Source organism: Pyrgilauda ruficollis, unplaced genomic scaffold, assembly GCF_017590135.1.
Source record: "Pyrgilauda ruficollis isolate IOZ18807 unplaced genomic scaffold, ASM1759013v1 scaffold71, whole genome shotgun sequence".
NCBI classification, from domain to species: Eukaryota; Metazoa; Chordata; class Aves; order Passeriformes; family Passeridae; genus Pyrgilauda; species Pyrgilauda ruficollis.
Window position 1 is genome coordinate 3,519,547 of NW_024528933.1, and position 144,179 is coordinate 3,663,725.

Here is a 144,179-nt window from a genome sequence, read left to right on the forward strand (position 1 = left end):
GATGAACAGAACCTTATTGGACTACCACAGAATGAACCCAATCCACATACATCAACTGCTGCATGTACTTGTATTCCTTCAGAATGTGTACAATAGTTTTTAAATGCAAGCCTGCCTTTACACTTAGTAAACGTTACTTTAGTGAGGGAATTTCATGCCTTCACTGGCAACAGGAACACTATCAAACTTGGTGAAACAAAACCCTTTAAAATGATGTATAAGTATCAATACCTCTTTCATTGTTTGTTTGCTGGAAATATAGATTCATCACCTGTTAGATTGCCTAGTTAAATTTTAGTCCGTTTTACTCTGATTTTCTTCTTACTGTAGAAGGATAAAATCTTGGGGGATTTCTTATGATTCTGAAGAACTTAAAAGAAAAATCTACCTCCTAATCTTTTCAAAAGCAGGAACCAGGGCAGCCTCAGAAACAGAGGCTCTACATGCAACAGTTACTGTTTTACTTCTCAGCTACTTCCAATATAACTGATTAGCTGCAACTCTCAATTGCACTAGTAGGCACAAAAAAGTTAAGGCAAACTCTTACTTGTAAAACAGGAAAGGAAAAGACAGCAGGGTAACACTGCTAAATTAAAAAAAAAAAAAAAAAAAAAAAAACCAGAATCAGAATTTAATATTAAAATTAGGCAAGAGACATGAGAACATTGCCATGAGAACATTGCAAAATGAAAGAAACCCTACCCAGAAAAGTTCAGAATACTTTATGTTTCAAATGAAGACAGATTAACAGAATCAAATTTCACAGCTTAGAAAATGAAAATTATTTTGTAGAGGTATTTTCAAGATTCAGATTTAAGGCTTAATAAAAACAGTGTCTTTGGAAAGGCCAGACATGGTAGTCAAGAAAATGTATGACAACATATATTTATCAGAAGATGTTTTATTAACAACAAATACAAAACTGTTACTCATTCTCTGATGCTTCATTTTAAAGATAAAGCTTTTCCTTGATCACTTCTATAGACTTGTAAATACAGCATTGTAAAAAAACAAAAAAAATTTGTGACAATAAATTAAGAAAATGTGAGGAGGAGGAGGAGGAGGAGAAGGAGGAGACAAGCCCAAACCATCAAGGAGGAAATGCATTAGAAGCAATAGAAAAGTTATGCAATAGAATTGAAGTATCATATTATATTCTCCTTCCAGGAGGACTTTGGGGGTTTTGCACATGAAATAAAATAGCAGCAAAGAAAAAGGATAAGTACAACTGCATTTGTGTCCCACTGGAACTTGTTCTTATTAACCAAAACAGTAGTACTCATCAGAATCAATTTTGGGATGCTTATGCAGAGACTGTGAGTCCTCCGTGACAGAAGAATCACTGAATTTGTCCATATCTGAAGGGGTTTGGTGACCAGGGACATCATCTACTAAGGTGTCCAAATAACTCCCCACTGATATTCCATCCAGTCCATCACTACAGTCTTGTAAACTGTTACAGCTGCCATGGAGGGATGTCTCCTGACTTTCTAGCAAGCTGCACAGGCTCCCACTCAAACTGCTGCCTCTGCTGGCAATGGCTTTCTCTTCAATCATCCACTTGATTGATTCAATACTTTCATTGATGAGTAGGAGCTGGCGCATAAGCTTCACATCAGTGGCTCGGAGATTAACCTACAAGGCAAAAGTGATTTTACAAATTACTGTTTTCATAATCAAGCCAAAGAGCTTGAATGGGCTAAAATGAAACACACACACACACACACACACACACACAAAAGATATCCAACTTTCCTATCTAGGACAAATCTATTTCAGTAACTAGTAAAAAACCCCACAAGCAAACAAACAAAAAGCCCCAAAAGTACACCTATACTAATACTTTCAATTAAGGTTAAGTGGGAACCTAGTCAGCCCCCCGAAGCACTCCATTAACAGGACTGATAGTCAATGGCAAAACTTGTATGCGCACTGTTGCAACGCCGTTTAGATGAGAAACACAGCTGCTATGACAACTCCTGGCGACAGCCTTTCACTAATCAGAGAAGCAAGACACAATGCCATTCCTATTTACCATTACTCTACATTACCTACAGCTACAGATATCTAGGCACTCACCCCAAGTTATCCTTACTATGGCTACTTGGGCAATGTAAAATTTTCAGATGTGCATAATTTGGAAAAAAGCTTGTGGATATTTAACTTTTACTCACTACTCTTGAGTGGACAATAAAATCTGCTATATAAACGTCTGAGAGTTGAAATATTTAGTTTATTGAAAGTGTAACTTTCAATTATTTAAACCTATATCAGAAGAAGGTGATGAAGTTCAGAGTCAACCACATATTATAGGCATGGAGCAAGCATTTGCCACAGGTAACTAAATAAAAAGTGGACATTAAGAACAAACTCCTACTTTCTCACTTAGTTGTGGTGGTTGATGTAAACACACAGAAGTGTTAATAGGAATGCATAGTGGAATATTAAAGTGTTGCATTTCACAGACATATTTGAGTTAGCCATCCTAATGGATGGCTTAATGCCCTAAGAGGCAAACTATATAAACCATTTTTAAGTCACTTCAGCTGACAAATAAAGGTGAGACCTAAGGCTTATATTCATTGCTTTCTTCTCTTAATCTAAAACATCATAGATACTGGAAAAAATAATCTGTGACCCTGTTTTATGTGCCATATATTTGAAAGTCTTTGAAAATTTGAAAGTCTTCACTCAACAGAAAAATAAAGAAAAAAACAAGTAAGATCTATCACATCAGACAATAGATATTTTATACAATTCTCCAAGTCCACAATTGTACAGAAAAAGAGCACCTGTATGGTTCATACACAATGGACTGGAACAGAATGACCAATCTCAGGAAGCAAAGACTGTATCTTGTTTTGCCGAGAGTATAATCTGAACATGATCCTTTCCATACTCAAATGCCATCTTCTCAGTATCTTAAATTTCCCTGACCTGGTACAGTTGTTCAAAAATTATTTTAATGTATTTTTATTCTCTTAGATACTGAAGAAGATTGTAGTGGATCCAGCTAGGACTCTCCTAGCAGCTGCTATGGTTTTGTTCTCTGTATCTGTGACTAAATATGTCAGTAGCATTCCAGTGTTTCAGCTCTTGCTGAGCAGGGAGTGCAATCAAGGCCTTTTCTGTTTTTTCACTCTGCACTCTCAGCAGGTAGACTAGGACTGAGAGAGATGCGTGGGTGGACAGAGACAGGACAGTTGACCAGAACTCATCAAACAGTTATTTCTTGCCATACAGTGTTGTGCCCAGCAATAAAACCTGTGCATTTAATCTTTCCTATACAGCTGTTGCTTAGGGGTTGGCTTGGTCTACTGGTGGAAGATGTGTCACTGACTTTTCATCACTTGTTAATTTAATTTATTTCCTTAATTTTTAAACTATCTTTATTACAATCTAAGTTTTTCTCACTTTTGTTCTTCCAATTCTCTCCCCTGATCCCACTCAAAGAGGAGAGAGGAGCAGCTGGTGCGTGCTTATTTACTGGTCAGGGACAACCCAATGCAAAGACATTTCAAGCTTTGCTAATAACAGACTGCCTGTGTAACCGTCACATGTATTTCCAGCTTCCTTTCCCAGTCCCCAGAATGATTTCTGAATTATTCCCAATACAGTATCACAAGATTTAACACAGCTAACCTGGTACTGTGCAAAACAGCTCTACCTACCATTCATAGTTTTAACAATATTGCCCATCTATCATTATTTGAGAAGTGAGGTTATGAAAACAGATTGACCGTTTTGTAGTTCTCCTGCCCAAGCCAATTCCTCCACTCTAACCAATAAATCACTATAAACCATTTGCTCGGCAACAAGGCTGTCATGAAAGCAGTAAATTACCCAACTACTCAAATGCAAGACTTCAGCAACTTGCTGAATATAAACATGCTCAGAGACAAGTTTCCCAAAAGGCTGATTAAGGAAATGTTTAACAGAACCAGCACCAACATGACTCAAATAAACAAAATGAAACAGTCCCTTTTAGACATCTCATATATTTCAGATTCAGTTCAAAGGAAATAATTTTTTTCTCTAAATACAGCAACAGCTTCAGCACTTTTATGGAATACCCTTACTGGAAGCAATTCTTTGCATTCCTGAGTACTAGAATCGTCCTCCTCCTAGCTACCACATCATTCCAAATCTCCCATACCAAGAGTGTGCTTTTCCTAAAACAAATATTAAAAAGTAGTTTAACAAGTGTCATCTTTTTTTCATATGGTTACCTCATCATCTGTTCAATTACACAAAAATGTCAAAATGACATTTTTTGCCCCTTATGTGCTTTAGCACAGACAAAATCATACGAGTTTTACTCACATACGTAGCTGCAACCCATTTATCTTGGAAGTTGTTGGCATATACAAGTTGGAGTGTTTTTGGAGTAAACAAGTCAGTCCAAGATGGTTCAGCTAACAGGACTAAACACAATAAAATCTCACCATACTTGACAGCTGCATTTGTTATGCACAGTAACAGGTGCATTTCAGGTACAATCTAAACAGCACATCATAGCTAATACAAGCTTTTCACAACAGTTTTTATAGCTGTCCCTTAAGTCAAAGCTAGAGCATAAGACCACCATAGAGAAGGTTTGTGTTATTATGGATCAGTTCTCAGCAAAAACTTATGGTGTATAAAAAAAACTACAAGAGAGTAAAAACTAATTTTCTGTTACAGGTTAACTTTTATACATTTTTGCTTAGTCTTGCTCTGTATATTTGCAATAGTGCTGATAAAGGAACGTTACTAAATGTTTAAGATTAAGAGCTAGTCACAGCAAAAGAAAATAATGAAATTAAAGTGACAGCATCTTTCAAGTAACACATTCTGGTAGCGTAAGTGCACAGAATAGCATTCAGAAAGAACCAGAACGTTAATCTGGAAGGAAGAGCTAGACTAAACACCTGCCTGTGCCTCCCTCTCATACTTGTTGTTCTAACAAAATATTTCTTCCCTTCTTTTGGTCTTCTGTAATAACAACACTCTCATAATTTGTTCAAAGAATTGATACACATACAAACATAAGGGCTTTTGTGTATGTATATATGCAGAGAGACAAACAAATATTCATGCTATTTTTTAATATAAATCAGCATTTTTGAGAAAGATTGACTAGAATCGCTTTTAGAATAAAACTCTTAGTGACCAGGAATGCTAACAAAGACAATTATCGCTTCCTGGCAGTCACCCAAAGTAGCGCATTGATCACTTGGCTTTTGGATCAGTCATGTAGTCATGATTTCGGCAAAACAGCCTTGTGTTTTGCTGCTGCATGTTCTGCAGACATAGCTTCCAGTCAGTTCCAAACACAGGGGATCACCTTCCCCTCCAGAAATGGCAAATCTAAAATGACTGTTAAATATACACTTCCAAGCTGTGAAAGCTGTTTGAAACTCCAGATTCTTTCTGCAGATTACTTTCTTTTAAATTCCTGGATTCACATGCTGCTCCTTCTAATTATGAGAACTCTGCAGGGATATTAATGGCAACCACAAAGCATGGTTTGAAGAAAATAGATCCCTAAGTTCATTTAAATTATTTTAGTTTAATTTCTTCTCAACACTTTTATGTTCTGTGCTGTAAAGAGTCTGCTAGTAAAAGGAAAAGAAGTGAGGGAACCTAAATAATAAAGTGTTTTTTTCAGGATAAATCTTTTAGCCAGAGTACAGTGAAGTAAGTCCTCACAACAGACAAAATCTTGTATTTACAACTTAATGGATTCAGGGAGCTATTTAAGTCAGTCAGATCAGAAGCTCTGCTCTGCACAGAATTTCAAAATTAATCTAGAGTTAGCTGCTCTGGAATCTGTGTTCTAAAACATCTTGAGTTTGGACACAAATTCCATGATACGTGGAAGTGGATGGAAACAGTAGCAGAGTACAGTACTCCTGGGAAAGCCCCTCAGAGGTTCAGGCCTGGGAAGTCTTGCAAAAGGTAACAAACTTGGGGAGAGGTTAGATGAAATTAACTGCAGCCAATTCCATCTGCTGGACTCTGATCTGGTGCTAAGCACTACCACACCCATTGCCATCACACTTTTTACAAACAGAATTTCATACCTGTAGAACTTTTCCACACTAAACAGGTGTGCATAACCACTATGGTTCAGGAGTATTAATGCTACTATTGCTTCCATTTCCTAGGATGTATCAGAGATAGGTTTCTGCTTTCCTGTTCAATTTCTTCTATTTCCCTTACCATTCAGGATGAAGAGCTTGCCAGCTATGTCTACCTCCCCTTTAAGTTTTGAAAGGGGGATTACCTCAGCTTTTCATAAAATAGTAAATTCCATCAATTAATTCCAGATGCAATTTTAAAAAAATCTAACAATCAATGTCCAAATAATAATTTGTTTTGCATTCTGAGATGTCTCTTCTGAAAAAAGCTAACCTTATTCTATTTTCTCCTGGTGTTACTTTTACTATTACAATCACTGAATAACAAGTTTTAAAGTAACCAAGGAAATTAATTTAAGAGGCAAAAGGTGAGAGTGAGGAAAATAAAACAGTGGTTGGCAATTACTCAAGTCTTATCAAGATACAAATGTAGTAAGAAGATATATAAGGATAAAAAACTGGTTAATAAAACCTCACTGACTAATTCTGTGAGACCATAACAAGCTAAAATACCATAAGAAACTTATTCAAAATCCAAAATTCAGAATATGTGAATTCAAGTGTTACTTAACTGGAGTCACCAAGTTAACATGTTTACAACAGGGATAAGTCTGGAGACACACACAGGATTTGCTTATAAGACACCATCTCAAGCATGAAGCATGCCATCTGAAGGTGAGCAAGCTGAAAGTGATACTACAACAGCTTCTCAACATCAGTGAGCCAAACAGAGGCTCTTTTTTTCCCATTTAACATGCCTAAAATAAAATAAAATCATAACCAATGTCTGCTCCTTTAACACACAGGATGATTAATAGGCTGTGCAGGAGCTACATCCTACTTAAATTAAAACACATGCATGTGCATGTCTTTAAACTTCTTGCCTGCTTCTAAATTGTCCCACTGATTCAAGGTGTTTGCATTGGTTTCTTCATATAATTATGCCGCTTTAGGCAATGGTATTTCAGGATCAAGATGAAAAAAATTAAAATACCTAGGCTAACTTCTGAATTTCAACTTCTCCTCAATCTTCAGTGTTTCCTGTTAAAAATGAACGGAGTTTTACGTGACAGAGAGTAAGAAGACAAGTTTACTGTCATTAACTGGAGGAACTTCTATGGACTGGAGGAACAGTAACTAATTGTGGGAATGTGCCACATGCACACCACAGCAAAGCCAACTAACTGTGGTAAATTCAGACACTACAATAATTCAAGATAATCCAACCAACCTGACTGAAACTCTATATAAAGTTCTCTGAAAACAATGGAGATGTGGACCAAAGCCTGGAAGAGGATGAGACTGTTGGAGTCAAGGTAGGTGCTGCAATGTTCATCATTATGCCTCTGACTGTGATTTACCTCACACTGAGCTAGTTAAATTAAATTTCAGTCAACAGTGATAAATGCAGATCAACAGCTTTTTCTGCATCTTGTTTCTTTTAGCATGGACTTGTGTTATAATGTGTTGCTGTATCATTTTCCCATTTATTTTCTTCTGATTTTTAGGCTTGTGGTAAACTTCAGACAATGAGGGAGCACATAAAAAAAGCTACATATATATGTAAAAGCTAAATTTTTGTGATCCATTATTGATTTGCAGTTATGGTTCACTGATCTACCTTCTTTCTGCAAAGTGAATAAGTTACATTGACCTTTCTCAGCTGTACTTCCATAAATGAGTCACAATAAAAATATTCTGGCAGACCACAGAAGTTTTGATCACTTAATTTTTTTACTTCTTTTGCAAGAAATTATTTATAATCTTGCATCTCTTGAAGATTCCAAATTTGTTGAAACCCTCATATCAGATTTTTTAGGTAGCATTCATTACAATTGTAGCACTCCCAGCTGCTCATAAATTGAGTATTCATTGAGTTTTCAGTTCCTGTCTGCACCCTTAGCTACTTTAAACTAGAGGCTCTACTACTAGGCTAGAGGCTGTAGCCTAGTCATTGTCCTACTTCAAGTTCCTGCATTTCCACTGCAATCCTTCACCAAATCCTCGCAATAAATGTTTCCACAGGTCTGTCTGTAAAATTTGGCAGCCATAACACAGCTCTGAGCATGGCCAGTTTTAATTAGGAAGGAGAAAGAGAAACCTTGTGATTCCACATCAGCCACAAAATTATTTTTACTGTAAGGAGAGCTTACCAATCCATTAGCTAAAGCAAGGAAGTGGGCAGGTCAGGTCTGAGCCACCACTGGAATAATGTAGGAGAATACATCAGAATAATTAAGAAGCAGAGCAACTTCACGAGAGAGCAAGTTAGTTCAGTAGGCAATGAGAGCAAATAACTCAATGAGCAGGTTTCAAGGATATATCTTGCAAATATATGAACAAAATATTATGCTAATATGGCCATCATCTGATACAAGAAATTACAGTATTGGCAATTTACATTTCCCTATTTTAATACTTTAATTTTGTGTATACTAATTGTTTCCCTCACACTCAACAGGAAAATACATACCACCAAGCTGTGCAATTGTTTAGTCATATTATCCCTGAAAAAATAGAAAAGGTGAATCTCAAGGCCTTTTTTCACTGCCTTGAAATATGCATGGTCCTTGCCTGGGGAGTATGTGTGGGCAGCCTGCCAAGAGCAATACCTTTGATAGTAACATAACAGTGATTAGGATGCATCATTTGACCAGTAGGATATATTTTTTCCTTTTAACATTATAGTGTTTGAGGTATCTTGCATCCTTAAGTGTAATAAAAAAAATTCCCAGGGGGGGAAGTATATTTTTATTTGTTTGCTTTAGTTTTTTGGCCAAGTCTTAATTTTGCTGTGAAAAAGACGAAGGTATTTAAGTATCTCCTAAGTAGATATGACAATGACTGTCAAAAGGAAACACAACATAAAATTGAGAGCATGTAGAAGGAAAAAAAAAGTTAATTAGTTAGGTTCTTATTTCATCACCTCCTGTCCAAATAAAACAAATGTTAAATAAGCTCTTTAAATAAATGGAAGTAGCACAGAATTCAAAGAGAGAAACATCCCATTACAGAAGGATAAAAAATATAAACGGAAAATCCTGACTCTTTTAAAGTTTAGTTGAATAAACATGAAAGAAAGCAGTGAGAAAATGTAGGGACTTGTGAAGAGGCAGAACTTCTAATGCTGCTGTTAGGTTTTACTGAATGTTTCCAAATATCTCAAATTACTGTCAAAAAAAGCATCATCTGACCTTAGAAATGCATCTACTATGACAAAGGTGAACATGTCCAGAACAATCCATAATATGGACCCACATTTGTTGACAGACAAGATAACTCCATTGGAAACATTCAGGTCAATATGAAGCTGTAACATTTGGCTGTGGGTGTCAGAAAGTGTTACAACAGATGGACGATCACAACATCATTATGAAGTGTTCTGGACACCAGCCACAATGCAGGACTGCATGCGTCTTCTGTCCAACATGAGAGAGCACTGAGGCTGAAGAACATATCTAATTTATTTTTTTTGTTCATTGGATGTCACTCTCTGCCTTATTTATGTCTGTCCTGACCAAAACATAGTCTTAGAAACACTAAGCAAAAAAATGAAAAATATGATAACCATTCCATACCTGTTCATCCATTCAAAATGAATTACTTTTAATACTGGCACTGTGGAAATATACTCAAAAGCATATAACTAAAATAAAAGATAATAGGGTTTGTTTATAGGTTATGCAAAGTTTGAAAATATTGCTTTTATAGAGATAACAGCAAAGTTTGAAAACATTTTAAAACATAAAAAACCCAAAACCAAACCAAAAAAAAAAACCCAAAAAAACCCAACAACCAAACCTATAAAAAATGTCACCAAAACACCCAGCTAATTTCATTAAATCACAACTGAGACACAACAATAGTAATCTCTCTGAAATCTCTTGAAATTCAAGTCTACTTTCACAATACCACTGGAGGGGCACATACAATTAAAAAAAAAAATCTTTGCCTGAATCTCCCCAGAATTCAAAATGGAATTCTGTTTAAAAGAATTCTGTGTTCCTGGAGATGGAGTATATCCTTTTGAAAGCATATTTTTAATCTAACAATCAAATCTGTAGTAAAGGCAACCTGTAGTCCTATTTACTGAAGGTTTATCTGGATAAGAATAAAAAAGAAGTTCAAGAGAGCCTTGGTATTACAAATCATCATATGTACTCCTAAAAATGCTTTAGTAGTCCTAGAAACTGATTTGCTGATAACTGAGATTTTTCCCCTATTAAAACATTCTGAGTGTTAAGTTCCTATGCTAAATTTTTGAATAAAAATTAGTTAGTATCATAAAAAATAAGGGATTTTGTTTTGTTTTGTTTATGTTCACTTTGTGACCTATTTGAAGTTCCATGTCTTTCAATTCAGCTTAATTTTTCCTCATTCAAATCTCCTCAGTGCTGTAATCACCCTTCTCCTAAAATATGGTCCCCACACAGTCTTTACATCTCTCTGAAAGTACTAGCAAGTTTGAGGTCTTTAGATAACATCAAAATGCCTATTTTGAGTCTTTTGAACAAAAACACCCTTATAAACCTCCAGGTATCTACAAAATTTAAGTAATTTAGTTTTTTCTCATAATCCACTAAGAAGGTACCAAACAGCTAGCAGCTAACCTGCATCTGGGATCTGGAGAATAAAAATCAAGGAGCATACAGGCTACAACCATTTCTAGGAAGCTGAAGTACTGAAGTTGGCCAGCACCATGAGCTAAGCAGGCTGTTGAGAACTACACCAGCTGCAACTTTTGAGCCGTTTTGGCTCAAAAACCCACAGACCCGTTTGTTTCCTACAGTACACACCACAGCAATTAAATTCCACAGGTCACAAGGTGTGATTATCAATGAATATCAACAATTAAACAAACACATATCTTATGCTTCCAGGCAAGGATGTGAGAAGGTAGTAAGAGTAACCAGTCATGAACCATAAACTACAAGGCATATACCTTTATACACTCTTTTTATACTTAAACCTGTTCTTAGCAAAGATTTCTACATAGAAGAGCACTGGGGCATTGTGATGTGATTCTAGTTCAGCAAAGAATATTAATCATAGCTGTCAATGAAGTTATCAGTATGAGTAGCTTTAGAAGGAATCAAGGTCATTGCTTACTTTTCTCATTTCTTCTTCTACAAGGAAGTACCAGCTACTAAGCTAGCTGGGGAGGAAAAATAAGATTGCAAAACATGGCTAGGAAAAGAGAAATATGGCCTTTCTGAATAATCAAAGGCAACCTGGGAAAAGAGAGAACTAGTCAAGGAAAACACAGCAGATTTGGACTAGAGAAGTTTGGTCGTGTTCGAAAAGAGCTAGTAAGAGCTCTTCTGAAGTAATTTTGTTATTAAAATTCACCAGAATACAAATTAATAAAAATTAAGGAAAGAAATTACAAAATATTAAAGATCATAGTGTTGCTTTGGTTGCATTTTCCTTCTTGTCTGAAATGGGTGGAGTGATGCTCCGCACTGGTGAATGCCTAAGCAGCTCTATGAAGTTATCACAGATGGCTACCTCATCTGGCTACAGGGAAAACAGCAACCTGCCTTAATTTCCCTAGCTCAGTCACAGCAACCAATGGCAGGTGGTAACAAAGGAGGATGTAAATTCCACAGGCCTTTGAAGAACATCACTATTACTTTGGTATGCTAATAGTAATGATCTTCTCTTGCAAAGAGGCTTTCTCCTCTCTCTGCTGTAGCAGGATTTACAGTTTTCTCCCACAAACCCTGTAACACTAGAACCCTGCCACACAACACCACTTGAAATAAAAATATGTCAGCACACTGCACAGTTCTGCCAAGACATGTGGACAAGCCATTAACAGTCACAGTGGTTGAAATAGCCCTGTGAAGGCAAAATGTAGTTGAAGTCACAGAACAGGAAAAGTCCTGTAAAAATTATTCTGCCTTCATATTTGCTCCTCTCATAGTTGTATAGTTTCAAGAAGACTAGAAAAATAGCCTAAAGTTTACAATGACTGCTTGAATGACTTCTCCAAGTTGTCATGTTTTTATGCAAGCCCATCTAAATCCCATTAGTCAGAAAACCTTCCTACCCATGAAAACTTCAACACTAAAAAACCAACCAAAACCCTCTACATTGTCATTGTTTTTTTATTAAGCACTTTGTTCTAAACATGCACCATTTGCCTTCATCTAACAAAGAAAATGGTCTGTATTCGGTACCGAACACTGTTCCAGCCTTTCAGTATGGCTGGAACGGGTCTTCTCCAGGCACACTTATAAATGTACATATTAATCTCACTCCAGGAAGAACACTAGATATTCAGAATCAGAGAATCATGGGAGAGTTGGAGTTGGAAAGAACCCCTAATCTAATGCCACATCACTGCTAAGGCAAGTTCAACTGGATCCAGTCCAGGCAGGTTTTAAAAATTTAAAGAGAGGCAGACTCTACAACCTCTCTGGGCAGCCTGTTCTAATGCTCATTAACCCTCAAAGTAAAAAAGCTTTTCTTTGTATTTGGATTGAACCTCCTGTATTTCTGTTTGTGCTCATTGTCTCTTATCCTGTCACTGGGCACCAGTGAAGAGTCTGGTCCTATCTTCTTCACAGCCACCCTTAAGATATTTGTACACATTGGCGAGATCCCTGTTCATCTGTCTCTTCTCCAGACTAAACAGGCTCAGTTTCTTCAGGCTTTCCTCATAAGAGAGACGATGCTCCAGACCCTACTCATCTTTATAGCTGTCTGCTGGACCAGCTCTCCAGCAGTTCCTTGTATTAAACTGGAAAGCCCAAAGTGGATCCCACACAGCAATGGCCTTACCAGGGCTGAGTAGAGGCCTGTCTGCACAATTTTCACTAGTTTTCTAAAGAGGTGGCTGAACAGTAGTTACCTCCTTCCACAGAAACACTTCATAGCTTCCTCCCTGGTGTCAGGACTGTTTTTTCCTTGTAATTTATAATTATTGGAAGGATCAAGGTCTGAGTCTGAAGTTTTTAAATTAAAAAGTCTTTTAAACTGATGTTAAGAAAGTAATGCCCAATGTTTGCTGTAGCTCATAAGCAAGTGTCTGAGCTAAAAAAAGCAATGCAGCTATCTCAAATACAACACTTTAAACCAATGGAAATCCTGTAGGAAAAGGGGGAAAAAATAGCAAAATACAAAGGAACCAAGCTGTTCTATTTTTTTCTACCTTGGGGTAAAAATGTGTGAGCTTGGAAACACTTGTTGCATTATAGTTCTTAGTTGTGTTTCCTCCTGCACCTATAAAGAGACAGGGTTCACAGCTAAACCAGAATGCAGAATGCTTCTTCTGGAAGAATTTGAGTCATGAATGCAGCTGTTATCTAACAGCAGCAAACAAAATGACAAATTATGCCAGTGAAATGTTTATAGAATCTGAAAACCCCAGTAGTTAAATAGCAATTTACTACTGCTTTAAAGTCACTAAATGCTTTCACTTCATCTGGCACTGCACCCACCAGGGCCATACTGCATTGAGAGGAGTTTATTGTACAGCATGGCAAATGAAACATTCAGATAACTGCTCTGGCAGTTTACTTAATTTGTGGTTACATTTAATTAAGAAATGTGCCATACTATTCTCTTGACAAACTGTAAGTGTTAAGAATGGCTAGGTTGGTGGGGATAGACAAGGATTGGATTGCTGAGACCAGGGTTGCACTGGTGTGCCAGTATGCTCTTTTCCATGTTTATGGAAGCTGTAGGCAAGTCTGCATATCCTGACAAAATGGAGTAGTTGACTTTATACACTTATATACCTGACATATATATACTCTCTAGTGCCCTTCCTTATTTTCTTCTACGGAAGAAGAGAAACCTCCTTGAGAGCTACTTCAAACAGGGGGCTCCTTATTTTATTCCACACACTCATCTGCAGGCAGGCACCAGAGGGACTCAGCACTGAAACACAGAACAAGTGACCTGTGAAATAAATGACCATCCCAATATTCTTTTAGATTTGAAAACTATTTTGAATTATGTTGTTTACATCTTTCAAAGATGTAATACAAGATGGCCTATGGGCCCTCTTGATGTGTTTTGGTCACTTATTTTGGTCACCCTCCAGGTTAGAGCTGATTCCATTTACTTACCACAAACATTTCCATCATGGGGAAAAGCTTATAATTAGAAGTCACATTTATGGGAGTAAGGCTGGATAGCAAAGGCTATGAGTCTGTCTTCACAACAAGAAAATTTCCCTTTCATTATGAGACTGTCTTGTAATTTTATGATCAGAGCCCTTCATCTTTACAAACAGTAAACTGAGAACCTGCTAACTGTTTTAGAAAACTGTTAACGGTTTTAGAACTGCTAACATATAGTGGAGCATAACTTCCATGTTTATAAATGCAAGTTAAATCCATCAGAAAAATTGCACTTAATTTAATTGAATTCCAATTGCTTTTCAACAGGTCAGATCCTCTGTCTTTTCACTCCTGGAACTTCATCTTCATTTGCTTCAGATTCCAGTAACCAGCCTCCCTTCCAGGAGGAGGACATGGAATGGACATTCATGGACAGAAATGAAACACATGGAAAATAAACACATCCACTGTAGAAAGTTTTCTAGGTTTTGACCTTGAGGGTAGAGAACAGACAAATAACCTAGTAATGTTTAAAACCTGAATATAAAATCCATTATTTTACTATTTACTGTTAGCAAAAAGAAAGTATTGAAGAGCAGAAATGCACTTGCTGGCGATCACCTCTGCTTTATATATATATTTGGTATTGTGCATTTCAAGTTTTTCATGCTCATAAACAAAAGATCATTTTAATTTGTTGTTGACATAAGTAACCACATAAAAGAAAGCATGCACACAAAATTACAATGATCAAAGGGCTGGAAAATATGCCATAGGAGGAAAGACTTAAGGAGGTAGGTCTTTTCTCCCTAGAGAAATCTTGGGGATAGGAGTATCTCTTCACAGCATTCCAGTAATTTGGGCTGATACAAACAGGACCAGGAGAAGTTTCATCTTAATATGAACTCAACTTTTTTCAGAGAAGGCAATCAATCATGAGAATGATTGAAGGCAATCAACCTCCCCAGTTACATGGCTGAGGTTTTCAAGACAGACAGGGTGACTGACAAAGTCACACAGATTCCCTTTTCTTCTAAAGGTAAAACCAGATGGTCTTCTGAAGTCCCATTATGAAAAAGCCCTTCCACCCCAGGCTATTCTATGAAAGCCATGCTGGTATGATGATTTCATCAAAAAGGTTATAATCTATTTGCTAGAAGTTATCATAAACTGTACAACTCTGTGCAGAAGTGGTTTAGTATTCACGTAGTTTCATTACAAATTGTCAGGAATCAGATTTCAAAAACCAACTTCAATGGTTCTTCTACTCTTGAAAAAGTAATCAGGAAAGAATCATGAAATTATAATACATATTCTCCGAAAAAAAAGCAGGCAAAAGTCCCACAGTAAATGGGCAGTCTAACTGGAAGTTAGACAGTATCCCTGGTGCTGCTGTGATGATTCACACCAGACAGATGCATGTATACTGAAGTATCTCACATTGATGCTGCTTGCCTAGCTACCAGTAAGGTTTCATGGACTCTTGGCCACGCAGCAGCTAAAGCTGAGTAAGAACAGACATAAACTCTGAGTACAACATTGAGATGTTCTACAATTCAAATCCTTCTGCCAGGCACTGAGTGAGATTTGCCAGTCTAAACATATGTTTAAATATGCATTAATTTAAATAACCTTGGTCAACTCATCCTACCAGAGATCATCTGAAAAGATGGAAAACTTGGCAAAGTACTGGCGCTGTAATTAAGCTGCATTTTTTCCCTAAGGATTTAATCCCTAAGGATTAATCTACAACACCGTTTTAACTGTGAGTCACTGTTATGATCACTGCCCAATCTGCATTATATGCAAAAATTACAAACTCTCTACTACATCATGCGAATTGGAGGATATGGAGAGAACTTGCTAGCAAGATACAGGATTTACCCCTTGTTCAGTGAACGTCAGGAGGACTGGGGAAACAAGTTAATTTCTATTTCTGTATGCCTTTTTTTTGTCTAAGAGCCTCACTTCAGGGATTCACTGAATAACAGCTCATTAAGAAACAAAGGTTAATCTAACTCACCTGCATAGTAATTTTATATTTAAGATTTTATCTTCTGTCAAGTTTTTAATCAAAAATTACAATTAATCTATTGAAAACCAGCATCTGATACACAGCTTTGCATTGCTGACGAGCCAGTTCTTGGCTTCAGTTAAGACAACTGATGTTATCACACAAAATAGTAAATGTAGCAGTCTGCACCTACAGTATGTGTTAAAGAGATATTTCAAGTCACAGTTGTACAATCAGTCCTTCAAAGAAACTAATAAATGCAGATTCTCCACAACTGTGGATTTAATAAATCTGAGCAAATACTAAGTTTGTCTGACTCTTTAGAGCTCGTAGAATAGGGTTACAACAGCTCTGTCCTCCAACCTGAACCTTCATTAATGTGCTAGGGATGGTTAAAAAAAACCAACAACCCAAAGCCAATAAAAAAAGCATAAAGAAAACAAGACAAACCAAACCATCGAAAACACCAAGAAGGATTGCCATTGTAATGATCACATTTGCCTTAATTCCAGTTTCATTTTGTCAGGGATCAATGTTAATTTCCTTTAAAAAATAGCTATACTAAAATTGAACTAGGAGAACAAAGCAGAAGAAAACTCAACTAATGAGTCAGCATGAGGAATATTCCTCTATTTTAAACGGTTTTAGCATGCTCAGCTCCTTGAAAATAGGATTATTTATCCTTCAGTCTAAAAATTGCTACACTCAGTATACCCACCGGGATGATCAGACGCAATAACAAAATTTGATTCTTAACAGTGTTCACTGGAAGGAATATCATTAAAAGTCCCAGCATTGCCATCCATCCCTCGCTTCCAAGACACAGCTTATCTTTTCTGCCTTAAATATTTCTATGTAAAACATTTTTTTACATTTTTGTATGTAATGCAGGCTACTGTGTTTAAATTTCTAGCTTGCAAATAGGAATTGAAGAGTTGATTTCGGAAACTTCTGAATTAAAAGGGAAAGAAACCCACCCAATCTCTTTCTTAGAGTGTTAAAAAAAATCTCCCTTTGAGTAACCCCAGAACTTGTGAAGGAGAAATGAGGTTTTAAAAGCAGTATAATTTCAGGCTGCAGAATGAGACTCACAGATTATTTACTGCAGTGAAGGTGCATGTGTTGAATGGTGTCCTCAGGACCATGGTACACTAGAAAAAAGGCTGCAGGTATAAAGGTTTATGTTCAACTCTCCAGTGGAAAATTCCACCTAAAATACCATAGGAAGAAAGATTTTAACAGTGACAAATTTCATACTGAATCAAAGGTCAGATAGTGGGAGGTATTCATTCCACCCAAGTTTGACCAGAGCACAGTGTTTTGACTCACGCTGGCAATTATATCTTGCTTGTTCTCTAAGTTATGGCCTTATAACTCAAAGGTTTTCAGGATCCAATGTAGTCTCCATCATGGCCTTCACGGGAAAATGAAGGATAAGAAAAGGTAAGTAAACCTGGTTAAGCAGATTCGTACTTCAAGAAATATGAGTAAAAAGAACCATTTTGAACTGCAAAAGAATCTGAAGCAGCAAGGGAAAGCCTCAAGTCCTTTACCCAGACAGCTGCCACATACACTCCACCTGTTTGTGAGGTACTGCAGCTCACAGTCAAACCCAACATTTCCAAGTCAAACATTGTCTTTTTTTATACACCACTAGAAAAGGACCTGAATAACCTTGGGTTTTATATGTTTATATAAAAGTTGAGTTTGCTTAAGTCTGGAATCAGCAAGTAACAAAAGCAGAGGTAGGTCTATCCAAAATTCACTGAGTAAGTTGTAGAAGCTGCCATTAGTGTATAACTCAAAAAAGGAAGGTGAACGCATGACACTTGGTTTTCTAGTTGTTTCCATTTTTTGCATGTTTACTACTGCAGCAGCTAGAGACTACTTTTCTACCTGTCCAAGACCTCCTATGCCTTGCAACAAAGCCAAAGAAGAATGCATTAGAAAGAGATGTGAAATAAGAAAATAGATGGTTTATCTCCATTTTAGAAATTATATGCACTAAAAAAGAGGCAAGAAACATAGAAAGGAACCACAATTTTTACCTGATGTTGTTCTTAACTTTATAAAATATGTCCACTAAGAAAACTGCAGAGGGGAAAGTGACAGATTAAGAAGCTGAAGAAACTCTTAGGGTTGAGGAAAATCCTGAAGATGCCAGAGACTAGAGAAAAAAAATCCAGGAAGGTAGTTCACTTTCACACTCTGATTACAGAAGACAGCTGAGAGCTGGGAAAAGTATAGACAGGGTACCAATACTTCACAGTTAGTCATTGTATTGGTGATTTAATGGGCATATATAAACCAGAAATGGTAAGAGCACTGTAACTTAACTCCTCTTACTCAGCATGAGAAATTAGTTCAGATAAGTCAGTCAGTCATTGAAGTGACAAAAAACAAGAGAGGGACTAAAACATGTTTGTGCCTATGGCAGGGAGAGAAAAGAGAGAAACTAGATGCAGGGAGGAAGAAGAGGCAAAAGAAAGAGTGTGACATGAAATTTGCAAGTGTGAAGTAAGTGAAGAGACCAGCTTGAAAGGAAAAGCTGATATGGGCAATTCACTCAGGTCCCCCTCCCTCAATAGGCCTAGTTGTCTTCACATGAACAGTCATGTTCTGTCAAAAACTCTGGCTATCTTATTTGCTTCCTCTGCAGTCTGACATCCCATACATGCTAAGCTACCTGCAGGTCACTGTATAACAATCATGCAAGCTTAAAATTAAAAAATAAGCACGCGATAAGCAGACAGTGTCTCACTCAACATTAAAACTGAAATTCCCAGTGATAGTTAGAATCACAGAATCATAGAATCACAGAATAGCTTCGGTTGGAAGTGACATTAAAGATCATCTCGTTTCAACCTCCCTGCCACAGGCAGCGGCACCTTCCAAACGCCAAGCAGAAAGGCACCCACAATGTCTCTGAGGCAGTGCCCCTGTCCCATTGCCCCACTACCCTCCGAGTAAACAACTCCTTCCCAATATCTCTGTATCTACCCTTTTCCAGTTCTAGGTGCTCCCCTCATCCTGTCACTCCATGCTGCTGTCAAAAGTCCCTCTCCCCAGCTTTCTTGCTTGGCCCAGTCTAGGGATCTCCACAGAACACACTGAAAATTTGATTTGTGGAGATCTCTTAAATAATATGAAGCCATACAACAGCAGGTGTAATTTGTAAATTACACCTCAAGAGTAACATTATCATCTTGGCTATTAATTCTCAGAATATCCATTCTCTTCCCCTTTTTGCCCAGCACACTTATTATTTAAAAACCCTTACAAACCCACACAACTATGTAACTATATGTAGCACTGGAGAAGGACTTGTGGCATGGCATTGAACTTGTTCACATAGAATATTGATTTATTGGCTGTAAATGGCTAAGTTCCAAGATTGTTGCATAAAGTAATCTCAACACATTGCCAAAAAAAAAATCCCCATCCCAACCCGACCAAATTTTCAAATAGGCTTAGTGACAGGAGCTATGGAAAGAACTGCTACTAAAAAGTGTCTTTTAGGACTTTACATAACACCCACTAATAAAAATGGAAGCTATCTATGCTCACGTATCTGAGGTGCCCTGCATTATCAAGATCATATCTGCTGAGTGTTCACTAATCACTTCGTCATTTGCTTGCAAAGAGTTTCCTTTTGGTTTGTCTTAGAAAAAAAATAAGCCAGTTTTATGGCATCATTTTATGGCAAAATAAATTTATTGAGACGGTGACACACAAAGTAGGACAAGCACCTGCACTAAGATAGTAAACAAGTTAGAGGATCTGAACTACATACAACATAGTCCTATCACAGATTACTGACAGAAGAAAATATACCATTCAACCAAGGTAGAAATAGTTGTTTTTTCAAGAATTACTCTCCATCATCTGCAGCCTGTTTGAAACTAATTAAGTCTCTGACGACTAAAGTCCAGCAATCAAGTTCCTGAATTCCAGGCCAAATTCCCAGCCTGAAAATATCCTGTGTGTCTTTAGGTGTTAGCCATGAGCAGGAAACAGGTACGATGCAGAAAATGCAATTACAACAACGGGATAGTGCATAATTTCTTTTATTGGTAGACCAGCTTTCAGTACTTCTAAGGAGCTGACAGGAACAGAAGCCAACTACGAGGCCCTGACGAACTGCCCCGCTGCGAGGAATAGAGCCGACAAGTGCCTCGCTCTACGCCGCACCGACGAGCGGGCTCCTGCTCTCCCAGCCGGCAGCAGAGCGCTCGCTGCCGCCCGGCCCCACCGAGGCCAGGCAGCACCTCCTCCCCGCGGTGGGCCGGCCGGCAGGGCGCAGTCCCCTCCCGGGCCGCCGCCGGGGCTGCCGAGCGGGAGGCGACGGTGCGGAAGGGCTGCGGCCGGCACCCGGCTACTCACCATCTCCTGCCTCAAGAGATGAAGTTTCGTTTCCAGACGGGCCAGGGCGGCAGCGCGGCGGCGGCGCGGCCCGGGGGCAGCGGCGGCGGGGCGGGCCGGGAGCTCCTCCCCGCGCAGGGGCCGCGCCAGGCTCTCGGGCACTTTGCGCCCCAGCTTCTGCTCGACGTCGCGGAGGTCAGGCGGGGCGCTGGGGTCCATGGCTCGCCCTGCAGGGGCCCGACGAGGCAGCGACGGCACTACCCGCGGCCGCCCGGCCGCTGCCGGGGCGCGGAGGCGCGGAGAACCGCGGCAGCGCCGGGGACGGTGGATGAGCCGCGCGGGGGACCCGCGGCGGGCATGGGCATCTCCCGGGCGCACCGGCCCTTGGCGCCCACTCCCCGGCCGCCTGGGAAAGGCAACAGCGGCCGGGCGGAGCCGATGGAGAAAAACGGCCCCGCTTCGTGTGCGAGTCCGCGACGCGCCCCAAGAGCGGCGGCCGGCACAGCGCGACCCGAGTCATCCCGCGTCCCGCCCGGCTGCAACTTTAAAGCCGCGGGCAGGTGGAAGAGGCGCGGCGCGGCCCTCCCACCGCCGTGCCTGTACGCTGAGGCGCCGCACGCCCGCGGCCCCGGGGCGCCCCCGAACGGCGGGGACCGCGCCGCCCGGCCCGCTGGGCTCGGGAACACCGCGTCCCTCGGGGACAGCCCGGGAGGGGGAGAGGAGAGGCGAAAGGAAAGGCAACAGGCGAAAAAATAAAAAAGAGAAAAAAACTTAAAAAAGAAGAGAAAAACAAGAAGGGAAGGGGAAGGGAAGGAAGGGAAGGAAGGAAGGAGTAGAAAAATGAATAGGAAAATAAAAAGGGAAAGAAAGTAAAAAAAAAGAAAAAAAGTCATCCCTCCTCACAAGGGATAGGAGTGTGAGTGTAGTGTGAATGGTATTCCCACTCATCAGATTTTATTGCAGGCAAGTGCATTCCTCGTAGTATTTCTATTATTTTTTTTTTGTTCCTCCTCATTAAGAAGCAAAGCTTGCAAGCTGAGTCAGTTGCTCCAACTGATAGCAAGGCCTAGCAAGGCTGTGCAGATAGTAGTGCTGGATGTGTCCTGTTGCTCCTTCTCCCACGATGCTCCTTGTCCCATGGCACTGAAAAACATTTCAGGCACTAAAGTATGAATAGCCACATCTGTGGAGCTACAGCTGACACATGTCAAGGGGTTTGAGAAAGCAAGGCCAGCCACTCTAGGTGTCAGGTCCTCTATAACAACTAGAGTCACAAAGTGTGGTGCGGTGAAATTGGGAGAAAAAAATGTTTTTACAGCAAACTGGATGCTTTTGGTGAAATAATTTAATCTGTACTTTAAAATCTAAGATTTATTATCAGGGACCTTTGCAAGGGTTTAGTGTAGTCAAGTAAAAAAATCTGCAGCTGTATCTGATATCTTAAAGATGCATTGATTTTAGACCAGGACCCTTATCACTATAACTGTCTGGAAATACTGTGTGAGACACATATGAAAAGTCATTTATTTATTTCATGTTTGTCATATATGTTTGGTTCATATGACAAAAATGCTATTAATATTCTTCTCAGAAAATAAAGCCAAACCCAGCCACTTACAAATATGGATCTTCCTTCTTACTGCCACCACCCCCAAATATTTCCTGAATTTCTGTTTTGATATATTGATATTTACAGACTAACTTCTATATAATCTCATGTTAATATTGATTTATGTCCTTCTGTAAATTAGTTGGGATCACACTGAAGTTCTTCCTCTCTGAGCTATGAACACTTTGTTAAGTAAAATTTTAAGTTTTCATGACTGTTGTTATGACATTGAACTGTAGAACTTCTTTGTTCTACAAGAAGCATCCTATAAAAAAAATCATGATTCAACTGTATTCAGACTTTCTGTTTGAAGAAACCTAAGAAAAATTCTGAAATACTATTTTTTCTTTAAATATTTCAGATGACCTGAATGATCAAGCTTTTAAAAATGAAAATAGAAAAGAAATAATACAAAGAATTCATGCTAATTTGAAAAAAGGTTTTTCAGTGATAAAAAACTTCCCCAAATCCTACTCAAAATAATCTAAAAATAGTGAAAATAAGTTCTTTTTAATAACAACTTACAAAAACATTCAGAAAGTAAGCTGTGTAATGTACTCTATGCATTCATGAACTTATGTTTTCCCATCTGATGGCCTGATTCTTACCTCCCACTGGCCTTGCATTAGTATAGCAGCTAGCAAGTCACTAGGTATACTTTTGAATTACAAAGATTAAAAGATACGCCTCTGTTTCAGTCACCTTGTTAAATCTTCAAGGTTACCAATTTTGCTAAACTAGTGTTTCAAGGAAACAGGTTCCTCTTTAAGTAAACAAAACCAGCAAACAGTATGTAAATTCCATTTTCATCCCGTGGGACAGATCTTCTGTCTTCATTTTAGAATAACGAAGTGTCCTAACTTATAAGGGGTCTGTAAAGATCATCTAATCCAATGCCCTGCTACTTGCAGAACTACCTAGACTTAAACCCTATGATTAAAAACATCATCCAGGAACTCCTTGGACTCTGACAGGCTTGGTGCTGTGACCAGTTCCCTGGGAAACCTTTTCCAGTGACCATCCACTCTTGATAAAGAACACTTTCCAAATGAATTTCCCCTGAAGAATCTTCATTCCATTTCCTCGTGTTCCATTACTGGTCACCAAAGTAACAGGGTAACCTTCTCCACTGCCACTGTGAGGAACCTGTAGTCTCTGATAAGGACAGCCCTCAACCTTCCCTTTTCCATAGTGAACAAAGTGATCTCAGCTGCTCTTAAATGCCTTATCCTCGAGGTCGTTCAGCACCTTGGTCACCCTCCTCTGGACACACTCTAATAGTTTGATAGCCTTGTACCTAGGCACCCATATCTGCACGCAGGTCTTGAGATGGGCTGCACCAGTGCACTGTAGAGCAGAACAATCGCCTTCCTTGACCAGTCGATGGTGCTGTGCTTGATGCACCCCAGGACACATCTGTCTCTTTTGACTGCCAGGGGATGTTGTTGACTCATATCCAACTTGTCATTGCATAGATGTCTTTCTTTGGTGCTTCTCTTCAGTCTCTCATCCACCAATTATATATAACCAGGATTACTTTGTCCCAGGCTGAGAATCTGACACTTGTTAAATTTCATGCAGTAGTTAGTGATTCCTATCTCTAATTTATCTCCATCTTTCTGTAAATTCTCTCTATCCTTGAGGGATTAGCAGTTCCTCCTACTTTAGTATAACTGGCAAACTTCCTTAATATACATTTAATGCCCACACCCAGATAATTTATAAAAACACCAAAGAGCACTGGCCTAAAATGGAGCCCTGGGGAACCCCACTGGTGATTGGCTACCAGCCTGATATGACCCCATTTACTGTAATTTTTTGAGTCAACCAAGTGCTCACCCAGTGTATAATGAACTTTAGTAGCTGTGTGCTGGACATTTCATCCAGAAGGATGCTGTGACAGACAGTATCAAAAGTTTTGTTAAAATCAAAGAACCGATATTACTGCCTTTCCTTGGACAACTAGATGAGTGACTTTTTCATAAAAGGAAATTAATTTAGTGAAGCAGGACTTTCCCCTTCATGAACCAGTGCTGGTTATAACTAATGATTGTATTGTGTCTCAGGTATTTTTCACTAACTCTTAGGATAAATTTATTCATAATTTTGCCAGTCACTGCAGTGAGACTTACAGGCCTGTAATTACCAGAATCTTTCTTCCTACACTTGAAAGTAAGAATATTTGCTATGCTTCCAGTTGACTGGGACCTCTCCAGATTCCAAACACTGTTGTAAAAGTAATGGGGAGAGTTTCTGCAATAACATTAGCCAGGTTTTTCAGTACACTGCGGTATGTCCCATTAGACCACATAAATTTATATGCATCCAGGTGGAGCAGCAAGTCTCAAGCTGAGAGTTAGCTGCGAGTTTATAATTTCCGTAATCACAGCTTTGCAAAAGAGAGTTTAGGACTCACTGATGTTAAAGATACAGGCAAAAATGCAATAAACACCTCTGCTTTGTCTGCAGCCTGGCTATGAGGTGACTGACCTAAGCAAGTAATGGACCAGTATTATCTCTGGTTCTTCTTTTCAAGTTAACATATTTAAAAAAAGAAGGCCTTTTGTTTTCCTTCAAAGTGTTGCTCAGTTTGGACTTTAGCTGGGCTTTGGTCACATGAATTTACTCCCTATAGTGTTGAACAGTATCTCTGTAGTCTTCCTCCATTTCTCTGTATTCTTCAGCCCTGTGCTGTCCATACTTTGTTTGAGATTTAGAGCTTTTGGAATATCTTACTTTGAATATCTAAGTAAGGTCATTTAGATTAGTGTTTGCTAGCTTGGTTTTTTTTTTTCTTCTATATTTTTATTTGTTTTAAGTTCAGATAGAGATATTCATTAATTTTAATGCCTTGTTCAATACTCCTATCAATCATTCAATTCCTTCTGTAGCCAAAAGTCTTGATATTTCAGTCCAGCAAAGTGTGAATGCTTGTATGTATGAGACCATACTGTTCAGTCTCTTGTTAGATAGGCTTTCTATTTTCACATGATACAATCTGTGTCTCCCACAGGTTTTAAGAGCAAAGGAATAAAAGCTTCCTCATGTTACTCTACGGAGCACAGCGTAGTGCTAGACTTGCCTTAGGTCAAACCATGATTTTACATATGAAATTGGAAAGTGTATGTTATGTTAAAAATTTTGAAAGTAAACTGAAATGATTTCACTGTTTCTTTTTTTTTTTTTTATGCCTTCAACATATGAGGTCTGGAACACAGTGCTGTCTTTGTCTAGGAAAGTGAAAATACTGTTAAAAAACCCTATAGTGCCATCATGCAACACATCTGCATTTCCAAAGATCACATTGTCAACTTGATTTTATGAGCTTCAGACATGTAGTCTAATCAGGCAACTACTTTCAAGCAACTACTTTTCAAGGTGAGTGCTTTATTTTAATGGTAGTTTCTTAATAAGATTTAGTTCTTTAACGATTGCGTAAGCTAATCACATGGGAAATCAGAGGACAAAAGTCATGAAGCAGGACAACATTGGGCAGCTTGAGAAAGAAGGGGCTTAGAGCCTTGTTTTCAGTTTATTGCTTTTTTTTTGCTTTCCATAAAAGATAATTCTTATTGAAGAGGGCTAGACTTCAAAATGGAAAAAACCAACAAAACAAATGCAAATCTATTTAAAGTGATGTTATATTTAAGGGATGAGACAGAGCAGCTCAAATTATTTATAGAATTTATTTTAATAATAATGTATCTCTTTATAATACATTTCCATTTATATGAATATAGTCCTAGAACATCTTAAAGGACCAAAAGTGTTGTAATAGGATTCTGAAATTTTGGGATTTTCCCAAAATTTCAGAATCCCAGGTGCGATGCTAAGCACCTATAGTCAGGCCTTCTCTCAGCTAGAATTAAACTGAGATGAATTTGACTCAGTGCTGTGGGAAATACTAACCTGTCCAGAGACTACTCAAGGTTTTCAATGGACTGATTGGACAATCAGACAGATCTCCACTTTTGGCCAACACAAAATGCTCCACCATACTGAGCTGAATGCTCAGATACTGTAATTTCTGGCTCCCCTTTATAAAAGTAATGCTGGAAAAATATGTCAAAAGGCAGACAGCAGGTGCCTTAGGCCTATAGAAGTTTTCTGTTTCCTTAATCTGTCAGGCAGCTTCCAACAGTACAGCAAGAAATTGATTTTTAACCTGGAGTTATGTGAATACACTGTGAATATTTAAGGATTTTAAAAGAAAATAATTTTGTGCAGGACAGCCAGTTTTGTGGGAGTTATTTCTCATATTGTGGTAATGTATTTCTCATAATAACATACCTGTGGAGTTTGGGCTACAGAAATGGGACCTTTTGCTTGTCTTCAAAGGCTGCAGGAGCATTAAGAGAGTTCCAAGTACATGACAACATAGGGTGTGGTAGACAGAAGTCCTGCCTTTCCTGCTTTCAGCCAGTTACCTCACAGTGGCAATAGTCTGTCAGACGCTTCTAGGAAGCAATCATTATTTGTTTATTCAAACCCACACCCAGAAGTGGGTGAGGTGCTTTGAGAGGGATGTTCATTGGTCATGCTTCAGTGTCACGTTGTATGACTCCTACGTGGGGAGAGTAAAGCTGAGCTTCCTAATTAGTTTCCTTAGGAGGAATGACGATACTCTAGAACTAAAGCAAGGGAGTATGGCCAGGAGGATTAACAGGAGATATTGATAATCATCATCAAGGTGACTATTCCTTGAATCCACTGACAAAATGAAGCCTGGTTCGTGTTTGTAGAATTGGAGAAAATTGGGTCATAACAACCAAAGTCAGAACTTTCATCTGGGGCATTGTGTAGGGAATTCACCCCCAAAGCAGGCTTTCCCCAAATTTAAGACTGCATACAGCTGTAAGAAAAAGAACTGTGAAAGTCTGAAATAGCTGTCAAAAGAACCTTGCACTGACAGACTGTTACCACCCCAGCAGCCTCAGGAGAAATACCACTGCTATGCATTGTCCTGTGCCCAAAATATGGTGAACAGTGGAACATGAACATGGTGGTGAGAAAGTAGCAGGGCATTTTTACTTATGTTGGTTTTGACACACTCTCTCAGTGACATCTAAAAGCTATTAATGCCATTCTGGAACTCCTTGCCATGATGTGGGAGATGAGAGCAGAAAAAGGAATGCAGGAAAAACATTCAGAAACACTGATTATTATTTTTTTGGTTTTGTTTAAAGAGAGGAGATGAGACTGCTGCATTTGCTGTTTCACAAATTTGTACAAGAAACCAGATAAATCAGAACCAAAGACATTTTGTTTTTCAATGTGTTCACAGCAACTGCTTATTCACTTACTCCAGAAGCATTAGTCATTGCATACAGAAAACACAGAAGTGTATCTAAATCATTATTTTTCTTTCTCTGTTGCTTTACCTATGTACAGACATTATTTCCTTAGCCATTACTGCCCCTGGGAAGAGACTGTAAATACCACTTATACAATCCAGATTTTACTTTAAAAATACATGAAACAATGTACTGCACCTACAGGTCAAGCTTAGTGTGAGGACCTTAAAGGCTGTGGTACACATTCATCTCAGAGTTACAGTGGTATTGATTTTTATAAAGTTGTAAGCAACACTGGAGACTGTGTGTAGAATTCTATTCAACAGCCAAGAGCATGCAGCCACCTCAGCAACGTCCAAGTTCAGTGGTTTAATATTTTTTCCCATTTGTGAACTTCATAATATTTTCCTGCAGAAAGATCCTCACTGCAAAACAGTTTGAAATCTACGGACAGTAGTTTATACAGACAAATTGGTAAAAGAAGCCTAAGAAACAAGCCGCACATCTGTCAAGGATTTCAAGCCGCTGACTGAAAAACTGTTTCATTGAGCTGTAATCCCAATGCACCAACAGAACATTGTCCTTTAGCTATTGTGAAATTAATAATGTTTGCCATTTTTTAGACAACGTGAATAAGAGAATGTTACTCAATGCAACAATCTAAACTTAAAAGTTTTTCCTCTTGGGTCAAAAAATTTTCACCCACCCAATTTTTTTGTGCCAAAACCCTCCAACCAGGCCCAAGCACTGGGCTACATCACATTAACATTAAAAAAAACAAACAAACAAACAAAAAATACTTCTAGAATCAGTCAGATCTGACACATTAGGAAGAAGAATAAAAAACTACTGTGAATCGCGCTCATCCTTTGCAGTTCTGACACATTACAGGAAGAAATGTGAGAGTTGCCTAGTCATATTTATAAATCCTTTGACTGTCTGCCCTTCTAATATCACAGATACATCGTAACATAAAGCTTTAATATGGGGATGAGTTTTGCTATGAAATGTAATGTTATTTTTTTGTGACATCACTTCTAAATGTCACCACTTTTCTGGAGCCATTTTCATGTTTACTGCTGACAGAGTTGGACCTACACACAAGCACTGGTAATTTTATTCTGTTAAAAGTCTCAGCCTGAGTGACAAAATAGCATCCATAGTGGAAAGATTAGGTGAAAGATATTTTACATATTAATTAGAGAAAATTTATGGGGATGATTTTTAGTCTGTTACATATTGATGTAGAAATGTTGCATAAGGATAATTTCTTGCCCTGAAGAGGAGAAGAAACCTTGGGGGAAAAATGGTGTGTCAACATAACACAGTCAATACTGAATTAGTGTTCAGAAGACCATAGTTCTCTTTCTTCTTTCTGAGCCTCCCAGAAAAATCACTTCAAGCCATTATGTATCATGTTCCTATCCATAGAGTGAGTGTAACTTGGTCTGTCAGTTAGAAACTTTCAAACCTTATTTTGCTTCTCTAGATGTAGAAGTATGGAGTATTTTGTTATTATCAGAAGTTTTCACTACTTCAGTTTCTGGTACTTTGCTTCCACAATATAATATGTTTACCTCTGTCTAGAGGGAAGGATTTTCTTTGTGACTGAAAGCACACTACCTTTGTGACTCAAAACACCACGGTCTTTCTTCACAGTGTTCATTTATCCTCATGATAGCATCAAAAGTATTCCACCCAAGTACCAAAAATATTCTTCAATGCAGCAGCAGTTTGTATTTAGTTTTTATGAGTACAACTTTCAGTCCTTCTAGCAAGATAAACTCAAATAGTAAAGTAAGCATGTTTCTCTAAAATTTCTTTAGCAACTTGTAAAGAAAAGGAATGGGTGAATTGGCTGACAAGAGGGTGTCTCAGAAACCACACATTGTTCCATTCACAAAACAGAAATTATTTTGGAAAACTTGTCCTGAGCACACAGGAACATGCTAAACTTACACCTTATATGTCTTTTTCCAATTCTTTTCCCCCTTCTTTTCAGAGAGTGTCAGCAGCTCTGCCTACTCAAATGCAACCTTACTCAGTTGAGTCTTGGCCATGAGCAGTGCCGTGTCCTGGCTCAGTTGAGTGAATGGGTCATGGTTGGGTGAAATTGCTATAGCAATTTTTATTGTCTCAGGAATGCAATGAAGCTTTGTGGGGTCCAAGGACAGAGATTTCTAGACAGTTTGCTTTTTTAATGTATTCTCTTATGTGCTTTAAACTTCCTGTCATTTGCCAAAGTATATCTGTGCCTGTTGAACCTTCAGCTTTGCCTGGTAGAGCCTGAGGATGGTGATCAGTGATACAGCCCTATCTTGCTTTTTCAGTAGGGTCTCTGCCAACATTGGTGCATTTCTCATAGATAGCACTGGTGGGGGAAAGCAGCTATTCTACAATGATTTTATAATTTTGTTTGAACAGATTCCTTGCACCTGGTTCAACCATTGAGCATCTTTCTGTCTCTGCTGTGAGTTGTTGGACTTGATGATCCTGAAAGTCTTTTTCAGCCTAAACGATTCCATGATTCTACAATTTTGTATTGTGAAAAACAGTTCCTTTGATTGAACTTTGCTTTTTAAATTACTAGGTATCTAAATGATCATGGTTGTTAGAGCAACTTCATTTCTTCCTACTATGTATATAAGCAGTATTTCTCTGTAAAAAGACTTGGGAAGGTAAGTAATGGGATAAATGTAGTTTTTCAAATGAATCCTTCAATTTTTTCTTACCATTTCCAAGACTAACACACATGACAAAATGCTAAACTCTTGTAGCATATGATGAAAACATTCTTAAACACATGGTTCACAACACTGGAACTCAGTGGCTTTAAGCCTTGGTTCAAGTATTTGGAGAAAATGTGTATTTTCTGCTATAACAACTGCAATTAAAGGGCAAACACAAGGCAGTAGAAGTAATCAGTTAAGATTTAGGCCTGCTTCCTCTTTCCTTGTTGTCAAAATTATCTTGTCCTGCTGACAGTATCCACTCCAATAGTAGACCCACAAATTAGGTACTCAGAAGTTTGTAAGTGTTGCAAGTAAGAGTTCAACTCTTTGAAGCGCAGCTCAAACTGTCTTACTTTGTATTTTCAGTATTGAATTTAATTACGTGATCACAGGCTTTAATTTCAACCACATCTTGCTTTTACACAGTCAGTTGCTTTCTTTGTCACATTTAATTATTTCCTGACTCAACGTAGTTTCTCTCACCCATGTCTTTTAGTTAGTCCCTTTTTTTTCAGTTTCGTTGTTTTAGACTTACTTTTCTTTCTCTGCTAGTCCTAAGCTTATGAATGACTGTCTAATTTCCATTCTGTCACTGAAGTGGCAGCTGAAGTCCAATGATGTCAGACTAATAAAATGGTTTGGTTTGGAAAAGACCTTAAAGAATACCTCGTTCACTCCTTCTACCATGGGGAGGGACACCTTCCACTGAATAAGTTCCACTGAATAAGTTGCCAAAAAATTATAAAAAATAATTTCTTCTCTTTCTCCTCTTTCATTTACAGTTCAGTCAGGTGTTAATTTCCCCATTATAACTCCAAGCCATTAGGAACATCATGTAAGACCAAGAAGCCATTTCTTTTCCATCTCTCTTTGCTTGAACCTAAATCCTTTCTAGTTCATTCTCTACCTGCTGAATTCTTCAGAATCTCCTTTGCTTTATATTGCATAACACCTGTTCCACCCTTCTTCTGTTTGCTTGTTTCCCTTCCACTCAGTCTCTTCCAGTCTTTTTAATCTACACTTGACTTCTAGGGTTTTGGTTTGTGTTTTATTTGGTGTGGGTTTTTTGAAGGGAGGCAGGGATGACTGGAGGGGTACTCTCTTATGGTCTGTTGTTTTGGTTTGGTTTTAGTTTTGGTTTTTGCTTTTGTGGGTTTTTTTTTTTGTTTTGTTTTGTTTTGTTTTGTTTTGTTTTGTTTTGTTTTGTTTTTGATTGGAGGGCTTAGTAAAAATAAACAAGAGTAGTTTTCTGCCAAAACATCTATATAGCATTAGGCTCTAGCAGAGGTCAGTTAGGTCCGGTTTACTCAGTAAGCTATAGATTCCACATCCTACCTTTCCCTTGAGCATTTAAAATGGAAGCATCTTTTCATATTGAAATGAAATTAAGTCAGTTGGTTTGTAAAATAACAGCAATTAAATAAAATTAAATAATAGAAATTAAAAGAGGAAAGCCTGTGAAGTGACAGCATTAATGTGAAGGAGAACTACAGCAATAATACGTACAATTGTGCCAATCTACCCAATAAACAAAGAGTTGTGTAAGATTCTCTTTATTAGATTGATTCATAAGAAACACATGACTTGTAAAGCGATTCAAATATCTTTTTGTTCAGCCTGGATAGCCACTTTACACTTTCTGGCTTTGTAAGCCAGTTGTAGTGCATTACTCATATCTGGAGCCATGAAGACATTCAGGATCCTGAGATTTTTCTGTCTTATGAAACTGAGTGATGTGAAGGTGCCCATTTTTAATTTTCAGCAAAATGTCAGGGGACAAACTGCTCATTCCTGTTTTTGTTGTTCCAGAAGCACAGATGCAAGGTATTCTACACGTCTGTCATGCTAAGGCATGGAAGATAGGATTGTTCTTAATTATATATTTATCATCAGCATTCTGCATATTTCTAGACTTCAATTTAAAAAAATAAAAATCAGGTTAGCTATATTCCTAACAGCAGAAGCTGGTAACGTATTCAAGAAAAGAAAAAGATTCACATCCATAAAGGGCAAAACTATATCACCAGAACTCAGCACAGTTTCAACAGGAGCTAAGGTGTATTATTCTCAGGATCCATTAACTCAGTCTCTAGAGAGGGTGCTTTCCAGTTCTTTGTGTATGAATGAACTACTTAGGCCCATGCACTAAAACTCCTAGCACAGTTAAGACACTGTGTAGCTTGACACAGACACCCATTAAGCCTGATTAAATTATTTTAAGGTTGCTTCCCATGACACATAGTTCCATGTAAAATCTTGTGCACACATAAATTAGGTATTGTGAGGACAATACCTTACTTATTTTTGCTTTTTGTCAGTTCTCCCCACTACCCCAGGAAGCTGCTGATCATTTGCACACTACTGCCTTCTGCCACTTAACCCTTCCTCTGGAGGAGCGCCTCCATGCTGGGCAGTTCAGCGGATCTCTGAGCTTGTCATGGATCTTCCATTCTCACAACATTTGGTTGCTCTTGCAAGGCCATGGTTCCCAGATAATAGCTGAAAACTTTGAGAATCTGTCCTGTTCCATGTTGAACTTTACTAGGAAGAATTCCTATTTTCTTGAACATTGGAAAGAAATAGATTTATAGGTCCAGATTTATAGGTTTCCAGCACAAGTGTTCCTGTGTCCATCCACTGTGGGAGGGTTGAGGGACAGGTGGTGGAAAGGAGGCTTAAAAGGGTCAAAATCTTTTGACATCACAAGTCAATTTCTACAGTTTCTAAAGGTGTACTTACTTTCCAGTCTCAAAAAAAATTCTGTTGAATGTAAGTTGTTTTTATTTCAAGTATAACGGACCTTCATTTTTATGTTAAAATTGTAAGTGAATGAAGCTGTTTAATTTTTGAGACAAGATATTGTATTCTTTTATTTGTTAATTCCTCTGAATTTTAGTCTTTTTAGAATTTTAGTGAATTTATAAATTCACTTTTTGAATTCATAGACTCCTAGAATGTTTAGGATTGAAAGTGACCTGGAAGAACCTCTAGTTCCAACCACCCTGCCACAGGCAGGGACACTTTCCTCTAGAACAGGCTGCTCAATGCCCCATCCAGTCTTGCCTTGAAGTAGATTTCTTTCAGTATGTAAGCTAAATAATTGCTTGGATTTACAGATTTCATGCTCTGTATTAACTGCTATTAATAGTGTATTGACTTGCCGCTAAGGCAAAACTTATTTTTTCAAGACAATAGCAGAGGGGGTCTGTCTTCTGAACAGCAGTCCTTTTGTTTGTACCTTATTAATAACTCTTCAGCCAGTTATGAGTTTTGCCAAGCAGTGTCTCCAAGGGAAATGACAGTAACTCAGACCCAGATCTGACAGGAATCTTCTGGGCTCTCCTAGAAAGATACAACACTCATTATTCGAAGCACAGAGCTTCTCATTGTCCCCAGGCAGACAGTGGAAAAGCACGGGAGGTCAGGAAGTGAATGCAAAGCAGGTCATGATTGCTGTCCTACTTTTTATCTTGCTGTTGAAAGATTCACTTTTGCCATCTTAAAGGTGTTACTCATGCAACCTCTCCCCTCTTTTTTCATTGGCACACCACTTCATGTCAGCTAGTCTTTGCTTTTTAGGTAAAGGGGGCAGATGTTTATTCACTACAATAGCAGCTGTACAGTCAGGCTCAGGACCTGTCACAAACACAGTAAGGTCTGTGTTTGGCCTTGCACTGATTAAAAAACCTGTAGTGTCACAAGATAAATGTCAATGAATGTGGCACTGAAGGCTGATCTTATTTATTATGGGAAGTGAACAGTGTTATCAAAGCTGTCAGCTGTAGAAGAGTCATTTATTACAGACAACCTTGATATCATTGAAAGGAATAATATGAAGAGAACACAGTAAATTATTGCCAGGAATGACTCTTCACCCTCCCCAAGACAATTATTTTAAGTCCTATAAGGAGAGAAAATAGCTCATTATTTTAAGTGTCTTGAATTGCTTTCCATCCCTCCCCATTCTGCCAGGAAAATATTTAACATGGCATAAATACAGTGACATCAATTGTCTGTCTGTTGTGAACTTTTAACAATAACTTCACTAACATTTATGGGTAGGAAGCAAGGTGTAAAAAACACTAAAATTCCTAGGCTGATTTATTTCCTTCCTGGATTGGTAAAGCGCACCAAAACTCTAGCCTATTCCCAACTTGGTTACATACAATTTTCATCTGAATACTTTCAGTTTTCCCTTATTAAGTATAAACAAACTAATGGCAGTCACCAGTGTCCATTAAGGTCAAGCAAAATATCATTCTCTGTCAGTGGTGCTCTTTGGTTTTCCAGGAAGTGGGGATCTATTCCAAATATAAGTAAGCGTGCAGCACACCTCCAGCCTCATCAGCTCCATCCCTCCCAGTGGCTCTGCTCCATCCAGAACCAGCAAGTTCAAGCAGGATAGTCTGTGGATCTGTTCAGTAACCCCGTAACTTCCAGTAACCAATTTTGCAAGGTTCATCTGAACCTTGGTCCTTGACTGATCCCTAGCCCAAATGAACAGCCCTAAACTAGTATCAGCCATTCTATCTGCCATTTAGTATATGGGTCTAGCAGTGTTATTTGCTCTGAAGCCAAAGAAACAAAATGTAAATTTGACATGTGGGATGTTTTCAGCTGGTAAACCTGATTCTGACTGCCAAAACAGCAGATCAGGCCTTGATGATTTGAAACCTAATCTCATGGTAAACCATGCCATTAGCTTAGCCATAGGCTCTTATAATTTGATTTATTTATTTGATTTAATATTTTCTCTTTGGACAGTCAATCTTAATCCATATTAGCAAATCAGTTCCTCACATATTCTATACCCTAGCACATTCCTCTCTACAAAGCACACATGTCATCTTGAAAACTTTTCTCTTCAGAAAACTAATTCTTGCTGTGTGTCTTCCCTACTGAAACAAGTATTAATCCCAGTGCTATCAATAAGTTAGCCCATGGATTTTCTATAAAATGAAGTAAAACATGGATGAAGACTTCCAAACCAGTTATAATATTGTGCACAAGTACTGAAGTTTGCATTAAGTCTCTAGTACAGCTCAAGCCAGTAATCATTTCCAGGGGTCCCTTACCAGTGTCCCCCCCATACCTCTTAGCAGGTATAGCTAGATTTAAATCCAGCTGGATTGGGACCATCAGAAGTAATCTACAATTACGTGCACTGTGATATCATTCCCATTGCTTTGCCTTAACTGATGGTGGCCTAGACCTAAATTTATGTCATTAACAAAAGGCACTGTGAGCATTAAATTCCAAGGCAGCCCCTACAAAGCCCAACTTTGTAGGGGCTGCCCTGTCCACTTGACACCCTTCTACTGAATTAAGATGGTTTATCCGTAGCTTGCTTTAGTTAAGCAAGTAAAAATATTAACAGCCTCTGATGACATCAGAGACTGTAGCCTGAATTACCTAACCTGATATTTCCTGTTCCTAACTAAACTTTACCTGCCTCAGAAGAGGCGAATTGCAGCTTCAGGAGGTGGCTAAGCCTAAGATCAGGTTTGAGTTCAGGCTCAAGTTAATTGCAGTCAGATGATACCACAACAGATTGCAACAGATAATACAAATTTTTCCAGGTGGCTAAGGGTCTTAAATAAAGTGAGATATTTTAAGTCTTCATTTGTTGTCTTTGAGGTAGTCCTAAATGCAGTTATTGAAGGATCTCCTAACACCAGCCTTTCATATAGCTGATGTCCTTAACGTCTTAACGTTTGTTTCTCTAATGACCTGTATCTAGGAAGGTGGTGTCTGAGAGCACTAATTTTATGTGGAGGGACACCATATTTAGCCATAGATGAAGAATGTGTCAGCCCAAATTCTACTTAGGAATTTAAATTATTTTTCTTCTTTGTATGCAAGTTACCTTCTGCACTTCCTGAAAAGAGGTCCAGGCATATGGTTGATGCAAATAAATGGCCTGGGGCAGAAAAATGTGAAGGTTATACAGGCTGGCTTCATGTGCTATTTAGCCAAAAAGAAAGTCTTTTGTCTTAAACAAAAATAGCATATTCCTTATACAATAATAAAGCAATTTTAAAAAACTAAATCTTTAGGGAAGTATCTATTCACTTAATACTTGGTGATGTCAAGCAAATAGTCAAGAAAGCATTTGGCTTTTGAGGCACCAAAGTGTTACTCTGAAATTCTGTTTTATTTTTAAAAACAGTCTTTGATCTATAGACCTTTCTCACTGAATTAAGTGCAAATCCAGAACAAAATGTGGTACCTCATTGACTAGTTTTATGGTGTCGCAGATGTCTTACCAGACCCTGGCTCCTGTGGAGGAAGCTAAGGTGCAGGTATGATCTCACAGCAGTATCTTGGTCTCGCTCCCCCAGATGCTGGAGGAGCCATGTCTACGCATGCCATCTATCACACACTCATCTCTCGGGGGCTATCACCAGTGCATCCCACAGGTGGCTACAAGTGAAATTCCAATGTCACCAACATCTGCTTGTAGATGATGAAATTTTCCTTTTTCTCCTCAGATTCTGCATACCTGGAACATCAACACAGCGTTATTTGAGAATTACTGGGCTCTATTTTCTCCTCCATCTGGAAAAGCAGCACGCGGTGATTGAGAAACCAGAAACTGTGCTCAGAAGTACCTGAGCACAGGGGCTGAAGTTGGACTGCTTGTTAATGGCTGTGCAAAAGGATTCAGAGGGCCTGGGGAGTCCTAAGCTGGGTGCCTGAAAAGAATCTTAGATAAAATACCTGTGCAGGCTGCTACATCCATCTCCTGGGGAGGTCCCCTGAACATCCAGTGCTGTGCTGCTTATCTGCCTTCTCCTGGGTTTGTAGGAGAGGCTATTGCCTGCAAAAAGGGGTGATAAGAAGAGGCTGGTTTTCAGTTTGGATTTGTGTCTTTTGAGAAATTTAATGGAAGGCAAAGCACATTATTTTTTGCATAAAACACATGGATATGAAACACTAAACAGGATTATTTGCTATCCTGAAAAGAAGGCTGTGCTAGAATGATATTGTAAGAGCTACTTCAACAGAAAGGTCCATGCAAGAGGGAAAAAAAACCTATAGCTGTTTAAATACAAGTATTTCCACAACGGAGCACTCATTCATCCTTTTTTAAACATAATCTAAAAACTTGATTAAAACAAGCAATACTGAGTACTCTTTTTGGCTTCCCATTCCTCAAGCTTTCTTAATAGTCTTTTTTTAGCTTTTTCCTTTTTTTTCTTTTTGTTCTTTTTGGTTTGTTTTTTTGGGGTTTTTTTTTTTGTTTTGTTTTGTTTTTTGTTTTTTGGTTGTTTGTTTTGTACATTTTTCATTGGTTGGCAAAACATTTAATGCTGTACTTTGAATGGAAATTTTTAAGTCAAAACTTTGGATGAAAATGGTTTTTTCAGAAGACAATGTTTCCTCTCAAATAGGTGAAGTACATCCACATTCAGAGAGTCTGCTTTCAGTAAGGCAGGATGCCAGCTATCCCAAGTCCTTTGAAGACACAGATCGTGAACAGACATCGTACACAAAGATAAATTTCTGCCTGAAGGAAATTTACTCCCAGAAGTAATTACTGTCTTCCTCTCCCCCTTGTTTAGAGAGTCCTCCTTACCTGTCCATCTCTCCATTACTGACATGACCAGAAACTTTGTGCAGAATTCCAACATGCAGGCTGGGGACAAGTTTAAAAAGCAAACCCTTGCTGTTCCTGTTGCCTGACCCACTAGCCTCAGTGCTGCTGAGCTGCACCTGGATAAAGGCTGAGAGATGAGGCAGAACAAGAGGGATCTTTTCAGTAAAAGAATTAAAGCCTTAAAAAAACCCCAAAAAACAGTAAAAGCAGGTGAACCACTGGTCACCAGTCAGGCCTAGGAAGCCCCTAGCCTTACATGTCTCAAGCAAATGTCAAAGCTAAGACTCCTTCTCCGTGGGATGTAAAATTACAGAATCATAGAAAATACAAACCCTGAGGATGATACAGGACATGACCCTAAGATGTTAAGATTCACAGAATTCATTCCAAATATCCACTGTTGGTTGATTACCAAGAACAATGTTTGAACTCTGCTTTCTGTGTCATTATCCTTCATTGTCTGTCATTTTGCCTTATCTTATCTTCCATAGCTAAGAAAATAGTCTTATTTTTCCTGTCACTTCACTAACACCTGTAGGATAAGAGCCGTGATCAACATTTTTGGGTATTTTCCTCTTTCAGAAATAGTTTTGGTGTAATTCTGAACAGAATATGTATTTTCTGTGTGTGGGAAGCTGAAGTATGAAGTATTCTTTTCTCTGACCCCAAATCTCCACTACTAGAAAAGGTAACTAAAATTCACCTTATTGTAGACAACACATATGCTTTATGGTCATATTAAATGCAATTTCTTAGTAGTTGTTAGCAAGGGTGATGTTTTCCCCCCTTTTAAATTAAAAAGTATTTTTGATTATAGGCATAATTGTTCAATCAGTCAATGCTATTTAATTTTATTTCATTATTTGTATTTAACTATGCTGCTCATACTGAGAAGTAGTCCTATATATTGATTTGTATAAGGTGTTACAATAACAAAGAATTCCACTTGGAGGCCTTGGATGCCATGTTATGGTTTGGAGGGTTTTTGGGGGTTTTTTTGTAGTATATTATCTGTTCTAGAGAGAAATATTGTCTTCCTGCAAACGACAAGCTTAATGCCCTGAGTCCATTTCAGCTACAACAGAACTTTCAGTTTCAATACAAACACTTTTTCAATCTTCTCTCTTCTCCCTCGAGGTTTTTTTATTTTGAGAATTTTTCTTCAACATAAGGCCTTTTATCTATATCAGTAGTTTTCTCTGAAACTTTCTGAAATGAAGCAAAACTTAACATCAGTGATAAACAGACAGGTTGAATGGTCAACTTAAAAATTCTCTTAGGCAGTCATCCTATCCTCAGGTCAGCCTCAAATTAAGGTTGGTAGATTCTGCAGCATTACTTATGTCTTTCTTTGCAGATTTTTTAGCTTCAAGCAAGAACCGTGGTTCCCTCTTGTACTGAACCAGGGGCAGGGACTTAGCAAGATACCAGTCTTATTTCTCGAAGAACTGTTATGAATTATAAAATCTAAATCCATTCTTGCCTGATCGCCAAAGGTCTTGAAGTTATTTTCTATGTGCATGAAAACTTAACATACTGTAAAATTACTGTTTAGATCATGTCCTTTTCCCCCAGCAGTTGAGGGGTGACGAGGGAACAGAAATGCACATAATTGGAATTGGAAATGCCTTACCTAAGCATACTCTGGGTATTAAGGGTGGGTTTGGGAGGATGACACAAAACAATGCACAATATGTTCTATGTTTAATAATCTACACAGAAATCAACCCAAGGTTTATTTTTGTTGACATTGTGTTCATTTAATTCTCTCCAGTGAGCACCAAGAAGAAAATATTATGAATGTGATTTCTCTTTCACTTTACCTGGACAAAGCATTTACTACAGCCAGCGTTTTCATTCTGAACTGGAGGTTAAATGAGATATTGAGTTAAAATATAGTTTCTATAGAGGAGATCCATACATTTTGTTTCAAATTAACATTTTGAATCTAAACATCTCAGTTTTACTCAGGTTCCATTGCTATATTATTCTTTTCATTGTCAAATATTTAGCTGGTAGGCATGTTTGAACACTAAAAATATTAAAGTGGCAATCAGAATAACTTTGGCAATAAATCTTGTTTTGGGAGTCACTCTAATTCCCTGTAAATAAAGCTATTACTAATAAAGGTTGCTTAACCCTCCCACACATAGATGAGGTGAGAGTTCTGGAAATGTTTCTCTAAGTTACAAAAGTAGTTCAGCTTTGTGCCCAAAGCAAATTTTTACAAAAGTTCTGATTTTACTAGCCACGATTAAGAGGAAGTTAAATGAACAGCCTAATCACCTTGCAACTTTCACTAAATTCTTTAATCTTCCTTTGAAAGTCTTTTCTTTCATGTAGAAATACCAATGTGTAACGAAAAATTTCCCCCCAGATGCTGCCTTTATTATGGGAAGCCAACTCACAGAATCTTTTAAACTTCCAGGATATACAGTGTCTTTATTGAATGAAAAATGCTCTGTCTTAATGCCAGCTGCCTTTGCTGTTTTCACTAGAGTATCACTTTGGTGGCATTGGGTTTGCTGTTGCCAGCTTGTTTGCAATACTTGCATTCCTTCCTGGAAAAGTTTGGATGTGGGAATAGAAATTCTTCTTACTGAAATCTAGGGAAGGAGAGGAGATATGATTACTGTGTTGTTTTGCTCCCTCTCATCTTTCTTCAAATTTAAAGTTCACAAAGAATTTTACAGGTTATTATTGTGCCTCTGTGTGTTCTCTTCCAGTACTGTCCTAAGGTAGGTGACCATCCACTTAGTGCATTTTTGTGCATCAAATTTCACTTGAAAGACCTAAATAAGGCTGATTCAGTCTTCATAATTCTGCTACAGGAACTAGCCCTGTAGCCCTGGTACATCTTTCAGTAATATATCGCTACCTCTCCTCTCACTAATTCTCTTCCCAGTACACTCACTTCCTCTTTCAATTCCTAATTTTTCAGGCTTTAGCACATGGCATTTTATGAAGCTCTCAAAGTCAATATAATTCCTAAATAAAATATTTGGTTTATCTTACCAAAGAAAGGTATTAAGCTGGTTAGTATGGTCTAACTTTGATAAATCTGTCATGTTAGATCCAAATTGTATTTCCATGGTTTGTTTTGAAGACTGTCAACTATTGAGTTTAATTTAATAAGTTTGCCATTCCACAGAACATTTTTACTTTCTATCCCTCACAAAATACTTCTACTCCCAGCTGCACAATATGCCGGGTGACCTGATAAAATTATTCAGACACCTTACAGATGGACTAGCAATTTCAAAAATAATTTTTAGGCTCTTGGATGAAAATTACCTTCTGTCTTGATGCAGATGTATTGTTTAGTTCCTGTCTTGTTAGGCAGTTTCTGTCTGTCATGCCATTAGCTTTTAACTCTTTCTATTCAAGAAGCATGGTTCATCTTACAAAAAACAGAGATAGAATATCATTGACATAGGAAAATGTATCTTTATCATGTTAATCTTGACTCTGCATTTATTGCATTTTCATTTAGATGGTTAAAGAACATTTTCAAAATTTGCTTTCCAAGGTCAAATGCAGCTTTGGCAGCCTTCTTTTTGTCTCTAAAATTCATGAACTTAGTTCCTTTTCTGTCTTAACACCTCCATTAATTTAATTTTGTCCAGAGAGAGCCCAAATTACCGTTTTACTCTTTGAATTCACTAATCTACTAATTTGGTTTTCTGTAAGAGAAACAAATGTTGAAAACCAAACTTAGGGAGCTAAGAGGGCAAATTAATGTAAAATTCATTTATATCCCTGTTATAGGGGATGTCTAAGAGGTCTAAATTGTTTGTGTGTTTGACTGCTTTTTGTGCTTTTGTTTTGTGATACACTGCAATATAAGTCAAAAGAATAATGATATGGTATATAATAATACAAATGATTATTTGTGGAAAGAGGATCTATCAGCAATTACATCCCTGGGGTTTTTTTTCCCCTTAGCATCATTATCAGTTCTTATTCAGTAATCTCCAAATTTTATACAAATTTCACAGTTCTAATTTGTGTGAGAGTTCCTGCCTGACAAATCTTTGAAGAGCTACACTTGTATCCAAATCTGAGATTTCTTTCACTTTTTCCTTAATTGTGCCACCTTTTTGCTATTTATGTCACAGTTCCTTTTGGCATGGTCATCAGTTCATCATTAATTTAGCTCTATGTTCTCATCATTTCCAGGTATACCATTTTCACTTATACTTTACACTTGCTTTGTAAAACTCTTGTATGTATAAACCTTCAGGAGAAGAACAGGGAGGAAAAGTCATAGGGGAAAGTGTCATCATGTGCTTCATAATTGCTGCACCTAGGATTTCTCAGTTAGGATTTTTTTTCCCACATTTTCCATTCCTCTCTTCTTGTGACCTTTCCTACTTGTTTTTATCTCCATATAAAAAGGTAAAGTCTACAATTATGACACAATCTATTTTCTGTTTTTATATATTTTTCTTAATTTTTTCATATGCTGGCCATCTCAGATTTCAAATCCAAGCTATTTTTTCCCCATCATATTTGTTCAGGAACAAGAACCAGGCAGTTTCAATGAATGGCAGGAACTTGTCCACACCCAGACATAGTTCAAGTACTGCAAACAGTGACCAAAGGAAGAACTTATGAGACTATTATCAAGAATGGGTCAAGCACACAGTTCTCCCCATTTCTTCCTTCTCTAATTCCTGGGTGTACTGTCTCTTTTGTTTTATCTTTGCCATGAAAATTGACTTTCCTTCTTTCACTTAGATGTGGCAGCTGTAACTAGCAGGCAGTTGTCTTAATCTCGGACCTTCTAGACTTGTGCCCTTCTCAAAGCATGAATGTATGCTTTTACTTTAAGGACTGAACAGCGTTAATGGCTAACATCCTCTTCTCAAAATCTGATTTTGCCTTGACATTTTCCTTCTCCTGTCAAGCTTCTGTATGGTTTTTTTATCCATTCAAGTAAAAGCACTTCAGAAAGGAAACTCTATTTTTTCTCAGATTATAAATGAACCAAATGAGTCACAGATGTAAAAATGTGCAATCTGAGAACATTCATCAGGTCAGTAAAAGCTAAGAATAAAACCCAGGTCTCTTGACCCCAGTCCAAACTGTGTTGGATCACCCTACTTTAATCCACTGAAATCAGTAAAGTGGATGACTTCTTAAGTTGCTAGTCAGTATGAGAAAGAGTGGCAGGAAAAGGCATTTACATTGGAGCATAAGCCACTGCTTGTATATGTGAAATACTTAGTGGCTAGACTGTAAGTTTGAGCACAAGAGCACAACAAAAATTTCCTGTTTCTGATTAACTGTGCCATAGGTCCTAGAGGTGTAATTTTTCTTTCTCAATATCAGTTATGTGTGTAAATTTTTGTTGCCCTTCATAACTCATGCTTGGTAAAGTATGTTGAAATGATAACCCTTCTTCCACTTGCCTAGCCAATAGTACTTGTCTTCCTGCTTCCATCATTCTCAACGTATCTTCTTGCACACCTGGCAAGGTGTGTCTTGTGCACACCTGGTACTCACTGAAACCCCTGAGGTTAGCATGGCATGTGACCCTTACTTCTATCTAGTAACTTAGTGTCTAGGAGGGCTGCCTCAGACTGAAGGAGCTCACCCCAAGTCACTTGCCATTTCTGTGAAGCTGGGCTTAGACAGAAGAGATACAAAGGACATCTTGATGTAACATTCAGTTAAAGTTGAGTGCATTCAATAGCCTGAAACCAGGAACATCCCTGTTGTCAGTTAATGACTGCTAATAGATTTAATAACACATCACAGGAAGACAATCTGATGATTTATTGGTACCTAGTTAGGATGAGAGAGAGGAGGTGAGGCTTGAAGCCAGATTCCTCAAGCCCTACCTCAGGCTGTAAAGGCAGGTGTCAGTTTGTTCCTCTCCTGTTGGCTTATGTAGAATTAATTCAACAGCCACAGCTTAAGGCTATTTTCCCAAGTCTCTTCTACAGCTTAATGCCTAGGGCCTTCTTTCAAAGTACAAGAGTGGTTTTAAATTCCAGCATGAGACAACTGAAACAAAGTCTTTCATTGCTGGGGAGAATGCTCTGCAGTGGGGATAGTGGGAGAGAGGAAGTGAGTGAGTGTCAAAAATAGAAATAAAAATTAAGCAAAGGCTTTTGCCAGCTGTCCTTTCAACTGGATGCTCTTGCAGGCAGCTGTGTTTGAACACCTGTTTGAAGTTTCCAAATACTGGAGAAACTTTGACAATGAATATCTTTTCACAGATTCACTTAAAAGCAGCAATTGGTTCAGAACTAGATTTTGTGAATAAAGTTGGATTTCAAATATACCCTTCTCCTCAGAATTCCACTGTCACTTTCTGTCTGGCATGATGACTATTTTGAAACATATTCTACTCATCTAGCCAAGGTGTTTACTTGTATTTCGCATTCTCCTTCTGTCCTGTTCTAGACTTGACCTTTTCACAAAAGTATCTCATAAAAGAATTCTGGCTATAAAGGTTAGATGAAGTCAGATGACATTGGCTATTGGCAAGTTAACTAACGTTTGCCAGATTTTACAGAAATATGCATGGGAAAGTCCTGCAAGTAACCTTGAAAGGTTCTGTTATAATCAACACAGAATTAGCATTGCAAAGAGGCCTTATTGATGCCTAGGTGTGATGAAAGTGGATGTGAAACCTGAAGGAAACATACTGAGGCAGCTGACAGTTTATGCTCTTTATTTTAAAGCAGGTGGATGATCACCATTTATGAAATAAAGCAAAAAGATCCCCAGTTTCAATCAGATGCAAAAAAAGTGCCATCTCTTCAAACAACAGACTGGCTTGGTGTTGGTATGCCATCATAATCATCTGAGTAGTGCTGATACTGGTCAGTAAGAAGAGGCTGGTGCAAGTCATCTTTATTTTTCTTGACACGTACGATACATGCAGCAGCAGCAAAGATAATTGCAACAAGAACCAGTGCAGTCACTATTGCAATAGTTATCATCTCTGTGACACGCAGAGCCCGACCTAAAAGTAGGAAAACAAAAAGCAAAGAGATTAAAAGCAGAGTCAAGTGATATGGATAAATATCTGAAGTTCAGACTGGAACTCAGCATTTGTCATTGTTCACTGAGTTGGGAGTAGAAGTAATTCAAATTTTGTTTGATAATTCTTGTTCAAAAATGTAAGAAGATTTAATCTATCTTGCCTCACTCTAAAATCCATTCTGGACCTTTCTTCTGCCACCTTGTTTGTGAGGACTTGTATTCTCTCTAGTGAGTTAATGAATCTATTTGACATAGGAATGAGGACATTCTGCAAGGTTAAGATCCAAATGAGAACTTCTCCTAAAATCAGGGTGGGTACTGGGAACTTCATGGTGGGACAGTCTCTGACCAGCATCTATACCAAATCCAAAGCAAACATCTGGAAAGTAAGGCAGGAAAGGAGACAAAGTCCTTTACAAAGACAGCAAATATTGTTGGTGAAATTTGAATAAATTTCAAGAAACAAAGATATGAAGGAAAAAAAGGAGAGGAAGTATCTAGGCTACACAGTTTACCTGGCCACTCGACTTCATAGCTGTATCCCAGGTTTTCTGGTGCAGTAACAAACATTTCATTATTGGTTACTGGAGGCCAGAAAGGAACCATGTTGTACTGTCGGTTATGTCCAATAGGGGCATTCTCCAGCGGGTATGTTGAGATATCTGTATTTGAAAGTCAAATCACATTTCTGTAGATAAATTCAAAATAAATTGCACTACTTCATTTTTTTTTCCAACTCAGGGTTTTGAGTACCCCAGAAATCTTTTTCAGTTGTTCCAGAAGGATTTGTTTCCTGTTGTGGCAGATATAAAGTAGTGTCTCTATGCTGTCCAAAACCAAGGCCACTAATGTTATCTCTGGTTTTCAATAGAAACCACCAGTAATTTTTTTTTAAAAATTTGCCTGTGTTGGGCTTTTTATTTCTTCTCACTTGGAAAAGGAGAAATATGTCAAAGACTTTTTTCTGCATTTTTACTTTGCCTGACTGTAGCAGTGATGAACAGGGGGGCAGTCGATGTAAATTCCAGTGGATTTTTTTTTTTTTGGCAACATTATGCTAAATCAGAAGGAAGTTAGATGAAATAAAAATCAAAACACAACAGAAAATTCCCAAACCAAACCAAATCAAACCAGCAACAACAACAACAAAACCCAAAACATAATAGAAAGAAAGTACTTTGTGGTAAGATGATCCCAAACCTTGTGATAGATCATGTAAAAACCACAAGGGGATACAATTGCTCTCTGAGAGCTGATGTGAGAAAATTCAGTGAGGCGGGTTGTGGAAGCTGCACAAAGAAGTCTCAGTTGTGCAGCAACAGCTGTCTTCTGTAGAAGAAGGAAGAGGAGTATAGATTATCCTAAGAGAATAAAGTTGCTGCCTTGTGTGGAGGAATACAGTTGCTGCATGGTGCATAGACGTAAGGGTTAGATTGAATTCTCCCCTAGTCCACTGATGTAAGTCTCCTTCCTTCTTTTTTTTTTTTTTTTTTCCTTCATTCCTTTCAAATTCTTCCTTCTGTTGTTCTTTTCTCCCTCTTTTTCACTTTCTCCTGTATTACCTTTTTTTGGAATTAAAAAAGCAAGGGCAGAAATGGTAGCTATCCTTTAGAAGTATACAGAGATGGTTGTTGAATGCTGGTAGTATATAATAGAGGTGGTGAAAATGAATGTGTATGGCATCTGTCCTTCCTTTGACAAGAAGAAAATAGTTATTCACTCCACACAACGGTGGAATGTCTTCAGGGGTGACAATGTCCTTGCTCTATGGAGACAGTGTATTCCCACATACTGTTCTCTTGAATTGTGCCTGCTGTGTCGGACCAGGTCGCTGCACAGAGAGTGGTCTGCAATTGGATGTCAATGGGGTGAGGAAGAGAGCTTGCTTGTTGCTACTTTGTCATTGTTAATGGTATGAACTCTTGAAATTCCAATCCTCTCTCCTAAATTTAGGGGCATCTTGCTGTCCCACAAGAAGGAGTTGAGTTTTTGTGACTACAAAGACTGACAACCAGCCATCGTGCCTCTGTCCATGAGAACATCTTACCTGCAGAGTGCCTTCTCAGCCACTCATCAAAAAGAGCATCTGTAAATGTGTGCAGGAGGACAAAAATGGGGTCATTTGGTGATAAATGAGTTTGCCCTCCTGTCCCATTCAAAAATAGATGAGCCAAATTATGAAGACTTCGAACTGCTGGGTCATATTTTCCTGAAGGATCGCTGTACCCTGAATATGCAAACAAAGAAGAAAACAAAATTCCAGTGAAGATTTTATTTGGAAGCTGCAGTCTCAGATTAATACTTTTTTTTTTTTTTTTTTCTCTGAAATGCTTTCATGTTGTTATGTTGCTTTACTTAAAACAAAAGGGTAGCTAATTCTCTACCTACTGATATTTGGGAAATGTTCCTGGAACGCATAATTTTCAGATTAAAATAGCCTTTATGAAAGAATGCTGGGAATGTGGACTGCAAAGCTGCTGGGTTCTACCACAAAAATGGCCAAATAACATCATAGCATGAAACTACAGGTATATATTTAGCCCCTATATATCTTTCACATACTAAAATAGTTTCATGAGTTTTCTAACTGCTTACTAAATCAGGTGTATCTTGATATTTATTCTAATGAGCTAGCTGTTAGGTTTCCATACATCACTTCTATGCATACTGGGAACACATATTGGAAAGCTTCACATGCTCTGATGTTGTTTATTTTTTATTCAGTGAAGATAGAGTGTAGCTTTGCTTGTGTCCAAAACCTCATAACCCTCAAATCAGATGGTAGGATCTGAAGCATCATGAAAACTCCTCCTGTGTTCAAGCTTTGGACAATTGTTCCAGGGAGGGATACATACAGTTAATTTTTTAAAGCCATGTTTGGACACCTAGGTATTGATAGACAGCAATTTGAACTGTCACTTTTTAATTTTTCCTGTTAAAAGCTCTGGATTATTAAGGTATAGAAGAAGTTGTTAGGATGCTCTCTGAACACTGTAAATCAAATCTTTAGGCTCTTTTTTCTGTTGTGTGTGTGTGTGTGTGTGTGTGTGTCTGTGTGTGTGTGTTCTGGTGTTGGAGGGTTTAGTTTTAAACATGCAGAGCTTATAGAAGAACAGTTTTATGTCCCAGAGAGTAGGGCTAGCATGTCTAGCAATAAATCCTGTACCCAGAGTTCAATTACTATTTCAATACTATTGTACTAAGTACTACCACAGCTTTCAATTTATTTTGATTTCTTTTCTTTGTTTTAATTCAGATACAAGAATAACTTCTAAAAGCCCTTATTTGCTTCATTTAGGGATGCAGCAGCATCAACCCACAGGCAAGGACTGTGTTTTTAACAAAGGCAACTTACTAAGTATGTGCCAAGGACCTGAGGTTATTTTTTACTTAGTATACCAGCAGTAGACTCTTGAGACCTTTACACATTTTACATTATTTACATTTTACAATTATTTACATAGAGCTTATTTCCTCTTAATACTGAGCTAATACTTAATGCTAAGAACAATGTGTTCTTCTTGTCCAACAGCCTGTCTCAAAACTCATACTTCCAACAGGAAAAAGTGGCAAGTCTGCTCCCTGACTTATTTGGAGTTGTTCCAGGTCTTTTTATTTGCCATGTTTACCTTCTACTGTGTTACGGAAACTGTCTGTTGAATTGGAATAAAAAGGAGGAGTGTCAAATACACCAACTTCCAAACACTGAGCAACATCCTCAGGCTCTGGGAGACGCTGTACCATAGGTCGTGCTACATTTCCAGCAGGATTTCTTCGGATGGGACCACCCTCAGTACCTGGAAATGGAGAGAAGAGAGAAAACAAGGTCCAGAACAGTAGGCCACAGAACAAATCACTCTCGTGACTGAACCATGGAGAAAAAAAATCCCTCACAAATAGCACTTACACTGAATGAACTGATCAGTCTCTTATGTCGGGCAAAGAATTCTCATGGGGCCCTGTGTTCTGGATTCTCTGCTCCAGGATGTAAAAAGTCATCTAGAAGCTTCTTACTGAAGTTTGTTCTCTATATGATTTAGGAAAATTTTCTACAGACTTTCATGTGATTTCCTGATGAGACCTAGGCCAACATTATTGAGGATGTCCTGATAGCATAGCTGGGAAAAAGATTATGTAAATGACTAATCCAATATTGGGGGATTCCTAATTTTCCCCATATTTCCTTGACGATGCTTCTATGAAGAAACATACTGGTATTTTAAAAATTACCTTAATTTGGGTAGGCATGTTAGAATGTGGTATTACTCACACTTAAAACATGGTATGCATAGTTATTATGGGGATTTGTTGGGTGTTCCCATTTTAGGAGCAGAATGGCATGAATGTGATAAGTGGAGTAGTCAGAAGAAAAGTTAAGCTTCAGTTAAGAAATAACACTGCCAGATATTATTTATGGTGCAAGAGATTAATTGGTACTGCATAAGAAGGGAAGGCAAATCATTTAATCTTTCTTCTGCTACAAGCTCCTTATAGTATGTATTATCTCAACAGACTGATGAAACATGGATCAAGAATTTTAAAAAACCAGTTCAAGACCTTTTGGCTGGAAAAAGTCACTGCAATGTAAAGTATTACATTTATTTATTATTAAGTTAATTTTCTCTCCAGATATCTTCCATCATTCATACTTACTGTTACAGATGGTTCCCAAGGTTTCGTAATCTTCTACATTTTCACATAGCACTCGCCACTGAGAGAAGATTGAATTCTGGCTTATAAGAGAGACATCAAAATTGCTTCTAGCTCCCATCAAGTCATCTGAGCAGATATCACATGTATTTTGTCCTGTTGCAAAGTTCCAGTAGGGCAGTCCAAAAGTGGGGTCCTGTAGCATGTTCTAATCCACATAAATATGGTGTTACTATGTGTTTGACACAGACAGCTATAATATTTACTGCTAGAAGAATGTTGAAAAACAGCTAAATACATCTCAGTAAAAGTCAGAATCCTGCCTTATAGAAGAGAAGAACTCTATGTAAAATTCATGTAGAAGCTTTTGGTAGTTTTTCACATTGATATCTTTGCTCAGCAGAACAGATAGCTGTTCTGCTGAACTGAATCATGGATCTCCCCCACTAATAAGACAGTACCTCTCCCATGAAACCATATTGCGCGCAGTCAGAAACATAAATTAACACCGAGGCGCCATTTTCCAAATATTTTTAATGGCCTGTCAGCAAAACCAGTCTTTGTAGTGCACATAATAACTAGGTCAACTGTGGAACTGAAGGAAATATAAAGAATAGGGGTGCTGGCTTTTCTAATTGGCATTGTTTGGTTCTAGTACAGGTTAGAGTTGAACAGTTCTGGAGTTAGTGAGGCAAAAATACTTTGACTAATGATCAAGTCTACTGACATAAATAGGGATATATATTAAATCACAGACAGATAGAACTTCTCAGGGCCTTCACTTAGAGAAATGCCACTGATGACAAATGTGTATCTTGGAAGGGAGTTTGTGCCTCAGTCTGATGTAAAGCAATTAAAGCTAGTGGAAACACTGAAGTGATTTCAGACACTATTTAGTCCTGACCTTGAAAACTTAATTCTTGCTTTTTTAGGAGGGATGATGGTTCATAAAATACTATACCCATTTTGTGAATAGGTCTGCACAAGAGAAGGAAAAAAAGGAGAATCATTGATTTATGGAACAGGGTATAACAAAACACTAATGTCTGTAACCAGTTACACAAACTAAATGTGATTCTGAATATCTAAGCTATCTCTGTTACCACTTTCTTCAGAATTTCTGCTGCTTTGGCTAATGTTATTCAAGAGTAATGGCCATGAGATTAAAAACACCACTGAAAATAACATTGTTGGTCCAACAAAATGTCTTATATCTAGAATACATTTTTTTTTTTCCCATGAGATTTTTATGGAAATTTTACATTTTCTATTGCTTTGATTAAAATATTATATTTAAATATCTCTATAAAAGTGACAGTCTGAAGCCTAAATGCACTCTATTAATTTTGTATACCAAATGAGTTACTGAAATTGAAGCAGAATCACTTCAACATGGAGGGAAAGCTGATGCCATTTTTGCCTATTTTAATACGGAGTGAAGTTTTTTAACTGTACAAAACATAGCATGAATACCAGTAAACATTTACAGAACTTCACCTGCATGTCTCTTTCAAGCTGCAATAGATGGTATCTGTGCCATGTGACAAAAGCAGGTCCCTCATGAGAGAAATCAACTCCTCCAAAACTCTGCTGCCCTGCACCAAGGAAAGTCTTCCTGACAGAATAATAATGAGACCACACAAAGTAGTTATAAATGGAGATATTCTCGAACTGAGGTGTGTTGCCATCTGGTCCAAAAATTTCTTCACGTCTTCGTGTGGCAATAACGATGTCAGGATGGACTGTCACCTTGGCTTGGTGTAAGGCATTCACAAAGCGGTTCCTTTCTTCTGCACTTAGGTCCAAAAGATTCCTTCTGACTGTGGTAATACAGAAGAAGCAAGTTACCAAAGTACTAGACACGGAAGTCTGATCTCAGAGTACTTGTTTATTGTGTTCCTAATAATTCTGGGTAAGTCCCTTTTTCTTCAGGTGTTCACCCTTTTTTATAGGGGAAACTCACTGAGCATAAATATATAATGTTATTTATTTTGATAAAATCTGAAATAAATTAAAAGAAAGCTCCAATCCTTGCAATTTTATTACTTGCAGGAGTACTGTTATAGATTATTTTTCTATCCTGCTAGACAAAAGACAAAGACCATTCTTTGTCATACAAGCTTTTCCAAACTTCATCCAATATGTTTAAGGTTTCCTGTGGTAGTACTGTACAAGAAATAAACATTATAAACTAATTTATAATAATAAGAAACTCTCTGTTTGGCAATTTAATGAGGAATTTTTTTTTTATTCTTGAACCTTTGTAGGAAAAATGGCAGATTCACTAGTGAATTATTATGAATTCCATACAGTACAGTATCACTTTAATCTCAGATTCTCTCTTATTTTATCTCTTTAACCTGACATGATTAACAATTGCTACATATTAGTCGTTTTTAGCAGTATATCTCAAAAAAATGAAAAATGCCATTGTCCACACATAGAGAGTGAAATAAACAGGAAAACTGACTTGTTGAAATAGCAGTGTTTCAGCATGAAGAACTGAGTACAGATCACCTCAGTCCTTCTTCCACCTGGTCTGAGAAAATCTCTGGCCAAGTTTGGACTAAGATAAAGATAGAAGTTCTCACAATTGTTATTCAATATATACTTATTGTCATTATAAAAAACACTGTAAAAATCCATAACTCATTGTCCAAATTAGTGATCGATTATGTTCATACAAGAAGCAACAGATCTTTAACATGAATCTATATGAAGAATAAAACTGAATTGTGTTTCACTAAAAAAATAAAAAATAAAAAAAAAAAAAAAAAATCAGTGAGGGATATTTTAGTGTCTGGGAAATTTAAATAAAGTCTTTCCTGAAACATGAATTTCATCCGAGGACTGTGTATCCTGAAACATACTTTTTTGTTTTGCAGAACTGAACTGACATGAACTGAACCTCATCACTAAATGGGGTTTTAGTTTTGCTTGTTTTTCTTTGCTTGGTTGGTTGGTTGATTTGTGGTGTTTTTTGTAGTGCTTCAAATAGAGAGCTATAATTGTCCATCTAATTTTGATTTACATAGGCATCTTAACATTTTCATTTTTAAACTATATGCTTGAACCAAACAAAAAAATTCGAATATTATTAGAGTTAGTCATGAACTGAGAAGATATGAAGACACCAAAGTGCATTTTACAGCAATTTAGTATGGATGTACCAACAGTAATCCAGTAGTTATTTCTAAAATCTGAGCAGATGGGGCCTATGGTTCTGTGAATGGGCAAAAGAGGTGACCTCAATGTGGAAACTTAGAGCATAATGGGAAACTAATTTACACTTTTTAAACTCATGTTATCATTCATGATGTATCTGATTTATTTGGCATTTTAATGCACTGTAAAGGATTTAATGTGAGAAAAGTTAAAAGTGCTGTTGTACATTCTAGAAAATCACCTAAAACTGCTGTTTGCCTGTCTCTAGTTTTACATTAAATGTGTAACATTTATCTCTTAATTATTCTTCAGAGTTGTTATCATTGTAAAATACAATAGGCCAAAATATCAGAGAGTGCAATCTGGCTTAGCATGCCCAATTCACAAATGATACTTTCTCCTTTCTAGTTTAGTTCTTGAAGCTCAAAGAAGGAAAAAAAAATTCAAATATTCTTCCCATAGCCATCAATAACTTATGATTAAGGAATTGTTGTTAAAATTTTGATTTGGTAAATGGTGCTTTGTTAACCCTTTCTGGGACATGCTCTTACATCCATGGAATGTTCTCTTATCTGGTGAAAATGTCAGTGCTGATTTCTGTTTCTGCAGAAAGAAACACTGCATATTTGTGATAGAGACCTCTTGTTTAGCATCAACAGAATCCATTGCCCATTTTGGAGGGGATTATGGATTTTACAGGATTTCAGTAACATCTTTGAAGTTAAAAATGTATAAATTTAAAAATAAAGATTGAAATCTTGTCCATTCAGGTGTTTTTCAGATGAGAACAAGGATCTGTCCCCAGGCCTGCTTGTATTTTTATATTTCCCTATAATATTCAACACTTTTTCAGTCCTGCAAGGATTTCATAACAATTTAAAAAAAAAAAAAAATAAAGGATTGTTTAGCGATATGCTAGACTTAACTGAAACTGGAGTACTGAAGAAGGGCTTACCACACCCTGCACTGATTAATTTGAGCTGTCCACAGTCATGACTAATGTTTTTAAAGATATTGACAGCAGCAGGGACAGTAAAAATATACCAGACCAGGTACATAGTTTAGAATTGTATTAATGGACTTTGAATGAAAAGAACAGCTAAAATAGTCACAAGGTATTAAGCATGTTGAGGTACATATTATTCCCAAATATGCTCACAAGCAAATGTGCATGCCTACATGCATGTTTTACTCTCAAATCCAAAGAGTACCTTTTTTTTTCAATATAGGTGCTCTATTCTTTAAAGGATTTTGATGCATTGACTACAGGTTTCTTTTCTTCCTTTTAATGGATAGTAAGTGTAGGTAATTTATACACATGCTGAACAGCTCCTCTAGCTCCTGCCTTAATAACCCCTTTAGCAACATACTAAAATGCTATATAAATACAATGGACATTTTGTACCTTAAAGAGAACAAATCCATTAGGTACCTTTAGAAGCAAGCACTGGCAATGAGCAAATTCCATGTGACATTTCTGATGTTCTTACCTATGTTGATCTGTTGGCTGCAGGTAGGTCCAGTCCAGCCGGGCCGGCAGGACCCGCAGTTGTAGCCGGAGAAGTTCCCGTTGCAGCGGCAGGTTTGGTTGAAGAAGCGGATTGGCCACTGCTCACGGTCATCCCGCCCGTCGTGGATGTACTGGGGGCCGTGGGGCCGTGAGTCGACAGTCACCTGCACGCACCGGCCCCTTCCCGTGGACACACCACACCGGTCAGTACCGGGCCCAAACACAGGGAAATAGTCTGGGCAGCACATGCCACTCCTCAGGGACTCAACAGTTGCGCACTGTCGAGGGAACTGAGCTCCAGCTTGGCCCAACATGGTCAGAAGCAGTAGCAGGGAAAGGTAGAGCAGCGTGGGGATCCGCATGACAGCGGGTCAAGCAGAGCCGGCTTGTTCCCAGAGCTGGCTGTCCACACACGCTGATTTCCTCTCCTGTGATGGAACACCCAGCTCCCTCTATGGAGAGAGAGAGAAAGCGAGAGAGAAAGCAGAATAAAAACAAGTGATACAAATCTCTGGGCTACCCCTTTCACCCCAGAAAATTCCTTCTAACTCTACACTTCAATACTCTATCTGAAAAGGTGAACAACTATGACCACAGACACTAATGTTCTTCTTATTATCTGCATGAATGATAGCAAATAAGTAGATCTATATTTGCTCATTAACTTCTAAATTCTTCCAAAATGTTCATTCACATTTTACACTTGCCAGAAAAATTTGCTTCACTACCACAAAGTTCTAAAACCTAAGGCACCAGTTTTCTGAAACTTCTTTCTTTCGCTTCTCCTGCCCTCCCCCAGTTCATGCCTTTTCTGCATTTAACTAGTATATCTTGTTCTCCCCTCTGTTTTTTTGCTGTTCTCCAGCTCCAACACGAAGCTGTACTTCTTCATGCATTGTACCTGCTTTCTCTTCGTGCTACCTCTCCACTGCTGAAATCTTGTTCTATCTCTGCACGTCCTATGACTGTCTAACCTGAAATAAGCACTGCTAATTTCTCTCCTGGTTCAGTCTGCCTGCTAATCCTTCTTGTACCAACACAGTATGGCTTGGCCTCACCCTCCTTCCTCTCTTAATCCCTTTTCTACTTCAGTGCATTTCTCTGGACTTTAAGTACTTGAACAGCACATGATTTCTTTCATGCTTATCTCCTTGTGATTTTACAAGTTTTAGCAAAGGTCAGAGACAAATACTTGAATTCAAAACAGAACAAATGTGAAGTTGGGTTTTTGTTTGTTGTTTTTTTTTTTTTTTTAATTACTTGCAAAGAAAGGCTCATTTGAAAACAGACAAAGAACAGTGGGGAAAATCACATTTAACAGACACTTAGAAAAAGTTATTAAGATGGCATTTTCAAGATCAGGCTGAAGTAAGTGACTAAGCAATGTTATTTATAAAATTTAATACTCCAATTTTTAAACTTAAAACTTTAGTTTAACAATTTATTTGATACAAAAATAAAAAGACAATGATCATATTGGAATTTCGTGAAATACTAAGTGCTGAGCAGGTGCTATGAAGGGTAGTGGAACAAAGAAATTGACAAATCTCTTTAATAAAAAATACTTATTTAATCATTGCAAGGATGATTTCTGCTGTGCAAAAATGACTTTATTCAAGTTATTACTCTCTTTCTTATCTTTCAATAAGGATGGACTTCAGTGAGATAGAGATATGTCAACTAGGGTGAAGAAATGTCAAGAAACACCTTAACTGGCATCAAGACAAAACATTATCAAGTTTTCTGGGAAAAGGTTCAATCACACTGTAACAGACATCAAGCAGGAAATGGATTACCTACTCTTTCTGCTTCCCTGTATGCAAGTCATAATGCAAGAGTGCACCTAATTCTGGCAGAAAAAATTCTTGCCAACCAGCCATGCACCAGAGCAGTGAACCTTGCCCTCTGTGCCTTGTATAACTTAACATGCTTGCTTCAGGGTAGGACCTATATTTTTAGTACACTTCTCTGTCTCTTTAATTCATTCTTCATTTGCAGACAGTAATATTTCCTAGTCCTCAAATGAACCTCTTTTCTGTCTTGACTTCACTTCATTCTCCATTTCAGCCTATATTCTCTTCTTTACTAGCTTATCCTGCTTCTTTCCAAGCTTAAACCTTTTCTCTTTGAACATGTCTATTGGGACACATGTGGCACAAATTTCACTGTTTTCACATCAGAAGGTAAACCAGAGCTAGTAAGAAACCTCTTGAGATTTTATCTGAAAAACCTTAAAGCAATACAGCAAATACAGCAAATTCATAATAAGCTTAAAAGGGATAAATGCTGCTCCTTAGAAAAAGCCCCAGTAAAACAGAGCAAACACATGTACTGACTGCGTAAATCATAAAACTTCCCATTATAATGGTGTACATGATTTAGATATTTTATAAACCTCTTGCACAGATAACACCTATGAATGTTTTACGACAAAGATGCACTTCTGAGGATCATATACCTTCTTTGCCCCCTGATGTTCCCTTGGGTTTCCTGTTGGAAATCTTGCTGAACCATTTGGTGGAATGCAATCCTTTTTATAATCTTTATTTTTATGTTCTTGCCATTTGAGATATATTCCATTTAAAGACTCCTGCTCTCCTACTGTGCCTGGAATGATTTGATCTTGGAGATTATCCAAACGCACATCTGTGTTTCTGCAGCTCAGTTCAGAAAGGGCTTGTCCACAAAAGCAAGGTAATGAGGAAAAAGTCAGTGTGTGAACACCTAGCTCACTAATTGCCTGTGTGGACTAAAAAACCTGAAAAGAGAGTTATTTAATATGCTATATGTTTGCATAAACCTTGAACCATTCTCTTTTTTTTTTTTTTTAAACATTAGTTTTTGATGCTGAGAACAGATCTCTGTGCAGACACACAAGGTTTAGCTGTGGTCTGTACCCTAAGCTACTGGAGAAGGTTATAAAAATCTAGCCAGTTCTATCTGTGCTTGATGAAACCTGAGGTACTGATTCTGTCTCATCCCATGCCATCAGCCCTAGCGTCAAACGTCAGCTCTCTGGGAGCTACTCGGTGGTCTTTAGTAAGAGTGGAGATACAGGCATCTGTTTGTTTAAAGTATAAGAACACAGTATTCATTCAGAAGCTCCATATGAAAAGACATGTGATTGTAATGATACTGCGACATTCATTTTTCTTCCTGTGAAACAGTACCTTTAAGAAGCATTAAAGGTCAATGCCAGGAAACATTGTTATCAAAAGATTGTTATCAGTGGTGCTCATGGGGCATATACAGCAGAAGATGATTGCCTAGTTACGTAGACTCTGTAGTTCTCCAGTTGTCATAGGCTTATTCAGTTCTACACATTTGAATAACTAAATGACATTTTGAGTTTTGGTCTATTCTATTTTAGCTGTTACATTCTAACAGTACTATACAAGATTAATGTAAAAGAAGCAAAACTTACTTAGTTGTTTCTTTTTTCCTGAAGAGCAGAGGGAAAAAAATAAGAGCCAACCAGTTTAATGTTTTCCTGCATACTATGAACAATAATCAGTTAAAACTACTATCTCAAGGCATCAGTAGACAGCTGCAGACTTTACAATGGAAATGGTGCTGGAGTTTTATTAACAGAACATGTGGATGCAAAAAAGTATTCATTTACAAATAAATTGCAAATGAATGGGCAACAAACAACAGTGATGTTAATTGATCTGCAGCCTTTAATTTTCTGCTTCTATTCAGAAAAACAAACAATGAGAAAATTATTGCTGAAAATCTTTTACTGAGATTAACACTTGCAGTGAAATTGGGACAAGATTTTCTTACTGATATTTATCATGCAAACTGTAGAAGTATGTAATCACAAGGAGCACATAATTTCATTTTTCCCACAAGCCTTAGGTTTTAGCAAATTACTTTGAGCTACTTTGAGAATTAATGAGTGCAGCTACCGACATCTAAACCTCAGTGCTCTGTTAAATAACCAATTTGCTATAGTAGGAAGACAGTGGACCAGCCTCAGATAATGAAAATCAACACAGCCCCATTGGTTTTAATAAGACAAAGAATTACAGTCAGCTGGAGGGAGCTTGGCTCATTTGTGTAGGTTAACCTTCAGCAGGCTTATTTGCTGACAAGAACACTACAAAAATAGTGCTGACTGTTACAAGCAGTACTTCCCAGTTAATTCTACCATGTACTGTCCTAGTCTATATTATCTCCCTTTTTGTTAATTGAAAACTGAACCAGCAATGAATATGAAACTGCACTTAGTGCAACCTTACGAAATCAAAAATACCATTTCAAGGAGTAGGAATAAAAATATTTATTTTTTACATTTTTTTGGAGTGAGCATAAGGTTTTCACACATTCATTAGATTTTTTGACTCTTCCTAGTGCCATATGTTGTGTCAGATATGGGAAGTCCCATTGTATCTAAGACATATCTCAGACATGGAGCAATATTGTTCATTTTTCTAGGAAATCATGCATATACTGTGCTGTACTCTACGGCAAGATTTAATTAAGGATTAATTTTAATTAAAGGAATATTAGTTAGTCACCTTTCTTATTGGTGACAAATTTCTCATCTTCATCCAGCAGACTGCATGATTCTTACTAAGTACTTAAATTACTCTCTGCGAGTAGGACTCTCATATTTTTATCAAGTACTTATTTTTCTTGCAAATAAGGTAAATTCTACTTTCATTTTGAGAGAATATGTATACCTTTCTTGAAAGCTGGAACAACTATAAATTCATGTATAGGAAACATAAATAAAATAAAGGAGAAGATTTTTATCTAAAGTTTTGATAACCTGATTAAAGAAAAAAATAAAATAATATTTTAGACAAATTTAAAGACTGATTTTTTTAAAGTATCAAATTTTCACAGTACTCTTACAAATGCTATAAACAGTTTAAGAAAAATAAATAATTTTAGTTATACCTACTCCATAATATGTTCTATTCATCTAAAGTTTTAGCCATGCACTTAAATGTATCTTATAATGCAAACAATTTCTGAACATTTCCTCCATGTCTTTGTTATTCTGGAATGATATCAATAGGCTGAAGTATGGCTGAGAAATAAAATTGGCCTGTAGTTTCTTCTGCAAAATAAAGTGCAGAAAATTTGCTCTATATTTGTAGTTCAAAAGTTCACCTTCAGCAGAGAAACATATAGGTAATTGGAGTCTTTATTGCTTTCACCAAACACAGTCCAGTGCCTAGAGAGGCCTGCAGTTTCAAAATGATGCAATGGAGGAGACAAATGACTACCTACAGAGAAATGAGCGAGACCTAAAAGAGTGTTGCAGATAGGCATAAAATGAAAATAAGTAGCACTTATCTAAGAGTTTGAAATGGCTGCAAAATAGCACACATCACTTTTGCCTCTTGAAAATATATGTAAGGTTTGAAAGCAGTATTTCAGAGAAACCGTTGTCTGGCGAAGGTACAAAATTGGGAAGAGCTTCCAGAAAGCAGAAAGCATGTTGTTGAGCCTGGAATCATTAGCTTTACTTTTGAGTGACTGTTGATGAAATCTGACTTTCTTAACAGCCTAAGGTGAAGGTGCTCTAATTCTAGGGACAACCATGGTATTAAAGATAGCTTTGTGCTGCAAGCAAATACAGTGAGCACACCACTTTGATTGCCATGATGCAGTTGCAGCTGGGCCATGTAAAACTCTGAACTACAGAATAGGAAATTGTCTAACATGGTGTTAGAATGGCTGTCAGTGAGGTCTGCAGGTAGAGAGTGTATCTGCACAGGCAGAGTTTACAGAAATTAAGGTATCCATCACCAACAGTGCTGTGCACCTGTCATGCTACGCCAGGCTCTCATCTATCCACCTGCCAATGCAGTGTTAGGGAAATTTATCCTCCTCTGACCATACTGTAGGGAGATACTAATCAAGAAGTGTTATATGTTTTGTTCCTATTGTAGATGCACTTTGGGCAAGCTACTGAAGTAAATGGGAATTTTCCTACTGATTTTAAAGTTAGCAGTGTAAAAGCCAAACAAACCTGAAATAAAACAAACCCCAGATCAAGGTAGATGATTCTGTCAATTTATATTATCTACTCTCCTGCCCTTTCAGATCAAATCATCTTCAAGGGCAAAGACAGTGTATGTCTAACACATTTTATCCATTATAAAACACCATGAAATTGAAGACATAAGAGGTCAGATTATTGTTTTGAGTAAACTTCAATAGCTCCAATAAATTACTGTTCAGGATATGCCCACTGATGTCCAAGAAGTTACAGCAATTTATATTTAGTAAGAATCAAGTCCTCTATGTTTCAATAAACTGAATCTGTATTTTTCCCTTTGCTGAAGTGGTTTCCATGAAAAATTACCTTCCAGTGTTATGAATTGAAAGTCCTGCTGGATTATACATACTATTATACATATGGCATTTTGTTCCAGACCTAGAAAAGGAAAAAAAAATACTGGCACAAGACTAATTTTTTCCTTAAATTAATGTTATTCCATTGATGAACACAAAGCCTTTTGACTGATGCAAATAAATTGTGCACTGGGTAATATAGGTCAATAGCTTATGTTTTGTAGGTGAAAATACTTTGTAGGCAGCTTGTAGCTACCAAGCTAATATATGATGTTTTTAAAATTATCTTTAAAGAGTAATCACTAACATATTTGCAAAGCAAATAGAAAAGAGTTCAGTGCAAGGAAAGCCACTTAGCTATTTATTGACAAGAGAAAATGAACTAATAGCTGCTGTTCTCCAGTGTCAATGTTTTTTTGTCTCAGAGCCCACTGAAATGAACAATATTCTCTCATTTGACTTCACTGCACTGTAGACCATATCCATCATGACAGATTTTTAATATGCTATCACAAATGGCTTGCTGTAAGAAATAGAATCTTGAAGCCCCTCACAAACCTTCTGAGTTAGCTTGAAAGCTTTGATGAAAATTATGTGACATTTATGGGTTAAATGGATGAAGATTTTTTGGTCCTATGGAAAATCTGTGATATTTTTGTCATGCCAGTAGCTTGGGAATTGTTTTCATTTGCAGCAGTAGAAGTTGATGCTGGTATATTAGACACCAAGACTAAAGGACACTACTGAAATGCTTCTGATTAAGGAGAAAAAAGAAGATTTTTTTTTTTTTTTTTTTTTATGACCCATACATAATGAAACAAAGCCCTATTTTACATTATTACCTTAGATGAGGTCTCAAAGCTGTTGAAAGGTACGAGGAAAAGCAAGGGAGGCTGCTGCAAGTGATGATGTTAATATCATAACCGTAGCATTCTGTCCTTTAAAGACTATCTTTTGCCAAAACACAATAAAATAACAGTGCTAACCTTTTACTTACTGAAAGGAATATCTGCAGATGCATTTTGAAGCTGATGTTTGTATTTATTATCTGTTAATGTAAAGGTTCCAGTGACACGTTTTTTTGCAAAAAAAATTATGGAGTCCTTTATCAGAATTAGTCTGAACAAGTGCATTAAAGCCATTTAATGTGTCACAGTATTTTAAGTCAAATAGGATAGCTCCATTCATTTCATAATGCAGACTGTTTCATCATGAAGTTACTCAGCCATTTATTCTGAAAATGGAACAGTGTTTTTATTGCAGCTTTAGCTGAAGTTGATAAATTTATAAGAATTGATGTTAAGGAGTGCTAAGTCCCATAAGTCGAACATAACCCTTGGGAATTTAATTTTTGAGCAGGCCTGATAAATCTCATTAATACTTGATATCTTCAATGTCAAAGATCAAATAAAAATCTTCGTTGTATCTGATAATGTGTAATGGATATTTACATTATCACTCATTATCAACTAACTCATTAGCCTACAAAAAGCTTTGTTTCTCCAAAAAAAAACCCACAAACCCTATTAACCTTTGCAACATAGTAGGAAATCTATACATTAAAATCTATCAAGCAAGGAATACAATTATGACTTATGTACATACTTAATTTTTTAGTGCTGTCTAGATGGATTTAGGGTTCTGCTTTGGGTATATTTCAGAGGAAAATCTCCCTGAACAAGCAAAAAAGAAATGTGGTCTAACCTTCCCTTCTGTGAGCAGTAATAAAAGGCAACATGATGAAATTTTTTTGATGATGAAACTACTACCTCCTGCTTAGAAATCCTTAATTGAATGACTGTTTTAAAATGAGAGTGTGTACACTACCACGAAGCCCTAGGGGAACTCATATCACAATGAAAAAGATCAGCTAGGAAATCTGATTCCAATATTGTGGAAGCAATACTGCAGGTGTGCATTTCAGGCAAGGATCACAGGCCACTTCTAAATGCCATGAGTACTAAAGGCTCCAATATGCAGAAAGATTTACAGGTATGTCGCAGATATCCTTTAAGACTTCATAATTGTTTCTATTGACTAGAAGGACTTCCCATGGAAATTAATGAACAAAGAACTCAAGAGAATCAAATAAACATGTAAGAGAAATGTGTCTAATGATAACAGACATATGTAAGTATAGAAAATGTTGAGCTATTTGGTGAATCAAATGCTCACGAAACAGGTGATTACTGTAAATGCAGCTTTTTCAGAGTAGGAGGATCTTTTTAGTTAATAATGCATTGATTTTTGTCAGACATAAGTGACAGAGCATTCAGCCATAGTTGCTTATATCTTCCTGCATTTTTTGCATGAACATATTGATATGCTTGTGATAGACTATGGAAGAAAAAAATCACTCTTTTAAAGATTATTGATGCAGACTTCTATTACTTCTATCACATTGTCTTTTGAATAAATAATCTATCAAAATTTCCATATTTTTAAAGGGGGGGATTGGTGTTAGGTTGACCAGCCTAGTCGTCACCATTTTTTGTTTCGTATGGTATTTTACCATCAGCACACTTCCAGCCTGCTAGCATCTCAAGCAGAAACGATTCCTCAAAAATATTTTGGTCTTGTTTTTAGTAGCAATAACAATTTGTTGTTGAATCTTACAATGTTCTTACCACCAGAGCTAGATCTTGTTTCAAAGAGTTGAGCTGCTTGCATGCCTTCCGCACACTTTTCAGGGTATGTAAATAATATTTCTATTTCATCTAAGAATAGACTTGAATTCAGGGAAAACAAGGATCTAATCTCTATAATGTATACTTCTTCCTCCCACAAGACTGCAAGTGCATCAATCACAATTCAAATTATATTTTTAAGGCAGAGGGTGGGTGGCACTGGGCTCATTGATAAAACGATCAATTAATTTTTATTGTTACTGCATTTAAAAGCCTTGTCTAGGAATCAATATGTTAAAAGTGTCAAATATGTTAAAAAACACAGAGCAAAATTAACCCTGCAATAAGACAAGAAACTACAGATGTTCAGAAACAGAAAGAAAAGCCCACTCAGGATAATGCTTGTTTTAGAAGAGTATATTTCAGCAGAATAACAGGCTAGCTATTACTAGTCCTTTTAGTGGACATTACAGATATGAAAATTTGTAGGAAATAGGTGAAAAAGTATTATACATGTGTATAGATGATTGTGCCAAGTCTGAATGGCAGCCTGAGAAAAAGCAGAATGCATTCAAAAAAGGGAAAATTATGTCTGATCCTGTGGGAGATAAAAATAGGTGACATGGTTATTCATAGTAATGAATGAAATATGGTCAATAGGCAGGGAAATAGGCAGGGAAGTCTCTTTCAAGTGAGCAAAAATAGCTTCTGTTTGATAGAGAAGAGAAATCAATGCAAAGGATGAAAAATTATTGATGCAAAATTAGCAAAAAACACATAACATTGGAATATAATTCCAATCTAAAGTCTTCAGGTGTTTGTATTAAAAAGAAATTTCTCCATAACCATCACCGTGTGAAACAGTTGATTGTGGAGGAGTTAGAAACAAGATAGAACCTGTCTATATGCAGAACAAGGGGGCTTGGTTCTCAACTTGTTGTTCCCAGAATACATAGTATCCACTACTGAGTTAATTTAGATGAATATATTTTTTTGTGTCCTGGTCATGGAGAAATACAATATTTATAAGGGAGTGTACCATTGGAAATAACATTATGCCAAATGCAGAGAAGATAGCATTCATCTTAAAAATACCTGAATGTTTGAGAATAGATGTCAGACTTCATATTCAAGTATTTGAAAAGTTGTTCTGATGTAAAACCTGAGAGTTTTAATAAAACTTGTATTAGAGTTTAAGTGAGACTCAAACCTGTCACTTATCATCTGCTGCATATATACTAAATATATAATTGATTTGTAGAAGGAAAATTAATTGTTTTTTGAGTTTGAGGAAGGCTAGATTTTTTTTCTCCTACAGAACAAATTGTACAGTCATACAAATTTAGGGTCATACTGAATGTAATTTATTAGTGTTTTTTAAAATCTACTTAATTCTGAATAACGAAGTGTAGGAATTATGACTTATGCATCTTAAGGGAGTGAAATATGTACAACTACCTGATTTTAACCTAAGCCATGTTGTAATAGTAGAAAGATAAAAATTAAAAAAAAAAAAACAACTGAAGTATGATTGTATATATTCTTTAAAAATTGGCATGGTGATTGATATCAATTTATATGTGCAAATGAAAAAAGTTCTGCTAAGGTAGCAGTATAAAGACATATAGAGACAAGACAAAAACTGTTTTAAGACTAAATATAGCACACAATTTTGTATATATTTGCAATTAATTCTTGCTATGGCAAGACATGTCAGAGGAAAAAATAAAGTTCTACCTTATTTGGAAGTAAAAAGTGATGTGCTTTGTTGTTGTGCTCAGTGGACATTTCCAAGGGACAGAGTTATCATGGACTTTTTTGGGCTCAGAATACTCTGATTAAAGCGATTACTTTTTGGCAGCAAAAGCCTGTACAATAGACTGCTCACATGCAGGAATAATACAGGAAATCCAGGTGGTTAGTACTGCAAATAAAAGGACTGGATGATCAGATGGACTTCAGTGAAGCTTTTTCACAATATTTCACCAAATACACTACATTGACATCTGCTTTTATAAGTAAGCATAGTTAGAAATTATTAAAATAAGCAAATATAGGTTATATATGTACAGTTTTTACTGTTACTGGAGAGAGAGCAAAACACATTTTTTACCATCTTTTGGAAAATATATTTATTGAAAGAATAAGCATTTAGAAATGTTGTCACAAACAATTTAATCAGTAATATGGAGAATAGGGCCTGTTACCCACCTGTACAAAGCCATGACTCGGGAGTGTGGTTGAGGGAAGTGAAATATGTCAGATGTATGAATGGCATCCTCTTCCACTACATGAAGACCTCTTCAGTGAAATGTACTGGAAATAGGATTGTTGAAGTGGTCCAAATCTCACTCAGAGAAGCTCTCCCTCGCTGCCCTGATCCCTTCAAATTGCAATGAACTCTCATAGCTGTATTTCAGCATTAGTCTGGAAGCTCAGCAATTGTAGCTGTGTATCAATGATCAGCAATTTTTGCTAGAAGGCTATGAAAATTGAGAGTTACTAGCATGCCTGGTTTTTGAGTCACTGTATGATAAGACAGAAAGGAAATTTTCCATTTGAAAGCATCCAAGTCTTTTGATTTTGTGTGTTTTTCCAAGGTTGTCTATTTCTTCAGGCTCTTTTTGAATTTTAAGTGTTGAATTCAGTGAAAATGATACACTATACATAAAAGAACTGAAATAACAGTTAAGGCTCAACATGATGGCCAATTTAGATTGGGCACCAGGGCCAGGATTTACAATGTCTGCCTGTGGAAATAAGCATGTGAACTAGTCATGGCAGGTTCATTTTACAGTCTATAGAAAGAAACAGATATTTTCAGAATGCAACATGTCTCATTCCAAAATAAAAATATTAAACACAGAAGAAGATTCTGTGTTCTAACATCACTTATTTTCCACCATTTGCTGCAATGACAGCCGTGCACAGCTAATTCTGGTGTAGAAGTAATAGTTGGCTGACATGAACTGAACATTGAGCTTCTGACTAAAAAGTTTACTCAAAAAACCTTACTGATATTTACACTGTACATTTGATAACCATTGGCATGTGTATATTTTTTAAAAATTTCAATTAAACCCTACAATCATCATACAAAGTTATTCTTTAAGATATTTAAAGTGTTTTTCTTCTATCAAATTCTGTCTATAATGTTAGGTATAAATTTCTCTCCAATGAAAACAATTATTAGTGAAGATCAATTTGTCTCTTACTTTTAGTTAAGCCATACCACAGTTACAATGTACTTTGGCAGACTGTAGACCTAGATGTAGTCTCAGCTTTTTTGTGAAACTTGAAATACATGATTCCTTTATTAACTGTCAGTATTGTGGTACATCCAATATTTGGTTCATAACCACAGTGTGATAGTCTGTGCCATCACTGGCAAATCAATGGTTAAACTATGTTGAAGCACAAATGTGGCAAATGTGACAACGAGCTGGAAAGCAGCAGCCCTGATGGACACCAAGTTGAATGTAAGCCAGCAATGTCCCCTTGCCATGAGGAGGGTGAATGGTATTCTAGGACACATTAGCACCCCCGGTGAACCCCAAACGGATCACAAAATGGACTGGACACAGGGTCTCACACTTTTATAAGTTTTGGTCCATTAGCATATTGGAGCTAATTGTCCAGCTACAGCTTTAGCCCATGAAGTTCCATCCTTGTTTTTCTCTCTTCAGTCCACCATTGTTTATGCTCTTGGGCTGGGATCTGGATCGGCTGTCCTTGGGTCCCCAGCTAGAGCAGTAACCGTTTTGTCTACCTATTCTGTGAAGAGAGCTTATTGTCCTCTTATATGGAGATGCACACAATAAAGTTGCAGAGAATCTGAAAAATATAAAAGCTAAAACCAAAGGCATCACGCTCAGTCTCAGAGCAAGAGGCAATTGGCACAAGCATCAACTCAGGAGGTTCCCTCTAAGCAACACTTTGCCACAGTGAGGGTGACAGACCACTAGATTAGATTGCCCAGAGGCATTGTGGACTCTCAATCTTTGGAGATATTCAAAAGCCACCTGAACATGGTCTGAGAAATTGGCTCCAAGTGACTCTACTTGAGCAGAGGATTAGATCAGAAATCTGAAAAATCCCTTCTCAGAATAGTCCTTCTGAGATTCTGTGAAATATATTTTAAAAGGCCCTGAAAAAGTATTTTTTAAACAATAATATCAATAGATAACAACAATTTAACTATATTATATTTACTTATTAATTGCAATGATAATGCCTGGCAACACCACAATTTAAATTAAATACTATTAAATACTAATTTTTGATTTTTAATTTAAATTAAAAAGACGGGATTTGAAACATAAAATACATAGAAGGAAATGATCCTGAGGTTTGCACTACCTTGTTTTTGACACGTGGAGCAGTCTTCAGCTAGAAAAGACACTGGTATTTAAATTCATGTATTCCAAACTACATTAATAATTATGGAGTTTTTCCTAACTTTTCCCAAGTGTTACTAAATAGTTATAGGTCCCAGAAAGGTTCTCTGTCTTAGGTGCCAGAGGAAGACTGTCTTTTTTTTTTTTTGGTTTTTTTTGGAAGGCTCTCCACCTTCATTGAAAATAATTTCTTTGTTATAGCTAATCTAAACCTATTCCCTTTCAGTTTAAAGCCATTCCAACTTGTCCAATCACTACAGTTCCTGATGAAGAGTCCCTCTCCAGCATCCCTGTAGGCTCCTGTCAGATGGTGGAAGATTGCTGTGCAACCTTCCCTTCTCCAGTCAGAACAGCCCCAAATTTCTCAGCCTGTCTTCTTAGGGGAAGTTCTTCAGTCCCCTTATTAACCTCATGGACTCCTCTCAATTTGCTCTGATGGTTTCCTGTCCTTCTGAAGATGGGAGCACCAGAGCTGGTGCAGCCCTGCAGGTGGGCTCTCAGCAGAGCAGAGCAGAGCAGAGGGGCAGAATCCCCTCCCTGGCCCTGCTGCCCACGCTGCTTTGGATGCAGCCCAGGACACGTTTGGCTCTGGGCTGTGAGTGCTCGTTGCTGACTCCTGTTGAGCATTTTGACAACCCTCAAACCCCAGTTCTTCTCTGCAGGATTTTTCTCAAATACTTCTTGGCCCAAGTTGCATGTGTTACTCATGGAGAAAGTGGTACTACAGTTTTCAAAAAGCAGAAGAGTAGGATGTGTCCCCACTGCCATGATAGCTCAGCTACTACACCAAGGACTCTCTTCTGTGTCTGTCTCTCAGCAAGCAATGGGACAAGTTTTCATCTGGGAACAGGCACTCTGAAAGAGGCTTCCTTGTTGGGGAAGAGACAATTTTTTATAATGAATTTCTGTATTGACTTAGACATGTTAATAAAGGTAGAGTTGCTTTACTTAAAACAAGGTCATATATATACTTCTAGTCTTAAGGAAATCCTTTGAATGCTTTAATTTATCAGTTTTATTAAAAGTCACATGAAACATATTGAAAGTTAGGAATGTTTGAGTTAAAAGGAAAAGGAAGACTACTGTGGTCTTTTTCCCACACTTTTTTTGACATAAACAACATTTATATTCTATTCATAATACAAAAGTAATGACTAGGAAAAGTCATCGGACTTTAATCGTTAACGTATTCCTCAGAATGTTCCTTTCAGCATGTCTGTATTCCTTTGGGCAGCAATGATGTTACAAACTCATATTTTACACAGCAATAAAATTATAGGAAAGTTATTTCTATTTTATTCTAGGTCCAGTAAGATTAGGTTAATGTTTCTAATCAAATTATTTGTAATTTAACAAATAGTTCCAGAAACGATTTTCTTTACTAAATGTAATTCATTATCATTTTTTAAAAATAAGTGTAGGAATTATGACTGTGCATCTTAAGGGAATGAAATTTGTACAACTACCTGATTTTTACCTAAACTATATTGTAGAAGTAGAAAGATTAAAATTAAAAAGAATATAAACTGAAGAAGTTCTCTGAATATATATATTCTTTAAAAATATAAATGGTGATTTATGTCAAGCTACATGTGCAAATTAAAATAAGAAGAAAGAATATTGTGGGATAATAGATATTTTATCAAAGCATCACAATGAAGTCAACACTGAGAGGTTAGTAGTGGTGTGGTCTGTGATCCTTTAGGCAAATATTATTTGAGTGAGAGATCAGACTCTGGTTGGTCCTCTGCAGGTTCAAACATGAGAAAGAAAAGAAAAATAACAGTTTCTATTCAGCCCCCCCTATAAAGTTCTGGGCTTTTTTCTCCAACAGGCATGTTGCTCAGGGCCTGTGTAGCAGGAGTCCAAATCTGAGTAACAGATAAATGTGTGCAAACCCTCTTTCACAAACAGTTTGTGATACAAATGATCAGGAAACCAAGAAAGAAGACAGTGAAGCCTTATTTATTTTCAAATCCAAGTGTTAGCAAAAACTAACATAATTAGTTATTATTATATAGTTAGTTAATAGTTATATTATAGTTATAACTAACATAGTTAGTTATTACAAGGGTGTCAGTTTAGCACCTGTCATCACTACAGTCTTCCCTGACTTCAGCTGTCCCAACCACTTTGCATGTGATGTCTTGTCCTAGGAACTCCCATCTCCCAGAGATGAGACCTGAAAAACAGGGAACTTATTTAGGCAAATCAGCAGAATTTATAAACATTGAAATACCCAACTATTAAACTGCAAATTATAAGAATATAAAGTTTAAAACAAATTATGAAGAATAAAGTTTGAAACTAAGTAGAACTATTCCCTGATGTAAACTAAGACAGGAAAAAAGAGGGTTTTTTTCTTTAACATTTTGACATTTTTGTATAAGTGATTCATGCTAAGCTAAAGAGAGGCAGAATCCAATGCCAGATAAAATTTCTGGTAAATAGATATCATCTTGGTTTAAATCTTTTAGATCATATCTGATTTGGAGAAAAGATATTGGAACTTGTTTAAGCTCTGTCTCATTTTCCATCATGAAATATTTGAAAGAGTCTTAAAATTAAATCTGCTGATTAAAACTTCTGATTGCCCAACTACATTTTTGTTACAGTATTTTGTGTAAATGTCACATTAGGTCTAAAACTCCTGAACACTAGCAGAAATTATACATGTTCACTGCAGATATTAAACATTAAGAGTTTTTTTCTTTTTTCTGGGGTCATGTGATGGCTGGAGTGGGAGATTGGAATTCTTGCAGGTATTAAGACAGATATGGGCAGGCATTGACACCAGTCATGAGTTTATCTCATGGAAAAGGTTTATTGCAGAATACTGAAAAGAAAACATGTGAAATAGTTTTTCATTGAAAAGCAAGTTAGGCATTGTAATTTTTTTTTATTTTTAATGAAAGGGCATTGTAATAAAGATCCTTGTTTTATGCCTGTGATAATATCTGACTTATTTTCCAAAAAGAGGTCTCTGCAGTAAAGATCCACACTGAGGTCATCTCCAGGGTGGAAGATGAGTACTGTTTCCTGAGTGATACAGCTGAGCCTGGCTAAACCACAATTGCTTTTTATCTGAGTCTGCTTTAATTTCATTCCATAAGTTGTTCTACTCGTTTCCCTGAACAGCACTGAAGGTCTGATTTTTAGAGATATTGAACATTCAAACCTCAAACTTTCTTTTCAATTTGCAGCTTGTTTTTGCACTCATTCCAAAGCAGCATTTTAAGATGCAATGTAAAATAAAATATATGACAGACAAAGGAGCTGTGTATGTTTTAGACAAGAATTAAAGTAATATATTAAGGCAACCATTAAGCAAAAATGCTCAGATTCTGCTTCTTTGTGAAATGGAGGTACTTGGGGCTATTTTTATAATGTATTAAGATCTCATATGTTAACCTTAGATGTCAAATATATGAATGGCATAAAGAGATTTCAAGCAGACACTGCTCAAAAAAATAAGAAAAATTAAGACAAAAATAATTCCATTGATGTTTCCAGCGTAGTAAACATATTGGAAAAATACCTGGAATATTATAATAATTCTAATAATAACAAGAAAAAAAAAAAAAAACAAACAAAATAACTAAAAAACCCCCCAAAAAATGTTGTTTTTCATTGGAGATTTAATTAGATTAGTCTGCATCAAGACTAAATACGTACAATGGATTGCTATCAATACATTATCTTCTAATCTAACTATGTGGGATTTGTCATTGTGCCCAAGAATACTTCAAGATCATAAGTTCAATGGGAAGCAGAATGATGAACTGTGCTCATTCCACTCAAGGACATCATCTTTCATAAATGCAAGCAAATGGATTTCTTGCCAAGAATACCAAAAGGAAAAAGTACACTTAATTTCTTTTGGGGTTTACTATGACAAAGAAACAAAAAAGGGGTTTGATAATGGCCTGAAAAAAGACACCATATGAGACCAAAACTAAAATGTTTATGCAAATCAACAATTCTTGCATAATAAATGACTATATATTTCTTGTATCAAAAAATATTACCTAATATGTATAGTAGTATATATATAATAATATGTACATAATACTTACTATATATAGTCTATAATAATGGTAAGTCAGAACAAAATTACTCAGAGTGTTTTTTTAACAGAAATCAGCATAACTGAAATATATATTCCAAACCAGATGGAAAAGTTTTTTTAAAATTACAATATAATTGCAGCTAAAATTTATACATATTTTGAAATAGTGTGTGGATTTTATTCTTTTGTTAATTGGGACGCTTAAAAAATCAAAACCATATTTTTGCAATCTTGAGTCTCATTTAGTTGAATTCATTTTAGAGGAAGGAATTTGCTGAAATTGCTGTAGTTGTGTTATCAATGAACATACCCTGTTTTGTACTTGTGTTGCAGCAGCTTCCTACTCAAACCTTCCCTGCACCTGAAAATGTGAAAGTAAATGTAATCTCAGAGAGAATATGGATAATAACATTGTGTTCAACAGTTTAAATTATTTCCTAAAGTTCTGTTTGGATGTCAACATCAGTAAATATTTAGACTTTACTGGTGGAATTAGTCTTCCTGTTCACAGGAAAAAAAGTGAAAATGACATGAAGTAAACTGATGTACTCCACATCTTTTCTTCCTCTGTTTTCACTAGTAATTACCTCTTTTTCAAGGCCACGAACCTTAGTGCAGGGACTGTGGCAAAGAAGATTGGAAGAGAAGATCAGGTTGAAGGCCATGCGAGGAACATGAACATGCACAAGTCCAAGGGACCCAACACAGATAGTGGAATGGAGTGCACCCTCAGTGATTATGCAGATCACAGCAAGCTGAGTGGTGCCATTGATATGCTCAGGGGAAGAGATGCCATGCGGAGGGACTTTGACAGGCTTGGGAAGTGGCCCACAAGGACTTCATGGGGTTCAACAAGGCAAGGTGCAAGATCCTGGTCCTGAATTAATTCCCTTTATCAGTACAGACAGAGCTTCAAAGCAGCTCTGCAGAGGAGGTACAGGTGGATGAAAAATTGGACATGAGATGGCAATGTCTGCAGCTCAGAGGGCCAACTGTGTTTGGGGCTTCATCAAAAGCAGCACAGCCAGCAGATTGAGGGAGGTAATTCTCTGCCTCTGCTTTGCTCTTGTGAGACCCCACTTGGAGTGCTCCATCCAGCTCAGTGTAAGAATGGACCTTTTAGAGAAGGTCTAGAGGAGGACCATAAAAATTATGAGGGCTGGAACACCTCTGCCGTGAAAAAAGTCTAGGAGCCCCCATTCTAACATTTCATTATTTAAAGAGAGGTTTATAAGAAATATTGAGAGAGAATTTTTACTAGGACTTGTTCTGACAAGGGGTAATGGTTTTATACTGAGAGTGGATTTAGTTTGGATAATAGGAAGAGAATTTTTATTATGAAGGTGTTGATACACTGGAACAGCTTACTCACAAAAGTGGACGTCCCATCATTGGAAGTGGTCAAAGTCAGATTAAACAGGGCTTTTGGCAACTTGTTGTAGTGAAAGATGTTGTTGCCCGTGTCAGAGGGTTTGGAAGGTATGATCATTAAAGATTCCTTCCAAACCAAAAGATTCTACAATTCCTTAGATTTTTAACACTTTCAAGACCTTACCACAAACAGTTAAACATTTAATACAGGGGTATAATGCATTGATATGTAAACATAAATAATTTAATTACCAAGTTTTTTACTCTTTTGTATGTTTTTTGAATTGGTATTTTAATATTTCCTTCAGAACCACTGTAGTTATATGTGGCCTTTCTTATTTAATAACAGCAAATCGTACTCTATTGGCAAGCAGCTTGCTGTGTCAAATGAGGGATCAATAGTTTGCTTACTTTTTTTGATGCAGTTACTGAATATTTTGTTTACTGAAAATGAATGAATTAAGATTGTATGATATATATACATATCTTTTTAAAAATTTTTTTAGTGTTTTTTAAAATTTCATCCTCTATGTGATACCTCTTCCTCTTCCACAGTCTTTGGCTCAAACTGAAATGTCCTATTTCTGTTGCAAAATGTAAGACGGAAAATTTACATCTCACACATAGCAGTCAACACAGTTCATTTCACTTAGAAAAAGGTTTAAATGCACTAAAAGAAAATGAAAATCCTTATCATGTGATTCTGATGTGATCTCAAGGGAATAATCCTTGCTGTTAAAATAACAGTTATTAAAAAATACAACACACACTGTGTACACATGGAGAGCCAAAAAAGGAGGCCTGCTATTTCAGTACCTTATGGATGTCAGAATTCTGACTTCATTGATACATGAAAGAAATCCTTCTTACAAGATGAAACTTTATTTTATTTTATTTGCCTATTTTCTTAATTATTTCACTTTTCTAAATCCTATGTGACTTCTAGGACATCTTGAACACCATTATCTCAGCACATCATTCTAGTTATGTGATCATTTGGCAATTTTTCACAGTAGAAAAGTCAGCTGCCTTCACAGACTAACACATACCTTTGCGCTATTTGTTCTGGCATTGTCATGGTTTTGTGGAAGATTAAATTAGTTTAGATTGTGTTTCATAACTGTTCTGCTATATCACGCTTATTACAGAGAAGCCAGTTACTGATTATCACATCCACCACCTTGTCTTTGTATCCATTTACTGAGCAGTAGATTCAACTGCATGTCACGCCACATCAGGATGAGTGTGAATTCCAGAACCTCAACAGCTTCTGGAAATCTTGAGAGCTTGAAGCTCACTGCACTACACCGCCTGCAAATGTCAGGGACATGCAGATTTGTGACACAGATGATTCCTGCTATGGTTTGAAGAATCTTGTCCACCTCCACACCCTGGTTGAGTGGACACCATCCCATCCTACCATGGTGCCATGCTTACTGACCTGACCATATGAGCTCTCACTGCCTTTTGTGCATGTCAGAGAGAAGAGCATTCAAGAGGCTCATTAATAGTAAGGCAGTTTCTTTCCTTATTCTGTTTCTCTTGAAGAACTTGTGCCTGTGCATAACTCAGTGCAGCTGTGTTAGCTGTTTTACCTACCTTGGATATTCAAAGAACATCCTTATTTTGTGGCTGGAGTTCTAGTCACGTCTGGTTTTTTTTCCCAGGTTGCACATATTTGTTGACATGTATTTGAAACTGGTTTCTTTCCACCCTGTTTCATGATTCTTTGGGTCTTTCTTGTTACCATTGCTCTTCACCATCTGTATCCCACCCCTTTCTACTGTTTACTTCTTTACATGGCTGTGGTTTAGAATCTCATTCCTCCATTTTCCTAGTGTAAAACTGTTCCAACCAGGCTGGCCTGCCTTTTGAAAAAGTTCTCCTACCCCAGTTTGCCAGAGCTATTACATTTCTCTGTGACAGTACATGATTCTCAAAGGTGGTGTGATCATAAAAGCCAAAACCTTTATGTTTACACCAGTTTGGATGACAACACCAGTTCATTACTATCATGTTACTGGTAAGAATTATGCATTCCCTTCAGCTGCTCTCAGGACACTGAAGCTAGTAGGATCTGAGTGACAGAAGACTTAGCCTGGAAGCACACCAGATGTGTTTTTCCTAGAAAATTCTCCTTTCAACACAAAACTGAAATGAGCTGAAATTAAAACCCCTTTAAATTGTGAAGGAAAAGGAGGTGAGCTTTCTGTTCTGCTGCACCTCACATGTTAGCAGAGGCATTTACAGCTGGAGTTTAAGCAGACACAAAGTCAGCAAAGTGACAGAAATATTCCTATAAACTCTACCTAGCTTGTCTACCAAGACTGCAAAATGTATTTGACTGAAAAAATGTCTAATAATCTAATAGCTTGACAATTTTCACCCAGTGATGATGTAGACTCTACATGATGTATGAAGCATTACTACAAAAGAAAGCATCTTTATATGACACAGTCTTACTTAAAAAATATAAGGTCTGAGGATAAAAGTTCAAGGTGAAACATCTTTCCTAAAAATTGACCAAATTATTAAATATTCTAGCTTTTGTTCTTCACCTCCAAGTCTGTTATTTGAGTACATCTTCCTGTATCATCTTCCTGATGATAAACCTACATATCTGGAAGAAAATTAGTTATTTCATGACAACAGGGATGATCTAAAGATCAAGGAAGTGCTTTTCAATAGAAATAGATCAGTGATATATGGTTGGTTATGAGCTAGGAAAAATTGCATTTTAATGAAGTTGTTATCATCCAGATTATGTCATGGATGAAGGTGGCATTAAGAATATCTTAACTGTGTAATGCTCTGGGAGTACATCTTTGTGTCAAAAAATCCTATTGGTGAATCACAGAAGAAACGAGAGGAATTTAGGGAGTGTATAATATGGGCTGAAAACAGTATATTAAAAAAACACAAACCCTCTTCCTTTTTAACCATATTTTCCTTAGTATTGCCAGATTTTATGAAGAAAAGAAGCAGGAAAACCTGTAAAACCATACTGTTAAATCAAGAATGTCTTGTAATTGTAAATTAAACAACTTTTATTTGCAATTTTTTTTTCACAAGACTGTTTAATTGGAAGGTGTCTCTATGTAAAATTAGCTACAAAGGCTCCTTAATTTAGAACATGAAGACATATCATGGTTCTGTGGCTAAAATGTGAAGATTAAGTTTGAATAGGAAAAAGAAGTTTAGGCAGCATCAATATTAAGCCTCCAACACATCCTCTCTGAGGAACCATGTTCATGTGTTACCCATGCCAGGGCAAGCTACAGGGAGGACACCCCTGATGGACCAAAGGGACATGAGACCTGGCTGAGGGTAAAAGAAGCCTTTAGACAAACAGCCTCACTGCCTATGCTGCCTGCCACCTAAGCTGCAGGCATAACCTGCAGACAAATTGCAGAAAGTTTTATAAATGGGGAAGAGAAAAGTGTTCATGTGGGCATTCACATAAATATTTCTTATAATGGTTTACTTTCCATAGTTACTGAGTCACTGAGTGGAGGTTTGCATTGGCTCTCAGTAAGTAAAATAAATTCCCCAACTCAACCTGCCACTGATGATAGAAGACACCCATTCAAATTCAGAACTCATTCTGAGATTGTTACAGGTAAGATTCTGTGAGGTACCAGAGTTATTGGCTGCTTTTGAGAAGTTGAAAAATTTTAAAGTCTCTTATCATATCAAGTGGTCAATTTCTCCATTCAGGTCTCCCTTTATCTCTTTCTGCTTGGTCAGGAAAACAGTCTGTCAAAAAACTCAATCAAAGTTGAAGTGTCTTGTATGAAGGATTTCCACCTCCACATAACACTAATTTTCCAGTTTAAAAAGTCTATTATAAAAGTATTCCAAAGTAGATGTAATCATAGACAGACATCTCTGGATAACAAGACCAAAGACTCCTGTGGTGAAACATCGGTTGAAGACAAAAAGAAGAGATTAATCTTAACTGCCACATGTCAAATAAAAAATGTCTTGTAAAAGGCCATGGTACTGAAAGTTTGTTGTCTTTAAACATGATTCTTGCCACCTTAGAGAAACTGAATCAATTTTTGGTTGTAGGAAAAAGGGAATAGAAAAAAAAAAAGGAAAGGGATAGGAAAAGAGGAAAAAAAGACTGAAAAGAGAATAAAGAAAAAAAAAAAGAGAAAAAGAGAAAGAGAGAAAGAAAGAACCATGGAAGGCAGAAAGAATGAAGGATGAAAGGAGATATGTAAGCTGAAGCTGGTAAACAGCAGTGAAAGGTCTCTGATGATGACATTAGCAGACCAGTTTGCTGAGTGACCGATCAAGTGACACAAAGTAAACCAGAGCCATACTGTGAAACTACATCATGAGTTAGTAAGTGAATAAAGAGCATACTGTGTTTATCTCAAATCATAAGGAGATCATCAGTTTAAGAAAATAAAGTTCTACTTTTATGCAACTGTAAGTGAATAAAAGATACAACTTCATACAATAAAGATATTCTGTATCAGAAAATAAAACCAATTATTTGAGAAAATTAAAAATGATCCAAATAGCCATCTTTACTAGGTCTACTATGGCATCACAAAGCTTAAAATTGTATGAATGTTGCTTATGCATAAAGTATTTAAAAATATTGTATATAATTTTTTATAATGAAAATAATTTACCTGATATTTTGAATAAATTCTGATCTTGATATAAAAATGATTTATTTAAATTATTGTTATTTTAATATAAATTTATGAGGAAAAAAGCCGAACAAATTGAAGGTTGTTAATATGTAAAAACAGGTTGTAAAAAATTAAATACAACCTGAAAGTATTTGGATTTTTTAGATCAATTATTGACAACTAAATTTAGAAAATAAGCAAAATCTTGGATTATATGTATACCTATTAAGTGCCATTAAGTGCAAGGGCCCAGGCAAACTTGCCAATAGGTATTGGGAAATTATGTGAAATGTTATTCCACCAAATTTTTCTTGAAATTTTGCTTCCTGTTAAGAGGTTCGTATGTATGGGTTAGTGCTACTGAGTGTAATGATGGCTTTGTTCTTTTTCAGTTCTATATTTCTGTGTCACCAATTTAGAGAAACGTATCATCTACTGATTCTTGATATTTTTATCAGACTGGATTTGTTGGATGTGGAATACTGCAGGAAAGTGGGAAGGGAAGTTCTGGGAAGGAAAGGTCTGGGAAGGGAAGGTCTGGGAATGGAAAGTCTGGGAAGGGAAGGTCTGGGAAGTGAAGCGAAAATCCGGGAGGTGAATACTTCAAATCACAAATACTATTTCAGTACCTTCACCAGTGCTTAATATTTGTGCTCTTTGTACATTGTCTTTTAAAAATTATTTTTAGTATGGTTGTTGCTTTTTTCTTTTTTCTTTTTTTAATTGCTTACAAGGTTCCTATTCTAAGCAAGAACACATTGTATGCAAAGAAGTGTACAAGAGAGACTAAGCTCCTTATGGCTTTGCAAGTTTACAAGAGATTTACAGTTTGAATTGGTACTTTGTTTTCTAGCATCTATAGATTGAAAGAATGCAAAAGAAGTAATCTCCAAATATGACCATTAAGTTTTCTCCATTGGTAGCTCCTTTTCATTTTGTGAACAGAATAACAAAGACTAGGCACTTAGCTCTGAGCATAGGTGATTTTTCAGTTCATGCAGCACTAACATGACTGCAACTTGCATGGTCAAGGTAGTGACCCTCTGTGGGTTATTTAATAGCAAACTATGGCATTCAGAAAATGGCTACTGCATGCAAAAGCCTTTTATAGATTATTCAGTCCAATGGCTTTGAAGTTGTACAGTGGGAAATGGTCTCAGGAAGTTATGGATTGTCGCTGGACACAGCAGCAGTGACTGCCATGGCTTCTACAGCCTTCTTGAAAGAGAAGCAGACAATAATGCAGCAAACTTCATCAATTATTTGTCCATTTTTCCATCTTCTTATTTTCCCTATACACATGTCTAAAGATCTTGCTTTTCATTACATAAGGGTATTTGAATTCCACTGAGCTAAAGCACACAATCTCCTGTATGTGGTATTTGGAATGCCAGGCCTCTTTACTTCCATTATAAGATGACCAAACATGGAAATTAAAGCAAAGAAAATACTCCCCTCTTCTCCTGCCCCTTGTAGAAAGGGGAGGATGAAAATGAAGACTCTGAATATATGCTAAAACCTGGTGCCTGATGATTGTGTCTCTCTCTGCTCTCTTCATACTGGCAACTCTTATATCGAGGGTGTGTCATCTGGTCTCCAGCAGCTGCAGAGACAGGATTTCAGGCAGCACAGAAAGAGGGTGACCTCTACTGGAGGAGTCACCCCTGGCAGAATCCTGCTGCTCTGCTCCTGAACATAGTCAAATGGTCAGCCTAGATAGGACGGAGTTCAGCACGCAAGGAAGGAAAGGAGCAGCAGCCAGGTGAGGGACTGATTAACAAGGCCAGCGAGCAAAGGTCTTGGGCTTGTGTGGAAAAAGAGAATACATAGTCAGCAAAGCAGAGCCTAAATGGAGTAATCTCAAATATTTACATGGAAGCAGGTGACTTATCGTTACCAGGGAAACCCACAGATCCTCTCTGTAAATCAGCATGCTGAGATGCCTTTTTGAAGTGCCTGTACATGGTTGAAACGTTGAGAATAAACATGAGGAGTTAGAGATCTGTGTGGAGTTGCAGGGCTATGACTTTGTTGGGATCACAGAAATGTGATGGGATTACAGCCATTACTGGAGTACTATAATGTACGCACACAGGGATTTTAGAAAGAACTTGCTAGAAGCACAAGGATGGGCAATTTTGCTTTATGTGAGAGAGCAGCTGGAGCGCAAGGAGCACTGTCTGGGGATGGATGATGAGTAAATGAGAGCTTTTGGGCAAAGACAAAGGAGTTGAAGAGAATAAGGGACATTATACATGGGGATGTCTGCCATAGGCCACTTGGTCAGGAACTTCTTCAGACAGCTGGAAGCAGTTTCACATTCATAGGCCCTGATCCTCTCCGGGGATTGAACCAGATGAATATCGGTTGGATGGACAGCACAGCAGACTGAAAGCAAGCCTGAAGAGAACTGATACAACTTCCTGAGCTAAGTGATAGAGAATATGAAGAGAGGGGTTATTTTTTAGGACTGCATAGTCACAAAAGAGGAGAGTTTGTTAACCCTTTCACAAATTGAGAAATCCTTCTTCTATCTATATCTCATAAAATTTTTCACATTTATCTGTGCCTTTTCTTAAAGAATTAGCTACTTTATCTTTAGATATAACCATATTTTTTCTGTCAAGTGTGCAGAATTTTGGAAACAAACCAGCATCTTATGTCTGTGCCACAGAGTGCTTTTCCATCCTCATGACAACTTTACTTGACAAGTAAAGACAGACTAAGGACAACAAAAACCAGATTGTATATTGTCAAAATATTTCAGGGTCTGCTTTATTTTGTCACTGTATTTAGCATGCCCCTTTATTTAGACTTATACAGAAACAGAACACATGTTTTTGTGTCATGATATTTTAGTAGAGAATAAAAATTAGATGTAATTAATGTTAACACTGAAATGTACACATGATAACTTTGTGTCATAATTAATGTTTTTCTACTTGAATTCTTTCACCAGCCTCTGTGTGATGCTACACATACAAAAGTAATTTCCATCTGAAATCCTGTTAGGGAAAAAAGTTTATGTGTTGAGTTGTACACCAGTTCAGTTCTACAAAAGATAAAAGTTATTTTGGGAATAGTTTCCCAGGAAACAGAAATACCGGATGTTGAATAGCTCTTTCATTTAGTGGAGAAACAGATAAACAGATCAACCAGGAGAGGTGCTCCTGAAAACAAATCCTTTGCAAAGGACACTATAATCCTGGAAAATGCATTTGAGACAATGCAAAAGAAAGGGTTACGTATAGATGAAAAACAATAAAATAAATAAAGGCTTTCATGGTCAAGGTGCAGGAATTTAATGCAATACTGAAAATTGCCAAAGTTGTAAAACTCCCAGGTGTCATATAATAATTCAGGAAAGGGATACCCCCTTGCTTTCTGGGTTATCCACAATCTTCTAGGAGCTTTCTCTTCTCTAGGCTCTACCTCTCTAGCTCCCTCAGCCTGAGGGAGGAGCTCCAGCCCTCTGATCATTTTCAGAGGGCTTCAATACAGGTGCTTCCTGTGCTGGGACCCCAGAGCTGATGCAGCCCTGCAAGAGGGGTCTCAGCAGGGCAGAGCAGAGGGGCAGAATCCCCTCCCTGGCCCTGCTGCCCACGCTGCTTTGGATGCAGCCCAGGACACGTTTGGCTCTCTGGGCTGGGAGCACCCATGGCTGGGTCATGTCCAGCCTCTCACCCACCAGCACCCCCAAGGCAAGGCTGCTCTTAATTCATTCATCCTGCAGCCTGTGTTGAAACTGGGGATTGCCCTGATCCAGGTCAGCACCTTGCAATTGACTTGGCTTGGAAGCTCATAAAGTTCCCACAGGCCTGCTTCTGGAGTTTGTCAAGGTCCCTTTGCATGGCATCTTATCCTTGATGCTTCTCTGCTGTACCACCCAGCTTGGTGTCCACTGCAATCTTGCTGTGAGTGTATTAAATCCCTTTGTATATGTCACTGATGAAGATATTAAATAATACAGGTCTCAGTCTCAATCAGTGACAAATGATGTCCCTGTGAGGGACATCACTTATCACTGATCCACGTCTGCACACTGAGCCATTGACCTCTGTATGCAACCACCCAACCAAACCCTCATCCACTTAACAGTCCAGCCATCATGTATGCGTCTCTCTGATTTAGAGAGAAACCCTGAAGAAGGAAGATCTGTCAATAAAGAGAATATAAGAAACTTGGTAGACTGTCACTTTAGTACATGTCCTTCATGCAATGCAGCCTCTTTTTCCTCCTTTTTTCTTCTGTGGTCGTCATGGTTTGCCTGTATTCCAGGTTCTTAGGTTTACTCCTATGTTGTTTGTGTCTTTTATTGTCTCTACCTTGTCATCAGAGAGAAATTGAGGATGGTTTTCTTTGTTGGTGGGGGCACACCATATTTAAAAATTTGTAGCAAATTGTTCGCCTCTTGATGAGGCTCTACAAATCCCTTCTTGTGTGGTTTTATCATACAGAATGCGAGGATGAAAAGCTTGCAACGTGGCCTAGCCTAAACAGATCATGCTCTACAATTGGTTTTGCTTGAGGCATTTCACACCTTTAATGAGTGTTTACATGGCTGCATTGTCCCGTAAATCCAGTTCTCCCTTTCCTCCTTCTCAACTGATACTGGAGCAGCAATTTTCCTGGATGGATGACTCTTAGCTGTTTTTTTAACTTGCAGTTCCTGTATCCAAGCTTCTAGTGTCCAGCTAGGTTGACCACCCCACTTCTTCATGCCATCCCTCAGTCCCACAAGAATCAGGGGCTTACACACAGTGTATGTCATCAGTAGCCCCTCCCTTGAGTAGAGAAAGGCTGACTCTCTATAGTTGCGACCTTGGCTAGTGTTAATGAAAACCACCTCTCTTTGAACTGCTCAGGCAATATTTGGATCATTTTCTCTACAGTCAAGGTGCAAGGTGAAGAAAGTAAGATTTTCCTCATATTCTTGGAGTTGTTTGACCAATCTATCCATAGATTCTGTGTCTATCCAGCTCATTCTTAGCAGTCTGTTGGCGTATGACACCACCAAAATTCTTACAAACTTTTGCCACGTGGCCCAGACTTTGTCCAGGCTTTTGGATACCTGGTGGTCATTGGGAGTATTATAGAGCACCTCCACCTCAAGTAATTCCCTCAAGTACTGGATGCCGTCCTCAATATTAGTTCATTTACTTTAGGAATTTTCAGGAACTTCCTTGAGGGGATACCTGTCCTTCACACTTGACAAATAGCTGAGAACTCATTCTCTTTTCCCAATCTCTTTGTCAATGGCTTTATCCCTAGCAAGGTATTCCAGCTGCCAGGGTTTTTTACCCTTTAATTCTTGGCTATTGACTCCAATATATGACAGCTTTGGAATAGTCAGCTCAGAATTTGCTTGCCTAGTTCATAGCTTAAATATTCTCTCATGTTTCAAAGCTCACCTAAGAACAGGGATTGATTCCTCACTTAATATTTCAGTTACTTCTTCCTCCTTTTCTTGTGACTTCTCTACTGTAGAATTGTGTTTTCTTGTTGAATCTCCTGCTCTCTCTTCAAAGAAGCCTTTTAATCCCTTTTTAAACATGCTGACCTCACTTGTGTTGTTTCTTTTTAATTATAGGTATGACTGATAGAGTGGAGGCCTGGGTCTCTGGTTAGCCATAGTGTCTGCTGAAATTTTTCAGATTCAGAGACCTTCATTGTTGAAGGTGCTGAACAGTATTGATCAATGTTTGGTAGGTGCTGGTCAGGCCTCAGCACAGTGCAGTAAAATGTGCTTCTCTGAAACAGCCAGGGCATCTCTTGTTAAACATGTTACGTCAGGATTCTGCACTTGTTCAGGAATGAAGATGCAAATAACTGGGGGGGAGGGGAGCTTTCCAGATATCTGCCCATATTCTCTGAGATGTCCTCCCACCTATACCCACACTACCAAGGGATGTAGGTCATATTCCTAAGTACCATATAAACCTTTAAAAATCCAAAACAATATTCCTAAGAAATGCCAATAAAAGTACTTTGAATACCCAAGGATTGTCTGGATGCTGAGAATTTGTTGTAATGAGGGAGAAAACATGACAAAATGTGGCAAAGGTGCCATTTTCTATTTCCTCAAAACAACCAAACAAAAACCACCTCTCAGAGAAAGAATTATAATTATCTCATTTTTAATTGTATCCATCAGATGATCATTGAGATACAGTAATGACTTCAGTATGGAGCCAAAATACCAGATAAACTCAAAACTAGAGTTTTAGCAATAAATCTCCCAGGCATAGCATCACTAAGATCCATAGAGCACAGGAAACTGCAAAAGACAATCTTTTTTATATACAAAAAAAAGAAAGAAAGAAAGAAAGAAAGAAAGAAAGAAAGAAAGAAAGAAAGAAAGAAAGAAAGAGTATGACAAACCAGCCAAGCTAATATCAAGAACAGATTAATCAATATAATTACACACACCTATTTACAGGTATAAATCCCCTCTCACTCACTCTAGTAAAGTCTGCTATTATCTCAAACCCTCCATGCCCTATACCGGGCACAAAAATAAGTGCAGTTTAATCTTGGCCGACAGCTAAGCACTACAGAGCTGCTCATCCACTCCTCACCTCCCCAGCAGGATAAGGGGAATAACTGGAAGGGTAAAAGAAAGAAATGAAGTCACAGGTTTAGGCAACTACACTTAATTAAGAAATAAATTTTGAATGCACACATGGAATTTATGTCCAGATCTACCATCTAAAAGGCCAAGTATAACACAGTAGATGGATAGATAAGTGGAATGAAGAGGACTTAATATGAACATGAATTGCAATATACCAAATATAGGATGACAAATTAAACTCTCCTTAGGAACCTAAATGTCATAAATATTCATTGTGCCATGCAAGTAAACAAAATAGGGTATGAAAATTAGTGTCATTGATACCAAGAAAAATATGTCTGACAGATAACTGAAGGGCTAGAATAGCAGTTTATAATGAAACATATTTGCCCTTTAATAAAATGTGTAATAAAATTTAAAAACCACACAAAACAAAAAGTCAGATCTTGACACTGTGGTACGTCACCTACCTTGAAAGCTGTTCCATACAGAATAAGTGATCTAGAATTATTTTAGCACTCTGTGTGTTGGTAGTCATCTAAGATAATTACATTGTTCATGGGGATGTTACAATGTTTTATTATTTACTGCCTATAAATGTTATTAAAGACTTGTAGCAAGAAGCTATGACAGAAATAAAAAAGTATTATTTTAAAATGAGTTAGAATTTTGTGTACCATGGAAGTTTACTCTGTAGAATTTTTATTATCTATATGATTTCTTATTGCTGTGAAACCAGAATGTATTTTACAATCAACAAGTAATTAAATAAATATATGTTGTATTTAGTTTTACACTGAATTACATTAGATTTCATGTTATAGTATTTTCTTTGATTCTCTGGCTTTCACTGAAGACGGCTCTAGCATAAAAAAAAAAGAGCAAAGACGTTCTTTTACTGCAGATTTTTTTTATTGGGCAATTTAAGAAAATATTATTTTATAATACTGAGGACTTAAGTCCTTATCATCAATAAGAAAATAATACACCTTTGATTATATATCACTGTAGAGCTGCAACTGTTTCCTAGAGTTAAAATATTTATTTTCAATATTTAGATTAAAATTGTGCAGAAGCACTAGCAAATTGCTCCAACATAAAGGGTATAAAAAATACAAATTCAATACTTAGTACAGGTTTGTTGTGATCATTTAAGGTGTGCCAAAACATGAAAAGTACAAATGCTTAATTTAACTTCAAATTTGTTTTAAAGTTTTTAATAAAAACTTTAAAGAAAGCTGTCAATGTTCATTTCTTATCAAATGGATTCTTCTGGAGTTTTACACCTTACAGAGGTTAAAGGAATTGCATATGCTTCATTTACAGTGAGCTAGCATTTCAGAGGTGACAAATTCTAACCACATTTTCCTCAACACAAAGAATGTATTATAATTCCAAAGAGAAAAAACTTTGTTTTCAATGAAACTCTACCTCTAAATCAACCACTAACAGATAGTGGAGAAAGAAATAAAATAAAGTGTATGCAACATATTGTTTTAAGTGGAAAATTTAAAATTTGCATGATTTTACTTTTATGAATTTTTTATACTTATCTGTTCCATCCAACAACTTTCTGCCACCTACCAAAATTTCTTCCATATATATGCTTTCCTTCCTTTTAACCAGAGATTTTTTTTGTTTTAGTTTCAGTGTGCCCTGAATTCACAATTTCTGTTTGGGGGACTTTTGAAAGCTAAGACAACTTAGAAAAAAAATAGAGATGAGATAAAAAATTATCCAATGAAAAGAAAAATATACAGGCATTCTTAAAATAATTCTGTGCAAACTTCACTACTGAATATCACATCTAAAATCCTTCTCCAAAATAAATACAGAAAATCTTTAAAACTATTTCTATATGAATATTTCTAATTCTGCGTTCCTCTTCTCCTCAAAAAAAAGTCTCAGAAGAGAATAAAAATTGATGTTGTAACATCAGCACTGAAACGATACAGGGCATCTGAAATGAAAGAGTACACCACACCTCCCAAAGAGAATGACCAGCAACAATTAATGACTATCAATCAATTAATAAATAATTTGCTCAAGCAACTCATTTTTATCAGTTACTGTCCTTGATTGTGCATGATCTATTTGCAATCTACCAAAGGAATTTAAGCAGTGGGAGTATGTTAAAATTTCAACAGCAAGATTAGAAGGACCAAGGAAGAGGAGAGGTAGTGGACTCCAGACACCTACTATCCATAGGTCAGTCCTTAACAAACTCCAGAAAACAAGCAGAAAAGCTAAAGGCCCTTAAGAAATTAGGCACTTTCACAGTGCTGCACAGACCAGCAGAAAGCACTTCACGTCGAGAAAAAAAAATCCTCACTTCAACTTAAAAGACAGTACAACATGATCTGCAAAATTTAGGGGATTCACAAGGGAGCTCAGTGACAGGCATTTAAGTTAAAGGTCTCTTCCCAGATGTGTCAGCTGGGCCTGAAGCTACACAGCCAGAGACCTTACACATCACTAGAGAGAGGCTGCGACACTCATGTGAAAGAGGGCATCCCAGGTACAAAAGTCTGATTATACAGTTAACTTGCCACCCAAACTGACATGATGGCAGGAAATGCTACAGTCAGAGACCTCTTCCTTCGTAACAGAAGCCAGCAAAACTAAACTGCAAAACCCCTGCAAGACCTGTAGGGCTTTGCTTGTAGGGCTGTCACAGCTGCAAACCTAGAGTCCTTCGTGACTGAAAAGCACAGAACTGAACTGCATGAAACACTGTGCCTCGTCACTCTGACTGGAAAGGCAGCATTAAGGATTTGCAACATCCAGAAAAGCCTCTGTCAAAGCTCATCTATTTTACACAGACCTGGATCTGTCACAGTGACCTGACGTGGCCTAACATATCAGCCCCACACTAGTATAAAGCTCTGGTGAAATCTGCTGTACATCGTACTGTAACAGGATAATAGAGACAATAGGCAAGAACCCATCTGAATGTCTAGAGTGATGGAGGATCCCAACAATAGTCTACGTAGGAGACTGAGGTATGCCTAACTGGGTATGAGTGGTAAAAGTATCCTATTTTGACTGGTCTCCAAATATCCTTGGCAGAGACTACCTCAGGAGAGAGTTACTTAAGGGAGCCAAGATGTGCTTTGGGATGGTGCCTTGAGAATGGATTAAACAGCTGTCTAGGTTTCTTGGTCTCTCAGAGTATCCTTCTGGTGTGGGCTTGATGTAGTCCGAACAACAGTTTCTAATTGGTACCATGACACTGCACAGGTAACAGGATCACATCAGCTAAGACTCCTTGGCTATCATCCAAAAACTATTCTGGTGACTGGAGAGGCAACTTTTCTTTAATCCCACTGCAAAAATCCAGCTGTTGAAGACTTACAGTGAAGTATAGTAACCACCGAGTCACACCCCCACAGAGTGCTGCTGTACCAGACAAACTCGACATGGTAGAACTCAAGTGTGATGCCGAGCCAAAGGCTGCCAAATGCTATACAACTATTGATGTAGGTAACTCTATCCCTTTGGCAGCAGAGTGCAGGTGACATCTTGATGCCACCAGGAGGAGTATCCTGGAGTACACCTGAAACTGACTGGCTCTCAGGCGGAAAGACAGTCTTGCTCTTTGTCATGGATTTCTACAGGCTATGGTGGAACAAGGTGAAGCTCCTGAGCACTCAGTATATTGATGACATCAGTGTGGGAGACAGCACAGCAAAAGAAGTGTGGAGAAGGAGAGAAAAGTAATCTAGATTCTCATGAAGGCTGGTTTTGCTATAAAGCAAAGCAAGGTCAAAGGATGTGCACAAGAGATTCAGTTTTTAGGAATAAAGGTGGACATTATGATATCCCAAAGGATGTGATCAATAAAATAACAGCTTTGTCATCACTAACTAATGAAAGAGAAACACAAGCTTTCTCAGGTGTTGCAGGCTTTTGAAGAATGCATATTCTGGGCTATATTCTTATTTTTCTAATTATTCTGTGAGCCCTCTCAATTGAATGGCCTGGAAGGTGAATGATTTTGAGTGGGGTTTTGAGAAGCAGCAAGATTTTGAGCAAATTAAATGGGAGATCGTTTGTGCTGTAGCACTTGGGCCAGTCCAGAAATGACAAGATGTGAAAAAAATGCATTATGCCTTAGCCAACGATAATGTCCTAGCTGGATTTTCTGGCAGAGAGCACCTGGAGAGACAAAGATTAACATCTAAGGTTTTGGAGCCCAGAGTATAATGGATGTGAAGACAGTTGCCCTCCAATAGAAAAGGAAATATTAGCAGCATTTGAAGCTGTTGGAACTTCTTCAGAGGTAGCTGATATAGAAGCACAACTTCTTTTATCTTTGCCTGCACTGGGCTGGATGTAAAAATAGGAGGGTTAGTTCTACACATCATGCCTGTGATACTGCATGGAGTAAGTGGATTGCACTGACAATGCAACAGCCTCAAATGGGAAAATCTGACTGCACAGAAACCCTGGAAGTGATCACAGACTCTCCAGAGGACTGAAACTTTGGAGAATTGATAGAGGAGGTAACTTGTACTGCGGAGGCCGTACTGTGTAATAAATTACCAGGAAGTGAAAAGCAGTATGCTCAAAGATGGATCCTGTTGTATTGTGGAAAAACACCAAAAGTGGAGAGTGTCTTTGTGGGGTCTCCCAAGATGCTGAAGAAACTTCAGAAGGAGAAGTTAAACCTAGTCAGCGTGCAGAGGTGAAAGAAATCCAATTGGCTCTAGGCACTTCTGGAAAAGAAAAATAGGCAGTAATTATCTCTGTGGTGTTTCATGGATTGTAGCAAATTCTCTGATTAGGGTTTTATTTTCCTCTGTCTTTATTATTTATTCTTTCTCTTTTCTCTATATTTTAAAGCTTATTTTTTACTCATTTTTAATTATTAAAGTGTTGTTATCTCAATCCATAAATTCATTTTTCACATTTATTTTTTCAGTTCTTTCTCTATCCCATCATGGGAGCCAGAGGTGGGGATAAGCACAGGGTTCTTAGTTGTGAGACAGGGTTAAGCCACAACAGAGACTAACAAGCCTCATGGATTCTCAAAGTATGTGTGAAGCAAAACACGTGAGTCCAATGAGAGCTGAAGAGGCATCTTGCCTACCCCTGACAGCTGTGGTAGTGAATGCTTGTACCTGCACTGGCTTTTCAGTATCTCCCAAGATACTATTTCTAAATTCACTTACTTTGACTTTTTTTATTATGCATCAATTTGTGTATTGTGTCATTGCAATATAACCAACAAATAGTTTCCCTGACTTTATCTGTGGTCAAATGCCTGATGTTCTGTGTAGGAACAACAGTTCCATACTTAAAATCATGTTCGGTGTTGAAAATAAAAAATTGTGTCATCTAAGGATCTGATTTTAGATAATAAAGGCTATAGATTAAATACATCCTTTTGTATAAGTATTTCTTTTAAATCTCTGTACAGTTTTGATAAAATTAGGGTTATTTTGTATCATATGAAATGGATTATGAATGTTCTTCAGGCCTTAGGGTACTTTCCCAGTAGATATTGCTTTCCAAAGTAAGAAAAATTATTATTGCATTTGTTATCATTATACCATTCTATATCTAAAACACAGTACTTCAAAAACAATCTACTTCAGCTAAGCTGGGCATAAAGTAATTTGAAGACTTTAAGTAATAGTAATCTAAGTATTTTTTATCCTATGCATTTGAAAGCTAGCATTACATTATCTTCCTTAGACACCTACAGAGAATGTGAGAGAATATTACTGTGTTTCCATGCTCATTGTCACAGCAGTAGGGCATGTTTAAATATTTTAAAATAGTATTTCTTTTGTGGATACTCATTCCTGCTCTCTTATCATTTTTGCTGGGATGATTATTTGTGGGGCTGAAGTTCACAGCAAATGATGAAATTGACCTCTCTAAAAACACCCCAAACCCACACAAGTCACTTAATTTTTATCCCCCTCAATTCCCCGATACAATGCATGGAACAGCAGTGGAAAGAATTGTCACAGAATTACAGAATATGTGGAGTTGGACAGGACCCAAAAAGTCTGAGTATAACTCTTAGCCCTAGACAGAACACCCCAAGAGTCACACCATGTGCCTGAGAACATTGTCCAAACACTTTTTGAACTCTGCCATGCCGGTGCTGTTGCCACTTCCCTGGGGAGCTGTTCCAGTGTTCAACCACCCTCTGGGTGAAGAACCTTTCCCTAATATCCAACGTAAACCTCCCCTGACATAGCTTCAGGTCATTCCTTCTGGTCCTGTCACCGTCACCAAAGAGAGATCAGTGCCTGCCCTTCTTCTTCCGCTCACTAGGAAGCTGTAACTGCAGAGAGGTCTCCCCTTGGTCCCCAGGCTCTCTTGAGACCAAGAGACCTCAGCCATTCCTCACACAGCTTCCCCTCCAGACCCATCACCATCTTCATTGCCTGCCTTTGGACACTCTCTAATAGTTTAATGTTTTTCTTTTGTTGCAGTGATCAAAGCTGCACACAGTATTCAAGGTGAGGCATAGAAGTGCAAAAATTTCTTGCACAGTAGCAATTATAACTGAATTGCGACTGTCAGACTTTAATTACAGATAAAAACTAATACAAAATTTAGAGGTCTACTGATGAATAAAGCCTGAATTCTACCTAAAATATTTTGCTTTGTGTCTGTTATTGGCTGCCAATCAAGTCTTAGAGGCAATCAACTACAATATCAGACACAGGAAGTTTTGTCCTCTAGCTTCTTCTGTGCTCTGCTTCTGCACAGCGTGTCTTTCCCACAGTGTTTCTTAATTGGGGGTGTGTTTTTTGTAAGGGTTTTTTTATTTTTGTTAATTGTTTTTAGTAGGCTTTTTCCGCCTGGTCATTTTTCAAGCAGCCATTTATTTACATTTTTTTTTTTAACATATACATTTACACATAAATTTTACATCTAATCTTTATCTAATGTTTCTTTCCTAGTTTGCACTACCACAAATCCTTCAGAAAGACAGTAGCAAAACCACAACTATTTAATTGCTATGTATTTCAGTATTGTCCATGTCCTCTGCTTATACAAGAAAAGACAGAAACTGTAGCTAGGTATCTTCTCTTCAGAGTCAGTACTTTCTGTACTTTGTTGCAATTGTGCACAGCTGTGAGATATTAAAGAACTTTCTTTCATGACCCATTTTTGCCCGTGACTAATTCTAGCTGGTGTTGGGGAGGCTTCTGGGAGACTCTACTTTTTCTGCATTCACTTTCCTCGCTCCCTACAGACTCCTGTATCCTCTTAGATGTGGATCTTTGTTATCTCTATTTTTTTATTGGAGTTGCTTCTTTTCTCAAGGTCACAGCTATTCTTTTGGCTGTGTGCTACTATGTTATATACACTTTCTGCCTTCCTAATAAGATTTAGACCTTACACAAGATAATTTTAGCTGAATTCATTTCAGCTTGTACCGAAAAATGATAGTAGAAAAAAAACCTGAGCACACCCAAAAAGTAATGGAGGGGCAGAAAAAGCTGTTTAAAGCATAGTTAAAGCTTAGAATTGAAGTTGTCTATACTTTTTCTGCAAACTTGGCACAACAACCTAGTCCCTTCTGGGCTTCAGTCACACTCCTCCCAAGGGAATAAACATTTCCTCAGAACTGCTATTGTCTCCAGATGAGAAATGCTCCCTTTTTTTCTTGTACATCTTACTCTTACACTCTCTTTAGCCATGTGTCTCTAACAGAGTTTTCTCAACATAAATTAAGAACTACAGCACTTCTTAATTTTGCTAATTTATTTCCTTCCACTTGACTATCCAACTGTGCAAAACTGTACAATTACTGTGGATTTAACTGTTGAATTAGTATTTGAACACTCCTATTATACGGGAAAGGGAGTAGAATAAATGGGAAATTAACACCAGATTTGGTACTTTTACACAGTTTTACCAAGGCCTTTATTTTAGATTTATTTCATTATCACATTTTGTTGAAATGTATGCATTAAGAAATGAAGGAAGTATAGTTCAGAATGCCTTACTTTGCAGTAGGCTGCACTTCAATATACTGTAAAGAAGGTTTTAGCTTTGATGCTCAGAACTGCTCTTGCCTCACATTCGCAACACAAACACAATAACAAAATAGAATTTTATGGGAATATATAACAAAGAGTTTAGCACAATGTGGGTGAACTAGATTCCATTTACCTACACTGGAATATAGATTGTCAAGGAAGAGGAATATTAGCCCCCGAGAGAGATGTTAGAAGGTGAGAGACTGTCCTGCATTTTTGCACTGTGATGATTTTCCTGGTTTATTGATCTCTTATCAAGCCTAGATAAAACATTTATCACAGATTTGAAAATCCATAAATATAACTCAAAAACATTAAGAAAAAAAAAGAGAAGAAAATAATGTAGAAAACAGTCTACTCAACATTCTGCTTCAAATTTCCATTGAAATTCTGCTTGTAGTGAATGCAGGAATGCAGATTTTTTTAGAAAGACCAGCAATGATTTTATTTTCATAAATCTGACAGATAAGAGCTATACAGGGACTGATTATGACTTCCATGCTGATTTGTTTTCTCTGCTGCATAGCCCTGAAGAGCTAAAAGTCAGATAGAGAATAGTAACATGAACATTTGATATGCAGCATGTTGAAGGCATGTTGGTAAAAAGATGACCCATTGGATTAGGAAATATGGTGATACCTACTGCAGCCCTCGAGAACAATGGCATGGCTGAACCTGGCTCACACCTTTGGATGCTGCATGGTTATGGAATCATAGAATAAGGTTGGAAAAGACCTCTGAAATCATTGAGTCCAGCCATTGACCCAGCAATGTTCACCAACAAACTCGGTCCCCAGGTGCTACCTGCTACTCATCAGGCAAGGTCAGCTGCAAAAGGTTGTTCAGGGTCATGCCCAGCTGAACATTGAATATTTCTGATGATGAAGTCTACACACCTTCTTTCTCTAAGCTGCTTTTGTCAGTATCAGACCACTGTAGCAGTATAAGTATATTCATCTCTTATAACTGTATTGTGGTTTAGGAATGGTGTTCCTTGATGTAGTAACCCCCCCACAGTGTGCTGATCAATCCTCCTGTGGTGGGCTGGAGAGGAGAATTGGAGGCAAAAAAGATAAATAGCATGGTTTGAGATAAGAACAATCCACCAAAACCAAAAATGAAATAAGGAAACAAAGAGTAACAGCAAAAATGATAAGAGGTTGTACAAGGGAGGTGAACGATTCACGTGCAATTTGCTCACCACATGGAGCCTGGCAATAGCCGACCACCCGCCAAGCCATGCAACCCCAAAGAGAGCCCTTGCCCCCTCCCTGGAAAGTGACATGAGGTGCTATAGAATAACCTCTGGGTCCTAGCCATGGCTGCTGTTAGCTACTGGAAAAATTAACCCTGTGCTAGTTGGAATCAGGAAAAAGGGTTTGGAAAAGACTTTGTCATTTGAGTCCCAAGCATGGCTGGGTTCCAGGGCTAAAAATTTAAAAGCAAGTAGAATCCAGCAGTCGGTGTAATGTCTAAGGCATAGTATTATGTGTATATGCCAAAATTGCTATAATTATTTCCTTTGGTTTTTCCCTTTTTAGCTGTTACTTATTTAGCAAACACATCTAGTATTCTAACAGCATAGCATATAATGTAATGTAACACAACAAGAAAATATTTTTATTCCCTTTGTCCTTCACTTACTTCTATGTATGTCACAATTCTACTTGGCCTGTGAAGGAGGGATTTATGAGTTCAGTAAGCTGCCATGAAATGCCCTAATGACTTGAAATTTTAAGACAGAATCACTGTTTATTTTTGGAATATTCGTTCATGGCTCACTTTTGCCAAGGTGAATGCATTTGACCTGCTGCTGGAGAGGAAGTTCATTTTTGGGTAAGTAATATTTTGGTGTGTTATCTTCTAAAATACTGCATATCCAACAGTATGTTATTTTTAATAGAAAGCTACCAGCAAATATCTACATAAAATCACATTCAACTCTTTGATCATCTTGGGAGACTATGGATGACTGTTTTATTTCCATACACATATTCTGAGCTTCTACACCTAGATTGCTTGTCAAAATGGGGTGGAAAGAGAGATAATTTATAGCTGTTCAGAGTTTATACACCATGAGCAATCTTCCTGGGGTGGCAAGGTGTCAACTATCACACCTTAATAAAAACATCCTGCTGTACCCAGCTGCTTAGGATGGCCTTAGCAGAGCTAACACATTTCTTAGTCTTTTATATGCTCACTGGAGCTAAATGCTGTGTATGAAGTTTTCACAGGAAGAGTGTATTGTTGCATATGAGTTTCTGGTTCAGAAACTGCAGCAGGCAGGCATCTGTTACAAAAGACAATAGCATAAATGAAGCAGAACCACCAATGATCAGCACTTGCCTAATCTACCCAAGCTTACACAGTCCTAAATAACTTGCTAAAGTAACTGAAGCTAGGCTGATTAACATGAGATGCTGATCCAGCCTGAAATCTTTGTTTTGGTAGCACTGGGTTGGCACTTTGTGATGCTGTTATAGGAATAGCACTGTCCCAGGGTATGTTTTTTGTATATCATTACCTCTTTGCTTACTGTTTGAACTTGCTCATCAACTGCTGAGAAGGGGAAGAAAAGCCAGGGGTTTAAAAAAAAACCCAAAACTTTTATTTATTTTTCTTGGAAGAGTTTTCTTCCTGCATAGCGTTCATTAAAAAAAAATAAAAAGGAAAATAAAGAAGGAAAAAAAAAAAGAAAGCACTACAACAAAAATCCATAAGGTATGCTAGTTAATATCCTAATGTTTTGTCAGCTACTTGTAAGCAAGACTCTGCATCATTTATTTCAGTTAGAGTGAGGGGACCTGTAATGGTTTGCAACAGTTATCTTTGAAAAATCACTTTTTAATAATAATGGGCTTATGGTTCCTTTCTATAGAAACAAAGCAATGAAATCTTTCTTAAGAATCTGTCTTAAGAAAAAATCCTGATAGTGTGTATTCCCAGCAGGAAAACATGCTGGACCTGGCTCAGGTGTATAAAGTTAGCAAAAACTACTGACTGACAGACACTCTGATGTCTTCTGTGGATCTGAGGCATCATTTTCCCTGAAAGAGCCACAACTTGCCTATCCTCATTTGTCAAGTCCTTTGCCACTGCCATACTACCTCTTTTAGTATTATCCCTCAGTTAGATTACATCCCCCAGAAACCAGGGGTTCTGTCTGTGGCAGAAAAATTTTTATAAGCATCTCAGTCCGTACGGTTGTGCTTTTGGAATCCATTGTATTTCTAGTCTATCAGCTCTGTGCGTTAGTCCTTTAGTCTTGGATTTCAGTGAGGGTTGAACATGTGAGGGCAGTTTTATATATATATATATATGTATGTATACACACACATACATAGTAATTAAAGGAATGCTCATCTAAACATATTATTGTCTGTATTCCTTTCAGACAAACTGCTGAAGAACATGTTTGGTGCAGGTAGCTCCATGTGCACCCTGCAGAGAAAGCTGCAGGTTGAGCTCTGGGCTGGCAGGAGCCCAAGGCAAGGTCCTGCTGACCCTTTGCATAACAAAGGGCCTGGGACCTGGGGTGGCCAGGGAACAGGACATGCAGAGACAGCAGGAGCTGATGAACCCAAAATTTCCTGTGCTTGGACTGTTTAATACCTTCACTGATGATTTGGATGAGGACATTGTGTCCACCAGCAGAAAATTTGGAGAAGTCACCAAGTTGGGAGGGAGTGTCAATCTGCTGGAGGGTAGGAAGGTTCTGCAGAGGAAAAGGCTGGATAGATGGGTTGAATCCAATGATGTGAGGTTTAACAAGGCCAAATGCTGAGTCCTGTACTTTGGCCACAACAACCCCATGCAGCACTACAGGCTGGGACAGAGTGGCTGGACAGTGGCCAGGCAGAAATGGAACTCGGGAAGTGACTGACAGCAGCTGAACATGAGCCAGCAGTGCCCAGGTGGCTGAGAAGGCAAATGGCATCCTGGCCTGTACCAGCAATAGTGTGGTCAGCAGGGCCAGGACAGGGATTGTCCCCTGTATTTGGCACTGGTGAGGCCACACTTCGAGTGCTGTGTGCAGTGCTGGTGCCCTCAATTTAGGAAGAACGTTGAAATGCTGAGGTGCATCCAGAGAAGAGCAACAAGGCTGGTGGGGGCCTAGAACACAAGCTACGAAGCTAGGGATGTTTAACCTGGAAAAAAAGAGGCTCAGGGGTGATCTTCTCACTCTCTACAGCTTCCTGAAAGGAGGGTGCAGCAGGTTGAGGGTCAGTGTCTTCCCCCAGGCAGCCACTAACAGAATGAGAGAACACAGTCTTCAGCTGCACCAGGGAATGTTTAGGTTGGGTAGTTTAGGAAAAAAATTCTTCTCTGAAAGTGGGATTGGGGACTGGAATAGTTTGCCCAGGGAGGTGATGGACTCACTGTCCCTGGAGGTGTATAAAAAAAGACTTGATGTGGCACTCAGTGCCATAGTTGATAAAATGGTGTTGGGACACAGGTTGGACTTGGTTATCTCAAAGGTCTTTTTCATTCTAGTTAATTCTGTGATCTGTGGCTGTGAGGGTAAAAAAGCCCTGGGATTCCTTTGTTCAGGCTGCCTGCTCGGAGGCACCAGCTGCAGCTGTTATTTTATCATTTAGTTATTGCATCATGATTGCATTATTTTAAGGATCTGAACACCTGAGATTCTTCTGTGGGAATTGTGGGGTTGAGCTGGTGTGGAAAGCCAGTCTGACTGTGCAAGGTGTGGGGTGTAGCTGTGAAATGATGTAGTCCCAGCTCAGGGGGTGTAAGACAGACTGCCAGAACAGTTCCTGAATGGATAGGCAGGGAAATTTCCTTAATGCCACCACGCTGGGGATCTATCTCCCCTGAAGTCACTCACCACCAGGGCAGCAGTGAGGAGTCTGAGGTTGTGTGAATAGAACACAGACCTGAGAGCCAGGGAAGGGCAGGAGCTGTCCCCTTTCCTTGGCACTCACCAGACCACAACAGAAGATGCTTCCAGTATCCAATTTTGGGACCCCAGTGGAAGAACAACATATATCTGAGCTGGCAGTACTTCAGGGGAAACTTCCCCAAGGCAGTGGGGTGGAATTCCTCACGCCACAGGGCGTGGCTGTGGGACTGGGACTGAGGCTGGTTTAGCTGGAAGAACAATTTTCAGCAGGAGGTGTGGAAAGCAACTTCTCCAATGGTGATTAGTATTTAATTTGAAGAAGTTTTTTTCCTTTCCAAAAGAAGGGTCAAATTACAACAATAGTGCTCTGCAGATACATGTAAGAAAATACTAAAGGATTACTTAAAAAAATCTAAAAATAGGGTTTTGAGAAATATGTCTGTATGTATTATGCTAAACTCTGGGATGGGCAATAACAAAATAACTGGCTTTTTAAAAATTATACAGTTTCTGAAAATAATAAAACCCAATAAATATTCATGCTTCTTATGGAAAATTGAGAGTTTCCATGGCTTTGATGGAGTTTTTTTTTGTTTTTGTTTTTTTTTTGTTGTTGTTGTTGTTGTTTTCACCTTAGTTAAAGCACTTTATCCATTTTATTTAAGTTTTGTCTTAATGTGATTTTATGCAATACAAAATAATTTTCAATGAGACACAAAAAATCAGATGAATAGAATTTGAAATGTTACTTTTCAGTGTCGATGAAGACTTGGATTTTCACAAAATTTAGGTGAACTTATAGGTGATAGTTAAGAATATGCGATAGTTTTGGTGAATTCAAATGATATTCTTTAAATCCTGACCTTGCTAGGCAATTCACCTCCATAGAATGTTAGGCTACAGTGGTCTGACCAGCTTTGCTCTGTATCCTCAAGCTCTTACTTAATGACTTTGCATTACATGCAGCCCTATAGATCAGGAAACTGCAAAATGTTAGACTTTGATTCCCTGGGCAAAAACTTCAAATAATCCAATCATGGGATAACTGTCAATACCTCAGTTTTTAATGACTGTGCTGCTTTATTTACTTCAGTCATGAGTTAGCTGCAGAACCGATGTCAAACTGTGATCTGAGTCAGCTCTGATCTTTGCTGCAGTGTGATTGTTCTGATCCTAATCTAAACCAATCCATTTTGATGTAGTGTCTAATCTTACCAGGTTCCTGCTAGAGAAATCAATTTAACTAAACATAATTTAATTATACTAAGTTTTTCTTAGAATCTATTGTCCTTAATTTAATTCTAATATTGTTGGTATGTAAATTGTTGTTTATTTGACCTAGGTATGGTGAACTGTTTCACTTTCTTTGGTTTATTTTTTTTTTGGTTGGGTTTTTTTTTTTTTTTTTTTTTTTTTTTTTTTGTAAATTACAATATCCTAAAGATGAAGAAAACACCTGGCCTACTAATATACCATGCAGGAAGTTAAATATGCCTTGTCTGAAAATGGCTTGTTGTTGCACAGAAACACTGAGAAACCATATAAACCAAAACTTTTTCTGTAAACTGGAACTTGAAATCAGGTCATTTGAAACAAAAATAGGAGGGCTGAAAGCAGACAAGCCTCAATCCTGAAAGAACAATGATGGAAGAATTGTATAATTTTGTGTACTTACTGTTGTACTGCATCATGTTTTATAGACACTGTGCAACAGATTTTACTTGGCGTAGTATTTACCAACCCACAGTAACTGAAAGAATATATATTCATTTTGTGAAATCTGTCTTGCATTTTACAGTAAAAAAATATTCAATTTATTAAAATTATTTTCCTTAAAGTGTGGGGGTTTTTATGTACTGGATATATTGTTAAGAAAACATAAATTTGCAATGTTTTTTGTTTTTTATTGATTGTTTCTATGTGTATTTACAGATAACCAGTGGTCAGAAGTAAGTTATTAATTCATTTTTCTTGACAGAAAATTCAAACAGCAGGAACTGATTCTGGATCTTTGTGGTTTGTCATCACAGAGTAGTTCATCCATCTTTTGCTGAGTTAAATATTATGTTTTGAATTTTAGATTGATCCTATCACAAACCAAAACCAAACAAATCCATAAATAAGGAAAATAAGATATTTCATTCTGCAAATGTTTATGTTCTAACACCCATTATTTTAAAGGAGATAGAAATGTGCTATTGCATTCTGTTATTTCGGTAGTAAACTAAAGACCTGAGGGTTTTTTTTTTTTTTTTTCCTGGATTTATTTATTCATTTACTTATTAATTTGGTTGGTTGTTTTTAGTTTTGCATTTTTTTATCAGAGCAACTATGCTGTTATGAATGAAGAAACTAGGTGTCTATATGGGGATCTTGCTAAATGGAGAAGACAGAAGAATGATTGAATACATTTCTTACTGTGTGTACAAGATTCAAGCCCTACAGAAAATTTTGAAGCTTTCTAAAAAACCTGTCAGTTTCTGAAAAATGCAAGGAATTATGGTTTTTCCCCTGGAATTTCATCTGATATACTGGGCATGAGCTCAAAGAGTAACACACTATGTGGCTTTTTATTTGCTCTTTCATCTTGAGGATAAGCCTCTATGCAATTCACCATAATATTGCATATTGTAAAAACTAGTTATTATCATGTAGCTTGCACTTATTTTTTTTTAAACTAGTTATTATCATGTAGCTTGCATTTATTTTTTAAGTACTATCTTTTTTTAGGCATGTCCAGATATTACTAATTTATTAACTTCAAGTTGTGGAGATGTCGAAATAGAACAATGAAAGTCTTTCCAAATACAAGAAAAACCCCTGGAATTAGTTAGATACATTACTCTCTGAAAGGCTTTGTACAGAAACAGCTCTGACTTGCCCAAATACCTTCAATATGTATCTGTTGATGGGGAGTGAACATCTGTTTTACTGTGGAGTGTCTTCATTTATCAGATTGGGATGGCACTGTTGCTTGCCCTTCAGACAAAAGACAATGATTAATTTTTTTTTTCATGCTGTCATCCCAACAATAGGCCAGGAAATTCTCTGTTGCTGAGAGTCCAACTTAATCTGTCCTGATAAGAGGACAAAAAAAAATAATTTCAAAATGCTTGTGGCTACCCTTTAGAAAATTTCTGACAATTCTGAACATCTTTGAAAGAATATACTGTACTTTCTTTTCTTCACTCACCTGCTCTGGTATCACTGTGGGGAAAGTACAGTATATTCTGTCATTTAATACTGGAAGAAAAGGCCCTAAAAGAACAAAACTAAGGAAAAATAGATTGTTTAAAATGATGGAAGAAGCACCACACCAAAAGCAGAAAGAAATATATGGGTGCTAGCTATACGCGTAATGCAAGAATTAGTATGTGCAGTAAAAAAAATCGATTCAGAGCCTGTGATATTAGGCTGTATCCAGCAGAAGGCCAGGGAAAGTCCAGCTCCTGTCTGGTCAACTGATAGACTGATATTAATTTTATTTTTCTCTCTAGTGAAAGCAGTAAGCATGTTTTGTTATGTATTTTGTTCTCTATCCTATTTGTACTGAAAAACACCAGTGTTCCAAACCATAACCAAGCCAAATAGATACAGCTGTGCTTTTGGCTGACATGGAAAGCAATGAACACAGCCAGAAGGTGGCAGCTTTGGACCGTTTTGAAAAAGGGCTTCCAAAGACTTCGAGCATAACTAGACTCCGACTGAATGCTTAGACACAAACAAGAAACAATCTGAAAGATAGCTTTAAATTATTTATGCGATAATATATTCAAGAAATAAAAAGGAGCTTTCATCCCAGGAGTGGTAAATTCAGCCCCATTTAGCTTTAGTCTAAATACAAAGGCTACAGCTGAGAAAACAGCAGTTCCTTCAGGAGCTACAGAATTTACTGTATAGGCATTTAGAAACAAAATAACCACACTTCCTGCTAAGACATTCCTATGCCTTTGGAACTCATCAGGACAAGAGCATCCTGAAATTTTAGTCTAGCTCTTGGTAGGCTCCAAATTTGTTCAGGTGAATTAACAGAGGTATGTTTGGCTTAGCTTTCTTTTATTTGTTTTCTTTTACTTTTCTTTTTTTTTTAATGGCAAGACTTAAGAAAGTACATCCAGTTACTCATCTAATTATAGCAGACAGGGACAGTTAGCAAGAGAAGAAACAAATTTGCCTCTAAGAAGCCTGGCTTCTCTTGCCAAAAGAGCTCAGAATTAGACCCTCCAAAAGAATCAGAAGGTAATGGATAAAAGTATTTGGTCAAGTTATCAGACAATAAATTTTTCTTTTAGCAAGACAAATTGCTCCTTTAGAGATGCAACCCCAACAATCACTATTATATATTTAAGACCTGAAATATTTGTCAGTGAAAACCACAATTAAATCTCTAAATAAGTGATCTTCACTTTAGAGCTCCTTCTGCAGGTGAGCACTTAGTACCATGCATGATCTGCCGCATCAAAATGACTGGCACACAAACTAAGTTTTGAAAATATACGTGAACAGGAAAAAAAATTAAAAATCCCTAGCATATTACAACAGAAAAAAAAATCATCTGACTTTTGTATATCTTTAGTCAAAGGATTTCTGTCTTTATAGACATCTGAAAAAGAACCCTTAAAATAGAACTCCCCTGTGCTCTCCTTGAAAACTTTTCAAAGGACAACTGACCTCTTTTCTCACTTTACACTACTGTCATTCATCAAGAAAATAAAACTCCAAGAAACTCAAGGACATAAAGCAAAAAGTTGGTAAAAAGCATAAGGAACACAGAAAAGAGAACAGGGCATATTCAGCTGTGAGGTCAAATTTTACTATGGGGGAAGAAAGGAAGGAACTAAGAGTCTGGATTTTAAAATAGCACAAATTTTGATGAGCTAAAGAAATAATTAGGAAAGTCAGTTGTATTGAAGAGCTTAAAGACTTGAATATGAGAAAGATCTGGAATTTCTTCCAGTATTAGAGATTATGTATTCCAACAAAGGGAAAAAATTTTAGGAATGAGTGAATGAGCAGTTCAAGAAAATTGTTGTGTGTAGAAGGAATAAAAAAAAAAAAAAAAAAAAAGAAATTTTTTCGTCATTCCCTAAAAGGCAAGAGGTGAGAAATCAAGTGATGATTAATGGAAGTCTATTCAAGGGTCTACACTTTGCTGTAGCAAATTTTGAGACAGAAAATCAAATGGGAAAAGGGACTCCAGCTCTTCAAGTGAAATTAAAAGAGAAAAAAAAGGCCTTGTGAGAGTGTGAGCAGGTAGTACAAGACATATATAAATCTCCCAGGAAAATCAATGGTTTTCTTAAAGTTTTCAAAATGAAGATTCTACCAATCTCATACAACAAAGCCATATGGATGCTGGCAAATTTCAGTTTTGTAATACCACAGGGACTATGCAAGACTTTTCTCTCGTTTCCTAGGATTCTGTGTGGACAGCAGTCCAAACCAGCAGCATTAAATTGCATGCTGTCTTCTGGATCAGTTATTCTTAGAATGGGCAGAGGAGATACTGTAAAGTTTCTTTCTTCCTTTTGAATTTTGAGGAAGGCAAGAAACATGATTTTTATGAAATTGTACCCTTGTTGCATGCTTACATGTTTGCTTTGATTCACTGTCATGATGCTTCAGCCCAGATACAGTTTATTGTGTCTTTTGTATTACATCCTCCAACACCTCACCATTTCAAGATTGGCTATTCAGGTGCAAATATCTGAGCTTTAGGATTAAAAGGACAAAAACTCCTCCAATCTTCACCTTTATAAAATTTCTTGAGCTCTTAAACAGATTAAGCTGTTAAGAGAAAAATCAAGGAAATGTCAGTAATGAAATAAAGCAGACAAAGAACAAAAAAATTAAACAACACACAACCAGTCCAAACTGATTTAGAGAAAAACAAGTATTTGAAAGGAAGGACAGTGAAGTAAGCCATATATAAAAAAGCAATGCAGCAATTTGCATTTTACAATAACACATAAATACATCATTCCCAATACTCATTTCATATTAATACTGTTTTGTTTGATCCATGTGCTTTCTGAAGCAAAACTCAAGACATGGCAGCAATACTAGCTAGAGCTTCCTATCCCCACATTCTGAGGAGCTTTAGACAGGATATCAGAGATTCAGAAATAGAAGAAAAATGATAAATCATTCAGTCATATCCACCCAAGGTAATAGGAACAGAATGCTGTGACAGACAGTGACAGAGATTTAAAAATTTATTCTTCTGGGATATAGTGGATTTAACAGTTTCTAAACATCTCCCTCATCACCTACTCAATACACTAGGTACAACAATTTTTTGATTTCTCACAATGTTTCTTGTCGCAGGATGCTCTACCTAGAATGAGGTAAAACAACTCAAACAATGCCCTGCTTGCAAAGCTACCTGTGGTAAATGAAGAAGGGGGCACCATGCTACTTGTGGTGTTGAATAATGCTAAAATCTGTCTGACTAATCAATCCCAAAGTTAAACATCCTGGTAGTGAGCTGAAGATAAGGTAGTCTGCTAAAATATCTGGCTAAAGAAACAAACAAGTGATATTACAGATAGCTTATCTAAAGATGCTGGCCAGGATACCTATGACTGCCAGCCAATTGCTTTATCAAAACCAATCCCAAACTTTAAAACCAGGGTCTTCTAATATTCCCCTTCTTGGACAGTGTGTATAGAGAGTACCTCCTTGTGTGGGCAAACCATTTAAGGTTACTCCTTGATGCTGAGCAAAAGACATTTGCCCATGACTGTTGGTATTGGGTGAGTAATATCAATCTCTACTTAATAATTTGCTAGTTTTAATACAATTGATTTACTATAGTTGGTTCAATTTTGCTTTATTTTGCACTATACTGTAATAGTTGTTAAAGCTCCTATACTGTGCAGTAATTCTGATTGTCTCCTTGTCTAAGCATTATCAAAATAAATCATATCTATCTATATCTATCTATATCTATCTATCTATATATCTATGTATCTATATCTATATCATCTATCTATATCTATATATAATCTATATCTATATATAATCTGTAGATTTTATATAGATATAGATTATATATAGATCTATATCTATATCTATATCTATATCTAATCTACATCTATATATAATCTATATCTATATCATCTATATCTATCTATATCTATATCTATCTAATCTGGCTTTTCAATCTTTAATCCTTCAGAAAAACTTTTACAACTTATTCTGTTCCACCTGTATAATCCTTTACACATAAACTGTTGATGAATTCTGGGGCTGATTGGATCCACATGCACCCAGACTCCTCTCTGGAAAGGGGTTTAGAAAGCAAGGGGATCCTTTCCCTTGTGGCTCAATTGGAGGACTTTTCTAATAAATTTTGCCTGAAGGTTCCTTTCTGCCTGAGACATTTTGTGATTTCAATCATGTAAATACCTAATTTTGTAACTAATTTTATTTCTGTAGCGAAAAAAAAAAAAAAACAAAAAAAAAACCCACAAAACAGCCTCCATTTGTGGGCTTCAGTTTTGTATTTATAACTTGTGTTTATGGGTAAGAAGTCACTTGTCACTCAGAACCTGTGAAGATTAAATAAGTACAAGGCAATCAATGGAGAGTTCAACCAGAAGCTTACATTCTCCCCTGCATGGTTGGAATAGAGCTTCCTTTGTCTTCTTCAGTAGTTTTGCTTCTTGCTCTCTGCTTTAAACTTTGCTTTAATTTTCTTTTTCTGCTCTAGTTTTCTATTGAAACCTCTGTAGGCTTCTGCTTTTGTGTTGATCACTTGTGATACTGATTTACTGAGGACTTATTTTTTAAGAATTGGTATTTTCAAAGTTCAAGTTGTCTGAAATATAGGTCATCTTTATAATAGCTCTCAGAGAATTGGAACTATGTCATCATAACAATCTTCATCATAGTTCCTGCTGGAAATATGCTTAGCACTTTCCCTTGAGTCAAACTCATTGACTTCAGTGTGAACTTGATCCATCAAGTACATAATGTACTATGCAAACTTCAGAATGGAGCTCATTTTTAAGTACAGGAAATATGAGCCACAGTGAAAACTGGAAATGAAAGATGCTGGCCCAGATAAAAGATGCACATACAATTTAAATGAATTCATAGCTTTTAAAATGCTTACCACAATTTAAATAAATTCATAGCTCTTAAAATATTAATCACTTTAAACTCACTTGAGATTTCTTTGTTAAAAAAAAAAAAAAAAAAAAAAGGTTTTGAGAGTCTGTAAGGTTGCAGAAGCCTGAACTTGCTAGGAAAGATGTTCATGCCACTGAGCAGCTCTTTACTGCCTTTATTCTGCTTCTCTGCACATGCTTGTTTAAATGAAAATCAGCTTAGTATATAGTGCCAACACAAAGCTTGGTTTTGAATTTAGTGGCACAGAAAGACTGAGAGTAAAATTTTCCTTCCATGAAGCACGGTTTCTAATTAGTCTCCTTGCCATCAATCTGACACAATTAGCTGATGTTCTTCATCTCTTTTAGGCCTTTTTCACTAGAAAGGCCAACAAGACTTTTGCATCAGCTATTGTTTGAGTCTAGTTTTCTGTTCAGGAATAAAATGTGAGTGAAACTCTGTGTGCTCAGTCCAAATCCCAACCAAGGAGAAGGTTTTGCTTTCAAAAATACTGCTGGGAAGGACTTTTGAATATTTAGGCTAAGTTTTGGTGGTAGGTGGTGGGCAAGACGTATCATCTTGCTTTAGCAACAGAAATCTACCCAAGCCCCATTAAATTTCCAGTTAATCCTTATTCAGTTCTGCTTTTAATCTTTGTGTCTACTCATCATGATTCTTATGATTTAGCGATGATAGGGATACATGTCACACATAAGACATTAAACCTGTAGCTGCTAAAGAAACTCTCATAATTGAATTTTATTTTAGAATTTTGTCTAGCATTAAAACTTCTGAATGCAAAACTGGCTATCTCTGTACTCGCCCGTTGGGTGAATACGGCTTCAAATATTTTCTGTGATCTGTTTGCATCCTCAACATTTGCAAACTTTATCTAATTTATTTGGATTTCACCCACTTGGCCATTTCTGCAAGGAAACATATGAATTCTAGTAATTTTTATTTCTCATACACAAGAGAAAAGCTGAGTTTGCTTTAGTTTTGGGGTTTTTTTAAGTATCTTGCATGCAAGTCCCTGTCTGCAGTTGAGCTGCCAATATTAATTCTACTTTGAAACAAAATTTTCATAGTGGACCATTAACTCTGATTTTTCTGCATGACACTCACTGTGGCTATCCTTTCCTGTCAAGAAAATTATTTTTCTGACAATCAAAGATGTTTCTGCCAACTTTCTGGCAAATAGTACCTCAAACATAGATTTTATAGTCTCACTACTTCTGCCTTCTTTCTGGTGTTCTTTCTGGAATCTGGATCTTTATTGTTAGGTGGTTTTAAGTTCCAGAAAGCAATTTTGAATCTTAAAGAGGAAGAAGGGAAATAAACTTGATTAATTCCCTTTGGAAAAAACTGTCCAAAGTTTAATAACTTTTCATGCTGGATGGATTTAAAAATATGATTTGCCTTCCTGCTGAAAACCTCACTTTTTCCTGTGGAACTGAGCAGAAAAATGTTGTGGGTTAGACAGGAAATGTGTATTCCTTAAAGTTTTGTGGACAGGCAAAAGCTGTTTACCAGTGATTCCAGTGGGAAAGAGAGCACAATACAGAAAGCTTCTGTCATAAGTTTTCTCTCATAGCATTCCATTCTTACTGCTTGACATTGAAGGTAAAAATATACCACACAGACATTTCCTCTCCTGTAGGAGCTATGGTATTGCTGTCTGTACTATTACATTTTTGCTGTTACTTTTAAACAGGTATTTTTGAGAAAAAAAAAACCAAAAACCCCAAACTCATTTGCACAACCCCATAGATGTGTCTTTGTGAACCATAAAGAATTCTTGTATGCAGTTTTGTGCAAATAATGGATTTACCTACCTACTCTTTTACTGGAGGGTGGAGAGGGGTATTTGGTTTTTTTCTGTGTTTGTTTCGGTCTTTTCAGTGTGAAGGGCAAAAACACAACATGTCCACTCCAAGTCACATAAGCCTGTAATTTCTTAACCTCACAAAAAGAAGAATCCAATAGCCTCATAATTTATGAGGTTCAGACATTGACAGCTGGTCTAATTTAGTTGTAGATGCATCCTAAGGCATCTGTTTTCTTGTTATAGATAAAAGCAGTTTTTTTGGGTTTTTTTTTATTATTTTAGAATGTGTGTAGGTCATTCAAAATGCAAAATGCATGAAGTCCTTTGTATGTTGATTAAAAAATATAGTCTTTCAGGAGCTGGTGTCTAGCATGTCTGCCTCGGTTGGGAAATAAATTCATACAAGCAGGATAAAATGCACAGTTTAACACAGAAACTGTTTGGTATGCTGGTTAAACAAGTTAATGTTCATAACCATTTAATTAGGAGTATTACCTAGGGAGAAATCATGTTAATATACCTTGCTGCATGGAGAGGGAGCATTGAGATTGCAAAGAGAAGTTTATTTTGTTTGTTTCTTTAATTTGAATAGAAAACATAAAAAATAAATAATTTCCGAAAATATGAAATATCAATGAATATGAAGGGAGTTACACGTAACCAACAAAAAAAAGAAAACTTGATGGACATGGCCTCACACTGTAAACATTTTTAACACAATATCTCAAATGAATAACAGGAATTCTTTATAATTTCTGCTAACAATTAGACAAATATAGGTCACAGAAGCCATGGGAAGGAGATGGTGTTTAGAATACATTAAAAAATAGTATCAAATACATTTTAGAAAAGCATTAGAAGTAGATGAGAGGAAGAGTGAAGGAGAGGTTTAGTTCCCTTATGCATCAGAGTAAGCAAGTGGGCACAGCAGTGGGAGTGGCACAAGAAGAGCTGCTGCAGAAACAGACCATTGAACACTGTAATACTAACTCTAGTGTCTGAAAGAATAACACATTCAGGCTCAGCCCCATCTTTATGATCATCTGTTTCATACAAGAGATTTTTATTTGTGTATGCTTATCTACAAATCTTATCTACAAAACCAATCTTCAAGCCAAGAATATTATATGTAATAATAAATCAGTCAAAATTGTATTATCTTGATCAAACACAGAGTTTGAAGAATTACATATCAGAATCATCTAAATGACTGGATTTGCCTTTAAAGAATATTATTTCAGATGTAGATTATATTTGTTCAAATATTTTTATTTTATTATTTTTTTATTCTTTACAATTACATTTTCCATTAAGTATTCTGTAATCTGATGATTAAGTGATTAATTGTGAAACCTCTGAATCCTATATGGCTAGGTGTTAATCATTTTATCGTAAATGAGCTTAAGGATTATTTTCTTTGAACTTCAGTGTTTCTGTTGTATGTTTTCGATCTCATTGCTGCCTATACGTGAAGAAAATGACAATTTACATGTAAAACTATTGCTCACAGCTTCTCTGAGCAGCCTGTTCCAGTGCCTCACCACCCTCGCATGGAAGAATTTCTTCCTAACATCTAATCTAAACCTGCTCCCTTTCAATTTGAACTCACTGTCACTTGCCCTATCACTACACACCTTTGTAGAAAGTTCCACTCCCCCCTCTTGTAGCACCCTTTAAGTAGTTGAAAGGCCACAGTGAGGTCTCCCTGGAGCCTCCTCTGATTAAAGAAGCTAGTGATGAGGTCAGCATTTTTCATACTAGAAAAGATAGAAACTGAGAAGTAGGGCTACAGCAAATTTGAGTATAGCATAGGAAGTGAAGAATGTTTATAGTGCATTCAAAATATGATAAAATGCTGACATCAGCTACAACTTGAGAATAGAAGGTTCAGATTGAACAGGAGGATACGTTTCTTTACACATTATTTGGAAAAGGTGTATTTTCTTGCCAACTGACAGTTCAGATGCTAAAAATTAATATGATTGTTGAAAGTTAAACGAGCGAAATACATGATGAAAATAATTCACAGGCTGCTACACGAAATGAGAGGATGTACCTAGAACCTGGGGGGCAAGATTCTGGAGAAATACTATGGTTTTGTGCTTTTATGGTGTTTTTCCAAGGTATCAAAATTAGAGAAGATAACAGGCTAGAAAGCTATTATGGTTGATGTTGTGGCCTGTCTTTCTGTGTTTATGATTTTGTTTCTTTACAAAGTCTCATTTTGTTATAGCAGTGTATGAAATAAATTGTTATGATTACAACATTTTATATCTAGAAATCCCAATCCAAATTATTTAATGTATTAATAAAATCTCTTGACATTCTAGTGTGGTAGAGAGGCACTAGTTTTGCCCAAAGGAGTCAGAAGCAAAATGAAAAAGAGAAAGAACATGTTAACTCACTTGGGAACAACAAAAATTTAGTCTGTCAATAAAAGGCAGTAAATATGTCTGAAACAGAGCTTAAAAATAAGATAGAATGGAGAATTGAAAGGAAAAGAAACTGGGAAATTTCAAATATTATATTCAAAGTAATTTATGTTGCCTGTAGGAAATTCATCTGTATAAATACAAATGAAGATTTCTGGGTTTGTGTAGGGTCTTAAGAATTTTCTCTCATTATTTCAATTGAAATACAATGAGTTGTATGCTATTATTTCTTTTCATAACCTTAATTTTTAATTTTTAAATGCTTCTGATTGCCATCTTTTTTGGACCAATGTCAACCTTATGATATTAAGAGACTCTGTAGAGTAGGAAAAATTAAGTATATTTCTTTAATATGGCATAAATAAATTTGTCTCACTAAAGTCTTTCCTTTGGCTTCTTTGAGCTGCACTTAACTCTCACACTACTCAAATTTGTTGGATTTCCTGAAAGAGTTTACGTTACAGCATGGATGGCTTGTTGGTATAAATAGGCAGGCTATTGAAGGAAATATGAACAAAAGCGTTCTATCATGTACCTTAGATTTTATTAACCAGCTAACTAATACTGCAAGTTATTCTAATAAATTTCTAAGTGCTGACAGATAGGCATGGTGTGGGGGTTTTTTGTTTTGTTTTTGGATTTTTTTAACCTACTAAAAACCTGTAAAGAAACAAAGAGAAAATAAATTTGAGAGAACTAAATTTGAGTAATGATTTCTTGTTTGGGTTTCTCATGTGGTATAATGCATTTAAACCCCAAATAGGGCTTTTATTTTCACAAATAGAAGTGTAATTTAAAATACTTTAGTGAAAACTGTACCTCACTGTGTTTTCTGTGAAATTTGACAGTTCCACATCGTTTCAGGGGAACACCTGAAGGAAAAAATTGATTTCCATAGTGTCACCATGATATTTCATGAAAAATAAATTTGCAAGGATTTTCACTTCCTGAGAAGCTGAAAGTCCCAGAAAGAAATGTAAACAATAACTATCTGCTATTGTGGAATGCAACAGGTGCATCTGTGATTGGTGCATGTTGGTTGTTTCTAATTAAGAACCAATCACAGATGCAGCTGCATCGGACTCTGAGAGTCACAGGATTTTGTTATGCATTCTATTCTATTTCTGTTCTTTGTAACCTTCTGACCATTCTTTTCTCTCTGTTCTTTTAATATAGTTTTAATGTAGCATTTTAGTATAATATATAAAATAATAATTCAGCCTTCTGAAATAGAATCAAACCTCGTGTCTCCACACATGAGGTGTTCACCTCAACACCATAGGATGCCTCAAAGGACACTAGACATTCACACATGTGCAACTGAATTTCTTCCAGAGTTTCCAAGTGTGGCTGTGAAGTGTTAAACCTATGACCCAGCATGGTGCCTAAAATCTGAGCTTATGACTTATATGGCTTTTTACGATTTCATTATTCTTCTGGCTTTTAAAATTTTATTCTTTTTGTGTCAAGAGAGGAGATTCTGAATATATAAATTTTTCTTGTTGTTTAGTGGTGCACTGTTGAGTCTGAAGTCTCTTCTTGAGTCTTTCAAAAATCAATAATGTAGTTCTGAGACATATGTCTCAGTTCACTTGCTCTTATCAGCCATCATCTGAATTTTTTACTGTCTAGCTAGAATATTTACTAGAATATTAGAAGTGACAGAAAGTTGTTTTTTAAATCTTTTTGTCTTGCAAAACTTTGCAAGAGAAATAGAAGTGATTTGGAAGGAGCATCTGTAAAATCTACAAAGGTAAGTAAGGTGAGCTTCAGCTAGAAGGGTTGTTTTTGTCAATTTCTATTCACAAAAATCATAATAATAATAAAATAATGAAATGTTTCTAGTCAGGGTTTGTATTGACCTGTAGAAGCTGGCTAGTAGTGAGCATAGTTTCAGTGTTAGTGTAAGGCTGAACCAAAATCAGTAAATCCCACTGAAGGTCAGTATTAAAACAAGCTCAATTCTGAACTAAATTTCTAGGACAAGACCACCTTGTTTTTCACAGTGGACAGAGACACAGATGCTGGTAACATAATTTATATGATTAAGAAATTGTTGTTAAGTGTCCACACTAACCATAGCGATGCACTGCTAGAAGTAGTATCATTGTGCCTTCAGTGCAGGTGAGAGAAATTTTACTGTGGATTGCAGGGAGATTACAACTGGAATAAACTGCATGAGGCTGCAGAAATAAATTACAACTGATAACAGCTGTCATCAATGCTCACTCCTTCAAAAAATCTGAAAAAAATTTATTAATGCTGCAGCACAACAAAATTGTTATCACTATTAGTGAGAGTGGATGATTACATTTAAAAGAGCCCTGGAGACTACATGAAACAGAAAGAATTACGCTAAACAAATAAGCTTATGTAAGCTTAATTCTTTGGGTTTTGTTCTTAGGTGGTTTAAACCCCATGAAACGTGAATCCTACAAGAAAGAGTTTTGTTATTTTTGAAGGTTTTTTTCATTGCCCTCTCTTCTCATCAAAATTACTGATTTTAACTACTTACATACTTAAATTTGTGTTTTAATTTCTGGTTTCAAAATTTGAAACTTTGTTCAAGAATCTTTATAGGACTTTTTGTAATGAGAATAAACATCTAAAAGTCTTCATATCATTTTAACAGAAATAAAATATTCAATAAATAGTCTTCTATTCTGAAAATAGAAAAATATCAAAAAAAAAGAAAAAAAGGAGACAGAATAGGAAAGGAGTTAACTTTTTTTTTAAGTAAAAATGGAATGGGAAGATATGAAAGACTTTTATGATTCCATAATGGCCAAGATGTGTTACACTTTTGCTCATAAATCAAAGGGCTGAAAGCTGCAAAAGCTTCAATACCGAAGAGAGCTGCTCAAGGCCAGGAAAATGTCAACCTTTCTTTAAAGGTTCAACAATATACTTCTGCTTCTCATCTGCTTCTCATCTCCCATGCAGGCATTATACTAGTCATTCAAATCCCTGGGATGTCTAGGATACTGACTCTCGTACAGCATCAAAAATACTGGGTCAACTGTGAATAAATGTAACAAAAAAAAAAAAAAAAAAAAAAAAAAAAGGAGAATAAAGGGCTAGAGAAAAGAATGAATAAAGTCCGTAGTTGGATCAGTGTCGTGCAGGTTTCTTTGGTGTGACAAGAACACCCCCCACTGAATATTAACACATGTTCACACTTTAGGTGGAACGAACCAGCTTAAGCAAAAGACTGTCATCAAAGATCATTGTAGCTTTACTTATAACATCAACCAAATATTTTGGAAAATTTAAGAATTCTGTGGAAGGAAACCTTGACCTTGTTATGACCAGAAATGTGCAAATGTAGAAATAATCAAGAGTGCAGATCAAATACCTCATTAGTCAAAAGAAACCTAACTTTATCTCAATATTCGTATTTCTATGCAATTTTGCTAGACTTTTATTGCCTTAGGATGGAACTTAAGATCATGGTAACTTTTCATAATATAAAATCGGACTGCAAATTGAAAATGAGGTCAGACCAAATGTTCTTCATTTGTTTAAATGAAATAGTCCTGCCATTTGTTTTAGATTAAATACAGGACAAATTTTGCAGAGGTGGTTTAAAGTACATGGTAGAAAAAATATATAATTACACCTAAATTTCTTTTGATTTGAAATTTTCTTCTGAAGAAGTTCTTTTTGATTATGCTGTACATATTTCATAGACTTATCCACATTTATTAGGATATATTCTAGGACTATACTGTATTCTATTCTTAGGATTTATTCCCTACCATCTACATTTTTCACTGTCTTCCAGAGAAACATGTGTAGCTTACACTCAGGTTCCAAGGATTCTTTAGGATGTTCAAAGGAATAATATTAAAAAATTATTATAAATTTTGAAAACTGGGATATACAAAGAAATATGCCTCTCATGGTTCTATAATTTGTTGTATATTTTTAGGAAACACAATGGTTGGTGGCTAATAAGTGTGCTTCATTTGTTTGTTGCTTGATCAAACTTGACACATGGCAGAAGTCCAGAAGGAAAAAACAGTTTTATTTCAAGTTGTCCATGCCTCAACATATGCAGGAACAAAGGACAAGATGAATTATACTATAATTCTTTTTCATATATGATCTGCAGACCACTGGAATGAACAATTTTGAATTTGTAATGAAAGCATAAAACACATCTGTCACTAGGTTTCCTGCAAAAGTAACATTAAATTAAGTTTTCAAATTCTTTTCATCTAACATACAAATGAAATTTTATTTTTTTGGGAGTTTCAGTTGCCTTCATAATAAGAGAAGTAGCAATAAACCTGACAAAACATTATTTTAATAATTTACCTAGTTTTCTCCTTAATAAATGAATAAATAAATAATAGTTTTATGTGCCTAAATAATATTTTAAAAAATCAGGTCGATTTTTTTTGCTATCTTGAATAATAATCTTGAGTAATCTTACTGAACACTGTCTTCCTGATCTACAGATATGCTTTAATGTTTTGTGTCCATTCCAATGGAAAACAATGGATTTATGCAAATCTTTTTGCTTGTGATCAATGTATGTTGAAGCAAGTAATAATACAGACAGTAAAGGAATCAAAGTATTTAAAGGTCTTTCTCTCTTTGAAGATTACATTTTTCTTGTGGATAAAAAAATCTTAAATTGTTTCTGAAACACAACAATAAAAGACACTCTAGTTTGTACTGAATTTGAAGGTCAATGAGAAGTTTTCTTGGTTTGTAAGCCACCGTTCAGTCTTCTGAGGATGTTGTTCAGTGATCTACTTGCCACTGAATACCAACTAAATCTTACATTTTCTTCCCCCCAACCCCCCTTCCACCCAAACCCCCTCCCTGTGAATTAGGCAAGTGGCCATGAATACTCCTGGAAAAAAGAAGTTATTAACAGAAAACAGAAGGACCTTAAGATAAGACATCTTTCATTCTTAAAAGCAAGAGAGAAAAATAATTTGTGCAGCCAATACTGTGCCTGATTAATGATTTTGATTTACAGGCAATTCAGTCTGAGCAAACAAGCTGAGTGAAGAAGACCGTGTTTCAACAACAGTTTCTGCAGAAACATATTTCTTGGAACTTCCTTTTTTTGTACTAGGTCATGGCACACTGGGATTGCTTGTATCATAAAAAGTCTCACACATTCCTTGTTTAAGCTATTCCATAAACTGTCAAAAAATAAAGATCATAAAAGAATGTCTAGACCACTATTGTGTGAGAATTGTGCCATGGAATATATTGCACTAATGCTTGTGGATATATACATGCATATACATATGTGGGTATGTAGAGAGCAAAAGATATACTGATGTGCAAGCGGAAACAATGTGTCAAAAAGGGATTTTTTAAACTCTTCATCTCTAATTAAATCAGTGTACTATTTCCTAGAACATACAGCATTTTGTTCTGCCTTATAAAGCAAATTAACTTTCTACCTGTACACTGAATTCTGTAAGTGACCTGTGACAATAACATCATAAACTCTTGTGAAATAAAAATCAACAGTTGCCAAGATTACCTTAATTTTAAGGGAAAAGGGATATAACTTCATTACGTGGTAATAAAAATCTAGCCTGTTTGATTTGTTGTAGGCTGATGACTAAAAGTTTTCTATCAATATGATTGCTGGAAGGGATCACGTACACTTGATGCATGTGTGACACTTTAAGGTGACCATTTCCCACTTATTTTGCTACTACAAAAATTCTTCAGGAAATAGAACTATTCCCTCAAATGAAATAATTTATTTATAATGCTTTTACTATCTCAGTAAATTGAAGGAAAATTAAAGCTATAAAACTGGAGTCCTAAACTGACTGTTTAAAACCAGGTCTAGCAAGAAGAAAGATAATATGCAACAGTATTTTTTGATCCAAAAATAAATTACACAGTGGCTTAGCAGCTGACCTGTAGCCCACATAAAGATCATAGAGGAAACCTTACTTAATCCAGAAAACAAGCTATCTTGTCTGACTTAAAACTCTGTACAGAAATAGCAGCAAGGACCTTTACAACTCAAATGAAGCTTCAGTGAGAGAATTTTTGAATGATGACAGAAGGATTGAGTCATAGAATAGTTTGAGTAGGAAGGGACTTTTAAAGTTCATCTAATCCAGCAAACCTTGCTATGAGGATGGACATCTTCAAGTAGATCAAGTAGAGCCATGTTGAGCTCCTTGACCAGTAACTTAGCAGAAAAGCTGAAAACTTTCTCAGTTTCTTGAATTGAATTCATTAGTATCCATATAGGTTAAATTTTTGTCTTTTGCTTGATAAGAATTAGCATGCTGAATAAATCCTGCCATTTAGACAGTACAGATTCTGTGCATTATTCTGTATAGATTCTGTGCATTAACGCTGTTTTACTAGTTAAACATACACATTAAACACACACTCTGAAGAGGTATTCCATGATGCTTTGCAACCAGCTGTGTAGAGATCAAAAGTTGTACTGCTGTAGTGTCTAACAAGCTGCCTGCAGAGCTGAAAAAGTCTAGCACATGTGTGGGTTGCTCATTCTTCTGCTTTGTTATGCTGGTGGCTGTGAGAGAGGACAACATAAGCTTCCATCTGCCTCAGCTGGGTGGTGCAGAGGCTCAGGAACTCCTCCCGGGACTCTCATTCGCTATTGCCTTGAAATTCTGTCCAAACAATAGCTTGGAACACTGTCTCCTAGAAAAATGTTTTGTGCTTGGGGTCCTCCACTCAGCAGTCACCTAAGCATGTTCCAGTTTACATCAGTCTGCTTAGGTGACAGACACTAAATAAATTAATGTGTAAACAATATTTCATCCATACCATTACAACAGGTCTTCCAGTCATTAGATTCACTGCAGCAACAGAAGCTCAGTTTTCTCCCATTTTAAAAGTCATACTAAAACTGATCCAGAGATCTAAATATTTCCCAAAGTCTGAAATATTGATTTTTGTAACTTCATTGTCAACTCTTTTTCCTAAAGGAGGTTTTTCTGCACTCCACTATTTAGAAAGACTAATTTGTCTGATCTTCCTGTAAAGAAGCATAATTTGATCAGTCATTCCAGATAAATGTTCATTAGTTAAACACTAATATTTAGTCACATTCAAAATGCAAACAGTGTTGATAAGAGATCGGTGGGGGTAAAAAGATTTTTGGGAAACTATGATGCACTCTGCTTTGTATATCACTAATGTGACAAAAATACCTTGCACTTTTCATAGTGAAAAATAAATACCTGCTTTTGAAGAAAATATCCAAAAATTATTTTGAACTAAGTGATGTCGCAAAATACACTAGATGACAATAAGAAGAAAGATCTCCAATGACAGGACACAGACCTAATATAGATTAAGAAAATATTTTTTTAGAAAATAAGATGCCCAATAACATCAGACTCTCTATTCCACCTCAAGGGTATTCAATTCTCTCCTACAAACAGAAGTTTTTTCTATCCCAAAAAACTGTACTATGTTTCCAAAAAACAAAGTATTGGTTTGGGGCTGCTACACTAACCTTTCTCATAAGCACTTTTACCAGGTTTTCACTCTTTAGGCACATAGGGGTTTTTTGATATAGAGGAGTAAGTATGGAGCAAATGAGACTGCTGTTTCCATCCTTTGTTAAGTGAACCTAGAAGTTTTGAGATCTTTAAAAAGAACTGTTGCACAACATACACTTTAATCAGATGGGTTTAATAAAGATATCAGATGGCTGTGGCTGCATTCCTGTGTGAGTCTGTTTCATGTTTTTTCCCCTCTTCATCTCTGATTGGCTCAGCTACTATAAGCTATATTTTCCTAAAGAAAAAAATCCTTTCCATAGTAGTGTACCTTTTGTGGTTTGCAATGCACACAGGTACAAGACAGCATGTCCAAACTCAGACAAAAGAGTGAGAAGGAGAAACTCTGTCAGGCTGCAGCTACAATGAAATCCTAGCTGAAATAATTGTCACTGAAACTGAAAATCTGCTAAGAATTTTGTCAAAATAGAGTGTAATTGTGAGCTGGAGAAAAGCAACTGACCATGAGAATTAAAGATGACAAAACCTTAAGACATAGATGAAGCAATTTGTTTTAGGTGTTGAAAAGTGTTTTCATCTGAATATTTTCACTTTGATGTGTTTCGAATCTTGATGGCAAATTTATCAGGGACTCAGAATTGAAGTGTTAATAATTTCTTGATTTTACATTACCAACTAATGCTTTTATTATTAGGCTGTCTGAATAGAAATAAAAGAAAAAAGTGTCAATTAAAGTTCTCTTTTCACATAAAGGGAAACACTGAAAGGAAATGAAAGAGGTGGATAGGGAATTTAAACCTGTTACTTCAAATTTCACTATTGTCCCACCACAGATAAGGCAAAAATATGCACATGGTGTACACTGGTTTCTTGCAGACTGAGGATTCTTCATAACATCAAGTTAAAAATCAAATTCAATCCCAAACCTGTACACAAGCCTGACAAAAGCTTTACCGTGCAATTTAGTATTACAGTAATGATATGTTGGATAGTATTTCTTCCCTTTCCACTTTCTGACCCTTGCTGTCCATCACAAAAGAAAACTATGCTAACAGAAGTTTGACATAGAAGTAAAGCATTTGGAATTCAGAAATTCCAAATTTCATGCTTCCAGAAATGATTGAGGCGTTTGATGTGCACGTTAATTATATGATCACATCCCACCTCTAAAGGGGCCCTCTTCCACCTGACACAGATTTATTCCCCAAAGGGACCAGTATGTTTGTATATTTTAACAGCAGTGTATCATCTAGTATTGTCCCCAACAACCAGTGATAGTGGTAGGTGTATGCTTTTCTTCCCTCCACAGGAAACTCAGCAGGGGCAAGTCTGTATGGCCCTTGAATAGGTCCAGATATATAGGTTTAATCATAATTTTTCCTAGGGGATGAAACAGCTCCGATGAAGGAACCTCAGAGTCAAATCATTTGGATGTCTTGGGAAAGTGTGAATAGACTGTATGACTCCAGCCCAAGTGTCATATCTTTTGAGCTCTTCCTGATATTAATAACAATAACACAGACAGCTTTGCTCTTAATATAATTCTGCTGTGCTGCTGCAGCAAAAAACAAGAACCAGACAATTTTTTTTCTCCTTCAAGACATCAAAGTGTGAGATATACATATATATACACAAACACACACACGCAGACACACATACGTGTATATATATATATATATATTTACATATTTGTGTATATAAGTACATATTTGTGTATATGTATATGGTAAACAATTTTTCTCACACAAACTAAATTTTTTGGGGCAGCAAATATGTCTAAGAACAAAAATATAGTTGTTCTTTTCTCATAGTTTAAATCCTAGAATAATCATAAGAAATATACCATGTCAATCAAAAAGAAAAATGTACAAAGAAAAAATTAATCTCTGTAATTACAATTTGTTTACTTTGGGTTTTTTATTCATTTTAAGGAAAAGTTTTAGCTTGATCAGAAGCATGCTGTGGAAGGCCAAACATCTATCAGAAAATTAGACTTTGTGTTTCCTCAATATTGTATTTTCATTGTAACCTTTTAATCACCAGAAATTTGTAACTGCACAAGTTGCATTTCTACTGAAAGATAGCTTGGAACTATAGCAGATGTAAATGGTGAACACAGAAGGAAATCATAAAGCTGTTAAATGTGTCAGATGAATACAGAAACTTTTATCATTTAGCCTAAACCTAAGCAGTCTAAATTTTATTTAATCTTGCATCTGTCTTTGAAAATGAAGTTGTAATGGACAGCAGTTAGAATACTGTTAAGCGTATTTAAAAATAGAATGTAGTATATGATATGACTGTCTGTTTGCCCAGAAGAAAACAATGTGCACCTCACACAAGCTTTTATACCTCACAGCTTTAGCAATCTATTGCTCATCTGTGGTGTTGTGGGGGGACACACAAGGTCTGAAATAGGTAGGAATTAGGGCAACAAGAAATTTTCAACATTTGTAGCACATTGCATTGCTTTTTGCTATGCGGAAAAGTCTTGGGATGAAAAACTTATTCTGCCCACAGAGTCCATGAGGGTCCTGAGGTCATAGAACAGGTCTCAAAAAAGTAAATATACCGATCCGGTAAAAAACAATGAGAAGCCCTGAAGAAAACAAATCTACTTCTCTCAAAAACCTAGGCAACCAACTCTAAGATTCAAGACAGCATTTCAACTCATATTGTTGTAATACCTGTGATGCTGCACGCCTGTTTGATTTCTCTTCCACAAAAACCAACAGTAACAAAGGCAGCAGTAGAAGTTCACCTTGTAGCAAAAAGCTATTTACAAAGGAGAGTGATTATTGTGTGGTATTGTCTCTACTCTCTTGAAGACAATGTTCTAACTAAGTAGGTATTTAATACATAGAATAAAAATAGTCCCCCTAAGAAGGGAAGATATTCAATATACAAAGGACATGGTAAAAATTATGAAAGTAATTAATCTAAGAGAATTGACATTTTCCCTGGAAAATATTGCATGAAAAATTTTGAAATCTAAAATTTTTCTTAAAATACAGTGGTAGTAGCTAATTTTCTTGAGCACTGAAGACTGCTGATCTGAACTAAGTTATTATACAGCCTAGCAATTCTAATACGTCTATTACTGACTCAGAAGAAACACACAAGTTGATCAATTCCATTTGTAATTACATCTGGGAAAAGGGATTATGGAGACAAATATACTCAGCTGTTTTGTTCCCATGTGTTTAACATGAGATTAATCACTGAATCAATCTTTCCCATGGTCTTACAGTATTGATGAATTTTAATCCTTTTCTAAGTCTTGAAAAACTGAGTTCCAACATCAAGGTCTTTAAGAACACAAAATGAAAGCATTAACTTCATGAAACAATTTGTTCTTACATCCTTGAATTATAGTCAGCCTACTACTGGATAGATATGAGTGTCATTAGTTATGTAAATGGATATTTCATATTTCTCATTCATTTTGCTACTTAATGTTTTATTTAAAATGAAACACTGAAGACTTCCTTTTAAATTCTAAAATATGTCAATTTTCAGTTCTTGTGTTCCAGACACTATATTCTATCCTGACATGCCTATGACCTTAATAGTTCTTTTCAAGGAGAAAGGAAATGGATCCTTTCATTTAAGACACCTTCAACTGTCACATAACATCAAATAATTTTACATAAAGCTGATAAAATAAGTTCATATACATCTACAGTAAATGGCATATACATGAGAACAAAGACTTCTATTATTGCAGGGTCAATATACCTTTAATTCTGTTCTTCTACTCTTATTTTTCATCCATTTACATCCTCTTTCATTAAACTAATGGGACTTTAACTCCTGATTTTTGGCTTGATAAGAGATACGTCATCATCATCCCTGTCCAAATGCCATGATATTTCTAGAAGTTTTAGGATTTGCATCCAACAAACAAACAAAGAAATTAAAGAGCACAGGGTGCAAAATATTATTGTGCTAGTCCATTCTTCAAGAGTGCCTTTCTTGTCATAGCATCCCTGAACATATGTAGGATTGACGTGTGTAGTTTGACTCTTCTTCTGGTACACAGAGCAGACAATTTCTGCATAGTAAAATTGCCATGTTCTGGCTCATCTGCTCTTATACAAGACTTGGAGTCATGAAATAAGTTCCACAGAGGTAATATGTGGACATTGATGGAAAGACCATACATACATACAGTTAATTCATAATTTTTCTTTTTGTTAGGTAGACTTAATCAGATTACAAAGAAATTTTAATTGCATATGGTATGCCACAGGATTTTGAGTAATATTTTGAAGGAGTAATAGGACATATATTTTAAATAAATTTTCAAGTAAACTGTATTCAAATGTATTTTCAGCACTTTAGAGAACTGGGCCAACTGTCAAAGTAAACATATCAAATAGAGAAATATTTTCTTAAATTGTAACAATTTTAAGTTGTAGTTTCACCTGTGAAAAAGTTATAACAGGAAAGAATTACTATTTCTTATTTGCAATTTTTTAAACTTTCTGAATGGGAAAACAAATCAGAGAAAAACAAAAGAAGAAAAGGAGTCCTTGTACATAACTGCGTTTATTAGAGAGGAAAATAAAAAATTCGAAATAATTCAAATTAAATTTGAAAATAACAGTCAGACTGGAAAGGAGAATTGGAGTCACAAAAGATAAAGATCATGGGTTGAGATAAGAGCAACTAGCTGGAAAGGGCAATGAGATAAGAAAACAAACAGCAACAGAAACAAAATTAACAACAAAACTGTACAAGAGAGTACACACAAAATGCTCACCGCTAGACCTGACAGGACTGCTCCATGCTCCCCTGACCCAGAAGCAAGCTCTTCCCTTGTACCTGGAAAATGACATGAGGTAGTACAGAATAACCTCTGGGTCTTGCCATCCCCTCTGCTGACTACTGCAAAAATTAACCCTGTCCTGGCTGGACCCAGGACATTAGGGAATGAATCTGACATTTGCTCTTGCTAATTTCATGCAGTCTACGAAGGTCTCACTAGTGGAGTCTTTCCATGAGGCATTTTCTACATTCAAGAGAGTCAAAAGATTTGCATAATTTAATGTCATCAGCAAACTCAGTGTGCCCTCAACTGTGATGTCTAGTCAATGACAAACACATTGCTGAGAACTGGAGCTGAAATTGAACCCTGAGGAAAACCTCTGATGACTGGCCTCAGACACTTATTATCTTATTTACTATCACTCTTAGAGCCTGCCTCTTCAGATGATTGTTCACTCATTTTATTGTATACATGCCTAGCTGTATGTTGGACATTTGATCCAGAAAGATATACTGAAAGGTACATGAAAATTTTCCTAAAACAAAAAAAGCTTCCCCCACCCCCCCCAAAAAAAAAAAAAAAAAAAAGCAGTGATTTGCCTTCAACCACTTTGCAGGTAACCTTGTCACGAAGGGATATGAAATTAGCAACATCTATGGCCTGCCCAAGGTGGTAGCATACTAGTCCCTGCCATATAAAAATTACTTTCTTCCTTCCCAAAATACAGCATCTCTTTAAAGAGATCTGCTAGACAGACTGTAACCCTACAGGGTTCTGGTGTCATCCTGGGTGACTCCAGGTTCTGCAGCATGGTCCTCTTCAAAGTGAGAATTTGTTCATCATTGGTTGGCTCTGCTTCTGAGAGCAGTTTGGAGAGCATTGTACAATTACTACGTTAAACAGGAAATTAAACGTACACATATAAGTAATTAGGTATATTTTATAGTTTCCTGTTGGTTATTTTTGAAGTAACCTTAATGAAATATATGCTTGCTGCTACTATTGAAATATATATATATATATATATATTTTAATCTGGCAGTAATTTTGTAGTAACTTAGATGTATTCTCTTTATTAATCATAACATTGATCAGTTTTTATTAGAAATTTGCAATAATCTGTAATAAAGAAACTTAGGAAATAAAATCTCTGTGTTGTTCTGCATTATGGAATCATGCAAACCCATCTCTATATATCCACAAGCTCAGCAACCCTTTTGTTTTTTGAACAACTTCCAATCCTGGAAGTGGTAAAAAAATGTGTTGATATGGCATTTGAAGACATTGTTTACTAGCAAACATGGAGGAGGTCTAGGCTGATGTTTGGGATTGATAATTTTAAAGATATTTTCCCACCTTAATTATTCTATGTTTTTATCTTCACTACTTAAAATTACTATATAGAGATTAAATATTTTGTTCAAATCATTACATTAAGTTCAAATGTATAGCCTTAATTTTCTGCTAAAATTTATTAGTGACATTTTATTGGTGAAAGTTTATTTTCTCAAGTACATGTGCCTACTCATTGAATTTACAATTTTTTAGGCACAATCTCCACTTCTGAATTTATTTGGCTGGATGGAAGATTCTAAAAGCTGAGATTAAAACTAAATCAATAAATAGTTCAGAGGAATAAAACCATAATGACAGAAGGAAAATTTAAAAAAAAAATAATTTAATGTTAAAAATTTAAATAAGTATTTTAGTTTTCAGAACATGTGAAATCAGTAAGAATAATAGATTGAAAAAAGTATAGTGTATACTATAGTGGTACTATACTATACTATACTATAGCCTATGTATTATAAATTTACACCCAAATCTTTAACAGATACAAAGGAAATTTTTCGGTGACCTAAAAATTATATTGCAGGAGTTGAAGATTTTCAATTAGTTTATAAAAACCAACATTATTCCATATTAATTCTTCCCCATTGTTTGGCTACCCAGGTGTTAAAGGATGCTTCTTGGATGATTAATTCTTAATATCTCTGCATGTGCTCTAGTTTATCCCTGCAGTATTTGCTTAATGATGTGTAATTAGAAAAAGGTAGGGAATTAAAAAATTAGAAAAAAAATTATTTTTGGGAAGAGAAAATTTATTCCTAGTTTTTTTATCTAATCTTCAGAATATACATCCATACCAAAAAAGTTCATGATTTTTGTATCTATTAAAAGGACATTCTGACAAATCTGAAAGAATTCTATTTTTCCAAATATCCCAATGAGAGACATTTATGTAGAAGGCAAGTAACTAATTTTCTCTCTTAAAGAAGTTTAAAATCTTTTCATATTTGATGTCTCTTACAGAGGATCCTGTGGGATTATGGTCTTCACTAGAACTTGAAATACATAACCCTAGTTTTACACTAGGGTTCCAGTAACACAAGTAACTAGTAAGTTCCAGTTTGAATAAAACTTTTTTACATCTAATGTATTTGATGTTTGACTAATTATTCAGTGGTCTTCTGCAGATTGCAACCCACTCAACTCCACAAAAACTCATTAAAATACCTCAATTTCTGTTGCAACAAGATGCACACAGCTGATTTTTTTCAACTGATAGTAAAATTTTTCCAAGCCCAGAGGAAAAGTAGTTTTTTTTTAATCTCCTATTGAAGAGAAAATAGTCAAAGCACCAATCTCCATTTCAAGTCTACATTCTCTTCTGTTCATAAAAGGCAGATATTATTCCTTTTCCTTTTGAATGGTAGTTTAGTGTATTTGAAATTGTGAGAATAATTTTGCTATATTTCTTCAATTTGACTGAGTGGTCTCAGAAGCTGTATGTATACTATTAAACCCAGAAATACTATTTTTTTTCTAAAGCAAACAGTTCATATATTTACCCTGCCTAGCAAGATCCACCATCATTTTCAGAATTGCTTTCACCATCGGGCTTAGAGGCTTAAAATGCTGTCCTGTAGCAGTCCTATAATTTCATCTGTGTGTGGTAGAAACCACTGGCTGTGTTTGCTTTTCATATTGACAGACGTCTTTTCAAAGAAAAAAAACTGTTATTTTCAAAAGAAAGCCTGGAAACACTGAGTCTATTTACACTCTCACTTTTAGAAGCTTGTTTCCTTCATGCCCTAAGCACTGTTCTTCCTTGCAGGTAATAAAGTTAGTTCCTTTGTAATTTTGGCTGTTCTGTAAACTATGAAGCTTCAGTAAGTAAGAAAGAAAGAGCTACTCTCTTGTATTAAGGTAAAAGCCAACTTTTCTTCCTAGGAAGGAAATAAACCCCTTGAAAAATATCTATAATTAGTGATTCTTATACAAAGGAGACTCATTGAAGTTCAAAAGCAGTGATTAGTCAGGAAGAATAAGTAATATTATTTAACACAAAAACATTGTATAGAATCAGTAAAGGCAACTACCAATCATGAACTGAAGTATCTAAGGAAAACTTGGGCCTGTTCTTGTCTGTGACTAAATATTCATTATGAGGATATGTAATTAAAAGGAATGGTACCTAGAAACATCACAAGCTAAACGTTTCGGCTGAGTTAGTTGGGGGCTATTATGCAGAAACACTTGTATTTTGAGAGGGTTAAGTATGCTAATAATCTCTGATAACAATTTCTTTGCAGAAGAAGCTTAACAGACCTTGAACCTCAGATACAGTGGTTAGTACTGAAAATATAACATCGTTACATTCACCTACAAAACAGTATCAGGAGTCTCCCTCCATGATATCCTGGTTTTTAGAGAACTTTCTGGAAGAGAAAAGAAATTGCGAATTTTTTTCTTTTCAGTAGCTTGAAATTCTGGGTGTTCTAGACCCTGTGTTGTGGTTTTTATTGCCAAGATAGGATACATGAGTTCTCTCCCTACGTAAAGTTCCGGAGAGCAAGCTGATAGCAGGGCCCCTAGCACACAAAATTGACACACAAAATTAAGGTCAGGACTATTGCATTAGTGCATTTCTGCTCCATCGTATCCAGTTACAATATAAAAAGGCCTTCAAGCAAAATTGTTTAAGATCTGTTGTAAACAAAAATTACTCGCTTTTGAGCTCTCCTGGGGACACCAGAAGAGGAGAAGATGACTGGGGTCTGTAGCATGAATTGAAAATTTTCTGTTCTCTTGTCAACTGCCATGAGTCTGAGATATTCCCCCCATCAGGCACCCATGTCAGCACACAGGCAATATCCCTTCGGTTTTTTGAGTCTCAGGAAAGTTCTGTTTTATAGTGTGTCTTTTAGCAAAGTTGTTCTAAATGAGGTATTTGGTTTTTGAACAGTACTTCCGTTCCTTCAATTTAATAAATTGAAGGATTTATTATTATTTAATTAATTATTAATGAATTTATTATTATTATTGAATTAAATTTTTGTCACATAAAATGGTTATTTTATTATGATGTATATTAAAAATATATTATTTTCGGATTTTGAAAAAGCATAAGCATGAATAGGCAAAATGAATTATTATGAGACTATAGGGACAGTAATTATAAAAATATCTCAAATGAGAACAACACAAATGAGTTTAATTACAGGGTAAAAGAGATTAGGAATGCTGATTCTTTGAAAAGTTGGTTCTTATGTTGCCCATTTTTCAATTTCTGTGTTTTGTAGAATGCCAGTGTGTAACCAAAGGAAGTAGCAAAGAGGTATTATGGTACACTGAACCACAGGCATGGGCATTCTTGAAAACTACTAGTAGCTGAGGGACATACTTTATCTAAATCCTTAAAGAACAGCTTTGGAATGAAGTCCCACAAAACACCATTCACGGTCAAATGTATTTTCTGTCTCTGCAGTAAATATTGCAGACAAAGCGGACGTGGGTTGGCACAAGTTTTGGCAGACATTTGCTGATACATCAAAATCCATTTTAATTTTGGATTGTGTTTTAACTGAGTGTGTAGAGATGCTTCAGTGTGGTATAGTTTCTTTCTCTAGACTCTTACAAATTACAATGGTTACTATTTAATATCGTGCTTACTTGAGATTCACTGCTTCAAAGAAGCTTAAGTAAAATATGATCAAGACTGGGACATCTATGAAATTGATCCTTTACCTATCCTACATTTTCTTGAGTAAGTTCATGTATAAAACGTTGATGTCACATTTGTAGTTGAGCTCAAAGTTTACATGTGTCAGTATAACTTTATTCATATTAACAGACTCTGTTAGATCACGTCTGTGGATCATGTAAATTAGATTCTTTTTGTACACAAGTTCTTTAATTTACTGCATTTTGTGTAGACTCATTGTCTTAAGAAACAAAGATAATGAATTAAATTCATTCCAGTGTAGGGTGGAAAGACATACTTACCTCAGTACATGGAGCTGAAAAGAACGATTGTTCTGTCAGCTTTGGCTTTATCTTTTCTACAGGGTTACATTCTAGTTCTTCTGAACTAAAAAGTCTCTTAAAATTGGCAAATGTAGTGTTTCTTTAAGTGAAGGAAATACTTGCTGATTGAAGTCATTAATATTTTAGATAGCACATTGTTAAGCCAGGTTTGGTATCACATTCCTCGCTTTGCTTGTTGAAGAAAGTTTACTCAGGTCCTTATTTTCACCTTACTCAGCCAAGGAGTTTGGTTGAGTTTGTGATTTATGGTGAACCCTTCTAGAAATATAGGCCTGGCACAGGAATAATACAGGTTTTTCTTCTGACCATAGTTAAGGAACATTACCTAATGAAATGATAGACTTTTTTTAACAGGACTAATGCCATTGATTCCTATTAATAGATCCACAAAAAAGTACAGATGGTAAAGGCATTTCTTCCTTTCAAAATTCATGAATTACCTAGTATTAGGCTATGATAAATAAAGGCAGACATGAAAAGAAAATAATCCTTAAGCCATGTATTTTATTTGGAGACAGACGTAACAAGATGACCTGTGATAGTTCTTTAATGGGACTGATTTATTGACAGGAAAGTGTTTGGAATGTGGAGCATGGAAGGGTTATGAATTTGTGCTTAGGAATGACACTTTAAGGAATTAAGAAAGTGGAAAAATATTTCATGTAATATATTTTCAAAGAAGAACATTAGCAATGTCACCATGAAGATTCCAGAAGACTTCATTTTGACAGAAATATAATGGAATTTTCAATAGGCAACACTAATGTAAGAAAAAAAAAACATTAACCTATTAAACCTGGTTTAGAATTGCACATCTTTCCTATATTATAACACAAACTCCTAAGTTTCTCCACAACTTTTCAACAGTATCTGTGGGAAATATGTCTATGTCTCCATTCTGATTTGGGCACTGCTTTTCAGGTCCCAAGATATTGCCCATTTCTTTTCCCCTTTTCATTTAAAGCTTCCATCTCTAAGCAAGCAAATTTGAAGATTATGTATTTATCAATGTTGACATTATTAACTCACATTGCAATGAACATGGCATTCCTGTGTGGTTAGACTTTCTGACAATGTGCAAAAAATCATTGAGACAGCTTAAGAAGGGGATGCTCTAGATCACAAATGAAAAGTAGCTGCTTCTAATCAGATATATGCGAAATCTGAAATTAAGATATTACTTTCTCTGTAATAATTTCAGTTATACACTGGTTTAAACACAAACATGCACTTGTTTTTTTTTCTAGTGTTCTCCTGTTTGCTCATGTGTAGCATTCCAGAAATCACTTGGTCAATAATCGCTATATGTCTTTCTAATTTGTCTCAATGTTCGTGGATAACTGATTTATTGGGTCTGACTGAGTGTTATTTTTTCCTTAGCAGCCCTCACAGTGTAGTGTTTTACATTTATAGCTGGCAGGGTGTTGTTAACACACCAGAGTTTTGGCTACTGCTGAGCAGTGCTGTCCCTTTAACATTCTTCTGCCCTTATCTAGGGTCTGGGAGTGGACAAAATCCTGGTAAGGAACATAACCAGATCAGCTGGCCCAAAGTAAACCTAGGGATATCCCACACTATATTACATCAACTTGGATACAAAAGCTAAGGGGGAGAGGAAGAACAGGATGAGTGGGAATTTGTTGTTCTATGACACTTGCTTTTCTGCACAACCACTATGTGTGCTGAAGCCCTGAGGTCCTGGCACGTGTCTGAACATTGCTTGCCGATGAGAAGTAGAGACTTACTTTCCCCTTTGTTTGTTGTTTGTTTGTTTTCTTGCTTGTCTCTTTTTCTGCTTTAGTAAAATGACTTAACCACAAGCTGTTTTCTGTCTTATTCTCTCCCTTGTCCCACTGGGAAGGAGAGTGATAGAGTGGCTCAGAGGGCACCAGGCACCTATGGGCACCATGCACCTAAGGTCATAACAACTACAGTCCTTTTAGGCACCCAGTGTGGGCTGAGATAAAGGCAATTATATATATATATAATGCTATAGTAAATGGTAAGTGGTAGCTATCAAGTAGCAAGCTCCTGTGCGACACATGGCATCTGTTACATGCCACACATTGCTAATCAGATTATTCTGCTGAGTTTGGGAACATATTAACACAAACGATGATGGGTGAATACACTTCTTTCTCCCTGCCCAAGGTGGATGTGAATGATTTTATATTGCAGACTGCCGTGGTCATTGTTCATCCTTATGTTAGTCATTTAATACTATTGATAATATTAGCTAATACTGTTGGTATGCTATGGAATTCATGGATTCTCTCATCATCTTGGTGTAAGAGAAAATAACCTTTATTTTGCTATTCAAAAAGCTATTGAAATATGTCCTGAGACATTGAATTCCGGGATGACAGGGTGCATGGAAGAATTTGGGCAGGTTCATAGGGTGGGTATCACCTCCCTTTGCCTGGGACTTTACACCTGAACAGGTAAACAACCCTAACAAACTGCCACTTTGACCAATAGAAGGGTGCCTTGTTTACCCCCATGAAAACCAGCAGTTTATGGCTATGCTGGAGCCTGGCCTGAGCCACTATTCAGTATTCTCAGAGGGCTGTACTTGAGTCAGGAACCCAAACTGTGTTTGAGGACACTGTGGCTGAGACAGTGACTCAAACCGCAACAACTGCAGTAATTGTCCCAGTAGTGGAAACAAAAAATGAACAAAGCAATTTACAGCCCCATAGCAGTGATTAGTAAGGGAGGAAGAAGAAATGAAAGAAGAAAAAGAAGAAGAAGGAGAGGAAATAAAAGCAGGAAAGGAGACATTAGGTTAAGAAGCAGGTCCTTCAACAAAGAAATAAAAAGGAGCAAGGCAAATCAAATGGGAAGCTATCTCTCAACATATCACACTACCAGCATTACACAGCATAAGTGCGTAGCATTAACTACACAATGAACCCAAATAGGAAAACAGGAATCCTAGAACAGATAATGGCCTGTCCAGAAGCCAGAGATTTTGAGCATTGCCTGAGAAGGTGACATGTGCCCAAGAAGCACCACCATATATCAAGTAATCAGACAATGGAAGAGGCTATGCTGTATTTACTGACGGATTCTGTCATGTGATAGGAAACCACTGGAGGTGAAAAGCTGCTGCATGCAGCTCCCACACAGTGAATCATTGAGGCTGCTGCAGGGAAAGATATTAAGCCAACTTGCAGAAATGACAGCCATTCAACTAGCCCTAGAGATTGCTGAATGAGAAAAGCTGCCTGAGCTCTGCATTGATTCCTGGATGGTGGCTAATGCCATATGTGGGTGGCTGCAACAGTGGGAGAAAACAAATTGGCAGTGCAGAGGTAAACCCATCTGGGATGCTGCATTGTGGCAGGACATTGCTGCATGCGTAGCAAATATGATTCTGAAGGTACCTCAGGTAGATGCTCATACGAGACAACAGTTGTTTGGGGTTTTTTTATGTGTGCAATCTGCAGACAGGATATTTCTTTTTGCAGCTATGAAGAGGATCTGAAAGGCTGACAGACAGAAAATCCTAGATGATGCTGAAGGTATGTATAGAGTCACTGCTATTCTTGTCTGGGTCATTTATGGACTTTTTTTTTCCTAACTAGAGTCTATAAAATTGCCATACAATACTTCACCAAAAATAATTGCAGGTGTTTGGCTTTTTTAACCAAATCTTTATACAATGGCTGTGTGAGAAGACATTTTTAGCACAGTCTTAAGCCATAAGAACATGGAAAGCTATTCATATTTCCTGTTCCCTCAAAAACACCAACTTAAAAATCAGCAATGCAGATAGATACATTTCAAATCAAGATTTCACCAAGCAATTGACAAAAAAGCCTGCCGCAATCATTGGAATGGCTCCCACTGACCTCAGTGGAGGCCCAGATACGTGCAATTCTATTGTACTTAACAAAACCAATTCACTCAAATAGCAAAACATTTGACTGGATCGTGTGTCTTCCGTGGAAGACTTAGGCCTTACCGGGAGAGCTGAAGAACTCAGCAGTAAATCATGTCACCAGGAGTGAGAGCTTAGATGGTTATTGAACATGGTGATTTTTTACACTGTTTGAACAGAAAGTAAGTGCTATTGATGGCTCTCAAACTCAACTGTAGCACAACTTAGCATGATGCACCATCATTCTTGCAGGCATTGGCAAGCATTTCACTAGAAGAGTTAATCATAAATCTGCACCTGTATAGTGTGATGTGTTTTCTTTTAATACATGAGGATGTCTGAGGAAATGCTCAGGCTTCCAGATTGTAAAGGTTCAGCTTTATATCTCTACTGGAGTTCACATAACGGTTGCTGCAGTGGTAGGCGAGGATTTGTATTTTACTTGGAAACATACTTTCAAAAGAGGCAAAGATTGCCAGAAGTTTATGTCATCAGTCTGCCATTTGGCAGGCTCGTTCTTCTCTTTCAGCATCAATAAGTAACAAGCAGTTTCCTGCTGCATTTCTAAAGTGGCTTAGGAAAAAAAAAAAAAAAATGGAGAAAACATTCCTTCACTTCTTTCCCCAGCAGATTTTAAAGTCAAGTCATTCACTTCATCCACAGAGTGATTTGTGTTACCAGAGTGACTGATGACCTTGGGTTTGTGTTAAAATGCAAACATTTTCTGTCTTTTAGTACAGCAGAATATTCACTGTAGAATGCTTCAGTCAGGACTTCTCCATTACTAATCACCTGATTATACAGTCAGGGAACAGAAAGTCTGCCACAGGACTTCGGTGGAGGAGAACATGTTCTACATTTCAAATAACAAGTTACTGAAGCCAGGGGCTCATCAGCAATTCCATAGCTTAATACTGCTACCATTGGGTGTTTGCTGCTTGTTTAACAATTTGACAGCTATTGATGACTAATTAACAAGCCTGTTAACAGTACCCATGGGGAAAGAAGGTTGTATGCTGTGCTTAACAGAGATAAACTTTGATGAAAGAATTAAAAGGAATCATATGCCCTTCCCACTGCAGCAGCACTGCACACTGGCCTTACCTGCCTAAGAAGCCCATTGTGGCTAAGGATTCAACCTGAGTTACATGCTAACAGTCAAATGGGGTATGTGGAAATTAGGTTTGCAGAAATGGGTAAACCTTGGTTCTTTGCACCATTTCTCAGACTGGCTTTTGTTTAAAGCTATGTAAAGTCAGAGAACCACATGACGTGTAGTCGGAAAACAGAAAAAACAGAATCAGCAATTGGAATTACCAAAATACTACTTCTTTCCTAGAGAAAACTCAAGGTTTATTTCTAGCCTCACATGAAGTAAACCAGTTCAGCTGGACAGAAAAGAGAGAAATCCAAAGATAGAGAAGATGCTTTGTGAAGGGGAGCACACCTGGACTCTTCTTTTGTGGAAAAATCTGTTTACTTTTTGCTTTCTGATTCATTTAGGTTGTGTAAGATAAAGATTACATAACATTTGGATTATAAGAGAAAATTAATAATTTTAGGATCTTCTCTTCTTGATAGACCTTTGGCATCAAAAGCTCAGAACATTATATTTGAGACAGAAGAGTCTCTGACTATCAGTGTCACTAAGGTAATAAAATATCTGTCAGTTTGATTGGGGCAGAAATGGTGAGTCAGATCTTGTCTCAAATTTTGCAAAAATATGATTTTTTTTTAAGTTAACATAAAGGAAAAGATAACAGAACAATGACATCAAGGTAAACCACCTGTTTTTTGACATTTCCAAAACAACCTTAATTTCCTTTTTCAATTATTATTATTGTAAATACAGTTAATTCCTTTTTCATGTAAAGTACATTAATTTTTTTTTTTATTTCACACCTTCGAAGCAATATTTTTAAACAGTTAAAATATAGTTCCTGTAGTTTCTTTTTTCTGGGGAGGGGGGTGGGAGTAAATATATTCTTTAAACCACCTATTCTTGTAAACAATTTTAATAAAAATATAAATGAAAAAGAGTTTTAGGATATTCTCATCCGACGGTAGTTCTTTTATTTTCTAACCTTTACCCTCTTTTGCTGCTGCAGTACGAAAAAGAGTTTAAGTTCTTACAAGCATATACAGGCAACACTTTTAGTAGCAGTCCTGGTTTCTTCAGCAAAAATTAAGAAAATGTCTTGTCTTGAATTGCATAGCTATAGCATCTGTCCAAATGCAGAAAAAACTACATTCAATAAAAAGGATTATCTTCCAATTTTCTCAGTAGTGGTAGATAGCAGAGTACAAAATTGTAAGCTATATTACATGGCATGTGAAAATAAAGTTACAATTCCTCATTTAGCTATCATTATCAAATTATTTTCTTGAGATCATACCAGAGAAAGGACAAAATTTAAATCTGTGCAATGTGGTGTTTTCAGATGTGTGCAGTGAGTAATTTTTTTGCAGTCTGTCAGCATAATTACTGTACCCTGAAGACAAAAATTAACTGGTGCATTGTGATAAAGGTTGTTTTGAATGGAATTGACACCGTGTGTGCAACTCAGTAAGCTCATAAGAGTATTAAACATAGTGAAAGTGATAGCATGCCATTAAATCAACTTCAAAATCCTCTGTGCAGGATTATACTTTATTTAATTTGGTTCTTCTATTTTAGGTTTCACATGAGAGACACTATAATCTTATCTTCATCAAGCCAGTTTGCTCTTCCCACTTTAACAATCAAGGGTCGTTGTTGGTTGGCTTTAGATGTCATCTCAGGGAGCACACCAAAGCCTCTGAAAAACCTTATCTGGAAATGACACAGCGTTTGGTGTGCCTCTAGCCTACCTGATGTCCGAATTTTTTCTTTTAATGGCTGTCAACAAACACTAGAAAACTAGCTGACACTGAGCATTGTTTTATCAATGCAATAAGAAAAACAATAATTAAAGAGTTTTTTACAAGAAATCAAGCTAGCAAAAATCAAGATGTTTATTGCTTTAAAGTAAACAAATAAAATACAATCTTTTGTTTGCCAGTTTTCCAGGAAAACTGTCACATGAACTCTGAAGCACAAAGGCTGGCAGTGAACAGTGTTTACTTATCCTGCCACGGGGGAGTAAGTATGCAATGAACTAATTATGTGACACAGTTTGACTCCACATAGATGAGATAAAACCATCAGTAGGAGCAAGATTACACATCAGGCTAGTTGGAAGATTGTCACTGCCTTCTGCTATCAGTACCTGTAACCACCTGAAGAGATAACACTGGTAGTGCAGAAACCAACCACCGAGAAAAAAAGACCCCCACTTCCCATGAAAATATATTTACAGTATGGTAGTGGGCAAAAAAGTAGATAAAACTAAATAGTCAGAATCAAAGCATTGATATGCAGTAGAAGTTAGAAAACTTATTTTGTAATCATTATAAATTGTGGTGGAGGGTGATATGTTCACAGGAAAAGCAAAAAAGAATGAACAGAAATGTAGTAAAAGGCTTCTAAATTACCTATGGAACTAGCTGGTATGAGTAGCAGACCTAGCAAATGGGTAGAATATTACTGAGATAAAAACAGAGAATATGGAAAGAAAAAAATAATCCTTTGTGGGTAACCATAAAAATTTTAACATTAGAAAACTGACTATTATGGAAAACAGAGATACGAGGTAGTATTTGACTGAAAATAATCTTTACTTCTTACTTGCCTTGGATTCCTTTTTTTTTTTTTTCCCTTTATCTACATTGAGCCACAAATGTCACATACAACTTATAAAATCAGTCATGTTTGGGTATATTGAAGTCTTTGAAAAATTAAATAAGAGGTTTAAATGCTGACATCAGGCTATTCTGTTCCACAGGCCCAGTTCAGTATTTGCTTTGGCTTTACATGTTGCACAACTTCAAAACTGAAAAAAATTCCATAGTAACCAAAGAGAATACTGAATGCCTAATTTGCACATTTATTTCACTCTTTTTCTGCTCAGAATCTGCATACAAGTGCACAGAATTAGAATCAAAATATGAACTCAGATGGTACAGTCCAGTAATTAGGAACTGAGAACCCATGGAAAATAAAATATTCTAATGAGGATTTTAGCCACAGTTGATGATACTGTGCCTTAAAAGATAGATTTGAATATTTCCTGATTGAGAGAGAGAAAAACAGTTTTTTGAGTCTACATCTTTGGATATTTACCTGGACAAGAGAGATCTGTACCTCAGTCTCCTGTCCAATTAATATTTAAGCATTAAAATTTAAATTATTAAAATTTTAGGAACATTTGTTCTTGAAACCCAGCTTTTAATGCAGTAATTATTATTGTAAAAAAGTTAATATTTTATTTTCTTTCTCTTGTCTAGCTGATATTAAATGTACCAAAAAGACTTTAAGCAGACATAAGTTCAAAAGCCTCAGGGCAGAATACTGTACACTATGGTGTTGAGTTTTCATGTGTATAAAATGAAATGGGAATTCACTGTTTCTCACACAGAATGAGAGCTTAATCTAGACTTCTTAGGTAAATCCTATAGTTACTGGTCATCAGAAAGGAAAAAGCTTGTATATTATAAGAAATATAAATTGTTCAAGATTTGTTATCTTTTGTTTTTTAATAGAAAACTGAAACTTTCTTTATTTTCAAACTAGTGACAACCACTCAATGTGAAAACAGCTCAGTTTTATGCTTTTAGTTCCCAAACATGCATGAAAGACAAGACATCCTCTTGCATTGCTTTTCTGATGCTGTGTCTTCTTCAGCTCCCTGAAGGCTTTGAAATATTGCTAATTTTTAGGTAGAAATTTTGTCTAGGAGCATCAACTTTCCCTAAACAAATATTGAAAATAAATTTTAGTTTTTAGAATTTATATAACCTGTAAAAGTTTATTTTAAGAAAAGCCTATAGATATTGAAGCATTGATTCACTGTTCTGTTGTGAGTAACACAGTAGAAATCCTGATTGTGACAACAAAACTAAAAGGAAATTATAAGGTTAGGGAAGCCAAGGCCCACCTAGAATTTAGTCTGACCATGAAGGATAACAGGAAGGGCTTCTATAGATATGTTGCAAGCAAAAGAAAGACTAGGGATAATGTGGGCCCTTCCTGTAAGGAAATGGGACACCTAGTTACCCTGGACATAGAGAAGGCTGAGGTTCTCAGTATGCCTTGGTCCTCAATGGCAAGTGCTGCAGCCATGCTGGCCACGATGAAAAAGGCAAATGTAGAGACTGGGAGAATGAAGGTCCTGCATCCACTGTAGGAAAAGATCAGGCTCATGACCATCTAAGGAACCTGAGCGTGCACAAGACTCAGGATATCCTGAGCTTGCCCACATATGAAGTTCCAAAGCTACCATTCATCATTTTTGAAAAAACAAGGCAGTCAGGTGAAGACCCTGATAATGTTACAAAGGTAACCTCCATTTGTATAAAGGAGAAAGTGAAAGACCTGGACAGCTACAGACCAGTCAGTCTCACCTCTGTGTCAGGTGAGATGATGGAGCAAATTCTCCTGGAAACTATGCTAAGGCAAATGGAAAACAAAGAGGTGATTGGTACCAGCCAACATGGCTTTACAAAGGGGAAGTCACCCTGAAAAATTTGCTTACTTTCTATGAAAAGGCCACAGCATTTAAGGATAAGGACAGAACAACTGATACTTTCCACCTGGACTTATGCAAAGTTTGACACGTCCTTGTCTCTAAATGGGAGAGACATGTGTTTGAGGGATGGGTGACTCAGTGGATAAAGAACTGGCTGGAAGGCTGCACTCAGAGCTGTGGTCAATGGCTCACTGTCCACGGGGAGAGCAGTGATGGGGGGTGTCCCTGAGGGGTCAGCACCAGGGCCAAAACTGCTGAACATCTCTGTAGGTGACGTGGACAGAGGGACTGAGTGCACCCTCAGCAGCTCACTGACCGCAGCCTGCGTGGTGCAGCCGACACCTGCAGGGAAGGATGCCGTCCTGAGGGACCTGGACAGGCTTGAGGGCTGGGCCCATGCAAACCTCACGATGTTCAGCAAGGAGAAGCAAAAGGTTCTGCACATGGGTCACGGCAATCCTGGACGCACCTGCGGGCTGGGAGGGGATGTGATTGAAAGCAGCCCTGTGGAGAAGGACTTGGGGGTGATGGTTGATGCAAAATTCAACCAGATGGGAAAAGCCAAACATGTCCTGGGCTGCATCCAAAACAGCGTGGCCAGCAGGGCCAGGGAGGGGATTCTGCCCCTCTGCTCTGGTGAGATCCCATCTACAGTGCTGCATACAAGTTTAGTGTCTCCAACCTAAGAAGTACACAAAATTGCTGGAGCAAGTCCAGAGGAGCCGGTGAGGTTCATAAAAGAGTGCAGCTCCTCCCCTATGAAGACAGCTGAAAGAAGAGAAGGTTGTTCAGCGTGGAGAAGAGAAGATTTTGTGGAAACTCATTCATCAGGAATTGTAAGTGGCAGGACAAGGGAGAATGGGTACAAACTGAAAGAGAGTAAGTTTAGATTAAATATTAGGGATAAATTCTTTGCTATGAGGGTAATGAGTCACTGGAACAGGGTGTCCAGAGAAGTTATGAATGCCCCATCCCTGGAAGTGTTCAAGGCCAGGTTGGATGCGTGGGGCTCTGAGCAACCTGGTTTCATCAGAAGGGTAGGAACCCATGGCAGGGGACGTTGAGTGTAGGCGATGTTCAATGCCTATTCCAACCTCATCACTTTCTATCATTCTATGTTTCTATGATGTATAAGATAAATTAAATTTAACTTATTCTCCTTACTGAAATTATGGCTGTTAATAAAATAATAATTAATTTTACTAAAAGAGGATTTTATCCTGTGCAGTAGTTGGACTTCAATGATAATTTATGTTGCAATTGTTGGAGCAGTGAAAAGAAATAGATCTTGATGTCATAAAAAGTTGATGCAGATAATACACCCACATGGACCTAATGCGTGAGTGAAAGGGATGACATCAAATATAACCAGTCAAGGTCTTTAAAAAAACTATGTTGCATCCACTTTCAATTAAATTAAAATTTTTTAACTCAATCAGATAGATCTTGTAAAGACAGAAATGACTCAGTGGCCTTGAAAAGTAAAAATCTATCTAGCATCACATTGAAGGAAACTGGCAATACTGCAGGCTCTGCAAATAATATTCTCTCTCAAATTATGCATAGAAATACTGAAAAAAAAAAGGTGTTTGAATTGCAGCTGCATTCTTTTTTGTGATCTGTACAATTCAAAATCACTTTGTTTCCCATTTTTATTTAGATTTTTTTCACAGAAATAAATTTATTTTCCCCTTTCTCCCCTGCAAAAGTCAATCACCAAGCAGTCATCCAAAAACGACAAAGATTAAAGAATATCAAAGGATCAGTACTTATAGAGTATTGATTCTCTAAGACACTAATTAAGCCAAATATCTGATTTTAAAATGTCTTCAATAAGGTGATACTTCCATCCACTTAATGACACTCAAAAATGCCAGTCACATGGGCTATGGAGTCAGTGTATGTCAAAGAATCAAAGCAGCCCAAGAAAGCAGAAATTGACAGTTTCTGGAACCCAGTCAGACAGACTCTCTGTAACACTGAGGAAATCCACCACAACACAGGAACACCCCTGCATCTCACTTTTTTTTAAGTTTATCCTTAATTTTTCCATTGTGCTGTTAATTCTCCATACTGAGGTTGGAAGTAAGTGTGAAAATAGTTGGAATTTAGGCTTTTTGTTATTTCAGCTGCCACTACAGCAATGTCTGAGGGAATAATTCTAGGAGGACAGAATAAGTATTCTATGATACTGTCACAATCCTGTAGCATTCTAGTTACTCTCTACCTGCAAAGTGTGGGGTTGGTTTACATGACAGGACAAAACAGGCTCAGGAGATGCTATCTTAAGAGAAATTGTCTCTGAAAAGGAATTGTCTTTTATGCAGGCATATATTTATGAGGTAAATTTGCTTAGTGTCTCAAGGAAAGGTCTAGATGTTTATCCATCATGTCTCAAAGAAACTTTCTTCCCACAAATAAATTGGTGGGTGGTTTCTCCATCACATTAAATATTTTCAGTGTAAAGATAACATCTTTTCTCTATGAAATTAGCTATGAATTGTTTCAATGTGAACAAGCCCATGTTTCATCTAACTTTTTTATTGGACATGACTGAAACCTTTTATATAAATGGTTACAAAAAGCAAGAACAGCAGCAAGTTCTGTGAAAAAAATTCCAAATAAATAGTTTATAACTGAGAAACTAAATAAAATCTTCTAAAAAGAAACACTGGGCTCTCCTAAATGATAGCATACTTTATAAATATACACAGTCTAAAGACAAGGCCATAGAATGCAGAAATGTAAAATGGGAATCTCCTATTTTCTCACTTATAAGCAGTGCCTGATTTTGTTTCAGAGCAAATAAATTCTCCTTTTTGAGACTTCCTGTGGTGTACACAAAATAACCAGTCAAATGTTTGGGTGAAACAAGTACTGATAACATATTTTACAGTTTTATAAGATTTTTGACTTCATGACATATTTTTTCAAACCATGACTAAAGAAATTCTTTCATATCTCCAACTGCTTCTTATTACAGAGATGCTAATGCTGTCTTTTCTGCCTGTTTGCATCAAGCTGAATCCTCTGTACTCCATCATGAATGTGTTCTGCCTTGATAAACTTCTAGGTCTTCTTCAGTTCTTTGCTGACCCAGAAAGCCACCTGCATGCAAATCCTGACATTCTTTCACTGTTATGAAACAGATATGTCAAAGTAGGCCTGTAATGTAAACAATTTCAGATTAAATCTAAAAAAGCTTTTTGGTTTGCATTTTTTGGTTTGTTTTGGTTTAAGGTTTTGTTTAGGTTTGGATTTTAGTTTGCCTTTTCTGCTGGACAAAGTTCTCCTCTTATAAAACACTGAATCTCTCTTGCAAGAAAAAGAAGAAAGGACTTAAAAGCTATCAGCTGTAAAAGACTTTGCTCTCCAATTATGTTCAAAACACATAATTTACTTCTCCTTCCACCCCTCTGTTCTTCCTCCCTTCTTTGATGGCAACAGTGATTATAGCTCTGTGTTTGTGTTCAGAAAGCTGCCCAGAGCCCAGAAGTTTAAAAAAAAAAAAAAAGAAATTGTTTGCAAATGCAAAAGTTCTCTCATTATGTCCATTTGAGCACAGGTCAGGGCCTGATTCACATGCCAACTTGTAAAATTCTGACCCTTACAGCACAAATGACAGTAAACATACTTATAGTTATGAATGACAGCATGTGGATGATACAGCTTGCCAGACACACATGGGTTTTTCAAAATAAAAAACAAAGCCTAGCAAGTACAAGAGTAGAAAATAAAGGAGGAACTGTATTTATGTTGGAGAAGGACTTGCAGGAGATCTAAAAATCATCTCACTCATTTTCTAGGCAGTTCTTCAACCATCAATTCATCATATTTACTTGTACTGACAAAAAAAAAAGAGATGAAAAATCTCTCTTCTAGGTGGCCATCATTTATTACATTTAGTAGTTAATATAATAAAAATGAGGACAGTATTAATGCATCACAGAGTTACGAGGCAAAACAAGAAAAGATTGTTTAAAGGAGCCATTCGTAGGTTTTCTTAGAAAGCACAGCTTCAAACATCTAATTTAATCTGGATACTGTTTCTTCTCTTAGTGCCCAAAATGAAACAATTAAATAACAATTTTTTTAAACTTAAGCAATGTGCTTGCTGAAGTCAATAGTAGGTCATAATGACATCATCTTGGTAATAATCAGACAAATCTAAATAAATTATCAGGGAAATGAGAAGCAACAAGAAAATTTAGGGTCTTTTTAGATACCCTTAGGATCTCTTTCGACATCAATGCATAAAAAACATACAGGGGAAAAGCTATAAATTTTCACCAGAGAAACTGTGTTCCATGACTCAAGCTCCACCGAAGCCTGGTTATCCCTTTGGTTTACCAAGTGAATCTTGCATGTACACAGTGAATCTCTCTTGATATACAGTAGCGTCTCTCCTATTTCATCTGTAGGTCTCTTTCTCAGTGATGCCCAGATCTTGAGAAATTCAAGGCATAAGAGAGAAGGTGAAAGTCAGTAGTAGGTGTTTATAGCATGAAAAGTTTTTGATAGAGAAACTGTTGATCTTGAGAAAACCTCTTTGTTTATATTCATATTTTCTTATTTTCACATGGGATTTGGGGACCACTTGATTAAATTTCACTATATTTGGAAGAAAGTAGATGGTCCTAGTGAGACATATCTCCAAGCAGATTTATTAGAGCATTTATCTTATGCTCAGTGGCAACATTTATCTTGTATGCTTGAGAACTAATTGTCCAGCTTGAAGGGTTTTACTAAATGACGCATGATTAAGCACAATAATTTACATACTTGTATAGTTAAAACTATTTTATAACACAGCCTAGAATGATGAAGAGCTATCAGTAAATTTTTGGCTTTTTGTTATTCCTGTGTTTTTCCTTTCCAGCTTAGTAGACAGTGTCACAATCTCTAGAATAGGAAGCTCAAGCTAATGCCAATCTGAACTGATACATTCATAATTTACAGCACATTTCATTTTCTGTTGAAGTGCATACATCTGAAAAGAAATGGAGACCACTTAAGTCTGATTCAAATTACTGCAGTCATGGCTAGACTACTTCCCAGGAACTTTGTGCTCACCCAACCTCTGCTTCTGCAGGTGGATTACATTAGTCTGCTGGCACTGATGATGTAAATGCAGACAGTGGGAAATCTATGTTTACATGGCACTGAATTTAACCATTATAAATAAAAAGAGGTTTCTCACGGTTTTATGGCATTTTATGATTCTGGTCTTACTACTAACTGTTGCTAGCTTATTATTTAAATCTTGGTTGGAAAAAGATCATGACTGAGACAGAATTTGGACAATGCTCTGAATATCTTTGTGATGCAATATGCTTCTTATTTGGTTTTGCAATAATGTCTCTTCTAAACAAAAATCTTGGTGAAAAAAGGTTTGTATTTTATATAAAGACTTGCAAGGGAAATATGAACTCACTTTGTGCTTGTTAGAAAGAATAAAAGGCCCACCCCTTTTCTACATCAGTTATGAATGCTCCTGAATTTATATGCTCTGCCAACTTTTTATATATTGACTACCATTGACTTATTCCCATTTTCTATTTTGAGAATTAATGTACTGAATGCATACTCATAAATTCATGTTCTCTAAAATACTTAACAGGCATTTTTGAAAGACAACAGTTCAAAAGAAATGACTAATGAAGTCATCTTGTACTAGGAATATTGATAAAAAATTGATTCAAAAAATTGACTTGAATATAAGTGATTTATAATTCCTATCCATTAGCAACTGTCAGCATAGGTAAGGGAGCAGAAGACATTTTAAAATACCTTATACCAACAAAGCATATGATCAAAACTATAAGCAAAGTTAAATAAAGAAAAAAAGAATTAGACTTCCTTACATATAGAAATGAAGTACTTCACCAGACAGTCATGGTAGAAACATATTTTCAGAAAGGAAAATGTTCTTTTTCCCAATATCTAAAAGAAGTTGCAGTATGAAAGGAATTCTAGCTACTGTAAATAGTTAAAACAAGATGGAACTTTAGACAAAATAGCCTAAAAATGATGAGAGGGATGGAAATTTGTTTACAACATCTTTAAGGCCTCTGCTTCTGGCTATCAGACCTTTAGATGGGAAAACCTCCGTCAGAAGATCGTGAAAGAATAGCAGAGGAGGAAGCTCTCCCTTAAGCATACAGGGGTTATTGCATACTCCCTTCTCAATTTGAGATTTCTTGGCCATGGTTGAAGAAAACACTGCTGAGATGAACTTTAAGACTGCTGAGAATAAGAACATACAGCTCTTTAAGAGACCTGTTTTTCATTGAGAACCTCAATATGGGCAGCCAGATCTACTCTTGTTCATTGGTGAGCAGAAAAGCGAAGGGATCCTCACTATAGACTGGAAAGAATTTGCAAGAAGGACACATTTCAGATATGCATGGTGATAGAAATGGACTAAAAATACAGAAGTGGGGAACTGCACCACCAGATTTATTACTTCCCTTGAACTGTTCTCCCACTGAAGATGAAAAAAGCATCTATCTATAAATACAGATAACACTTACCCTTTGACTTAACTGCATGTTTTCTGCTGAAAAGCTGACTGACAATGCCAAAGGCATCTTCTAAATTTCAACTGAAAAATATGATCAAAGTTTAAATTTAGCTTCTTGTTCCAAAAGATCACAATATTACGTATTTATTTTGTTTGAACTTACAGCAAAATTTAGATCCCCTTCCTGAAAGTAGAAAGGAAATAAAATTGCAGGTGCTTCTTAATTGAATTTATATTTGTTCTTTCAGTGTACTCTAACACCTGAAGTCTTACAAGGCATCTGTCAAAAATTGACTACAGCTACTATCTAGAGTGCTGTCATGCTGTTGACTTAGTAACACCACTGATAACAAATTTGGCATTTTCTCTATTCTAGTCTGCAGCATTCTGAAACACTCTCCAGAAACACCTTTCCATCAACAAGGAAGAAAACCTAAAGCAAGCCTGTTCATGGCTTATTGTTTAGCTAGATAAACTAGGTTGCTAAAATGAGGAACAGAGTCTTAAGGTCTTTAAAAGTGACCATTGAAGTATTTCTATTCTTCTGTACCTACTCTGGGCACCTAATAAGGGATTAGATTGTCATAGGTGAGGTGTCAACAATTTTTTAATTGTCTGAAGTAAAACATTCAAGAAAGGCAGTACTGCCAAATGACTAGTGTTAAAAGCAAAACCTTGGTCTATATCATACTATCTTTTTTACAACTTTTTTTTTTTTTAATTTGTATCTACAATTGCCTTTGAAATCCCCTTTCTCTTATATCTTCAGGTTAGATTCAGGGGAATGCACATGTTTACACTGGCAGTTTTGAACAAAGCACCATACAGCCATAATTTTTCTAGGATTCACAGATATTCCCAAGCACTGCAATCATGTTGAAATGAGTGGCCATTCACTATTTTTGTACCACCTGTCTCAGAATTAGCAGTTTTTGATAGGCCATTGTCCAGTTAATTCACTCAGTGGTAGAATTCTCTCTGTTTCTCTTCAGTTTTGGAGACATAGGGCAGCCTTGTCTCCCCAGCCTTTAATTTGGACAAGTTGGTCAGTACTTCTTCCATATGGTTTTTGCTTGAAAGATACTCAGGGCTGTCTCAGAGCAGGCCAGAATGTAATCAGCCAAATGATGACTTCTGGGTGTAAAGATCTTGGACTACAGAATAATTCCTATTGCCAACCAATCAGCTACTCATTC

General features: G+C 36.8%; 2 protein-coding genes across 3 annotated transcripts; both read right to left on the minus strand.

Moving 5' to 3' along the window:
• Positions 1-954: 954 nt before the first annotated feature.
• On the minus strand, positions 955-21,140 carry LURAP1L (leucine rich adaptor protein 1 like). Its single transcript, XM_041485562.1, has 2 exons — positions 20,592-21,140; positions 955-1,635 (listed from the first exon to the last, which is right to left on the minus strand). The coding sequence occupies exons 1-2, from the start codon at positions 20,787-20,789 to the stop codon at positions 1,261-1,263; spliced, it is 573 nt and encodes a 190-aa protein (XP_041341496.1). The 5' UTR covers positions 20,790-21,140; the 3' UTR covers positions 955-1,260.
• A 23,336-nt stretch (positions 21,141-44,476) lies between these two features.
• On the minus strand, positions 44,477-55,193 carry TYRP1 (tyrosinase related protein 1). 2 transcript variants are annotated; one of them, XM_041485549.1, is made up of 8 exons: positions 55,031-55,193; positions 54,110-54,581; positions 50,952-51,274; positions 49,458-49,662; positions 48,434-48,601; positions 46,852-47,031; positions 45,320-45,466; positions 44,477-44,784 (listed from the first exon to the last, which is right to left on the minus strand). In XM_041485549.1, the coding sequence occupies exons 2-8, from the start codon at positions 54,489-54,491 to the stop codon at positions 44,579-44,581; spliced, it is 1,611 nt and encodes a 536-aa protein (XP_041341483.1). In that variant the 5' UTR covers positions 54,492-54,581; positions 55,031-55,193; the 3' UTR covers positions 44,477-44,578. The 2 variants fall into 2 exon arrangements, with proteins under 2 accessions (XP_041341483.1, XP_041341485.1); XM_041485551.1 differs by having other exon boundaries at positions 44,494-44,784; positions 55,051-55,098.
• Between the last annotated feature and the right edge of the window lie 88,986 nt (positions 55,194-144,179).

What these genes read in the sequence shown, in the direction of transcription:
- LURAP1L (XM_041485562.1), bottom strand. Translation starts at nt 20,789, where the DNA reads ATGGACCCCAGCGCCCCGCCTGACCTCCGCGACGTCGAGCAGAAGCTG. An exon ending in ATCTCTTGAGGCAGGAGATG is followed by an intron (nt 1,636 to 20,591) that starts GTGAGTAGCCGG and finishes TTTGCCTTGTAG; the next exon opens with GTTAATCTCCGAGCCACTGA.
- TYRP1 (XM_041485549.1), bottom strand. Translation starts at nt 54,491, where the DNA reads ATGCGGATCCCCACGCTGCTCTACCTTTCCCTGCTACTGCTTCTGACC. An exon ending in TTTCCGTAACACAGTAGAAG is followed by an intron (nt 47,032 to 48,433) that starts GTAAACATGGCA and finishes TTGCATATTCAG; the next exon opens with GGTACAGCGATCCTTCAGGA. An exon ending in CTATGAAGTCGAGTGGCCAG is followed by an intron (nt 44,785 to 45,319) that starts GTAAACTGTGTA and finishes TCCTACTTTTAG; the next exon opens with GTCGGGCTCTGCGTGTCACA.